General features: G+C 36.4%; 1 protein-coding gene across 2 annotated transcripts; it reads right to left on the minus strand.

The window, feature by feature from the left end:
* Positions 1-43377: 43377 nt before the first annotated feature.
* On the minus strand, positions 43378-98483 carry LOC134843682 (uncharacterized). 2 transcript variants are annotated; one of them, XM_063859896.1, is made up of 14 exons: positions 98289-98306; positions 95696-95768; positions 69672-69688; positions 69262-69318; positions 63278-64703; positions 62899-63092; positions 60476-60773; positions 60076-60157; positions 58185-58326; positions 57782-57894; positions 48337-48635; positions 46124-46310; positions 44713-44868; positions 43378-44325 (listed from the first exon to the last, which is right to left on the minus strand). In XM_063859896.1, the coding sequence occupies exons 3-14, from the start codon at positions 69676-69678 to the stop codon at positions 44005-44007; spliced, it is 3282 nt and encodes a 1093-aa protein (XP_063715966.1). In that variant the 5' UTR covers positions 69679-69688; positions 95696-95768; positions 98289-98306; the 3' UTR covers positions 43378-44004. The 2 variants fall into 2 exon arrangements, with proteins under 2 accessions (XP_063715966.1, XP_063715965.1); XM_063859895.1 differs by lacking the exon at positions 69672-69688 and having other exon boundaries at positions 98289-98483.
* Positions 98484-144179: the final 45696 nt, after the last annotated feature.

The raw sequence follows: 144179 nt of genomic DNA on the forward strand, positions 1-144179 counted from the left end.
TCAACGTAGATTAGGAACTTAGGAAAATTAAAACTGTGAGAATTATTTTGGTTGAAGAAGTTTATTACACCATATTCTACGACCATCTCAACAAGATTAGGAACTTAGGAAAATTAAAAATGTGAGAGTTATTTTGATTGAAGAAGTTTATTACACCATATTCTACGACCATCTCAACGGAGATTAGGAATTTAGGAAAATTAAAACTGTGAGATTTGTTTTGGTTGAAGAAGTTTTTTGCATCATATTCTACGACCATCTCAACGGAGATAAGGAACTTCGGAAAATTAAAAATGTGAGAATTATTTTGGTTGAAGAAGTTTATTACACCATATTTTATGACCATCTCAGCGGAGATTGGGAACTTAGGAAAATTAAAACAGTGAGAAGTATTTTGGTTGAAGAAGTTTATTACACCATATTCTACGACCATCTCAACTGAGATTAGGAACTTCGGAAAATTAAAAATGTGAGAATTATTTTGGTTGAAGAAGTTTATTATACCATATTCTACGACCATCTCAACGGAGATTAGGAATTTAGGAAAAGTAAAACTGTGAGGTTTATTTTGGTTGAAGAAGTTTATTACACCATATTCTACGACCATCTCAACAAGATTAGGAAATTAGGAAAATTAAAAATGTGAGAATTATTTTGGTTGAAGAAGTTTATTACACCATATTCTACGGCCATCTCAACGGAGATTAGGAACTTAGGAAAATTATAACTGTGAGAATTATTTTGGTTGAAGAAATTTATTACACCATATTCTACGATCAACTCAACGGAGATTAGGAATTTAAGGAAAAAAACTGTGGGATTTATTTTGGTTGAAGAAGTTTATTAACCATTTTCTGCGACCATCTCAATGCGATTAGGAACTTAGGAAAATTAAAAATCTGAGAATTATTTTGGTTGAAGAATTTGATTACACCATATTCTACGACCATCTCAACGGAGATTAGGAACTTAGGAAAATTATAACTGTGAGAATTATTTTGGTTGAAGAAGTTTATTACACCATATTGTACGACCATCTCAACGGAGATTAGGAAATTAGGAACTTTAAAAACTGTGAGAATTATTTTGGTTGAAGAAGTTTATTACACCATATTCTATGACCATCTCAACGGAGATTAGGAATTTAGGAAAACTATAACTGTGAGAATTATTTTGGTTGAAGAAGTTTATTACACCATATTCTAAGACCATCTCAACGGAGATTAGGATTTTAGGAAAATTAAAACTGTGAGATTTATTTTGGTTGAAGAAGTTTATTACACCATATTCTACGACCATTTCAACGGAGATTAGGAACTTAGGAAAATTAAAAATGTGGGAATTATTTTGGTTGAAGAAGTTTTTTACACCATATTTTACGACCATCTCAGCGGAGATTTGGAACTTAGGAAAATTAAAACAGTGAGAAGTATTTTGGTTGAAGAAGTTTATTACACCATTTTCTACGACCATCTCAACGGAGATTAGGAACATAGGAAAACTAAAAGTCTGAGAAGTAATTTTTCATGAAGAAGTTTATTACACCATATACTAGGACCATCTCAACGGAGATTAGGAACTTAGAAAAACTATAACTGTGAGAAATATTTTGGTTGAATAAGTTTATTTCACCATATTCTACGACCATCTCAACGGAGATTAGGAATTTAGGAAAGTTAAAACTTTGAGAATTATTTTGGTTGAAGAAGTTTATTACACCATCTTCTATGACTATCTCAACACGATTAGGAACTTAGGAAAATTAAAAATCTGAGAATTATTTTGGTTGAAGAAGTTTATTACACCATATTCTACGACCATCTCGATTGAGATTAGGAACTTATGAAAAAAAATGTGAGATTTATTTTGGTTGAAGAAGTTTATTTCACCATATTCTACGACCATCTCAACGGAGATTAGGAAATTCGGAACATTAAAACTCTGAGAATTATTTTGAGTGAAGAAGTTTATTACACCATATTCTACGACCATCTCAACGGAGATTAGGAACTTAGGAAAATTAAAACTGTGAGATTTATTTTGGTTGAAGAAGTTTATTACACCAATTTCTACGACCATCTCGACACGATTAGGAACTTAGGAACATTGAAACTGTGAGAATTATTTTGGTTGAAGAAGTTTATTACACCATATTCTACGACCATCTCAACGGAGATTAGGAACTTAGGAAAATTATAACTGTAAGAATTATTTTGGTTGAAGAAGTTTATTACACCATATTCTACGACCATCTCAACGGAGATTAGGAATTGAGGAAAATTAAAACTGTGAGATTTATTTTGGTTAAAGAAGTTTAATAAATTATATTCTACGACCATTTCAGCGGAGATTAGGAACTTAGGAAAATTAAAAATGTGAGAATTATTTTGGTTGAAGAAGTTTTTTACACCATATTTTACGACCATCTCAGCGGAGATTTGGAACTTAGGAAAATTAAAACAGTGAGAAGTATTTTGGTTGAAGAAGTTTATTATACCATTTTCTACGACCATCTCAACGGAGATTAGGAACATAGGAAAACTAAAAGTCTGAGAAGTAATTTTTCATGAAGAAGTTTATTACACCATATACTAGGACCATCTCAACGGAGATTAGGAACTTAGAAAAACTATAACTGTGAGAAATATTTTGGTTGAATAAGTTTATTTCACCATATTCTACGACCATCTCAACGGAGATTAGGAATTTAGGAAAATTAAAACTTTGAGATTTATTTTGGTTGAAGAAGTTTATTACACCATCTTCTACGACTATCTCAACACGATTAGGAACTTAGGAAAATTAAAAATCTGAGAATTATTTTGGTTGAAGAAGTTTATTACACAATATTCTACGATAATCTCAACTGAGATTAGGAACTTATGAAAAAAAATGTGAGATTTATTTTGGTTGAAGAAGTTTATTTCACCATATTCTACGACCATCTCAACGGAGATTAGGAAATTTGGAACATTAAAAATCTGAGAATTATTTTGGTTGAAGAAGTTTATTACACCATATTCTACGACCATCTCAACGGAGATTAGGAACTTAGGAAAATTAAAACTGTGAGATTTATTTTGGTTGAAGAAGTTTATTACACCAATTTTTACGACCATCTCGACACGATTAGGAACTTAGGAACATTGAAACTGTAAGAATTATTTTGGTTGAAGAAGTTTATTACACCATATTCTACGACCATCTCAACGGAGATTAGGAACTTAGGAAAATTATAACTGTAAGAATTATTTTGGTTGAAGAAGTTTATTACACCATATTCTACGACCATCTCAACGGAGATTAGGAATTGAGGAAAATTAAAACTGTGAGATTTATTTTGGTTAAAGAAGTTTAATAAATTATATTCTACGACCATTTCAACGGAGATTAGGAACTTAGGAAAATTAAAAATGTGAGAATTATTTTGGTTGAAGAAGTTTTTTACACCATATGTTACGACCATCTCAGCGTAGATTGGGAACTTAGGAAAATTAAAACAGTGAGAAGTATTTTGGTGGAAGAAGTTTATTACACCATTTTCACGACCATCTCAACGGATATTAGGAACTTAGGAAAACTAAAAGTCTGAGAAGTAATTTTGGATGAAGAAGTTTATTACACCATATACTAGGACCATCTCAACGGAGATTAGGAACTTAGGAAAATGATAACTGTGAGAATTATTTTGGGTGAAGAAGTTTATTTAACCATAATCTACGACCATCTCAACGGAGATTAGGAATTTAAAAAAAAATTAAAACTGTGAGATTTATTTCGGTTGAAGAAGTTTATTACACCATGTTCTACGACTATCTCAACACGATTAGGAACTTAGAAAAATAAAAATCTGAGAATTATTTTGGTTGAAGAAGTTTATTACACCATATTCTACGACCATCTCAACTGAGATTAGGAACTTATGAAAAATAAAAATGTGAGAATTAGTTTGGTTGAAGAAGTTTATTACACCATACTCTACGACCATCTCAACGGAGATTAGGAACTTAGGAACATTAAAACTCTGAGAATTATTTTGGTTGAAGAAGTTTATTACACCATATTCTACGACCATCTCAACGCGATTAGGAACTTAGGAACATTGAAACTGTGAGAATTATTTTGGTTGAAGAAGTTTATTACACCATACTCTACGACCATCTCAACGGAGATTAGGAACTTAGGAAAATTATAACTGTAAGAATTATTTTGGTTGAAGAAGTTTATAACACCATAATCTACGACCATCTCAACGGAGATTAGGAATTGAGGAAAATTAAAACTGTGAGATTTAGTTTGGTTAAAGAAGTTTATTACATTATATTCTACGACCATTTCAACGGAGATTAGGAACTTAGGAAAATTAAAAATATGAGAATTATTTTGGTTGAAGAAGGTTTTTACACCATATTTTACGACCATTTCAGCGGAGATTGGGAACTTAGGAAAATTAAAACAGTGAGAAGTATTTCGGTGGAAGAATTTTATTACACCATTTTCTACGACCATCTCAACGGAGATTAGAAACTTAGGAAAACTAAAAGTCTGAGAAGTAATTTTTGATGAAGAAGTTTCTTACACCATATACTAGGACCATCTCAACGGAGATTAGGAACTTATGAAAAATAAAAATGTGAGAATTAGTTTGGTTGAAGAAGTTTATTACACCATACTCTACGACCATCTCAACGGAGATTAGGAACTTAGGAACATTAAAACTCTGAGAATTATTTTGGTTGAAGAAGTTTATTACACCATATTCTACGACCATCTCAACGCGATTAGGAACTTAGGAAAATTGAAACTGTGAGAATTATTTTGGTTGAAGAAGTTTATTACACCATATTCTACGACCATCTCAACGGAGATTAGGAACTTAGGAAAATTATAACTGTAAGAATTATTTTGGTTGAAGAAGTTTATTACACCATATTCTACGACCATCTCAACGGAGATTAGGAATTGAGGAAAATTAAAACTGTGAGATTTAGTTTGGTTAAAGAAGTTTATTACATTATATTCTACGACCATTTCAACGGAGATTAGGAACTTAGGAAAATTAAAAATGTGAGAATTATTTTGGTTGAAGAAGTTTTTTACCCCATATTCTACGACCATCTCAACAGAGATTAGGAACTTAGGAAAATTATAACTGTAAGAATTATTTTGGTTGAAGAAGTTTATTACACCATATTCTACGACCATCTCAACGGAGATTAGGAATTGAGGAAAATTAAAACTGTGAGATTTAGTTTGGTTAAAGAAGTTTATTACATTATATTCTACGTCCATTTCAACGGAGATTAGGAACTTAGGAAAATTAAAAATGTGAGAATTATTTTGGTTGAAGAAGTTTTTTACCCCATATTTAACGACCATCTCAGCGGAGATTGGGAACTTAGGAAAATTAAAACAGTGAGAAGTATTTCGGTGGAAGAATTTTATTACACCATTTTCTACGACCATCTCAACGGAGATTAGAAACTTAGGTAAACTAAAAATCTGAGAAGTAATTTTGGATGAAGAAATTTATTACACCATATACTAGGACCATCTCAACGGAGATTAGGAACTTAGGAAAATTATAACTGTGAGAATTATTTTGGTTGAGAAAGTTTATTACACCATAATCTACGACCATCTCAACGGAGATTAGGAATTTAGGAAAATTAAAACTGTGAGATTTATTTCGGTTGAAGAAGTGTATTACACCATATTCTACGACTATCTCAACACGATTAGGAACTTAGGAAAAATAAAAATCTGAGAATTTTTTTGGTTGTAGAAGTTTATTACACCATATTCTACGACCATCTCAACTGAGATTAGGAACTTATGAAAAATAAAAATGTGAGAATTAGATTGGTTGAAGAAGTTTATTACACCATATTCTACGACCATCTCAACGGAGATTAGGAACTTAGGAACATTAAAACTCTGAGAATTATTTTGGTTGAAGAAGTTTATTACATGAAATTCTACGACCATTTCAATGGAGATTAGGAACTTAGGAAAATTATAACTGTGAGAATTATTTTGGTTGAGGAAGTTTATTACACCATAATCTACGACCATCTCAACGGAGATTAGGAATTTAGGAAAATTAAAACTGTGAGATTTATTTCGGTTGAAGAAGTGTATTACACCATATTCTACGACTATCTCAACACGATTAGGAACTTAGGAAAATTGAAACTGTGAGAATTATTTTGGTTGAAGAAGTTTATTACACCATATTCTACGACCATCTCAACGGAGATTAGGAACTTAGGAAAATTATAACTGTAAGAATTATTTTGGTTGAAGAAGTTTATTACACCATACTCTACGACCATCTCAACGGAGATTAGGAACTTAGGAACATTAAAACTCTGAGAATTATTTTGGTTGAAGAAGTTTATTACACCATATTCTACGACCATCTCAACGCGATTAGGAACTTAGGAAAATTGAAACTGTGAGAATTATTTTGGTTGAAGAAGTTTATTACACCATATTCTACGACCATCTCAACGCGATTAGGAACTTAGGAAAATTGAAACTGTGAGAATTATTTTGGTTGAAGAAGTTTATTACACCATATTCTACGACCATCTCAACGGAGATTAGGAACTTAGGAAAATTATAACTGTAAGAATTATTTTGGTTGAAGAAGTTTATTACACCATATACTAGGACCATCTCAACGGAGATTAGGAACTTATGAAAAATAAAAATGTGAGAATTAGTTTGGTTGAAGAAAATTATTACACCATACTCTACGACCATCTCAACGGAGATTAGGAACTTAGGAACATTAAAACTCTGAGAATTATTTTGGTTGAAGAAGTTTATTACACCATATTCTACGACCATCTCAACGCGATTAGGAACTTAGGAAAATTGAAACTGTGAGAATTATTTTGGTTGAAGAAGTTTATTACACCATATTCTACGACCATCTCAACAGAGATTAGGAACTTAGGAAAATTATAACTGTAAGAATTATTTTGGTTGAAGAAGTTTATTACACCATATTCTACGACCATCTCAACGGAGATTAGGAATTGAGGAAAATTAAAACTGTGAGATTTAGTTTGGTTAAAGAAGTTTATTACATTATATTCTACGACCATTTCAACGGAGATTAGGAACTTAGGAAAATTAAAAATGTGAGAATTATTTTGGTTGAAGAAGTTTTTTACCCCATATTTAACGACCATCTCAGCGGAGATTGGGAACTTAGGAAAATTAAAACAGTGAGAAGTATTTCGGTGGAAGAATTTTATTACACCATTTTCTACGACCATCTCAACGGAGATTAGAAACTTAGGAAAACTAAAAATCTGAGAAGTAATTTTGGATGAAGAAAATTATTACACCATATACTAGGACCATCTCAACGGAGATTAGGAACTTAGGAAAATTATAACTGTGAGAATTATTTTGGTTGAGGAAGTTTATTACACCATAATCTACGACCATCTCAACGGAGATTAGGAATTTAGGAAAATTAAAACTGTGAGATTTATTTCGGTTGAAGAAGTGTATTACACCATATTCTACGACTATCTCAACACGATTAGGAACTTAGGAAAAATAAAAATCTGAGAATTTTTTTGGTTGTAGAAGTTTATTACACCATATTCTACGACCATCTCAACTGAGATTAGGAACTTATGAAAAATAAAAATGTGAGAATTAGATTGGTTGAAGAAGTTTATTACACCATATTCTACGACCATCTCAACGGAGATTAGGAACTTAGGAACATTAAAACTCTGAGAATTATTTTGGTTGAAGAAGTTTATTACATGAAATTCTACGACCATTTCAATGGAGATTAGGAACTTAGGAAAATTATAACTGTGAGAATTATTTTGGTTGAGGAAGTTTATTACACCATAATCTACGACCATCTCAACGGAGATTAGGAATTTAGGAAAATTAAAACTGTGAGATTTATTTCGGTTGAAGAAGTGTATTACACCATATTCTACGACTATCTCAACACGATTAGGAACTTAGGAAAAATAAAAATCTGAGAATTTTTTTGGTTGTAGAAGTTTATTACACCATATTCTACGACCATCTCAACTGAGATTAGGAACTTATGAAAAATAAAAATGTGAGAATTAGTTTGGTTGAAGAAGTTTATTACACCATATTCTACGACCATCTCAACGGAGATTAGGAACTTAGGAACATTAAAACTCTGAGAATTATTTTGGTTGAAGAAGTTTATTACATGAAATTCTACGACCATTTCAATAGAGATTAGGAACTTAAGAAAAGTATAACTGTGAGAATTATTTTGGTTGAAGAAGTGTATTACACCATGTTCTACGACCATCTCAACGGAGATTAGGAATTTAGGAAAATTGAAACTGTGAGAATTATTTTGGTTGAAGAAGTTTATTACACCATGTTCTACGACCATCTCAACGGAGATTAGGAACTTAGGAAAATTATAACTGTAAGAATTATTTTGGTTGAAGAAGTTTATTACACCATATACTAGGACCATCTCAACGGAGATTAGGAACTTATGAAAAATAAAAATGTGAGAATTAGTTTGGTTGAAGAAAATTATTACACCATACTCTACGACCATCTCAACGGAGATTAGGAACTTAGGAACATTAAAACTCTGAGAATTATTTTGGTTGAAGAAGTTTATTACACCATATTCTACGACCATCTCAACGCGATTAGGAACTTAGGAAAATTGAAACTGTGAGAATTATTTTGGTTGAAGAAGTTTATTACACCATATTCTACGACCATCTCAACGGAGATTAGGAACTTAGGAAAATTATAACTGTAAGAATTATTTTGGTTGAAGAAGTTTATTACACCATATTCTACGACCATCTCAACGGAGATTAGGAATTGAGGAAAATTAAAACTGTGAGATTTAGTTTGGTTAAAGAAGTTTATTACATTATATTCTACGACCATTTCAACGGAGATTAGGAACTTAGGAAAATTAAAAATGTGAGAATTATTTTGGTTGAAGAAGTTTTTTACCCCATATTTAACGACCATCTCAGCGGAGATTGGGAACTTAGGAAAATTAAAACAGTGAGAAGTATTTCGGTGGAAGAATTTCATTACACCATTTTCTACGACCATCTCAACGGAGATTAGAAACTTAGGAAAACTAAAAATCTGAGAAGTAATTTTGGATGAAGAAATTTATTACACCATATACTTGGACCATCTCAACGGAGATTAGGAACTTAGGAAAATTATAACTGTGAGAATTATTTTGGTTGAGGAAGTTTATTACACCATAATCTACGACCATCTCAACGGAGATTAGGAATTTAGGAAAATTAAAACTGTGAGATTTATTTCGGTTGAAGAAGTGTATTACACCATATTCTACGACTATCTCAACACGATTAGGAACTTGGGAAAAATAAAAATCTGAGAATTTTTTTGGTTGTAGAAGTGTATTACACCATATTCTACGACCATCTCAACTGAGATTAGGAACTTATGAAAAATAAAAATGTGAGAATTAGTTTGGTTGAAGAAGTTTATTACACCATATTCTACGACCATCTCAACGGAGATTAGGAACTTAGGAACATTAAAACTCTGAGAATTATTTTGGTTGAAGAAGTTTATTACATGAAATTCTACGACCATTTCAATGGAGATTAGGAACTTAGGAAAATTATAACTGTGAGAATTATTTTGGTTGAGGAAGTTTATTACACCATAATCTACGACCATCTCAACGGAGATTAGGAATTTAGGAAAAATAAAACTGTGAGATTTATTTCGGTTGAAGAAGTGTATTACACCATATTCTACGACTATCTCAACACGATTAGGAACTTAGGAAAAATAAAAATCTGAGAATTTTTTTGGTTGTAGAAGTTTATTACACCATATTCTTTGACCATCTCAACTGAGATTAGGAACTTATGAAAAATAAAAATGTGAGAATTAGTTTGGTTGAAGAAGTTTATTACACCATATTCTACGACCATCTCAACGGAGATTAGGAACTTAGGAACATTAAAACTCTGAGAATTATTTTGGTTGAAGAAGTTTATTACATGAAATTCTACGACCATTTCAATGGAGATTAGGAACTTAAGAAAAGTATAACTGTGAGAATTATTTTGGTTGAAGAAGTGTATTACACCATGTTCTACGACCATCTCAACGGAGATTAGGAATTTAGGAAAATTAAAACTGTGAGATTTGTTTTGGTTGAAGAAGTTTATTACACCATATTCTACGACCATCCCAACGGAGATGATGAACTTGGGAAAATTAAAAATGTGAGTATTTTTTTGGTTGAAGAAGTTTTTTACACCATATTCTACGACCATCTCAACGGAGATTAGGATTTTAGGAAAATTAAAACTGTGAGATTGATTTTGGTTGAAGACGTTTATTACACCATATTCTACGACCATCTTAACGGAGATTAGGAATTTAGAAAACTAAAACTGTGAGATTTATTTTGCTTCAAGAAGTTTATTACACCATAATCTACGACCATTTCAACGGAGATTAGGAACTTAGGAAACTTAAAACTGTGAGAATTATTTTGGTTGAAGAAGTTTATTACACCATATTCTACGACCATCTCAACGGATATTAGGATTTTAGGAAAATTAAAACTGTGAGAATGATTTTGGTTGAAGACATTTATTACACCATATTCTACGACCATCTCAACGGAGATTAGGAATTTAGGAAAATTAAATCTGTGAGATTTATTTTGGTTGAAGAAGTTTATTACACCATAATCTACGACCATTTCAACGGAGATTAGGAACTTAGGAAACTTGAAACTGTGAGAATTATTTTGGTTGAAGAAGTTTATTACACCATATTCTACGACCATTTCAACTGAGAATGGAACTTAGGAAAACTAAAAATGTGAGAATTATTTTGGTTGAAGAAGTTTATTACACCATATTCTACGACCATCTCAACGGAGATTAGAAACTTAAGAAAATTAAAACTGTGAGAATTATTTTGGTTGAAGAAGTTTATAACACCATATTCGACGACTTTCTCAACACGATTAGGAACTTAGGAAAAATAAAAATCTGAGAAATTTTTTGGTTGTAGAAGTTTATTACACCATATTCTACGACCATCTCAACTGAGATTAGGAACTTATGAAAAATAAAAATGTGAGTATTTTTTTGGTTGAAGAAGTTTTTTACACCATATTCTACGACCATCTCAACGGAGATTAGGATTTTAGGAAAATTAAAACTGTGAGATTGATTTTGGTTGAAGACGTTTATTACACCATATTCTACGACCATCTTAACGGAGATTAGGAATTTAGAAAACTAAAACTGTGAGATTTATTTTGCTTCAAGAAGTTTATTACACCATAATCTACGACCATTTCAACGGAGATTAGGAACTTAGGAAACTTGAAACTGTGAGAATTATTTTGGTTGAAGAAGTTTATTACACCATATTCTACGACCATTTCAACTGAGAATGGAACTTAGGAAAACTAAAAATGTGAGAATTATTTTGGTTGAAGAAGTTTATTACACCATATTCTACGACCATCTCAACGGAGATTAGAAACTTAAGAAAATTAAAACTGTGAGAATTATTTTGGTTGAAGAAGTTTATAACACCATATTCGACGACTTTCTCAACACGATTAGGAACTTAGGAAAAATAAAAATCTGAGAAATTTTTTGGTTGTAGAAGTTTATTACCCCATATTCTACGACCATCTCAACTGAGATTAGGAACTTATGAAAAATAAAAATGTGAGTATTTTTTTGGTTGAAGAAGTTTTTTACACCATATTCTACGACCATCTCAACGGAGATTAGGATTTTAGGAAAATTAAAACTGTGAGAATGATTTTGGTTGAAGACATTTATTACACCATATTCTACGACCATCTCAACGGAGATTAGGAATTTAGGAAACTAAAACTGTGAGATTTATTTTGCTTCAAGAAGTTTATTACACCATAATCTACGACCATTTCAACGGAGATTAGGAACTTAGGAAACTTAAAACTGTGAGAATTATTTTGGTTGAAGAAGTTTATTACACCATATTCTACGACCATCTCAACGGATATTAGGATTTTAGGAAAATTAAAACTGTGAGAATGATTTTGGTTGAAGACATTTATTACACCATATTCTACGACCATCTCAACGGAGATTAGGAATTTAGGAAAATTAAATCTGTGAGATTTATTTTGGTTGAAGAAGTTTATTACACCATAATCTACGACCATTTCAACGGAGATTAGGAACTTAGGAAACTTGAAACTGTGAGAATTATTTTGGTTGAAGAAGTTTATTACACCATATTCTACGACCATTTCAACTGAGAATGGAACTTAGGAAAACTAAAAATGTGAGAATTATTTTGGTTGAAGAAGTTTATTACACCATATTCTACGACCATTTCAACGGAGATTAGAAACTTAAGAAAATTAAAACTGTGAGAATTATTTTGGTTGAAGAAGTTTATAACACCATATTCGACGACTTTCTCAACACGATTAGGAACTTAGGAAAAATAAAAATCTGAGAAATTTTTTGGTTGTAGAAGTTTATTACACCATATTCTACGACCATCTCAACTGAGATTAGGAACTTATGAAAAATAAAAATGTGAGAATTAGTTTGGTTGAAGAAGTTTATTACACCATATTCTACGACCATCTCAACGGAGATTAGGAACTTAGGAACATTAAAACTCTGAGAATTATTTTGGTTGAAGAAGTTTATTACACCATATTCTACGACCATCCCAACGGAGATGATGAACTTGGGAAAATTAAAAATGTGAGTATTATTTTGGTTGAAGAAGTTTTTTACACCATATTCTACGACCATCTCAACGGAGATTAGGATTTTAGGAAAATTAAAACTGTGAGAATGATTTTGGTTGAAGACGTTTATTACACCATATTCTACGACCATCTTAACGGAGATTAGGAATTTAGAAAACTAAAACTGTGAGATTTATTTTGGTTCAAGAAGTTTATTACACCATAATCTACGACCATTTCAACGGAGATTAGGAACTTAGGAAACTTAAAACTGTGAGAATGATTTTGGTTGAAGAAGTTTATTACATCATATTCTACGACCATCTCAACGGAGATTAGGAATTTAGGAAAACTAAATCTGTGAGATTTATTTTGGTTGAAGAAGTTTATTACACCATAATCTACGACCATTTCAACGGAGATTAGGAACTTAGGAAACTTGAAACTGTGAGAATTATGTTGGTTGAAGAAGTTTATTACACCATATTCTACGAATATTTCAACTGAGAATGGAACTTAGGAAAACTAAATCTGTGAGATTTATTTTGGTTGAAGAAGTTTATTACACCATAATCTACGACCATTTCAACGGAGATTAGGAACTTAGGAAACTTGAAACTGTGAGAATTATTTTGGTTGAAGAAGTTTATTACACCATATTCTACGACCATTTCAACTGAGAATGGAACTTAGGAAAACTAAAAATGTGAGAATTATTTTGGTTGAAGAAGTTTATTACACCATATTCTACGACCATCTCAACGGAGATTAGAAACTTAAGAAAATTAAAACTGTGAGAATTATTTTGGTTGAAGAAGTTTATAACACCATATTCTACGACCATCTCAACGAAGATTAGGAATTTAGGAAAACTATAACTGTGAGAATTATTTTGGTTGAAGAAGTTTTTTACACCATATTCTACGACCATCTCAACGGAGATTAGGAACTTAGGAAAATTCAAACTGTGAGAATTATTTTGGTTGAAGAAGTTTATTACACCATATTCTACGCCCATCTCAATGGAGATTAGGAATTTAGGAAAATTAAAACTGTGAGATTTATTTTGGTTGAAGAAGTTTTTTACACCATATTCTACGACCATCTCAACGGAGATTAGGAACTTAGGAAAATTAAAACTGAGAGAATTATTTTGGTTGAAGAAGTTTATTACACCATATTCTACGACCATCTCAACGGAGATTAGGAACTTAGGAAAATTATAACTGTGAGAATTATTTTGGTTGAAGAAGTTTATTACACCATATTCTACGACCATCTCTACGGAGAATAGAAATTTAGGAAAATTAAAACTGTGAGATTTATTTTGGTTGAAGAAGTTTTTTACACCATATTCTACGACCATTTCAACTGAGATTAGGAACTTAGGAAAATTAAAAATGTGAGAATTATTTTGGTTGAAGAAGTTTATTACACCATATTCTACGACCATCTCAACGGAGAATATGAATTTAGGAAAATTAAAACTGTGAGATTTATTTTGGTTGAAGAAGTTTTTTACACCATATTCTACGACCATTTCAACTGAGATTAGGAACTTAGGAAAATTAAAAATGTGAGAATTTTTTTGGTTGAAGAAGTTTATTACACCATATTCTACGACCATCTCAACGGAGATTAGAAACTTAAGAAAATTAAAACTGTGAGAATTATTTTGGTTGAAGAAGTTTATAACACCATATTCTACGACCATCTCAACGATGATTAGGAACTTAGGAAAATTATAACTGTGAGAATTATTTTGGTTGTAGAAATTTATTACACCATATTCTACGACCATCTCAACGAAGATTAGGAACTTAGGAAAATAATAACTGTGAGATTTATTTTGGTTGAAGAAGTTTTTTACACCATATTCTACGACCATCTCAACGGAGATTAGGAACTTAGGAAAATTCAAACTGTGAGAATTATTTTGGTTGAAGAAGTTTATTACACCATATTCTACGACCATCTCAACGGAGATTAGGAAATTAGGAAAAATAAAACTGTGAGATTTATTTTGGTTGAAGAAGTTTTTTACACCATATTCTACAACCATCTCAACGGAGATTAGGAACTTAGGAAAATTAAAACTGTGAGAATTATTTTGGTTGAAGAAGTTTATTACACCATATTCTACGACCATCTCAACGGAGATTAGGAACTTAGGAAAATTATAACTGTGAGAATTATTTTGGTTGAAGAAGTTTATTACACCATATTCTACGACCATCTAAACGGAGAATAGGAATTTAGGAAAATTAAAACTGTGAGATTTATTTTGGTTGAAGAAGTTTTTTTACACCATATTCTACGACCATCTCAACGGAGATTAGGAACTTAGGAAATTTAAAACTGTGAGAATTAATTTGGTTGAAGAAGTTTATTACACCATATTCTAAGACCATCTCAACGGATATTAGGAACTTAAGAAAATTATAACACCATATTCTACGACTATTTCAACGGAGATTGGGAACTTAGGAAACTTAAAACTGTGAGAATTATTTTGGTTGAAGAAGTTTATTACACCATATTCTACGACCATCTCAACGGAGATTAGAAACTTAGGAAAATTCAAACTGTGAGAATTATTTTGGTTGAAGAAGTTTATTACACCATATTCTACGACCATCTCAACGGAGATTAGAAATTTAGGAAAATTAAAACTGTGAGATTTATTTTGGTTGAAGAAGTTTTTTACACCATATTCTACGACCATCTCAACGGAGATTAGGAACTTAGGAAAATTAAAACTGTGAGAATTCTTTTGGTTGAAGAAGTTTATTACACCATATTCTACGACCATCTCAACGGAGATTAGGAACTTAGGAAAATTATAACTGTGAGAATTATTTTGGTTGAAGAAGTTTATTACACCATATTCTACGACCATCTCAACGGAGAATAGGAACTTAGGAAAATTAAAACTGTGAGATTTATTTTGGTTGAAGAAGTTTTTTACACCATATTCTACGACCATCTCAACGGAGATTAGGAACTTAGGAAATTTAAAACTGTGAGAAATAATTTGGTTGAAGAAGTTTATTACACCATATTCTACGACCATCTCAACGGATATTAGGAACTTAAGAAAATTAAAACTGTGAGAATTATTTTTGTTGAAGAAGTTTATAACACCATATTCTACGACCATCTCAACGGAGATTAGGAACTTAGGAAAATTAAAAATCTGAGAATTATTTTGGTTGAAGAAGTTTATTACACCATATTCTACGACCACCTCAACTGAGATTAGGAATTTCGAAAAATTAAAAATGTGAGAATTATTTTGGTTGAAGCAGTTTATTACACCATATTCTACGACCATCTCAACGGAGATTAGGAATTTAGGAAAATTAAAACTGTGAGATTTATTTTGGTTGAAGAAGTGTATTACACCAAATTCTACGACCATCTCAACAAGATTAGGAATTAGGAAAATTAAAAATGTGAGAATTATTTTGGTTGAAGAAGTTTATTACACCATATTCTACGGCCATCTCAACGGCGATTGGAAACTTAGGAAAACTAAAAGTCTGAGAAGTAAATTTGGGTGAAGAAGTTTATTACACCATATACTAGGACCATCTCAACGGAGATTAGGAACTTAGGAAAATTATAACTGTGAGAATTATTTCGGTTGAAGAAGTTTATTACACCATATTCTACGACCATCTCAACGGAGATTGGGAATTTAGGAAAATTAAAACTGCGAGATTTATTTAGGTTGAAGAAGTTTATTACACCATATTCTACGACTATCTCAACACGATTAGGAACTTAGGAATATTAAAACTGTGAGAATTTTTTTGGTTGAAGAAGTTTATTACACCATATTCTACGACCATCTCAAGTGAGATTAGGAAATTAGGAAAAATAAAAATGTGAGAATTATTTTGGTTGGAGAAGTTTATTACACCATATTCTACGACCATCTCAACGGAGAATAGGAACTTAGGAATAGTAAAACTGTGAGAGTTTTTTTGGTTGAAGGAGTTTATTACACCATATTCACGACCATCTCAACGGAGATTAGGAACTTAGGAAAATTATAACTGTGAGAATTATTTTGGTTGAAGAAGTTTATTATACCATATTCTACGACCATCTCAACGGAGATTAAGAATTTAGGAAAATTAAAACTGTGAGATTTATTTTGGTTGAAGAAGTTTAGTACACCATAATCTACGACCATCTCAACTGAGATTAGGAACTTAGGAAAATTAAAAATGTGAGAAGTATTTTGGTTGAAGAAGTTTTTTACACCATACTTTACGACCATCTCAGCGGAGATTGGGAACTTAGGAAAATTAAAACAGTGAGAACTATTTTGGTTGAAGTAGTTTATTACACCATATTCTACGACCATCTCAACGGAGACTAGGATTTTAGGAAAATTAAAACTGTGAGAATGATTTTGGTTGAAGACGTTTATTACACCATGTTCTGCGACCATCTCAACGGAGATTAGGAACTTAGAATAAGTAAAAATCTGAGAATTATTTTGGATGAAGAAGTTTATTACACCATATTCTACGACCATCTCAACTGAGATTAGGAAATTAGGAAAAATAAAAATGTGAGAATTATTTTGGTTGGAGAAGTTTATTACACCATATTCTACGACAATCTCAACGGAGATTAGGAACTTAGGAATATTAAAACTGTGAGAATTTTTTTGGTTGAAGAAGTTTATTACACCATATTCTAAGACCATCTCAACGGAGATTAGGAACTTAGGAAAATTATAATTGTGAGAATTATTTTGGTTGAAGAAGTTTATTATACCATATTCTACGACCATCTCAACGGAGATTAAGAATTTAGGAAAATTAAAACTGTGAGATTTATTTTGGTTGAAGAAGTTTAGCACACCATAATCTACGACCATCTCAACTGAGATTAGGAACTTGGGAAAATTAAAAATGTGAGAATTATTTTGGTTGAAGAAGTTTTTTACACCATATTTTACGACCATCTCAGCGGAGATTGGGAACCTAGGAAAATTAAAACAGTGAGAAGTATTTTGGTTGAAGAAGTGTATTACACCATATTCTACGACCATCTCAACGGAGACTAGGATTTTAGGAAAATTAAAACTGTGAGAATGATTTTGGTTGAAGACGTTTATTACACCATGTTCTACGACCATCTCAACGGAGATTAGGAATTTAGGAAATTTAAAACTGTGAGATTTATTTTGGTTCAAGAAGTTTATTACACCATATTCTACGACCATTTCAACGGAGATTAGGAACTTAGGAAACTTAAAACTGTGAGAATTATTTTAGTTGAAGAAGTTTATTACACTATATTCTACGACCATTTCAACTGAGATTAGGAACTTAGGAAAATTAAAAATGTGAGAATTATTTTGGTAGAAGAAGTTTATTACACCATATTCTACAAACATCTCAACGGAGATTAGGAACTTAGGAAAATTAAAACTGTGAGAATTATTTTGGTTGAAGAAGTTTAAAACACCATATTCTACGACCATCTCAACGGAGATTAGGAATTTAGGAAAATTAAAACTGTGAGATTTATTTTGGTTGAAGAAGTTTATTACACCATATTCTACGACTATCTCAACACGATTAGGAACTTAGGAAAATTAAAAATCTGAGAATTAATTTGGTTGAAGAAGTTTATTACACCATAATCTACGACCATCTCAACGGAGATTAGGAACTTAGGAAAATTAAAAATGTGAGAATTATTTTGGTTGAAGAAGTTTTTTACACCATATTTTACGACCATCTCAGCGGAGATTGGGAACTTAGGAAAATTAAAACAGTGAGAAGTATTTTGGTTTTACGACCATCTCAACGGAGATTAGGAACTTAGGAAAATTAAAACTGTGAGAATTATTTTGGTTGGTTGAAGAAGTTTAAAGCACCATATTCTACGACCATCTCAACGGAGATTAGGAATTTAGGAAAATTAAAACTGTGAGATTTATTTTGGTTGAAGAAGTTTATTACACCATATTCTACGACTATCTCAACACGATTAGGAACTTAGGAAAACTAAAAATCTGAGAATTATTTTGGTCGAAGAAGTTTATAACACCATAATCTACTACCATCTCAACGGAGATTAGGAACTTAGGAAAATTGAAACAGTGAGAAGTATTTTGGTTGAAGAAGTTTATTACACCATATTCTACGACCATCTCAACGGAGATTAGGATTTTAGGAAAGTTAAAACTGTGAGAATGATTTTGGTTGAAGACGTTTATTACACCATGTTCTACGACCAACTCAACGGAGATTAGGAATTTAGGAAAAATAAAACTGTGAGAATTGTTTTGGTTCAAGAATTTATTACACCATATTCTACGACCATTTCAACGGAGATTAGGAACTTAGGAAACTTAAAACTGTGAGAATTATTTTAGTTGAAGAAGTTTATTACACCATATTCTACGACCATTTCAACTGAGATTAGGAATTTAGGAAAATTAAAACTGTGAGATTTATTTTGGTTGAAGAAGTTTATTACACCATATTCTACGACAATTTCAACTGAGATTAGGAATTTAGGAAAATTAAAAATGTGAGAATTATTTTGGTTGAAGAAGTTTATTACACCATATTCTACGACCATCTCAACAGAGATTAGGAACTTAGGAAAACTAAAACTGTGAGAATTATTTTGGTTGAAGAAGTTTATAACACCATATTCTACGACCATCTCAGCGGAGATTGGGAACTTAGGAAAGTTAAAACAGTGAGAAGTATTTTGGTTGAAGAAGTTTATTACACCATATTCTACGACCATCTCAACGGAGATTAGGATTTTAGGAAAAATAAAAATCTGAGAATTATTTTGGTTGAAGAAGTTTATTACACCATAATCTACGACCATCTCAACGGAGATTAGGAACTTAGGAAAAATAAAAATGTGAGAATTATTTTGGTTGAAGAAGTTTTTTACACCCTATATTACGACCATCTCAGCGGAGATTGGGAACTTAGGAAAAATAAAACAGTGAGAAGTATTTTGGTTGAAGAAGTTTATTACACCATATTCTACGACCATCTCAACGGAGATTAGGATTTTAGGAAAGTTAAAACTGTGAGAATGATTTTGGTTGAAGACGTTTATTACAACATGTTCTACGACCAACTCAACGGAGATTAGGAATTTAGGAAAATTAAAACTGTGAGAATTGTTTTGTTTCAAGAAGTTTATTACACCATATTCTACGACCATTTCAACGGAGATTAGGATCTTAGGAAACTTAAAACTGTGAGAATTATTTTAGTTGAAGAAGTTTATTACACCATATTCTACGACCATTTCAACTGAGATTAGGAATTTAGGAAAATTAAAACTGTGAGATTTATTTTGGTCGAAGAAGTTTATTACACCATATTCTACGACAATTTCAACTGAGATTAGGAATTTAGGAAAATTAAAAATGTGAGAATTATTTTGGTTGAAGAAGTTTATTACACCATATTCTACGACCATCTCAACGGAGATTAGGATTTTAGGAAAGTTAAAACAGTGAGAAGTATTTTGGTTGAAGAAGTTTATTACACCATATTCTACGACCATCTCAACGGAGATTAGGATTTTAGGAAAAATAAAAATCTGAGAATTATTTTGGTTGAAGAAGTTTATTACACCATAATCTACGACCATCTCAACGGAGATTAGGAACTTAGGAAAAATAAAAATGTGAGAATTATTTTGGTTGAAGAAGTTTTTTACACCATATATTACGACCATCTCAGCGGAGATTGGGAACTTAGGAAAATTAAAATAGTGAGAAGTATTTTGGTTGAAGAAGTTTATTACACCATATTCTACGACCATCTCAACGGAGATTAGGATTTTAGGAAAATTAAAACTGTGAGAATGATTTTGGTTGAAGACGTTTATCACACCATGTTCTAAGACCATCTCAACGGAGATTAGGAATATAGGAAAATTAAAACTGTGAGAATTATTTTGGTTCAAGAAGTTTATTACACCATATTCTACGACCATTTCAACGGAGATTAGGAACTTAGGAAACTTAAAACTGTGAGAATTATTTTAGTTGAAGAATTTTGTTACACCATATTCTACGACCATCTCAACGGAGATTAGGAACTTAGGAAAATTATAACTGTGAGAATTATTTTGGTTGAAGAAGTTTACTACACCATATTCTACGACCATCTCAACAGAGATTAGGAATTTAGGAAAATTAAAACTGTGAGATTTATTTTGGTTGAAGAAGTTTTTTACACCATATTCTACGATCATCTCAACGGAGATTAGGAACTTCGGAAAATTAAAACTGTGAGAATTATTTTGGTTGAAGAAGTTTTTTACACCATTTTCTACGACTATCTCAACGGATATTAGGATTTTAGGAAAGTTAAAACTGTGAGAATGATTTTGGTTGAAGACGTTTATTACAACATGTTCTACGACCAACTCAACGGAGATTAGGAATTTAGGAAAATTAAAACTGTGAGAATTGTTTTGTTTCAAGAAGTTTATTACACCATATTCTACGACCATTTCAACGGAGATTAGGATCTTAGGAAACTTAAAACTGTGAGAATTATTTTAGTTGAAGAAGTTTATTACACCATATTCTACGACCATTTCAACTGAGATTAGGATTTTAGGAAAGTTAAAACAGTGAGAAGTATTTTGGTTGAAGAAGTTTATTACACCATATTCTACGACCATCTCAACGGAGATTAGGATTTTAGGAAAAATAAAAATCTGAGAATTATTTTGGTTGAAGAAGTTTATTACACCATAATCTACGACCATCTCAACGGAGATTAGGAACTTAGGAAAAATAAAAATGTGAGAATTATTTTGGTTGAAGAAGTTTTTTACACCATATATTACGACCATCTCAGCGGAGATTGGGAACTTAGGAAAATTAAAACAGTGAGAAGTATTTTGGTTGAAGTAGTTTATTACACCATATTCTACGACCATCTCAACGGAGATTAGGATTTTAGGAAAATTAAAACTGTGAGAATGATTTTGGTTGAAGACGTTTATCACACCATGTTCTAAGACCATCTCAACGGAGATTAGGAATTTAGGAAAATTAAAACTGAGAGAATTATTTTGGTTCAAGAAGTTTATTACACCATATTCTACGACCATTTCAACGGAGATTAGGAACTTAGGAAACTTAAAACTGTGAGAATAATTTTAGTTGAAGAATTTTGTTACACCATATTCTACGACCATCTCAACGGAGATTAGGAACTTAGGAAAATTATAACTGTGAGAATTATTTTGGTTGAAGAAGTTTAATACACCATATTCTACGACCATCTCAACAGAGATTAGGAATTTAGGAAAATTAAAACTGTGAGATTTATTTTGGTTGAAGAAGTTTTTTACACCATATTCTACGATCATCTCCACGGAGATTAGGAACTTCGGAAAATTAAAACTGTGAGAATTATTTTGGTTGAAGAAGTTTTTTACACCATTTTCTACGACTATCTCAACGGAGATTAGGAACTTAAGAAAATTAAAACTGTGAGAAATATTTTGGTTGATGAAGTTTATTACACCATATTCTACGACCCTCTCAACGGAGATTAGGAACTAAGGAAAATTATAACTGTGAGAATTATTTTGGTTGAAGAAGTTTATTACACCATATTCTACGACCATCACAACGGAGATTAGTAACTTAGGAAATTTAAAAATGTGAGAGTTATTTTGGTTGAAGAAGTTTATTACACCATATTCTACGACCATCTCAACGGAGATTAGGAATTTAGGAAACTTAAAACTGTGAGATTTATTTTGGTTGAAGAAGTTTATTACACCATATTCTACGACCATCTCAACGGAGATTAGGAACTTAGGAAAATTATAACTGTGAGAATTATTTTGGTTGAAGAATTTTGTTACACCATATTCTACGACCATCTAAACGGAGATTAGGAACTTAGGAAAATTAAAAATGTGAGAGTTATTTTGGTTGAAGAAGTTTATTACACCATATTCTACGACCATCTCAACGGAGATTAGGAACTTAGGAAAATGATAACTGTGAGAATTTTTTTGGTTGAAGAAGTTTACTACACCATATTCTACGACCATCTCAACAGAGATTAGGAATTTAGGAAAATTAAAACTGTGAGATTTATTTTGGTTGAAGAAGTTTTTTACACCATATTCTACGATCATCTCAACGGAGATTAGGAACTTCGGAAAATTAAAACTGTGAGAATTATTTTGGTTGATGAAGTTTATTACACCATATTCTACGACCCTCTCAACGGAGATTAGGAACTAAGGAAAATTATAACTGTGAGAATTATTTTGGTTGAAGAAGTTTATTACACCATATTCTACGACCATCACAACGGAGATTAGTAACTTAGGAAATTTAAAAATGTGAGAGTTATTTTGGTTGAAGAAGTTTATTACACCATATTCTACGACCATCTCAACGGAGATTAGGAATTTAGGAAACTTAAAACTGTGAGATTTATTTTGGTTGAAGAAGTTTATTACACCATATTCTACGACCATCTCAACGGAGATTAGGAACTTAGGAAAATTATAACTGTGAGAATTATTTTGGTTGAAGAATTTTGTTACACCATATTCTACGACCATCTCAACGGAGATTAGGAACTTAGGAAAATTAAAAATGTGAGAGTTATTTTGGTTGAAGAAGTTTATTACACCATATTCTACGACCATCTCAACGGAGATTAGGAACTTAGGAAAATGATAACTGTGAGAATTATTTTGGTTGAAGAAGTTTACTACACCATATTCTACGACCATCTCAACAGAGATTAGGAATTTAGGAAAATTAAAACTGTGAGATTTATTTTGGTTGAAGAAGTTTTTTACACCATATTCTACGATCATCTCAACGGAGATTAGGAACTTCGGAAAATTAAAACTGTGAGAATTATTTTGGTTGAAGAAGTTTTTTACACCATTTTCTACGACCATCTCAACGGAGATTAGGAACTTAGGAAAATTAAAAATGTGAGAGTTATTTTGGTTGAAGAAGTTTATTACACCATATTCTACGACCATCTCAACGGAGATTAGGAATTTAGGAAAATTAAAACTGTGAGATTTATTTTGGTTGAAGAAAATTATTACACCATATTCTACGACCATCTCAACGGAGATTAGGAACTTAGGAAAATTATAACTGTGAGAATTATTTTGGTTGAAGAATTTTGTTACACCATATTCTACGACCATCTCAGCGGAGATTAGGAACTTAGGAAAATGATAACTGTGAGAATTATTTTGGTTGAAGAAGTTTACTACACCATATTCTACGACCATCTCAACAGAGATTAGGAATTTAGGAAAATTAAAACTGTGAGATTTATTTTGGTTGAAGAAGTTTTTTACACCATATTCTACGATCATCTCAACGGAGATTAGGAACTTCGGAAAATTAAAACTGTGAGAATTATTTTGGTTGAAGAAGTTTTTTACACCATTTTCTACGACTATCTCAACGGAGATTAGGAACTTAAGAAAATTAAAACTGTGAGAAATATTTTGGTTGATGAAGTTTATTACACCATATTCTACGACCCTCTCAACGGAGATTAGGAACTAAGGAAAATTATAACTGTGAGAATTGTTTTGGTTGAAGAAGTTTATTACACCATATTCTACGACCATCACAACGGAGATTAGTAACTTAGGAAAATTAAAAATGTGAGAATTATTTTGGTTGAAGAAGTTTATTACACCATATTCTACGACCATCTCAACGGAGATTAGGAATTTAGGAAAATTAAAACTGTGAGATTTATTTTGGTTGAAGAAGTTTATTACACCATATTCTACGACCATCTCAACGGAGATTAGGAACTTAGGAAAATTATAACTGTGAGAATTATTTTGGTTGAAGAAGTTTATTACACCATACTCTATGACCATCTCAACGGAGATTAGGAACTTAGGAAAATTATAACTGTGAGAATTATTTTGGTTGAAGAAGTTTATTACACCATATTCTACGACCATCTCAACGGAGATTAGGAGTTTAGGAAAATTAAAACTGTGAGATTTATTTTGGTTGAAGAAGTTTCTTACACGATATTCTACGATCATCTCAACGGAGATTAAGAACTTCGGAAAATTAAAACTGTGAGAATTATTTTGGTTGAAGAAGTTTATTACACCATTTTCTACGACCATCTCAACGGACATTAGGAACTTAGGAAAATTAAAACTGTGAGAAATATTTTGGTTGAAGAAGTTTATTACACCATATTCTACGACCATCTCAACGGAGATAAGGAACTTAGGAAAATTATAACTGTGAGAAATATTTTGGTTGAAGATGTTTATTACACCATATTCTACGACCATCTCAACGGAGATTAGGAATTTAGGAAAATTAAAACTGTGAGATTTATTTTGGTTGAAGAAGTTTACTACACCATAATCTACGACCATCTCAACGTAGATTAGGAACTTAGGAAAATTAAAAATGTGAGAATTATTTTGGTTGAAGAAGTTTTTTACACCATATTTTACGACCATCTCAGCGGAGATTGGGAACTTAGGAAAATTAAAACAGTGAGAAGTATTTTGGTTGAAGAAATTTATTACACCATATTCTACGACCATCTCAACGGAGATTAGGATTTTAGGAAAATTAAAACTGTGAGAATGATTTTGGTTGAAGACGTTTATTACACCATGTTCTACGACCATCTCAACGGAGATTAGGAATTTAGGAAAATTAAATATGTGAGAATTTTTTTGGTTCAAGAAGTTTATTACACCATATTCTACGACCATTTCAACGGAGATTAGGAACTTAGGAAACTTGGAACTGTGAGAATTATTTTGGTTGAAGAAGTTTATTACACCATATTCTACAACCATTCAACTGAGATTAGGAACTTAGGAAAACTAAAACTGTGAGAATTATTTTGGTTGAAGAAGTTTATTACACCATAATCTACGACCATCTCAACGGAGATTAGGAACTTAGGAAAATTAAAACAGTGAGAAGTATTTTGGTTGAAGAAGTTTACTCCACCATATTCTACGACCATCTCAACGGAGATTAGGATTTTAGGAAAAAAAAATCTGGGAATTATTTTGGTTGAAGAAGTTTATTACACCATAATCTACGACCATCTCAACGGAGATTAGGAACTTAGGAAAAATAAAAATGTGAGAATTGATTTGCTTGAAGAAGTTTTTTCCACCATATTTTACGACCATCTCAGCGGAGATCGGGAACTTAGGAAAATTAAAACAGTGAGAAGTATTTTGGTTGAAGAAGTTTATTACACCATATTCTACGACCATCTCAACGGAGATTAGGATTTTAGGAAAATTAAAACTGTGAGAATGATTTTGGTTCAAGAAGTTTATTACACCATATTCTACGACCATTTCAACTGAGATTAGGAACTTAGGAAACTTAAAACTGTGAGAATTAATTTAGTTGAAGAAGTTTATTACACCATATTCTACGACCATTTTAACTGAGATTAGGAACTTAGGAAAATTAAAACTGTGAGAATTATTTTGGTTGAAGAAGTTTATAACACCATATTCTACGACCATCTCATTGGAGATTAGGAACTTAGGAAAATTATAACTGTGAGAATTATTTTGGTTGAAGAAGTTTATTACACCATATTCTACGACCATCTCAACGGAGATTAGGAATTTAGGAAAATTAAAACTGTGAGATTTATTTTGGTTGAAGAAGTTTTTTACACCATATTCTACGATCATCTCAACGGAGATTAGGAACTTCGGAAAATTAAAACTGTGAGAATTATTTTGGTTGAAGAAGTTTATTACACCATATTCTACGACCATCTTAACGGAGATTACGAATTTAGGAAAATTAAAACTGTGAGATTTATTTTGGTTGAAGAAGTTTATTACACCATAATCTACGACCATCTCAACGGAGATTAGGAACTTAGGAAAATTAAAAATGGGAGAAATATTTTGGTTGAAGAAGTTTTTTACACCATATTTTACGACCATCTCAGCGGAGATTGGGAACATAGGAAAATTAAAATAGTGAGAACGATTTTGGTTCAAGAAGTTTATTACACCATATTCTACGACCATTTCAACTGAGATTAGGAACTTAGGAAACTTAAAACTGTGAGAATTAATTTAGTTGAAGAAGTTTATTACACCATATTCTACGACCATTTTAACTGAGATTAGGAACTTAGGAAAATTAAAATTGTGAGAATTATTTTGGTTGAAGAAGTTTATAACACCATATTCTACGACCATCTCAACGGAGATTAGGAACTTAGGAAAATTATAACTGTGAGATTTATTTTGGTTGAAGAAGTTTATTACACCATAATCTACGACCATCTCAACGGAGATTAGGAACTTAGGAAAATTAAAAATGGGAGAAATATTTTGGTTGAAGAAGTTTTTTACACCATATTTTACGACCATCTCAGCGGAGATTGGGAACTTAGGAAAATTAAAACTGTGAGAATGATTTTGGTTCAAGAAGTTTATTACACCATATTCTACGACCATTTCAACTGAGATTAGGAACTTAGGAAACTTAAAACTGTGAGAATTAATTTAGTTGAAGAAGTTTATTACACCATATTCTACGACCATTTTAACTGAGATTAGGAACTTAGGAAAATTAAAACTGTGAGAATTATTTTGGTTGAAGAAGTTTATAACACCATGTTCTACGACCATCTCAACGGAGATTAGGAACTTAGGAAAATTATAACTGTGAGAATTATTTTGGTTGAAGAAGTTTATTACACCATATTCTACGACCATCTCAACGGAGATTAGGAGTTTAGGAAAATTAAAACTGTGAGATTTATTTTGGTTGAAGAAGTTTTTTACACGATATTCTACGATCATCTCAACGGAGATTAAGAACTTCGGAAAATTAAAACTGTGAGAATTATTTTGGTTGAAGAAGTTTATTACACCATTTTCTACGACCATCTCAACGGACATTAGGAACTTAGGAAAATTAAAACTGTGAGAAATATTTTGGTTGAAGAAGTTTATTACACCATATTCTACGACCATCTCAACGGAGATAAGGAACTTAGGAAAATTATAACTGTGAGAATTATTTTGGTTGAAGATGTTTATTACACCATATTCTACGACCATCTCAACGGAGATTAGGAATTTAGGAAAATTAAAACTGTGAGATTTATTTTGGTTGAAGAAGTTTACTACACCATAATCTACGACCATCTCAACGTAGATTAGGAACTTAGGAAAATTAAAAATGTGAGAATTATTTTGGTTGAATAAGTTTATTTCACCATAATCTACGACCATCTCAGCGGAGATTGGGAACTTAGGAAAGTTAAAACAGTGAGAAGTATTTTGGTTGAAGAAGTTTACTCCACCATATTCTACGACCATCTCAACGGAGATTAGGATTTTAGGAAAAAAAAATCTGAGAATTATTTTGGTTGAAGAAGTTTATTACACCATAATCTACGACCATCTCAACGGAGATTAGGAACTTAGGAAAAATAAAAATGTGAGAATTGATTTGCTTGAAGAAGTTTTTTCCACCATATTTTACGACCATCTCAGCGGAGATTGGGAACTTAGGAAAATTAAAACAGTGAGAAGTATTTTGGTTGAAGAAGTTTATTACACCATATTCTACGACCATCTCAACGGAGATTAGGATTTTAGGAAAATTAAAACTGTGAGAATGATTTTGGTTCAAGAAGTTTATTACACCATATTCTACGACCATTTCAACTGAGATTAGGAACTTAGGAAACTTAAAACTGTGAGAATTAATTTAGTTGAAGAAGTTTATTACACCATATTCTACGACCATTTTAACTGAGATTAGGAACTTAGGAAAATTAAAACTGTGAGAATTATTTTGGTTGAAGAAGTTTATAACACCATATTCTACGACCATCTCATTGGAGATTAGGAACTTAGGAAAATTATAACTGTGAGAATTATTTTGGTTGAAGAAGTTTATTACACCATATTCTACGACCATCTCAACGGAGATTAGGAATTTAGGAAAATTAAAACTGTGAGATTTATTTTGGTTGAAGAAGTTTTTTACACCATATTCTACGATCATCTCAACGGAGATTAGGAACTTCGGAAAATTAAAACTGTGAGAATTATTTTGGTTGAAGAAGTTTATTACACCATATTCTACGACCATCTTAACGGAGATTACGAATTTAGGAAAATTAAAACTGTGAGATTTATTTTGGTTGAAGAAGTTTATTACACCATAATCTACGACCATCTAAACGGAGATTAGGAACTTAGGAAAATTAAAAATGGGAGAAATATTTTGGTTGAAGAAGTTTTTTACACCATATTTTACGACCATCTCAGCGGAGATTGGGAACTTAGGAAAATTAAAACAGTGAGAAGTATTTTGGTTGAAGAAGTTTATTACACCATATTCTACGACCATCTCAATGGAGATTAGGATTTTAGGAAAATTAAAACTGTGAGAATGATTTTGGTTGAAGAAGTTTATTACACCATATTCTACGATCATCTCAACGGAGATTAGGAACTTAGGAAAATTAAAACTGTGAGAATTATTTTGGTTGAAGAAGTTTATAACACCATATTCTACGACCATCTCATTGGAGATTAGGAACTTAGGAAAATTATAACTGTGAGAATTATTTTGGTTGAAGAAGTTTATTACACCATATTCTACGACCATCTCAACGGAGATTAGGAATTTAGGAAAATTAAAACTGTGAGATTTATTTTGGTTGAAGAAGTTTTTTACACCATATTCTACGATCATCTCAACGGAGATTAGGAACTTCGGAAAATTAAAACTGTGAGAATTATTTTGGTTGAAGAAGTTTATTACACCATATTCTACGACCATCTTAACGGAGATTACGAATTTAGGAAAATTAAAACTGTGAGATTTGTTTTGGTTGAAGAAGTTTATTACACCATAATCTACGACCATCTAAACGGAGATTAGGAACTTAGGAAAATTAAAAATGGGAGAAATATTTTGGTTGAAGAAGTTTTTTACACCATATTTTACGACCATCTCAGCGGAGATTGGGAACTTAGGAAAATTAAAACAGTGAGAAGTATTTTGGTTGAAGAAGTTTATTACACCATATTCTACGACCATCTCAATGGAGATTAGGATTTTAGGAAAATTAAAACTGTGAGAATGATTTTGGTTGAAGAAGTTTATTACACCATATTCTACGATCATCTCAACGGAGATTAGGAACTTCGGAAAACTAAAACTGTGAGAATTATTTTGGTTGAAGAAGTTTATTACACCATATTCTACGACCATCTTAACGGAGATTACGAATTTAGGAAAATTAAAACTGTGAGATTTATTTTGGTTGAAGAAGTTTATTACACCATAATCTACGACCATCTCAACGGAGATTAGGAACTTAGGAAAATTAAAAGAGTGAGAAATATTTTGGTTGAAGAAGTTTTTTACACCATATTTTACGACCATCTCAGCGGAGATTGGGAACTTAGGAAAATTAAAACAGTGAGAAGTATTTTGGTTGAAGACGTTTATTACACAATGTTCTACGACCATCTCAACGGAGATTAGGAATTTAGGAAAATTAAAACTGTGAGAATTATTTTGGTTCAAGAAGTTTATTACACCATATTCTACGACCATTTCAACGGAGATTAGGAACTTAGGAAACTTAAAACTGTGAGAATTATTTTGGTTGAAGAAGTTTATTACACCATATTCTACAACCATTTCAACCGAGATTAGGAACTTAGAAAAATTAAAAATGTGAGAATTGTTTTGGTTGAAGAAGTTTATTACACCATATTCTACGACCATCTTAACGGAGATTAGGAATTTAGGAATATTAAAACTGTGAGAATTATTTTGGTTCAAGAAGTTTATTACACCATATTCTTCGACCATTTCAACGGAGATTAGGAACTTAGGAAACTTAAAACTGTGAGAATTATTTTGGTTGAAGAAGTTTATTACACCATATTCTACAACCATTTCAACGGAGATTAGGAACTTAGGAAACTTAAAACTGTGAGAATTATTTTGGTTGAAGAAGTTTATTACACCATATTCTACAACCATTTCAACTGAGATTAGGAACTTAGAAAAATTAAAAATGTGAGAATTGTTTTGGTTGAAGAAGTTTATTACACCATATTCCACGACCATCTTAACGGAGATTAGGAATTTAGGAATATTAAAACTGTGAGAATTATTTTGGTTCAAGAAGTTTATTACACCATATTCTTCGACCATTTCAACGGAGATTAGGAACTTAGGAAACTTAAAACTGTGAGAATTATTTTGGTTGAAGAAGTTTATTACACCATATTCTACAACCATTTCAACTGAGTTTAGGAACTTAGAAAAATTAAAAATGTGAGAATTGTTTTGGTTGAAGAAGTTTATTACACCATATTCTACGACAATCTCAACGGAGATTAGGAACTTAGGAAAATAAAAAAACTGTGAGAATTATTTTGGTTGAAGAAGTTTATAACACCATATTCTACGACCATCTCTACGGAGATTAGGAATTTAGGAGAATTATAACTGTGAGAATTATTTTGGTTGAAGAAGTTTATTACACCATATTCTACGACCATCTCAACGGAGATTAGGAACTTAGGAAAATTAAAAGAGTGAGAAATATTTTGGTTGAAGAAGTTTTTTACACCATATTTTACGACCATCTCAGCGGAGATTGGGAACTTAGGAAAATTAAAACAGTGAGAAGTATTTTGGTTGAAGACGTTTATTACACAATGTTCTACGACCATCTCAACGGAGATTAGGAATTTAGGAAAATTAAAACTGTGAGAATTATTTTGGTTCAAGAAGTTTATTACACCATATTCTACGACCATTTCAACGGAGATTAGGAACTTAGGAAACTTAAAACTGTGAGAATTATTTTGGTTGAGGAAGTTTATTACACCATATTCTACAACCATTTCAACCGAGATTAGGAACTTAGAAAAATTAAAAATGTGAGAATTGTTTTGGTTGAAGAAGTTTATTACACCATATTCTACGACCATCTTAACGGAGATTAGGAATTTAGGAATATTAAAACTGTGAGAATTATTTTGGTTCAAGAAGTTTATTACACCATATTCTTCGACCATTTCAACGGAGATTAGGAACTTAGGAAACTTAAAACTGTGAGAATTATTTTGGTTGAAGAAGTTTATTACACCATATTCTACAACCATTTCAACGGAGATTAGGAACTTAGGAAATTTAAAACTGTGAGAATTATTTTGGTTGAAGAAGTTTATTACACCATATTCTACAACCATTTCAACTGAGATTAGGAACTTAGAAAAATTAAAAATGTGAGAATTGTTTTGGTTGAAGAAGTTTATTACACCATATTCCACGACCATCTTAACGGAGATTAGGAATTTAGGAATATTAAAACTGTGAGAATTATTTTGGTTCAAGAAGTTTATTACACCATATTCTTCGACCATTTCAACGGAGATTAGGAACTTAGGAAACTTAAAACTGTGAGAATTATTTTGGTTGAAGAAGTTTATTACACCATATTCTACAACCATTTCAACTGAGTTTAGGAACTTAGAAAAATTAAAAATGTGAGAATTGTTTTGGTTGAAGAAGTTTATTACACCATATTCTACGACAATCTCAACGGAGATTAGGAACTTAGGAAAATTAAAACTGTGAGAATTATTTTGGTTGAAGAAGTTTATAACACCATATTCTACGACCATCTCTACGGAGATTAGGAATTTAGGAGAATTATAACTGTGAGAATTATTTTGGTTGAAGAAGTTTATTACACCATATTCTACGACCATCTCAACGGAGATTAGGAATTTAGGAAAATTAAAACTGTGAGATTTATTTTGGTTGAAGAATTTTTTTACACCATATTCTACGACCATCTCAACGGAGATTAGGAACTTAGGAAAATTAAAACTGTGAGAAATATTTTGGTTGAAGAAGTTTATTACACATATACTAGAACTATTTTAATAGAGACTGGGAACTTATGAAAAATAAGAGTCTGAGAAGTTACTTTGGTTGAAGAATTTTGTTACACCATTTACTACGACCATCCTAACAGGAATTTTTCTCTCATAAAAACATCATTTTGCCTAAAAACAATGTTTAAGCCCGCTATTCATCACAAAAATGTTTGAGAAGCAAATTTCTCTCAATCGGAACTTTTCTTCAATTTCACAAAACATAATTCATCTTGCGCAGCAATGCTGAGTTTTCTTGTATAAATAATTAAACTCGAAAGATACACGATGAATTAATTTTCTTCTGAGATTGTTCAAGTGGTATAGATAAAGCTATCAAAGTTAAATTGAATGAATTAGCAAACATCCATCAATTCTGAGATCTATAAATATAAGCAAATAACATGGTTTCACGAAAATAATAAATGAGCAAAGCAAAAACAGAGAGAAAAGTAGACTATGGAACAGCGCGCAACGCAAGCAATATTGACCTTTTCGGATGGAGCAAAAAAATTCTGATTTTCCTCAAGAATCTAAAGGAGCTTTTAGAAAAAAACTATTGATAAAATAAAAGCTAGGAAAATTTTTAACTAAAATAAACAAATAACAGCAGAAATAATTAGTCCCTCAAAGCAAAATTCAGTCACAAAAGAAAAATAGTTTTCAAAACTTTTCACACAGGCTTTTGAGTCCAAAAACAAATCTTCAGGACGGTGCAAAGACATTTGTGTCCCAGACAATTTTGACCTTGACAAAACAGTCGGAAGTCGTAAAATTGTACCAGATATTTATGTCTCAGGCAAACTTGTTCGAAATTGTCTCACCAAAATAATTTTACTGATTTAAACTTGTGATCTCTAATGCTTTGTTCTTTTGAGGTTGTTTGATTGTTCTATAATTAAATCCTATGCGTACTCATTAGACATAAAAATTCCAAAACCAGACAAAACATTCAAAAAAATATTGAAACTTAAATGCGCGTTTGGCCGATCGGTGAAGTTATTAGTTTCAAGTTCAAAAGGTCTGAAGTTCAAATATCGGGTCCAACATTTTTTTTTGTATTTTGATCAAAGTTTGAAAATGAAAAACCCAAAATTGATTAAAGTCGAGTCCGGGATTTTACGTGTTCCGTATGACGCCGAGGTATGAACATTGTAATTGTTCTCAAAATAATTGAGAATTGGGTGCGTTGTCTCAGAACTTGTCTTCTGTAGAGTTTCAAAAGCAGTTAAAACATCGCTTGGTTGCAGGAGAGCGGTACTCAGCAACATTCGGACTAGCTCGCGGATTTCTAGATCTAGTTCATATTTGTTTGTATTCCTGATAGACTTAGTGTAACGGCAGACGCTTTGGCTTAAATGCAAATAGCAGTATTGATTTTGTACATTTTCGGATAGATGAAATAATGCATTTTTGACCGCTATTTCGAAATTATTGATTAATCGTTTGGGGAAATTCTATGTCGAAGCGGCTGAAACAGCGAATATGGGTTTCTTTTTTCTTCACTGGAAGCAGTGCATAGTGAATGGGAATCAGAAGTCTCTCGATTGATGCGTGGATGGTGTATATATAAAAGAGCTCACTAGGAAAATTAAAACTCTGAGAAGTAGTTTTGGTTGAAGAAGTTTATTAAACCATATACTACGACCTTCTTAACGGGGATTGGAAACTTAGGAAAACTAAACGTCTGAGAAGTAATTTTTGATGAAGAAATTTACTACACCATATACTAGGACTATCCTAACGGGAATCGATTTCTCATAGAAACCTCATTTTGCCTAAAACCAATTTTTAAGCGCGCTACTATACCAAAAGTTTTTGAGAAGCAAATTTGCTTCAATCGGAACTTTTTTCAACTTCACAAAGCATAATTCATCTTGCGCGGCAAAGCTGAGCTTTCTTGTACAGCTTAGCGAATGAAACCTAATTCGAGTTTGGTCGAGTTTGGAACACTTGAAATTGAAATTGTTCAAATAATTAGACTCGAAAATTACCAGAGAAAATATTTTTTTCTTGAGATTGTTTAAGTGGTATAGATGAAGCTATCAAAGTGAAATTGAATGAATTAGCAAAAATCCATCAATTCCGAGATTTAGAAATATACGCAAACAAAATGGTTTTACAAAGAGTAAATCAGCAAAGCAAAAAAGAGAAAAAAAATAGATTATGGAACAGCGCGCAACGCAAGCAAAATTGACCCTTTTGGAATGCAGCGAAATTTGATTTTCTTAGAGAATCTACAGAAGCTCTTAGTAAAAAACTATTGATAAAATAAAGGCTAGGAAAATTTTTCGAGAAAACGAAGTTTATTCTAAAAAAAGCAGGTCTCAATTCAATTTGAAACGATTTAGAAGCTCATTTAAATTGCCACTTTTGCTGCGCATCAAATGAAAAGTGGCAAATAGTGCTCATCAGTTATTCTATACCAGCATTTCTCAAAGTCTAGTAACTTTTTGACGATTCCTGCTAAGTTAAATAATTGTTTTTTATTTTGAGCTCAGGAAGTCAGTTTTTTTCCAGTATGGATTGAAAACCCTTCAAAAACTAATATTTGAAGTCCTAAAATGCTTTTAAAAAATAAACAAATAACAGCACGAATATTTAGTCACTCACAGCAAAAATCAGTCTCAAAGGAAAATTAGTTTTCAAAATTTTTCACACAGGCTATTGAGTCCAAAAATAAATCTTCAGGACATTTGTTTGTGTCCCAAACAATTTTATCCTCGACAAAACAGTTCGAAATTGTAAAATTGTACCAAATAATTATGTGCCAGGCAAGTTTGTTCAAAATTGTTTCACATATTTAATTTTACTGATTCGATCTTGTGATCTTTAATGCTTTGTTCTTTTGAGGTTATTCGATTGTTCCTTAATTAGATTTTATGCGTACCCATTAGACATAGAACAGTCAAACCCAGACAAAACATTCAAAAACAATTTGAAACTTAAAGTCGCGTTTGGCCGCTCGGTGAAGTCATAAGTTTCAAGTTTGAAAGGTTTGAAGTTCAAATATCGGGTCCGAATTTTTTTTCGTAATTTGATCAAAAATGGAAACTGAAAAACCCAAAATTGATTAACGTCGAGTCTGCGATTTTGACGTGTTCTGTATGGCGCCGAGATTCGACCATTCTAATTGTACTCAAAGTAATTGAGGATTGGGTGCGTTGTCTCGGAACTTGTCTTCTGAAGAGATTCAAAAGCAGTAAAAACATCGCTTACTTGCAGGAGAGCGGTACTCAGCAACATTCTTACTAGCTCGCAGAATTCTAGATCTAGTTCACAGTTGTTTGTATTTCCGATAGATTCAGTGTGACGCCAGACGCTTTGGCTCAAATGCAAAAAGCAGTATTAATTTTGTACATTTTCGGATAGTGGAAAAAAAGCATTTTTGGCCGCTTTTTCGAAGTCAAGGATTGATCGTTTGGGGAATTTCTGTCGAAGCGGCTGAAACGGCGAATGTGGTTTTCTTCTTTCTTCTCTAGAAGCAATGCATACAGAATGGGAATCAGAATTTTCTCGATTGATGCGTGGATTGTGTATATCTAAAAGGACTTTTTAAGAGCATTAGAAAAGGTGCCATCGCAGAACCAATCATCAGCGCCTCTGAGAAAATTGAGACCTGGAAGAGTAGTGATAACCATTATTCGCTTGGTATCTTTAGTTCCAGAGTCAAAGTGGAGGAAACGATCGCCATTGTGAGTCATTTTCAGCAACTCTGGTAGTTCAAAATCATTTAAGGATTTTGGTTCCGGCATTCTGGGCTGTTTTTTCTGTTTTGCTCTGTTAACCGTCCTCTGGTTGGCCGAATCGCTCGGTATTACTGCTGCAGTCTTTCTATTGATGTCTTTTTGGACGGAAAAAATAGTTTGACGTAGTGGCTCATCTGCAACAACTGCTCTTGTTTTAAGAGCTGTTTCAATATCGCCTGGATTGGGAAAATCATCAATCATGTTCAGTGATGCTCTCTGTGATCATTTATGATGGTGACATTCTCGTGGAAAGTGCGCACACGACATTGCATTTAGATAAAACAAATCGCCACGAAATTGAGGTGCCTGTTAGAAATCGATGTTTGAAATATGCGTATGCATCATGAGCTAGATTTTCGTTGTTTTCATTTGCCATACGAATATCCATATTCAACATGAACTGGAGAGCAAAACAACGACATAATGAGTTCTCGTCTACGTTTGACAAACATTATAAATCAAGCAATAATAGTGTAGGTATGTATAAAGGATTTGAGTCCAGTGTTAGTTTTGTCTCTTAAAAGCTGCTCTAAGTAACTTCTGGTCTAATTGCTCAGTTGCGTGGCCTTATCAATTTAATCCTTTCTTTGAGAGCTCATCAAATAATTGGAATTAACTAGTGTGGTATTAGCCCGGACATTTTTTGGTTAATTTTGTCTGGGAACTAAATGTCTTGGAAATTTTAGCATTTTGGACTGTTTTTACCTGGACATAAATGCTTGGGACACAAATGTCCGGACACGCTTTAACACCTTAACAAGGTCAGTTAATTTGCCACAATTCAACATTCTGTGTCTTTTGAGCTGGTCTGAACTCGTTTCTAATGGTACGCGTTAAGTAAAGCAGTGCGCATTTGGTTTCTCAATTAAGCAGTTTTTCAACTCCCATTATTTTGTGGAAAATGGTATATTCAAGATCTTTTAACATTTTGGAATTCAGGAAGAAGCTACATGCAATTGGTTACAGAAAAAGCTTATTTCATTATCATCACCATCTAATTCATTACTCCAGTTTTATATGTTTTAGACTCTGATGGGTAATTTTATATTGGCTGACAAAGCTTAAAACTCTATGATCCCAAGGAAAACAAAAAAAATTCAGAACTATTTTCACCTTTCAAATTTCAATAAAAGATCCATATGCGCTTTTTGAATTTCGGATTATCTTTTATCTGCAGTAATGTTCGAAAAACTAGCAGCAAGGGAGTAACCGTGTCAATAGGTAATTATTTTAGTTCTTAATCAAAAATCAGTTTCAGAGCTTTGAGTCATTCACGTTTTTCCAAGCTATTTGATTTTTTTAGAGGGCGTAATGTGATTTTTCCGCAAATGGATTTGAAGTGAGCACCAATTCCAATAAAACCAGCTTTGAGCGAGAAAAACGTGCAAACAAAACCAAAAACCATACAACCTAAGAAAGTGATAAATGAAAATGAATCCATGAATTTTTTTTCTGAAAACGAAACAAGAAAAAAATCTTCACGATTTTACGCTAAGTTGATTGATACTTATTGAAACTGCTTTAAGAAAGTGCTTAGTTTTGGCCTTATTTTTGGATACTTAACTTGGAAAACATCCTGATAAAAAACTAGCTTTTGTTGGCAAACAAAACCAATCTGGTTATTTTAAAATGAAGGTTGAAATCAACCTGTCACCCGCAGAAGCAAAACCTAAAAGCTGGAATTTTATAATGTTAACCAATTGCTTATCCTTATGATACGGCATTATTCACGGTCAGCCTAAGATAACGCGACTTAGACTATTTAATCATTAACCTGTCAAATCTCGCGTGCGGTCTTTCATAGATTTATCTACTGTTGAAAAATTACATTTGATTCAATTCGTTTGATTGTCCGTATCCATATGTAACTAAGTGATATAGCATCATGTAACTGAGCATCTTATTAAATTACTTTACATTGTTTAAGCATTTTTAGTTTGAATTTAGCCAGCAGAATTTACGGATATCTCTTGGCGCATCCAGCAGTCCAATATTTAGACGAAGGAGCAAATCTAGTTGGAGTACAATCAATTTGGGCAAAACCACCTTCGTAACCGAATTATCCATGTGATGTCTGGATAGGCCATTTCTTTCTTCGCCATATCTCTACGCGAAAACTGTGACCCAAACGACCAGCTTATACCATCGGGACCGGTCACGATGATCCACCACCGAAGCCAGAAACTTCCTTAACAGGTGAAAACACTGAGGCTGAGGCAAATAGATTAGCGAGAAATAATTTCGCTGCAAGAGGCAAAATACGTGAGGAAAAAAGGCCCGAAGATACACCCGTCAGTGTATTACCATGAGGAGAACTACATTAAGGAAAGAATGTATCTGTATAAGGCAAACCAGGTCGAAAAGGAAGGTTTGGAAGTTTTTTTATCTAAGACTGGCAGGACAGACAGCAAAACGTGGATGGGCAGAAGACGCCGAAACGGACGTGATTAGAAAGATATTCCAAGCCAAAGTGAGATTTGTGGATATTCAACAAGAATTATGCATTAGACCAGGCGCGAATATTGATAGCGTTTTTGCAAGAGAAGGGTTAGTTAATGATCGAAACTCTACAAAAGCAGAATTCATCATCGAGCACTTCTGGAATCCCCTTTAAGATTAAACAAGAGCCCATTTCAATCGCGGAACAATGTTCAAAGTTGGACCAACGGAGCACTACAAGTTAACAGAAATCGAAACCCAAGCTCCAGCTCAGGCAAAAAAAACTTCCAACGCAGTCAGGCCGTGTTGTCTCTGCGGAAATAAATTTACGCCAGAGCATAGTGAAAAAAGCAGCAAAGGGGGCCATTTGTATCAATTGTGGGAAGAAAGGCTCCTTTGCAAAAAGCTGTAAATCCACTAAGTCCAAGATCGGAAATGTAGTATCGGACAAAGCAATGGACTGTAACCTCATAGAATCGGACAGTAAATCTGAATATTCACTTTTGAGAATAGAAGAAAATCGAGAAGTCGAGGCAGTCAAACATCTAGAAGACATAAAGGCAGCCATAGGCCCAACTAAGTGTTTAAGGGTAACTCTCAGAACAACTTGGCTAAAACTCAGTAACACCCTGGATACCGGAATCCCGGCATTATGTTTTAACAAAGTAACAGCAGACTTATCTTGAAAAAAGAAAAAACTCGAAACTATCGAACTCCGTCAGAATTGTAGACAAGGCTCAGGGTGAGAGTAAGATAAGAATATCAAAATATAAAAATCATTTAATTCACCATATCCACTACCTGATTTTACTGCACCAAACAAGGAACTACAAATGGACTTCACCGGCCCATTATCGGACAATAAGGGGAAAAAGTTATTCTAGTGGTGATAGATCATCTAAGTCAATACGTGCGGACCAACATGTCAGATTAAACGGAAAAAGGAATTAAACAGATATTATTTCCTGTCGTTGATTATCGTGGTTGCGGACTAGTTGAAAGATGTATTCAAACATTTAAGAGGTCATTGGGGACAATGCAACTAGATCCTAATTTCAGTAATTTTCAATCCGCAATTAAACTTAATTATTAAAATATTCGGACGGTCGAACACACTTCACCAAAAAAATCACCATTTGGACATCATTTTGGACGGAAGCTAAATACTTTTAAGAGACAAGCTTTTGGGTATCTAAGATCGGGACATTTTGGAAAAAGTCATGCTGACACCTGAACAGATGAAAAAAAAGTTGGATTCCAGACCGAGGCTCAAAGCTGTTCATCGGGTGAAACGAGCAGAAAGGTGTCACTTAAGTTTGAACAACGGTCACCAGAAACTGAAGGTTTGAAGACGCTACAAATTTCAAGGACAAAAATTAACTACTGGCTTCTACGATGCAAAATCGCCAAAATCATGGCACCTTGAGATTTAGAACTAAGGGTGAGAAGCATAGAAGTCGTCATATATCTTCTATTAATCTTGAATACGATGTTACTCTTAATCCAAACAAAGTTATCGTAAATCTGAAGATATTGCGCTGGAAGTCGAGGAAACCATTATTTGAAGTTTTCAAGGATAAAATTGGAAAGGTAACAGAAAACAATACACAATTTTTACCGAGAAGGGTAAGGTTGTCAAAAAAATCATTTTTCAAAAAAAAAAATTATATCTCATAATTAAATGATTTTAGATTCGGCTTCAAAAGCGAAGGTTTGCACTTTCGCATATACGCCAAAAGGACCACAGAATACAATTTTATGGCCGGTGAGAATCTTCCCTCGAACATGGAAACTTTTGGATCCAATTAATCGGATGAACAATTATGTATCCAAGGGCGTCACAAAATAAGAGGCATCCGAAGTTAGCAGCCAGTTGGACCCGAGATAGGTCACCGGGGAGAGACGATCTTGAACCAGCTCTACTGCGATTTCAACGAGAAAAAAAGATCTCAGTATCTTTTCAAAATTCGAGAGCATTGCCAGAATCACCGGCTAAAGATTATCCAATGCCAATAGAGAAGCAAACAGAGGCTAGTCCGGCCAGTCTGAAACAGCCGACTGACACTCAAACGCCTATACATTATCCAGGACTACTACAGATGAAACTGGGGACGAGAGAAAATGAGGCAGTCAAACAGCCAGACATTTCACCGGTCAAGGAGAGTGAGCCCAAATCACAAGAAGTAACAGCAGCACCAAAGAACTTCCAAGAGGCAGAAGAAATCAAGTCGAATGTGTCAATTTCATCGAGAACTTCAGAAAGGATGAAAGGACAGACTAGGTTTCATGGCAGCACACTAGGTCACGCGGTTAATATATTTGAGGAGACAGGCACGAGTGCATCGAGGACGCCAGCGATTCCGCAATCAGAAGAGTTATATACAGCTTTAAGAGTTGCTTTCATCGTCTAATGAAGAGTAATCGGAAGGAAAATTGGCTCTTGAAAACCACGTGAACTCGTACCGAAACCAAAAATGAAGCGAAACCAAAAACAAATGTACTGCAACTGTTGAGTGTTTCAAAGTTTCAATTTTCATTCAAAACTTTTCCTATTGGGGGCAATTTGACACGGCATTACTCAAGTTCAGCCTAAGATACAGCGAATTAAATTATTTAATCAACAACCTGTCAAATCTCTTTGTGATAAAACTGAAGTTACTTGCGTCTCTCATAGCTTCATCTATTGTAGAAAAATCACATTTGATTCAACTCGTTTGATTGTCCGCATCCATATGTAACTAAGTGATATACCATCATGTAACTGAGCATCTTATTAAATTACTTTACATTGTTTAAGCATTTTTAGTTTGAATTTAGCCAGCAGAATTTACGGATATCTCTTGGCGCATCCAGCAGTCCAATATTCGGACGAAGGAGCAAATCTAGTTGGAATACAATCAGTTTGGGCAAAACCACCTTCGTAACCGAATTATCCATGTGATGTCTGGATAGGCCATTTCTTTCTTCGCCATATCTCTACGCGAAAACTGTGACCCAAACGACCAGCTTATACCATCGGGACCGGTCACGATGATCCACCACCGAAGCCAAAAACTTCCTTAACAGGTGAAAACACTGAGGCAAATAGATTAGCGAGAAATAAGTTCGCTGCAAGAGGCAAATTACGTGAGAAGGAAAAAAAGGCCCGAAGATAAACCCGTCAAAGTATTACCGTGAGAAAATTTTAGCAGAATTTACGGATATCCCATCCTTAATGAACGTGTGTTAGCTTCTGGAAAACAAACTCCGTCTTGCTGCTTCATTCACGTTTTTTTTATATAGTTGATGCTATAGTTGCATTTTTAAGAAAAATTGTCACTGATAGATAAAGAAGCGGTATTCAGACTTGCAAAAAGTAATTTCGACGCAAAATCAGTTAATGGCAAAGTAATCAATATAATTTTTTAAGCTTAACAGTCATTCAGTTCTTTGTTTTTTTTGAAGAGAAGATTCCTTTTCGAACTTCGTCGTTCTATATCTCAAACTGACATTCTAAAAAGTGATCATCATTATTGAGTGCATAAAACCGTGCACAATTCAGTCCAGCAAATTACCTAACTTTAAACCTTCTTAACGGAAAATGATCACAGGTTGAATTTCATTTGTTATTTAAGCTCAGAATGGAGATCTTCAAAACGCAACAAGGATAGCCGGTTTAGTACAGAATGTTCCGATGACAGTCTTAAAAAATACAATACTAAAATAAAATACTAAATAAAATACTAAATAAAATACTAAAGTAAGTCAATTGCAAAACAGTTTTTGAAGAAAACGATTAGAAAAATTAAAACTTTTTTTGCATTTTTTTTTTGAATTTTCAAGTTTTTGATTCCCAAAATTGCGCTAAAAACTCCAGAAACTACCTTTCATTTAATAAACCTAAGTTTTCATGGCTGAAATTGAACTTAAATAAGCTTTTTCAAGCATATGCGGTCACCTTATTAGCTCGAAATTAGACCCAAAATCAAAAATTTCAAACCAGTTTTTCTCAACACTGAAAACAATTTCAAAACTTTAAATGTTGTTCGAATCACGACTGAAAGGCTTCACTATGATATATCACTTAACCCAGTCCGATCTTTGTCGTAGCGTGGAAAACAAAAAAAACTAAAACACCCGAATACAAAGTTCCTCCCCATTTTCAATGGTCGGAACAATAAAAAACTCCCCAAAACAATTATTTCAGAGACAAAGGGAGCTACTTTAGGAGAAAAAAGTGGACTGATTGATTGTCTAACAAACCTATGCGCTCTCGCGTAACCAGAAACATCATTTACTTAGTGCTCCTAATTGACGTCTTAACCAACTTGCAGTCTTACGTTTGTTTATTATATAATATGATATCTTACATTTGCTTATATGCTTCTAAATTTCATTGGACATAACAATATCAACTACAAGGTTTTTCCTCTGCTTCAAAAATTGGTTCAGCAAATTTTGATTGTAAAAAAATAGATATTAAGCACAGAGGTATTAAAATCATTTTTCATATGATAACACAGCAATGCCTTCACAACTGATTGTAAATCATGCACGTGGTTTATCTGCCTGAAGTATTTCAAATAAATATTCAACATTTGTAGGGAAATTATGAGCATCTTTTTGACTGCCAAAAAACACAAGTACTCAATTAAGAGTCCTCATCGGTCGAAAAAAAAAATGATCAATTCAATTCAACTCATTCAAGACAATGACACTAACCCATCGAACTACATGTATATAATATTTTAAGAAACGCAGTCAATATGTTCTCTGCAATAATTTTTGCGCTACTTTGTTCGATGCGTTTGACACGATAATTTTGGAGCACAAATCACGAATCAGCAACCAAAGTCAAAACTCAATAAATTTATTTGAAATAAGCAATGTTTCAAGTGACAATATTATAACACAGGAAACTCAACTTTATTATTTATAAGAATTTTTTCTAGATAATCGTTAAAAATTTGAAAAAATAATTACTGAAACGTTTGAAAACATCTAACTTTCTACTGAGCTACGGACTACTTATTAAGTTATTATAAATTCTCATTATAAAACTCCGTAATCTACGGATTTCGAGTTCAAGTTCGGTTTCTTAGATCCCAGAACTCTCCCTTTATTAGGTCCCATGTTAATATTAATCACCTCATTTGGGCTATAAATTCCAGCTGCTTGATTGTTAGCTGATGGATTTTCATCCAATTTCATCTGGTTCAGATTTCTGTTTTGAAGATGGAAGTTTCCCTGGCCGTTACTTTGAGACACTGCCGCTACATTTAGCTGGTTGTTGGTCTGGTTCAAGTAAGCGGAACTTTGCGAGTTGTTGACGCTCTCAATAAGTGCTTCCTGATAAGTTTGATATCTTTGGAGCTGAAAGCAATATTTATCAAGTTTTTTATCATCTTTTTTATCTTCGCTCAGTAATTAGGGGCTGGAGTTGCAGAATTCAGATTTTTCTAAGGCATCAGCATGTACTAAAATTGAACTTCGACCAAACAAATTCCACATTTTATTTGGAAAAAATTTCTTAAAGGTGCTCAAAATAAACATTCATTTCGGGTTATTATGACCGTACTTTACCGAGTTATGACTTGGCTCAACTAAACCGTTTTAAAAAGCGAGTTTTAAAAGAATCGAAGTCGAAGTCAACCCACCAGAATTGAAAAAAGATCGTGAATAGTTTAGTTAAAAAACTTTAGGACCTACGAAAAGAAACTCAATTGGTTTATTAACATTTCAGAGCCAGTAGATACTCACTTCGAACGCGTGGTATTGGACCTCGTGCAGTGCCGCCTGCACTACCTGCTTGCTGGCGTTGTTCGGCGGGAGGGTGTCCGCGTGTCTCTTCATCGCATCCGCGTGGCACATCTCACTCGAGTTGATCCAACTGCCCCACATGGAGATCTGGTCTTGCTACAACACAGCACAGCCGCATTGCAATTATAAATGACGAGCACAATTGACAATTCATAGAAAACAAAGCCAACTGACGCAGCTGGAAAAGAGTAATGAACGCAAGAAACTGAAAAAGAGTTAACTTGTTGTTTCAAAAACCTTCAACTTTTGAATTTCGAAGAAAAAATAGATGGCCTTAAAGCTGTTTGAATTTTTTGTTTGAATTACAATTTATGATGGACACTTTTTTAAAATTAATTAGTTTGAGAAAACTGGATCAACAGGTAAAACTTTTATTTCGCTGGTAATTCTCATAATTAATTTCATTTTCGAAATCAGAAGTCGATCACGTTTTTCGTGACCCCTACACTTTTGCTGTTCGATAGTGGAGTTTGATTTAACTTTAACAAGGAAAATGCACTGAACGGAGCGGTGGTGAAGTGGTTACGTCTTCGCCTCTCAATCGAAAGGTCGGATGTTCGAGGCCCACCATGATCCGTGCTCGTTGCTTGAGGGTGAAGCAATTTTACCCAGCCCAGAAAAATAACCGAAAAAACTGCATGTAGTTAAGACAGGGGTACAACAGCGATTCGCCGTGATGAGCTGTACAGCTCTTGTGTTGGTCCTTCCCCGTGGATAAATGGTCTTAATCTTAAACTTAAAAAGAAAACACAAGCAAAACCGCGAAAAATCAACTACGTTCATTACTCTTAAAAACAGCCGAGGCAGACGCAGATAAAAAATTTTAGAGGTAAAGGATTTGCAAATAATTAAGTGGCACATGAAATACTTACATTTAACTGTTTTTTTTAACACCGGAAAGAATTTCAAACATTTTTCTTGAAACCCGAATCGCAAAAAAATTGCCATCATGATTTCAATTTATCTCATGGAACCTTCTTTGGTGATATAATACAATAGGTGGTAATTTTGAGAGTTATGCATGTAATAAATTTGAGAACTATAATACACAATATAGTAATTTAATTTTCAATCAACTAAACTACTACTACTAAGATAGTTTTAGTAAATACAATGTTCTGCCAGATGAAATGCTAGTATTTACACTTAAGTTTTACACTTTTTTCTTTTGGAAAAAATTTGGCTTTTGAATTAAATATAAATAGTGAGCGAAGTATAACAAAAAGCGATCGAGCTATTCAAATTGAACCTACCACCTATTGTAATATATCACCCCTTCTTTTAGTATCTTGACCGCAGCAGAAAAATGTTTACATGATAGTTGGGAAATGATGATTTTTGTTTAGCTTACCAGACTGAGGTTTGTGAAGGAGGTAGGTTTGAAATGTTTATGGAATGAGAGAGTGGAAGAGGACTGAGAGGCCCCCTTGCTGGAGTTGGAGGCTGCTGAGTTTGAGATGGGGGGCATCAGAGGCGGGGCTGAGAAGGCGGCAATGAGATTAATCGTACACACCCATTCCTCCATCTCCTGCTTGGACCTATGCACGAGGCGCGGCAAAGGATTACAGCACAAAGAGTTACAAAGTGCTTACACATAAGCCAAGATGCACTAAGCAAACTGGAACCTGATCCAATTATATATATTATTATTGGTTATAAATTAGATATTTTATCCCTATAAAATATTAAAGACTAACCAATCACACTCCATCTAACTAACAACCCATTTATTTGTAAGTGCTGAAATTACTTTTAATTTCAGCACCGGAGCATATTGAATTTAACTTACAACTTAGTTGCCTTTTCCAAGAGACCGACTCGTAACAAAACCAGTATACTCTAGATCTATTGAGACTAAGAGATATAAGAGTAAGATTAAGATCGGTATTAGACTAAAAAGTTGCACGAATCTATCCGGCCGAAAATAAGATAGCGTGACGGGCAGACGGTGTACCCTATCTGAAATTACTGTATGAGTTAGACCTCAGACCCAACTCAAAACACGAGCAAAAAAAGCAAAAGGAAGCTTTGAAAGGTATTTTTTGTTATACATGCCCGACATTAAACGACGAAAAGTAACAATAGAAACTTTTGCTAAAAAGTTGAATGGCTATAACTCGCAAATGCACAGCTGATAAGCTAACACGAAGCAGTTCCCCCTAATTTTTCACTTTTTGCCGCTCTATTTTTTGCACATTTATTTCACAATAATGAGACCAAATCCGTTTTTCTTTTAAACTATCGTTTAATTCTCAGTTTTATATTTTTTCAAGTTGATGCAACCCTCTAGATATCAATCCTGCATTTTTCTGTAAATTGATCCAATCTTTTTATAAAATTGTCATTTTCACGTGATTCCTACTGTCCAATTTGGTAAACCAACACTAAAACCCGACCGACCCTTTGGCGCAAATATGCAATAAACTTGACCAGATCGTTCTTCGAAGAGCTCAATAATCAATTTGGTCGACCTACAAAAGCCGTAATTTTTCAAAATCTGTTCTTCGAGCAAAGCCTGGATCCACCCCTGATCTAAATCACTAGTTCTTTACTTAGAAAACTGAAAAAAAAACAATGAAGATTAAAAGCATGATATTTGTCTAATTTAAAGGTGATGTAAATAAAAACTGGCGCTAAAACACGTTTGAGGAGGGATAGTGTCTTGTAAGAGCGAGGCATTCTCCAGTCCTTACGAACTTCGAGGCAATGAAATCTTGCCAAGTTTTCCGACCTCTTAACTATTTTTGTTCCCACTTTCGATACGAAAGTAACGGAATATTTGTGCTCGGTTGGGTTTTTTTTTCTTCAGACAAATTTCGACTTTTTAACTAGCCATTTTTGACAGATTTTTTTACATCAATCAAAAGGTCCTGAGCTCAAATTTGAAAAAAAAAATTTACCTGTGATCAATTTTCGTAAAGTTATGGGGGTTTAAAGATTGACATTTTGGCCAATTTGGGACAATTAACGCGCGATATATTTAATCCGTCTTAGAAATCGTTCCAAATTGGTTGATAGAAGCTTCTTTACCATAATTGATTTGTTACAACGAGCGAAATCTATAATTTTGTACTTTACATGGCGTGTGGGGGGATGATTTTCATAAAAAATTTCAAATTTTAGAAGAAAAAAAACTTTTAGTACAATTAACTTTTTAATGTTATTACTGCTACATAAACCTTAAAAGGCAGCCGGAACATTCAGGGCTTCGCCCTGATACGAGCAGTCTTGTTATTAACTTTAGTATCAACAAATAGCCATAAAATATCTGATCAACGCTAGAAATACAAACAGCACCAAATTCATTCAAATTAATATAGACGGTGTTGAATCTGACTGTTTTGTATGAGCACCATTAGATTAAAATTAGAGCGTACGGCAAAAGAGCGTATGATCGTTAGATCCCTGTTAGTGGGGCCCCAAAGAAATTTCCTCACACCTCGAAATCTCGGAAACAGGGTTTGCATTTGTTTGTTTGTCCTTTTGTGGGAGCCATCTCTCATACTTGCTTTTTGGAGAGACGAACAATCACACTTGTACTGAGTGTACCTTCATTTCAGTTACCTGCACCGGTATTGATATTCTGCCCAGTCCGCCAAGCGCACAGTGAAGTCCCAGCTGCCCACTCTCTCCTTCTCTTTCTTCGAAGACGCCCTCAGAACCCCTGCTGCTCCATAGAGACTCCTGCTGTTCACACTCTCTGAGAAGGAAGATGTGTCTTCACCACCCAGCACCGACCCTGCTTCGTCGACATTCTCCGAAGAACTAGTCATACTTGTCACCGAAGGGGGATCTATATGTGAAGTACTGCTGAGCGGATGCACAGGCGAAGCAAAAGCGTGGTGTAAAGACAGAACCAGTGCCTGGAAACAAAACTTAACAAGCTAAAAAAAATTGACCCTTTTCCAATTCTCCGGCAAATTTAAGAATTCTTCCTGAAAAAAAACATCACCAGGACCTATACAAGATTATTCACTACGTTCACATGACTTAAAAACATGAAATAAACATGTTTTCTCAAAGAATGGTTTGTTCGTTCGCCATATTGAATTTCATCAGACATTTACCAAGTGGAGTGGTTGATTAGGATGCGGGAAGCCTCCCAAACCATAAAGATGCCATCAAGATTGAAGGAGATCCAAAAATAGACCGTCATTAAGTGACAAAAATTAATCTCTCGGAACGAATCTACGGGCGATGAACTCGATTACAATAAAGCTGCAACATTAAGCACTAAGTGAAAATGTCACTTTACAAAAAGGAAATGTAAAACAACGGTTACAATTGAATGCGAGTGCGGACAGTTTTTTGAGACCTGTGGAAACACTGGAATGAACTTTTCTTGCAATGCTCTGCACAGGGGTGGATTTAGAGGACTCGACTACCTCGCCACCCAAATTGTACCCTTTTACAACACCTCTAGTACCCCCTTGCTACTATTTTACAACACCCATTTTTAGGCGGCGAACTTTTAATGTCGTCTTTGACGCCAATATATAGTAATTTTTTGGAGGCAGGCGCACTAAAAACGTTATTTTTTCTCGGTCAAAACAATCCAAAATGTGCCCCTATTTGGTCCGTTTTTATTCAAAATTGCCTACCGCGCAGAAAAACTTGACAAAATTGGGTTATTGTAAAATTCTGGGAGAGCTCAAAAAATTAAAAATGTCGACCTAAGAAAATCCGTCCTCTCGAAAAATTCCTAGATCCACCCCTGATCTGAAAAAATCCACCCATTCTAGAAAATCCTAGATCCCCACGCATCTGAGTTTTCTAAGAAAGAAAGAATAAATATCTCCGGTCATTCATTACATAAATTTGGCAAATCATCGATATAAGTAATTATTAAAATGAGACTCGGAGAGGATAGACAACGGGGCCATAAGGCCCACAAACGCCTACCCTAGCTATGCATGCTTCTTTCACTATCAGGAAAAGATTTTTTTAAATGTTTTTTTTTTGAATTTGTTGAAAATTTGTAATTTCATCCATATCTCCTAAGCTACGAGCATTTGGACGATCAAGTATTGTCATTTTAATCCGAAGCCTATATTATACGTTCGTTATGAGGCATACGGATTTTTTTTTTGAATTTTTTTTAAATAGTAAATCGTCCATATCTCCTAAGCTAGGAGTTTCTGTAAGGTCAACTTTTAGCGTTAGAACCTCAACCATAAGATACACAACATAAGATACACAACATTACCATGCAACCACGGGTTCAATAAATTTTTTCTTTTTATAATTTGAATATGTAATCATTAACTCTTCATTTTGCAATCAAAACACAGTTTTAAATGTATGATAAAATGTTACTAATTCTGTTTTCGAATATCTTTCAATATCCTCGGGGATTAACTTTTGCGCTGAGAGAAGGTTGAAAAGCTTGGTAGCACGATATCGAACGGAAAACCGATCGATTTTTTTCTTACATATGGGTTCAGCTAATAGTTTTGTTTTCGACAGTCTCGTGGCCCTTGTTTTCTTTTCAAAGGAGAACAGATTGTTTAAAAAACTTTGAGAGAGAGACTTTGTGACAGCACGAAGCACGAACTTGAGTAGTTCGTAAACATGACTTTCAAACACCGATAAGAATTTATTCTCTAGAAAAATATCACGAGAATATCGCTACGCTTTCGAAAATAGATGAATTTAAGAATTTTCTTTTGCAGTAGAAAAAAACATTCAAGCGAACTGTAGCTACAACAACCGTATATCAGAATTCTGTATTGAATGATAGGAACCACATTACTTCTATAGTATTCAAGCAATTGGTTTCGTGGCGCATGATGTCTTAGTTTCGATAAAATCCCGCATTGTTTTCCGAGTCTCATTTTCACCGAATCGATATGACTTCGAAATGATAGTTTATAGTCAATATATAAACCTAGATATTTACAAACAGGTTTATTAATCACCTCTGAGCAATTAAGTGTGAATTTTGAATTGGAAGCACTTTTTATGTTCATTTGTATTGTCTTATCATTATTTATAATTAGCTTATTTCCATGTAACCAATGGTCAAGATAACGAAGATCATCTTTAATATCTATAATCTGGCAGCCTATAGCAGTTATGTTGGTGTCATCTGCCAATAAGATTACTTCTGCTGTTTTACATGTCACGGGCAAATCATTAATGTATATAAGGAAAAGCAACGATCCTAAAATCGATCCTTGTGGGACGCCGCATTTTATTTTTTTTCCAATCTGAAGAAACACCATTTACTTCAACTCGTTGTTGACGATCGTTGAGGTAGGACCTAAACCATCTTAAGCAAATGCCTCTAATGCCATATGCATCAAGTTTCGTCAGAAGTATTTCATGATCAAGAGTTTTTCTTTTCTTAAATCAAGGAAAAAACTATAAGCCTCCTTAAACGAGTTTTTAAGTCTTATTTTTTCAGTTAGCTCAACAACTGCTTCTATTGTACTATGTTTTGATCTGAACCCAAATTGCTTGCATTACAACAAAGCGAATATTCCATGTATGCGTAGATTCGATTATACATTGTTCTTTCGTATACTAAACTCCTTACAATAAGAAAAGAGATTGGCCGGTAATTATTTTCATCTAATCGGGAACTGTCTTTATGAACAGGAATTATTTTTGCTTTAAGCAAAGCAGAAGAAAATATGCCTTTTTCAAAAGAAAGGTTGACTAGAAACGATAGAAAAGGGGAAGTAACGTTTTTTGCTAACGGGGAAATGTGGAAGTAACGTCTTTCACTATTTGATTGCTAATATAGTCATCCCCGGATGTTGATTTTTTGTCTAATTGACAAATAATATCGTTGATTTCTGATGGCGTTGTTCTGTATAGACCCATTGACCAATTTAATTTAGGTACTGGTGGTGGAGATTCATTTGGGATATCTGTTTTCAAGTTTTCACCAATGTTGATGAAAAAATCATTGAATCTATTTGCTACATCTTTTTCAGTTGGATTATCATTTAGTTTTTGGCATGATTCAAGAATGGGCACTGTAAAACGAGATATAGATTTTCCATTTAGCTCATTAAGTAATTTATATGTTTGTCTTGAGTCACCAATACAATTCTTCAATTTATTCCAATAAAATTTTCGTTTATTCATTTTGACCGCTTGTTCGAATTTTTTTCTTAGATTAGTAAAAGTATTCAATAAAATACTATTTTCAGTGTTTTTTTCCAGTTTCTGTGGGCTTTGTTCCTCTTTGATCTAAGATTTTTTAACTCGTTGTTGAACCATGGTGGATGTGGTTTCTTGCTAGGGTTAATTTTCGTGATTCGCGCATATCGGTTTAACACTTTTTCAAAGATAGATTGAAAGCTGTCAAAGGCTTGCTCGGGATCTTCCATTAGTAGAATCCCAGTTTCATTCGCTTGGAATGATAGTTTCAAATCTTTGAGAAAAAACTCAGCTTTGATTTGTATTTTAGAAAATTGGTATCTCTAAAAGTGTATATAGAATCTGAAGAAATTTGTTTTACTGGCCAGATGATTAGGATCGGATAATGATCAGCAATCTCTTCATACTGCATGACTCTCGTTCTAGCATCCGATAAATTTTTATTGATAAAGTGGTCGATACATGTAGATGATGTTGCTGATACGCGAGTCGGTTCTATACCAAAAATTTCAAACCCATTAGAAATGATGCTATTTATGTAGTTAGTTGAAAGCTGATTGTCCAGTAGCGTATTGATGTTAAAATCTCCACATATGAGGACCTTTTCCGATGTTGAATTATTCATTTCCAAGAAATCTTCAAGCTGATTAACCAACTGCAATTTGTTTGTTCTAGGTGGGTTGTAAACAACACCTATTTTCAACCGAAAAAAGTTTTTGATTTTGTGCCTGGCATTGTGCCTGGTGTTGGCAAAACATTGTAACTAAGGGCTGGGGTAGTTGGCTTTAAAGCTGCAAGGATTTGAGGAACAATTGCATTTACAATTTCACTTGCAATCGATTGAGTTCCTTCCTTCTCCTCAAGGGGAGAAAGATTTATCTTTCGCTTTTTTACGGATCGTCGCATAAGATTGTTCGCTTTTCCTTCGTCATTGGAGGTTGACAGTTTTGGCGTTTCTATAACATCATCAGCCCAATTTAATTGATTGGACTCTTTCGGCTTTCTGGTTTCAGTTAATGTTCCAGTTACTGCATGTAATTATGCTTTGGTTTTCACTTTTACGGGGTTAGGATGTGGATTGTTAGGGTTATTGGCATACACATCTTTTTTATGAGTATAATATGGGATAGGATTGGCTATCGCTTCTGATCGAATTGCTCTTCCGCGAGGGGATAAGCATTCTTCGATAAACACTGGTTGTCCTTTATTGTTCGGGAAACTTTTCAACCATGATCTGCGCCTCCAAACAACGATCCGCATGATATATGAATTTCACAATTAGAGGCGCATTTGTTCCAGGTTTCAAAGGATGACAGGCGGCAATATTATGTCTGGGAATATTAATCGACATGATGTTACTCATAATTTGCAGGATATCGCCCATTGTGTCTGCTGTGGTATCAATGTTGGAGAAAGTCAGGCATAACTTACGAGAGTACTTCTCAAGATCTACTACTCTTTCGGATACATCGTAAATTTCGTTCTGATTTTGTATGATCCTTTTCTCAAATTCCGATTGATCCGCCTTCAAGTTTTTGATCTCTTTGCTTTGCTTGACTACTATATTGACTAACTGTGTAATTACTTCAAGCAATTTTGGATCTCCCGATAGTCCTTGTATTTTCCCCAATAATTCATATGTTTCGTCTCGTTCGCAAAGGTCAACTTGGTCAAAAATAAGATCATCATCGCAGATAGATCGATTATCATTCATTATCTATTTAATAAGTTTATCACATCAATTAGGCTAATAGATGGTGATGCTCAAAATAAAGCAGTCTACGCGACCTAGAGAATGAAAAAAGAGTGGCGCAGGTGGTTTACAAAAAATTTTCTTTTTATCTCACTCAAGGTCACCACTTCACCCAGTGAAACAATCAGACCTGCCTAACTATAGAATACGACTTTTCTGATCAAAAATGGACTACATTTAAAAAACTGTACAAATAATTATCTGGATTACTAGCGTGTAACGCACCTCTGGTTCTTCGAATTTTTGAGAACTCATAAAAAAACCGCATATATTGAAAAACATACCTGCAACCTTTGAGTGTACTCTGACAGCACCCAATAACAGGGTTCGTATTTTCCAACTTTGCAATTTCTTTGAATTTTTTTAATTCAAGTTTTGGGAAAAAAAACGTTCAATTTTGTGAAGTTTTTTAAATCTCTGAAAAATTCTTTGAAAAATTTTAAAATGACATTGAAAACGTCACATCTCGGAAACTAAAAACATCTGAACAGTCGCATTTGGGCGCAATATTTGCAACTCATGAGAAAACTCTTACGGTACCCCACTACAGGTGTCATCCGGCACGGATTGACACGCGTTAATTATTTATATAAACTCACTACCTGGAGTAACCTTTCTGTTGGTCAGTTGACCTTGTAAGATCTAAAGAGATTGGAGAGGCCGAGCTAAATCTCATACGTCAATAAATGGTTCCATGAATTAGTTGTTTTATTTCGCTCGCTTATGAAGTATCGTTTATCAATCCGTTCGGATTCGGTATCAGCAACTATCATACATAAAGGTGTGACATGGCGCAGCCATCAGGCTATTTGAAAAATCCTTCGAGTATCAATCAAGTCTGGGAGAAAGCGTCAGCCGAACCACAATTAGAGTGGTCTAAATGGGCAGCGATACACGAGACGGCGGTCTTTGCAAAAGATGGAATAGAGGTCCGAAACCTAAGAGCTAGACCTGCATTAGTGGAACCCACAGAACCCTTATACGAACTCGAAACAGAAACACAGAAGAAAAACCGAGATGTAAGAAATCAAGAAAAACGAGTTGGTTGAAAAAACAGTCCAGAAGGCAAGACAAAAAGCCGTATCATCTCTTTCCCGGAGCTACTTAAGTCTATGTATCGGCAAGGAAGGCCAACGACAAGTACAACAAAAAAACGCCAACCCTCAACCTACACACTACAACAACAATAGAACTTATGGCAAAACTGGAGGACATTTTTGTGACAAGAATTATATAATTTGAAAAATACGACTTTATTTGTCGAAAATAGAAGAAAAACGAAACCTTCGAACAATTCCACGCGGACCTCGTAGAATTAGCGTAGCGAGCTGATTGCGGACATGGATTGCGAGTGGGTTCGGGACATGTTCACTGCCCACATCAATCATGATAAAACAGCCGAAGAGCTACTGGCAGAAACACGAAGTCCACAAGATGCATATAAATATGCAATTCGTCGAGAAAAAAGAATCGAACACAGTCGAACCATGAAAACGATCCCATTCGGAGGAACAACAACAATGAAAACTACAAAGATTTGAGCAGACATGTGGAGGCGAGACTCGCAACTCCCTCGAGTACTCTGACAGCCCTCAATTAAAAAATTGCAAAAAATGTCATATCTCGAAAAATACAATGAATTGAGAAGTCATATTTGAATGCAAAGATTTTAACAGTCATAAGTGAAAGGGAGATTCGCAACTTCCGATAGTATTCTGAAAGCACCTAAATTTGAAAAAAACCTAAATTTGAGTTTATTGAAAAATCACAGAAAACGTCATATCTCAAAAACTAAGAGCATTTAAGCAGCCGCGTTTGACCGCAAGGTTTGAATCATAAAACTCCTGAGAGCACCCCCACAGTATCCAACAACAAAATTAAGATCTTCAAAACTTTCGAATTTTTTAAATTCTACGTTTTCCAATTTAAAAGAAATCCTTTAACACGTAACTGGGAAACTACATGGATTTGAGCAGCCATAAATAAAGGCAAGGTTCGCAATCCTTGAGACTACTCTGACAGCACCCAAATTTAGGGTTGGCAATTTCATGTTGTGTAAATTGAGTTTTCCAAAAAATTGAAAAAAAAAATCTTCGTACACTTAAAGGATTTGGACATTCAAAATTGGAGACCAAATTTCAACCACTGGATTAACTCTGAAATCAACCCACTGTTATGTTGCTAAATTTTAACTTGGCGGAGCAAACACTAAATTAAAACTGGAAAATCGAAAAAAAATTTGCAAAAAACGATCTAGCTTAACCACGCATATATACGTTATGCGATTACCTGTTGCAAAAAAAAAAACGCTTAAACATGGCAAAATAGTGCCACGGGCTTTTAACACAGAAGCGAAGCTGTGCTTCGCAAACACAAGCAAGGAAAATGCAAAAAAGATCTCTGAACAGGCAAAACAAAGTGAAATAAGGAAAAGGTTTAAAAGACACCTTGAGAAACTTTTTTGCAAGGCTTGGGAGCAACACTTTCTCACATCTGCTTCATGAAGGCTTGTATTTTTACTAACACTAGCCACCAATAACGCAGCTGTAGCTTCTATCAAATTGCCAATGCGATGCAACTACCTATTTCAATGTTCCAGATTTGGATCTCCTATCGATTGATTATGATTTCCACTTCCTCGCAATCGTGCCACGGACACTTGGAAGAAAAACTATTTGCCCAGCTTATGCTAGATTCACATATTTCAATATTTTCATCATATTTTGTACCGATACCGAAATGCGTAAAATTGAAAACTTCAAAAATGGACTTAACGCAAAACCCTAGTGATTTTTCTGCTTAAGTAGTGGATTAGCTGCATATTTAAAGAAAAAAAAACTACTAATTGATCTTTCAACTGAACTCATTCTCAAATTTGGCTGGGTAGTTTTCAAAAAAAAATGAAAAAGATTCCAAAAACGATCAAAAAATGAAAAAGTTGGCTTTTCCTAAATTCGCAAAGTTTTCTCTACTAAGACATGGTTTTAGCCTCGTTATGAAGGGAAGATTTCCACAACCTGATTCTAAGATCGAATCCTTAATATCGGCTGTAAAGAGTAGCTTTCGAGAACATTGATGAAATTTATTAAAGATAAACGATAAAAACTTAAAAACTGGATTTTTCTGATTTCCATATCGGATTTTCTGCAAAACAAATAAGGCGAAACAGATTACACAGGAAACATCTAAGCACGATTATAGTTTGAACGAATTATCAACCTCAGAATCAGCAGGTTAGTTTTTGAAGAAAAAAGAAGTTACCAAAAAGCGGGCAAAGTTTTAAAATTTGTACATTTTCTAAGGCCAAAAAATTTTCAAAACGTAGAGCATAGCCGCTTGCGCAGGGAAGATTTGCACACTATGTTTTTTCTTCCGGTTGAACTTTTTTCTCCAATTTGACAAGGTATTTTTTGAAAAGTCAAAAAAAATTAGAAATTAACCAAAATGTCAAAAAATAGGCTTGTTTGAGGCCAAAGTTTTGGTCTTTCGAATTTGGGGAATAGCCGCTTCAGATGGAGAGATCCCAACAATTAGTTCTTTAGTTTAAACGTTCATCTCAGATTTATGCATTTATTATTTGAGAAAATGAACAAATTCAAAATCAAATAAGTCACAAATCCCCTACTGAAACTTTCGAAAGCCGTAGAACGTGGAGTAAACTGAAAAGTGACTAGCTAAATATGCAGGCACATAGAATAGCAGCCAGTTTTTCAAATGACAATGTTTTGAAAATTGGCTCAGTAGTTTTTGAGAAAAAAATGACATTTTTGCAAAAATTTTCCAAAAAAATAACAAATCCCATACATTTTCATAACACCTGTTGTTTTCAAACAGGACCTAACACTAGAAAAAAAATCAGCACTATATGCTCTTAAAATATCTACGCGTAAATACGCTTAAATATGATGAAATTGAAATATACCAAAAGTTTCACTAATGAGCATTTTTATTTGCTGTTGGAAAGAAAAAAAAGTTAGTAATAATACAATTCGCTTGGCTTGTGTAAATATTGTATAGATGGATTATGTATTGGCGCTGGATGCGCCTTTTGAAAAATTTTACGGTTGGTGCGTGCTAAACATTGCAAATCCATGCTCTGAAACTAAAAGTTCAAAAAGTCTGACCAAGAGGCCACTCTAAACTCACCTTTTGTTCTATCCCCGATTTGTTCACAGCATCGTCACGTGACTTGTGATGCATGAGGTCAAACCCGTGCAGGCTGACGTACCAGTGCTTCCAACTGCGCTTCATTCTACTCGCTAAACACACCAATGAGCTTCAGTTCCACACGTGCCAAATGTAGCCTCAAACAACCAACCCAAGTACGTAAATCCTCTCATTTTTACGTTTTAAGGTGGCTAGACAGCAAAATGGCTGACCAGCATAATTCCGAAGTATTTTCTTTTAAGATAACCCAAAATTTAACAGATTTTTTTCCGCATTTCTGGAATTCAAATTGGCCGACTTGAAGACTAATTATGTGAATTTAATTCTGCCTTATCTAATTCTTTGCCTTTTCAAATGATTCTAATCAGCCGACTCGACTTACTCTTCTTTAGCTCGGGTTCGAACAGCCACTTGCGACTGAGATAGCCAGAGAATGAGATTGGTGCCAGGATACCAGCCACCCCTATGGCGCCTCCTGCCGTGGGGTTGAAGATTGCACTTGGATAGGACAACGAGTTCACATTCTGAAAAGACGTTATTAATCATAAACACCACATGTCATCCAGTCTACTTAATCGCTAGCAAGAGAACAACCACACTTCATATCCAAATCAGACACATGGCTAACAGTCATTCGGAAAAACTTTCAATTGAAACACACACGCGACGGGGATCTCGCACAACTAGCGATACAGCGCAAGTGCAGTATTGCAAGCTAGCGATTACATATTGAGACGGACATACTAGAGTTGAATTTTTGGAAAAATAATTATAGCCAACAGACAGTTGGAAAAGAGTCATGAAAGCAAGGAAATTGCAAAAAAATACTGACTTTTTGGAAAAGATTCAAACTTTAAATTTCAAAGAAAAAAAATACATGACCTTTTACTCTTTGAATTTCAAGAAGAACTTATGATCGACATTTTTTTGGAAAACTAACCCAAGTTGAAAAAACTGGATCAATAGATAAAATTTTTATTCCGCCGGGAAATCTGTACATGAAATTCTACTTTCGAAACGAGAAGTCAATGGCGTTTTTCGTGACCACTACGCTTTTTCTGTAAGAGGATGAGTTAAATGCGTAAGGTTAACTGTGCACATAACTTGGAGGTCTCTGAGTGAATTTTGCAATCAATTTTGCAAAGGATATTTTCTTTTTTTTTAAACCGTTGTTAAAGGAAATGATCTACAAATAAACTGTTCGGCTCGATGTGCACAATCCTAATGATCCTGATTACAAGCAGACGTAACTGATATACGAGCTCACTTTTGCACAATGCTAATGATCCGGATCTACTTAACAATCTCCACCCTTTCAAGAGAGGGGGGATTGTTAAGTAGATCAAAATGGTCGATTTTTTGACCAATCAGAATGCAGCAAAATTAGAATTCTCAATAGAAAGCTCAGTGCTAAGTTACTGTATGTTTTTATTTATAGAGGGGGGGGGGGGGGGGGGGAGAGATTGTTCAGTAGATCCAATGATCCGTTGATGACGCAATCGAACGTTTGAGTTATAACACGAGCTCCTTTTTTTCTAGCCAACAGATACGTTATTTATGTGCTTTTCTTATTTCCTACACAAACCTTATTATAAACCAGTGAGCTTCTCCAGAAATTGTCAATACTATGTTAACTTTCTCAAAATAGAGGGAAATTTTACATGGTGAACAAATCAACCATTCAGAACAAGTTTGTTCTTCACACCTTACAACAAAAAATACGTATTTAACCATAATAGCATGACTGGTGTGCGCAGAGATTTTTTTGGGGGTGGAGTGGAGGGCGGTTTTTAAAAATTTCTGATGATGAAAATTTTCCCGATCTTTTTTTAGGCCGAATAATTTCATTTTCCTGAGCTCTCCGAAAATATTATACGGATCCCATTTTGTCAAAATGATCTGGGCCGCAGGTAAATTTTTCAAACAACAGGTCAAAAAATGCATTTTTAGGCACTTTTTGGAAAATTTTAACACAAAAATCGCGGTTTTTTTTCGGCGCGCGCTCCCCCCTCAAAATTATTCATATTGGCACCCAAGGCGCCTTTCGAAAATTTTTGAGGTTACTTTGCAAAAAACGGATGTAAAATTATACTAAAGGTGGAACCTAATTTTGGCAACCAGAATTGAGGGGGGGATGGCGGCAGTCCCCCCCCCCCCCTCAGCACGCTTGTAGCATGATAAAATTGTATGAAAATGGAGATTTCTCTGTGTGGTGAAAGTGGAAAAGAGCACACCTATTAAGAGTTATATAATGCGTTCGTCATTTAACTCACGTTTTCAGGTGCTTCCACAGTCATGTAGTTTCCCTTTTGCTGTGAATGGCCGTCTACTCCGTCTGTGTAATACTCCGGCATCCTTCAACGAGATGATGTTACTTATCACAAGGGAATCGGAATAAATTCTCAGGCGTCGCATAGTTAAACAACTCGGACAGCTTTGCCTCCAAAAATAATATTCTACCGGCCGTTTTAGTCTAAAAACTAGAAACGCCTGTTGAAAACTGTCGTTGCTAGAAAAACAAAATGAAATGCCAAAAACGCCAAATACTTATGGTAAAATGGCGAGTTCATAGCGGAGATTGCGACCAACATTGAAAAGAGTAATTTGATGGATTTTGAAGGAATTGGCTTTTTTCTTAATACAAATGACATAAGTGCGGAGGCTGTGGCTTACTGGTAGTAGTCTATGGTCATGCCTCCCATTGGATCCATGCCGGGCATAGAGGGGAACCCGGCACACATCAGGGGTTCGTCTCGGATCGAGTCGTACAACTCAGTCAGCAACTGCCGACTGTACTCTGTGTACTCCTCTGCAGGCTGGCCTTCCATGTGTTGGGGTTTCGTAATGACGTTAGTGACGAACTGGGAGGCTGTCATTGGCTTCACTCCCAAAGTGTTGTGGGAACCTGCCCGCAGTGCGTTCAGGTCTTGGTTGAGCAGAATCAATGCTGTTACCAGGTAGTCAACACATTCTATAAACACATCCCATTGTAGATACATGTGCAAAATAGAGTAGTAAATAAAAATACCAAACCACAATACCAAATGTTTTGAGCCCAAAGTAATTCTTCATAGATAAAAAAAAACTTGTGAACGGCAACTGAGACAAAACTTGTGCTAATTCCAGTAAGTTTTTGTCATAAAAACATTGAACTATAAAGCATTAAGACTCTCGGTAATTCTAAGACTATCAGCAAAGGAGCATAAAAACTGTTTCACTTGAAACGACCCAATATTAGGTCACTAACTATGGTCGAATAAAATTTTTAAACGAGAAAAAAAAATAAAAAAAGAAATACGAAGTCGAGGGTAGTAAAATTACGAATTGCAGGAGTAAGTACAACACTAAAAGCAACTACAATGAAAATTGCGTGCAGAAAAAATGATTCCAAGACCAGGCAATTAATACGACCAAACATAGGAAGACAAATAATAGTTCGAAAACTTTATCTGAACACAGAAGCGAGGTTGCACTTCGCACACACAAGCAAAAATATGACCGATAACGCTACTGGGAAAAACTGAATGAGTTCAATTTTGAGTCTACAAAACTTCTTAAGTGATGCGAGCCAATTATGGCGCATTAGCAGTACCATTCAATTTGAAAAAAAAAGAAATTTACCTTCTAACATCCTTCAATTTATAGAGCGGACGCATTTTACCTAGTGTACGAAAAAGATCATTTAAAACATCCGACCTTGCACAGGTTTGAACCTTCTTATTTTATTGCGGGTCTGCTTCCCTGCCCCTACGCTAAGATCCATGATACCTTGAAACTTAAGTGCTATGTGTAATACAAAAAAATGTGTTAATATCCTTGGCTTTGGCTGTACTTAATAGCTGGTTATTGATCAAAATGAACACTTTCAAAATGCACACAATTTGTCACAACAAAATTTGCGACTCAGGTTGGAAAAAAAAAGAGTTCATACTATAACAAGCTTTGCTTGTGCAAACAGAATAATTCTAATTGAAAAAAAAAACTGGTACCACCAGAAGATGAGTCCTGTTAACAAAGTTTGCAATACCCTTGCTAATTGCCAGGGTAATCACTTTGAAGATCTTTCAGTTTCAAAAACCTTTGTTAATTGAAACCTTTTTTATTTAACATTCAAGAAAACTGGATCAATAGTTATATTTTTATTAACTGGGAAATCTTAAAATTACAGCTCAATCAGTCCAACGAAGTTTAAGAACAAATTTCTGAATGTCTGGGTACATATGTCTGGAAACTTGCGGCAGCCAAAAGGATTTAGCGGATATTCAGACCATAACATAGTCAACAGACAATTGGAAAAAAGTCAATGAACAGGTTTGAATTTCCAATAAAAAAATAGATGGCCATAAAGCTCTAAGAATTCTTGGACAAACCTAAAACTAACAATTTTTTTATACAATTAACCCAATTTCAAAAAATGGATCATTAGGTTAAGCTTTTATTTCGCTAGAAAATCTGAATTAAAGTGCATGTTCGAAATTTACAGTTGAACACGTTTCCGTGCCCTTTTCTTTTTGGCTCTTTGATCGCGAAGTTTGCCTTCCTGCTAACAAAGACAATGAACTGAGCTTGCAAAGAAATCAAAAATCCAACCGCGATTTTGGGCCTGAATAAATTTTACGATTCAATTTAGGGTTTAATTTTAGGTCAGAACTTGGCAAAACCAGTAGCACTTTATCAGGTCTGGTGAAATTTTAGGCAGTTTTGAGTTTGTCACCTTTTGTTGGGTTCAGATTTTATTTTAAAATTTCCGATTTTATTCCTTTTGTTTGGATAATTTAAACAATTGCGAGAACACGACAAAAAGCAGCTTCATAAAGTGCAATAAATAGTAGAAATAAGCCCCTAATTAGCAAAAATGCGGCTACGTCTGAGATTCAAACTTGTGCCATTGATATTAAGAGGCACACACACACACACCAACCACTCAGCAGCAAATAAAGCAGAGAACAGATGCTATTCAATTTCCAATGAAACAGTGAAACTTCTACATAAGTGAACAATTTTATTTGCGAGTTAGTTTAGAAAAAAGAAGGTTCGAAATAATACACTAAGCTGAGGCTAGTGTAATCAACACTGTTAATACATGTGTCTCTCACCGAATGATGGGAAGAGGTCTGGGTTGCAGTCTGCGTATCGTCTCGAAAAGTGGGACAGAATCCTCTCTCGCTCTTGAGTGTCGCCGTACAATCCCAGATTGGAGAAGAACTTGCGCAGAGAGACGTCTATGCGCTCCTGGTGGAAGTCGAAGAATTTGAAGTATTCCGTGGCCACCACTTGCGAAAACTCTTGTCTAGAAAAGTCGCAAATTCAAAATCACAAATAAACGATGACCACAAAATTATACTTACACAAAACTTTTTCCTTCCAGGGTCACAACTTTTTTTTGATTTAAAAAGCTGAGTTGACAAATTTGCACCGTAAAACTATTAATTAAAATAATTCGTCGAAAAAAAATCTTTTGAAAATTCTCCTCACTTTTTTCCCAAATGCTTTGGCACGTCTGACTTTCCGAACCCATTCAAGTAGTAGAGCCTCGAGGCCAGTCGTTTTGCTGCTGCCAGGTCAACTTCTGGAGTCGGTTTGGGCGGCGGAGGAGCTGCAATTTCCAAACTCTCTAAAATGTAACATTTTTCCTCTGGGTCTTCATCGTCATCTTCTAAATCGAGGTTCTTCTTCTCGAACGAGTCTCTTCGATTCGAACTTCCCTTCGCCGAACGAACTCCAATAACCTCGTAATTCTCATGATTGACACTGCCGGAGATCCCGTTTATTGGAGTTACATTCGTCAAACGTCCTGAAAGTAAGTTGCCACCGGAAACTGCAGTTGCGGCTGAATTTGAGCTGGGTTCCGAGCTGAAGAAAAGATTTCTCGGAGTCTGGCCTAACACCGGCGAATTGAAATGTTGCGTTTGCTGGGCTGGAGAATTTTCGTCGTCAGTAAACGATTCGTTTAGGTTCTTATGCATCGGAGACGTCGAGGGACCCGTTTCATTCAGGGATTCCGGAGAAGTAGTTACATAACTATAATTCGCGTCCGATGATACATTCAACAAAACATGTGAATCACTCGATTCATCATTCGCTTTTTTCGGCGATGAAACTTGAAATTCTGTTATCAGTGGAGGTTCAGTTTCCGACTGCTCTTCAGTTTCTGGTTTTTGAGTAGCGAAGCTGGAATTGAGCGACAAGTTTTCTGGAAAGTAGTCTGCCCAACAACTGCTGGGATCTGCTGTCGCGATTGCTTCCTTGATTTCCGGAGACAACGAACGTGACTCTTTATCGGGAGAGTTTGAAGTTTCCGAAAATTCTTTTTGGTCAGTTGTTTCAATTGCCGAGTTCCGATTTGAAGACGTTGCCGACGCGCGACTTCTCGGTCGGTTCCTGGAAGACTCCTGCACTAAGATGTCCTTATCATAATGAAAACGTGGTTTTTTATCCTGTTTTTTAACTGCTGAATGCGTTTGCTCGTTATCAAGTGAATTTTCACTTTTTGCCCCTATTAAATGCACGTCGGTCGGCATACTTTTCGTACTGCCTGAAGACGAAATTTTCGATAAATTATCGTTGGATTTTTTGGCCGACGTGTTTCCCAGCCGACGAATAGTGGCATACCCGGCGAAACAGTTATCAGTGGTGTAATCTAGACAACTCGCTTCTAGAACCGCGGACCCGTAAGGAATACTGTGCTGGGATCCATTCAAATTGTCTCCTCTAGAACTGGTCAAAGTACTTCTGCTTCCCGAATATTCTGACAAGGGGTTATTGACTTTGTGTGTATGACCAGACTGAACAGTTAGAGATTTCAAGGCGTGCAGATTGTCTGGTGAAACGGCTGCCGCGATTCGGTCGAAGTCGCGAGGGTCGTTAAGAATCTCCCGCGCTTTCCGTCGCACGATTGGATCTAGGGGTATAGAATGGTTACATTATTTCACATAAGGTAGGAAAAATTGATAGAAGAATTATTTTCACATTTGATGCTCCCAGTAGTTAAAAAGCTACTAGAAATGATGACCTCAACTGGGAAATGGTAGTGATAGGCTGGCTACTGCTATTTTAAGCTTGACTACTTCATACTCCGTTAAGCGTTACCATAGCTCTTATATTGAAGTAACTTAGATCTGATAAAAATAAACAGAATTAAACCCACTTAAATTATGAATGAGCCCAAATTTACTTCATACGTCGCCCCGGGGAAGGATTTCCTGGTTTTCTTTTCAATTCCTAATTGAATTGCATTACGCAATGTGTTAAAGCATGCCTAGCAACCATTTACCTTTTTTCACCAGGGTAGCAGACAAATAATGATGCCTTTTTTCAGTTGGTAAGAATTTATGGTCAAAATGGCCGATATAATTAAATGTAAATCGCAAATAGTATTCAATATCCAACAGAAGGTACAGTGAAAGTGTAATTCTTACCACCAACAATAACCTCAATCGAAACTTCTTTTGGGTTAAAATTCTGAGCTATTCTGTTGAAATTCTCGGCGTAAAATGAACTGCAACAAAGGGTACAAATTCACATGTCGACGACATTTCCACAAAAACATAATTTCTTTGTAAATACCTCAACAAGGCAAGTGCCATAAGGACATTGATTTGATTTAAGTCAAAACAATTCAGCCTGCTTCGAAGAAAATTTCACTTGGTTCTTTACCTTCAAAAGAAGTTGGCTTTACAAAATCAAGAAATCACAACACGGTTAAAAGGGACCTTTTAGCTTTGATTGATTTTTGTCGATACCGATCACAGCTTTGAAAAGGAGGCAATTACCAACTTGCTTTTTATCTCAACCCTTTAGCTCACTTTCCTATTTGAGAAGATAAATCAAAGATTTGAACAGACAACCAATTGAGCCCCAAAAGCGACAATGCCAGTTTCATTACGAAAGATAGATTCGCATTCTCAACCAAACAAAGCGCAGAAAAGGTGCGTGGTTAGGAGTTGCCCATTAAGCATATGTAATGCAAAGTCAATTGACAGACCATTAGAACACCCCGAAAAGTGCTCACTTCCCTTATTGAGGCGGCCAAGTTTGAACTTTCTTCCCAATTTCGGTTAATCCCAAACAGCAAGTCATAATAACTAGTTCTCACAGTTTCAAACAACTTTGGTTTCACTTGAAAGAAGTTAACACTTTCGTTGGTAGCGATAATCTACACTTGCACGATTGCTATTAGGATAGCAATAATAGAATTAGAATAGAGTCGCACCAAGTGATAAAGCTCTTTTCTATAACAACATAGGATGAAGATCTTTTTGTTCGTTATGAGTATTGTTCAGGCAGCCACAATCATGCAAATTGGCGTTGACTTAGCGCATGAACCTTGGTTCAATTTTGGGGTGGATATCGTTCACTTGGTTAGCTTAATTTTGCGGCCCGGTAACTTGATCCTAGCTGGCTTATGGGGCAGCGCAATCATTATCACAGAGCCGAATTCTGCAAACAAAAGCAAAAAAAACGCAAAAAAAAGCTCAAACGACAAACTTAGCCAATCGAAGATTGGAAAAGAGTAATGACTACAAGCAAAACTTTGAAAAAACACTGATGGCTCTTTGAGTTTCTAGAACAACTTATGATTGGCGTTTTTTTGATAACATTAACCCAATTTCAGAAAACTGGATCAACTTGTAGAGTTTCTATTCCGCTGGAAATCTAACTAAATAAACTCCATTTTCGAAACTAGAAATAGTTCACGTTCGTATTTGGAGAGTGCTATTTACGTCACTTTCAGCAGATGAATTTCAGTTTAACTCAAAAAGTGCATCGATACCTAAGTTCATCAATATTTTAAGACCTTTTCCTGAAAAAAAAACAAAAAAAATCAGCAAAACCTATATAAGAGTACACGTTCATTACTCTTAAAAAAACTGTAATTAACGTATGCTTAGCAAAAAACTTTGCTCTAAAATTTGCGATTTATGTTAGTAATGAAAGAGGACTGCCCGTTTAAAACTCCACTCACAAGTTCAAAAAAGCAGTCTGCCGAATCAGAGTATAAAAAAGGCTGAAAAAAGATAAGTAGTCAAAGACAGAGTGCATAAAAACAATAACCACATGCATCAAAAAATTTAAGAGTTAAAAACCTCCGGGACACAAACATGCACAAAAGACAGTTGGAAAACAGTCAATGAAGGCAAGCAAACAGAAAAAAAAACACTTTTTTTCTTGACTTTTGTTATTGAAAAAATCTCTACTTTCGAAGAAAAAATAGGTGACCTTAATATTCTTAAATTTCTATAGAGATTTTTGATTAACACTTTTTTGATAAAACTAACCCAATTTGAGAAAACTGGATCAATCGCTAAATTTTCCATTCCGATGAGAAATCTGAAAATTAAATTAAATTTTTGAAACTAGAACTGGTTTCGAAACTGGTTCCTGAAAATTAAGAAATATTGGATGAAATCGATCAAGCTTCTCCGAAGCAATCAGCAGCTAAACGTCGAATATAGCCAATTAAAAGTGTCGAATCTATTCCTAAACGAGATTTCTATAACATCTTCAAAACGCTAGTACCGATATTTACAGATACGTAAATTTTATCAAGAACGTTCGATGGCCATCAATCCAGATAAGCCAAGATGATGCATTTCTTTTTGCAGGCTTTCGATGTTACAAAAAAGAGTTTCAAAAAATGCATTATTACACAGAGGCAAACACTAGCAGGAAAACGAGAAAAGCAGCTCTATTAAGTGAAATGATAAAATAAATTAAAATAAGACTAGAAATATAAAAACTTTTGCTGTGGCAGATTCGACAACTTTGCATAGAATAAATTGGAAAGCATAAAACCAATATATGCAAAAATGATGGATTTTGAAAAAGTTGCGAGACATTGAGTTGGAAAATTTCTGAAATCGAGTTTTTAATATTGTCCTCTTCTTTGAAACAAGTAGCTTTTTTCGGTTCATTTGATGAATTATATATGTATCAACTGTGTTAAATTATAACTAATTGAATGTCAAAGCACATGCTATCAAAAAAGCCACAAATGTGCCTAAGAAGTGGCACCAATATTTGCGACATGGGTTGGAAAAAAAGATTAGTCGTTCTAATGCACTACGCTTGCTAAAACTGGCGAGTTTAATGATTGCGTGATTAATTGACAAATCATAAAACTTAGCCAACACACAGTTGGGAAAAAAGACATGAAACGCAAAAACAAAAAACAATACTGATTGTTTTTTAAAAAAAACGTCAACTCTCGAACTACAAAGAAAATGATATATGGCACTACAGCTCTTTGAACTTCAAAAACATTTTATGACTGACACTTTTTTGACAGAGTTATCCCAATTTTAGAAAACTGAATCAGATAAGTGAAGTTTGCCTTCCTTTTAACAAAAAAAATGAATTAAAAGTCAAACCGCGGAAGAAAATTTGAGCCTGAGCCAACTTTAGGATTTTTCTTGAAAAAAAAAAATCTTCACGACATATATAAGAGTCTGAACTATGTTCATCGATTGTTATAAACCCTGTTATACATATTTTTTCAAATAAAGGGTTTCATGAAAAATACTTTTGAAATTCAAGAATCTTTTTAGCACGTTTTTTTATCATCAGAACAAAACAGCTAGCCGACAGATTACATAAAAGCAATAAATCAAAAAAACTTAGATAGATCTACCAACAATTTCGAATGTTTGTCTCAAATATCGGATGAAAATTATTTGGAGGGAAACGTGAGATAAACAATTGTCAGCATTGATTTATCAATGAAACAAAATTTACGAAGCTTTAACTGAGCTGACAAAACTTGAGTAGCAGCCCGACCGATAGAAAAATGTTCATAAAACATTAGCCCTAAAAACTGTCCCCGTTCAAGGCACAAAATCTTTTTTCGGCCTTCAAACGACGCATTGTTAGTCAGAAGATCCTAAATCTTTTCAGCCGAATAAACCTTTTGAGTTCTTTTATTGATGATACTTTTCGCGGTAGTCTTTTACTGTGCTAACGGGTAAGAAGCATTTTTAAAATTGTTTGTTTAGACGTGCTGAGCTTGGTGAGAAACAAATATTTTAGAGTTGATTAGAGACTCATGCCCGCCTGTATTTTGTTGACTCACGATCGTGATTTAACAGGAAGCTAGTAGCAATTTAACAGGAAATACTTTTTCCAGTGCGATCCCACAAACACCATGTTTCATTGCGGATTTTGTCCCTATATGTCATTTATACTCAAGAAATGACAGTTCATATGCGATCGCTTTGGGTAAGATTGTGTTTATTCCAACTAGTAGCGATCAGACCTTGAGACAAGGTTTAAAAAATGAGACTTAAAGACTAATTCATTTCCAAATTGGCGGCATTAAAAATTCACGACTAAGCATGCTTTCCCGCAATTTAGGCAATTGTTGTAAATACCATTGAACTTAGAGAACATAAAATGATGTTTAGCCTTGTAACGCCGTTTATTGAGTAAATTTAAAGACCAGATAGTGACAAAATTATATTTACCTTTGCGTATTTTGAGCTCAAGCGTTAAGTTCGGCTGTGCTTGGAGATAGCGGGAAACTGAAACAACAAACCATTATTAAAACCAATCAGTCAAACAAAATCTCATTCTTGAAACGGTTAGATGGGCGACTACTTGTCGGTTAATAAAGCTCATTCACTAGCGAAGCGCACTAGGTCATTACCCATAACATCCAAAAACCGACTCTTAGTTCAACAATAACCCTTCTGGGAAAACATTAATGCATACTTCAAACTCGCTTTGATTAGAAACATTAGGCAAATAAAGTATTTTAGCAAATGGAAACTTTCAAAGTTATGCCAAATTGTAAATCGTTGATATGAGTCTATTTAATCTTAAAACATCGGATTTATTCTGTGATGCGAGAAGCTAAATTAATAAAAATACCTACCTGGCATAAGGTAAAGGCTAAAAATCACGAAGCTTTCATTCTAATGATTTGATTTATTTACGACCAAAGGCCGGCATACAATAAAACTAATCAATTATTCAGCTCGATAGAGCAATAGCTTTTTCAAACTTTAAGTGAAAAAAGCAATCAGGAGGCGAATATTTAGGTAGAAAAGTTTCAACAAACTGAAACTCTGACTTCTAGTTTCTAAAAAAGATGAATTATTGGATTGAAGCTTCAGAAGCAATCAGCAGTATGAAGTCGAATATAGCCAATATGTATGTAGTGCGGGGACGATATTCTAACTGTAACAGCTGTCAATTAGTGTCGAATCCAATCTAAGATATAATTTTTACAGGGAGGCGAAGCTGCGCTTCGCAAACACTAGCAATAACACGACAAACATCAGCTCTATAAAGTGCAAGAAAAAAAGGTTGAAATAAGTTTCGAATTAGTAAAAAAAAAATCTACTACGACTCGGGATCGAACATACTAACCATTCAGCCAGGACGCTTAATACACGACAAGCACTAGAGACATATGAAGCAGAGAACAGATGCTATGCAATTTCCAATGCAACAGTGAAAATTCCATATAAGTGAATACTTTTAATGAACACTTGTATTTGCCAGTTAGGCTAGAAAAAAAAGAAGGTTCGTACTAATACACTAACGCTCGCAAGTGTGATTACATTATGACCGTTTTTAGGACCATTATTTGAAGAAAGTATTTTGTAACTAGAACGTTCGATGGTCACCAATCCCGATAATCCAAGATGCCTTTTTTAGTGCAGGCTTTTCATCTTACAAAAAAAATTATAAAAAAGAATTATTATGGTTGCGACCCGATTGACTGACAAATCATAAACATAGCCAACACGCGGCTGGTAAACAGTCAAGGAACTCACGGAAACAGAAAAAATACTGAATTGTTTTTTTTCTGAAAAAAAAACATCAACCTTTGAATTTCAAAGAAAAAGATATATCGCCTTAAAGCTCTTTGCATTTCAAAAACAATTATTTTTTTTTGACATTTTTAGATAAAATCAACTCAATTCGGGAAAACTGGATCGATATGCTAAATTTTTATTCCACTGGAAAAACTGATAGTTAAAATCTAATTTAGAAACAAAAAATCGATTACGTTTTTCATGACCTTTGCATTTTTGCTGTTCGAAAGCCGAGTTGCCTTCCTTTTAACAAAAGAAAATAACTGAACTTTAAAGGGTATTCAAAATCCAAACCGCAAAAAAATCAAACTGGAATGTGCACGAATTTTGAAATTTTTTTCCTGAAAAAAAAAATTATCATGACCTTTGTAAAATTATTCACTGCGTTCAAGACTATAAAATCAAAAAAACTTTCTCAAAAAAATTCTGGAGAAATATTGGAATCCAATTACCTGAACCATTGAGAATTTCACAAATGTCTTTGCAATGTTTGAAAGAAGCTTAATATCAAAATCCAAAAAGGAAACTAAGCTGCCAAAATGAGCGAGCAGGCGTTAGTCTGAAAAAGACAAAAACTTACAGTTTGCATAAAAGACCGCGGCAGGTCTCGGGTTACGCAATTTTGCCGTCTCAAGCATGGGTTTACGTCCTTATAAAAAAAAGCAAACTGAAGCAGGAGTAAAATTTCCAAGCGCGGATTCTGAACAAACTAAGTCTGTCCGTAAGAAAAGCCTAGCGCCCGGTTGCAATACCACCACTTACCGCAACGTAATCTTCATTTTCATGTGAAAACCAAGCTGACTGAATCGACAACTGAAAATAATCACAAGAAGTCAAAAGGAACAATGACACTTTTCTCAAAAAAATCAATAACTTAACTAGTGTCGCCAGCTCAACTACCAACGCAAACAAGCAACAAAAGCTACAAAAAGAGCCCTAAAACAATCAACAAAATAAGAAAAAAAAACTAAAAATATATGCCTTCAAAACCCAGAAATACAAATGCTAAGCCTTGAACAAACGGACCTCTGGATTGTAACCAAAATCAACTTACTATGTGCCACATACATATTGAAACCATTCAGCCACAAAAATCCTAATTAAACCTAGAAAAAAAGAAATCGTGATTTCCTTTAAGCGGATACAGCACAAGTTATTTAAAATAACCATTTTGAATCAAAAACAGCGTGCAAAACTGATCGTCTAAACAAAATATTCTGAAACTTCGAGTGTTTGAATTTCAAAAATAATTTTAGATTGACACTCTGTTGATAAGTGAGCAAAAAGAATTAACCTATAGTTAATTTTTGGGCGTCCCACTCTTTAACCCCACGATATTTAACCACCTATGTTTACAACCCTACTTTATAACCCCGTAACAAGATAACCCCACAACAATTTAACCCCCTTTTAATGACGAAAATTTGTTTCAAATTAACTCCTTTTATTAAGTCCTTTTACACTCATGGTAGTATTCCAATTAGGTGTACTAATTGAGGCCAGAGAAGCCATTTTTAATTCACTTCATGCATTTGTCGCTCAAAAATAATTGCATCTCATTTAGCTTAAAAAATAATCCTTCATTCACGCGTTTAAAACGAAGATAGCCTACATCGTGCTAATTGAAGGCAACAAAACACGTTTGTGAGTTTTATAAAAAGTCATATTGCCTATTTTTTAACCATTGTTATACGACTTTTTTAACCTTTGTTATATACCTCTATCAGATAGTGTTTGAAGCGTCTTTCCAATTTACTTTACCTTCGAAAGACAAACAATTACTAGTGGTATCAGGCCACGAGTATTACCTTAAACGTAAAAACAAGACAACTACAAATTGAAACTGCTCGAAATACCAAACTCATAAATGCCGCGCAACAGCAATTACGGAAGAAGAAAATTGTATTGAAACGAGGTGTGAACATAATCACGATATTTCTACGGCAAACATGATGCTCGACTACTTTTGAAAAACATCAAGGATCTGAGCGATAGTAATACCCTAACCGTCGCAGTCGCAACCGCAATTCAGCCCATAACAGACGACATTGCCACTCAACTAGCCTTACCAACCAAAAAACAATTAGTTCGCACCGCACAACGTGCGCGCAAACAACGAGAAGAAGTCTTACCAGTCTCCCCAGCAACCAGATGTTTCAAAACACTCGAACTTTTCAAAAAAAATTTTAAGATTTGACAGTTGGCAAAACGATCACGAGAGGATTATTTTATTCGGCGACCATAAAAAGATATGTGTGCTTGAAAAACTCAACTTTTGGTTGGATGACGGAACTTTCAAAGTCACCCCAAAAATGTTTTATCAACTTTACTCTATAGACATTAGTCTTTCAGGAATAGCCCTGCTTGCATATATGCGTTCCTGCCGAATAAAACAAAAAACTACAACCGTTTCTTAGAAGCCCTAAAAATACTAGCCCTTGATTAGTAGACCTGAAAAAATTTTGCTAGATTTTGAGCCGGCAGCTATTCAAGCGTTTCAGAAAAGTTTTCCAGAGTCCAAGCTGTCGGGATGTTTCTTTCATTTTTCACAAAGTTATGAGAAAAATTTTGCAGCTCGGATTGAAAAAGGATTCCAAAACAAACCACGAGTTCGGTTTAGCAGTTAAAATAATACCCTCACTGGCTTTTGAAGAAGAAGAAATTCGAAATTCATACGATAAAATAATGGAGGAAACTCAAATAGTATGTGATCTCACCAGAGTAGGAAAAAATAGCAAAAATTGATGAGCTTTGTCTTTACTTTGGATCCAACAACAAAAAGTCTCATCCCGAATCGAAAAGTCCTATTTCCCCCTTCATTGTGGAATCAAATGGATGAGGCATCATCGGGTTTGGCCAGAACAACAAATGCTGTAGAGGGCTGGTTTTATGGCATACAGTCATATTTCAGTGGATTGCATCCCAGTAAATGGAAAGTGATTGCAAATTTGCAAAAAGACGCTTCCAATAAAAAACTTTTCTATATCGCCTCGAGTAAACTTTTCTATTTAGTTTACAAAAAAAATAAAAAGTACCGGGTGCTCAACGAAAAAGTGCAAAATATTATGCATGTTTACGAAAAAAAACGAATTTGCATTTCTTCCGCGCTATGGCGAACTTGAGTTTAAGATTTGTTCTTCAAATATATTTACAACTTAAAACTTTGTTCGGCAACTTTTTCGAGAAAAGACGTTTCCTTCCAGCCTCCGGGAGACGTAAAAAAACGCATTGACTTGACTCGCATTTGAAAAAAGCTGTATCTAGCAATTTAATACCGGAACAATCGCTCCTTTGGATGAGACGCTATGTTGGAACTAGGGGCTGGCAAACCCTTTAGACATTGCGTTGTATTCCGACAATTCAGAAAAAAGTTAACAAACATTAGATGGTTCGAAAAAATAGATAAGTTTTACTTAAAATAATCGGGTATTTCAACTTGAAATGGTCCGCTCAGATCAAATTTTTGGTCACAACCAGTTCTCAATCCATACTTCATTTAAATTCAGTCAATTAATCTTTTACTGGCAGGAATTGTTTCAAGATCAAGCTCAGTTTTGGGAAAACCTAATCACTTTTGGTAACTAAATTGAATCATGTCGGTCGGATTCGTTTTCAAGTTCATATCCAAGTCTAGAATATCCCAAAATATTTTACGGTCCACTCAAATTGAATTTAAAAGGAAATAGCTGGATCCTGAGAATAATTCACTTTTTATTCCAATTTTTTTCGTCCAAAGACCTGAAAATACTTAAAGGTCAACTCAAAATGAACATAAAAGGAAAGTGCTGGATCTAGTGAATATTTCACTTTTTATTGCTACTTTTTTGTCCTTAGACCCCAAAATATGTTAACGTCCACTTAAACTGAATATAAACGGAAATGTCTGGATCCTGGAAATATTTCCTTCTATTGCTAATTTGTTCGTCCTTCGACCCCAAAATATTTTACGGTCCACTCAAATTGAATATAAAAGGAAATAGCTGGATCCTGTGAACAATTCACTTTCTATTGCAACTTTTTTCGTTCTTGAGCCCCGAAACATTTTTCAGGTTCAGTCAAACTGAATATAAAGAGAATGGCTAGATCATACGAATAATTCACTTTTTATTGCTATTTTTTTCGTCCATAGACCTGAAAATACTTCAAGGTCAACTCAAATTGAACATAAAAGGGAAATGGCTGGATCCAGTGAATATTTCACTTTTGATTGCTACTTTTTTGTCCTTAGACCCCAAAACATTTTTCAGGTTCAGTCAAACTGATTATAAAAAAGGAATGGCTAGATCCTACGAATAATTCACTTTTTATTGCTATTTTTTTCGTCCATAGACCTGAAAATACTTTAAGGTCAACACAAACTGAACATAGAAAGAAATGGCTGGACTCAGTGAATATTTCACTTTTTATAGCTACTTTTTTGTCCGTAGACACCAGAATATTTTAACGTCCACTCAAACTGAATATAATAGGAAATGTCTGGATCCTGAGAATATTTTTTTAATTGCTACTTTGTTCGTCCTTCGACCCCAAAATATTTTACGGTCCACTTCATATGAGTAAAAAGAAATAGCTGGATCCTGTGAATAATTCATTTTTTATTGCAATTTTTTCCGTCCATAGACCTGAAAATACTTTAAGGTCAACTCAAATTGAACATAAAAGGGAAATGGCTGGATCCAGTGAATATTTCACTTTTGATTGCTACTTTTTTGTCCTTAGACCACAAAACATTTTTCAGGTTCAGTCAAACTGAATATAAAAGAGAATGGCTAGATCCTACGAATAATTCACTTTTTATTGCTATTTTTTTCGTCTATAGACCTGAAAATACTTTAAGGTCAACACAAATTGAACAGAGAAAGATATGGCTGGATTCAGTGAATGTTTCACTTTTTATAGCTACTTTTTTGTCCGTAGACACCAGAATATTTTAACGTCCACTCAAACTGAATATAATAGGAAATGTCTGGATCCTGAGAATATTTTTTTAATTGCTACTTTGTTCGTCCTTCGACCCCAAAAAATTTTACGGTCCACGTCATATGAATAAAAAGGAAATAGCTGGATCCTGTGAATAATTCATTTTTTATTGCAATTTTTTTCGTCCATAGACCTGAAAAAACTTTGAGGTCAACTCAAATTGAATATAAAAGGAAATAGCTGGATCCTGTGAACAATTCACTTTCTATTGCAACTTTTTTCGTCCTTGAGCCCCAAAATATTTTCCAGGTTCAGTCAAACTGAATATAGAGAGAATGGCTAGATCATACGAATAATTCACTTTTTATTGCTATTTTTTTTCGTCCATAGACCTGAAAATACTTCAAGGTCAACTCAAATTGAACATAAAAGGGAAATGGCTGGATCCAGTTAATATTTCACTTTTGATTGCTACTTTTTAGTCCTTAGACCACAAAACATTTTTCAGGTTCAGTCATACTGAATATAAAAGAGAATTGCTACTATCTTCGTCCTTCGACCCCAAAATATTTTACGGTCCACTTCATGAATAAAAAGGAAATAGCTGGATCCTGTGAATATTTCATTTTTTATTGCAATTTTTTTCGTCCATAGACCTGAAAAAACTTTGAGGTCAACTCAAATTGAATATAAAAGGAAATAGCTGGATCCTGTGAACAATTCACTTTCTATTGCAACTTTTTTCGTCCTTGAGCCCCAAAATATTTTCCAGGTTCAGTCAAACTGAATATAGAGAGAATGGCTAGATCATACGAATAATTCACTTTTTATTGCTATTTTTTTTCGTCCATAGACCTGAAAATACTTCAAGGTCAACTCAAATTGAACATAAAAGGGAAATGGCTGGATCCAGTTAATATTTCACTTTTGATTGCTACTTTTTAGTCCTTAGACCACAAAACATTTTTCAGGTTCAGTCATACTGAATATAAAAGAGAATTGCTACTATCTTCGTCCTTCGACCCCAAAATATTTTACGGTCCACTTCATCTGAATAAAAAGGAAATAGCTGGATCCTGTGAATATTTCATTTTTTATTGCATTTTTTTTCGTCCAAAGACCTGAAAATACTTTAAGGTCAACTCAAATTGAATATAAAATGAAATAGCTGGATCCTGTGAACAATTCACTTTCTATTGCAACTTTTTTCGTCCTTGAGCCCCAAAACATTTTTCAGGTTCAGTCAAACTGAATATAGAGAGAATGGCTAGATCCTACGAATAATTCACTTTTTATTGCTATTTTTTTCGTCCATAGACCTGAAAATACTTTAAGGTCAACACAAATTGAACATAAAAAGAAATGGCTGGATTTAGTGAATATTTCACTTTTTATAGCTATTTTTTTTGTCCGTAGACACCAGAATATTTTAACGTCCACTCAAACTGAATATAATAGGAAATGTCTGGATCCTGAGAATATTTTTTTAATTGCTACTTTGTTCGTCCTTCGACCCCAAAATATTTTACGGTCCACTTCATATGAATAAAAAGGAAATAGCTGGATCCTGTGAATAATTCATTTTTATTGCAATTTTTTTCGTCCATAGACCTGAAAACACTTTAAGGTCAACTCAAATTGAACAGAAAAGGAAATGGCTGGATCCAGTGAATATTTCACTTTTTATTGCTACTTTTTTGTCCTTAGACCCCAAAACATTTTTCAGGTTCAGTCAAACTGATTATAAAAAAGGAATGGCTAGATCCTACGAATAATTCACTTTTTATTGCTATTTTTTTCGTCCATAGACCTGAAAATACTTTAAGGTCAACACAAACTGAACATAGAAAGAAATGGCTGGACTCAGTGAATATTTCACTTTTTATAGCTACTTTTTTGTCCGTAGACACCAGAATATTTTAACGTCCACTCAAACTGAATATAATAGGAAATGTCTGGATCCTGAGAATATTTTTTTAATTGCTACTTTGTTCGTCCTTCGACCCCAAAAAATTTTACGGTCCACTTCATATGAATAAAAAGGAAATAGCTGGATCCTGTGAATAATTCATTTTTTATTGCAATTTTTTTCGTCCATAGACCTGAAAAAACTTTGAGGTCAACTCAAATTGAATATAAAAGGAAATAGCTGGATCCTGTGAACAATTCACTTTCTATTGCAACTTTTTTCGTCCTTGAGCCCCAAAATATTTTCCAGGTTCAGTCAAACTGAATATAGAGAGAATGGCTAGATCATACGAATAATTCACTTTTTATTGCTATTTTTTTTCGTCCATAGACCTGAAAATACTTCAAGGTCAACTCAAATTGAACATAAAAGGGAAATGGCTGGATCCAGTTAATATTTCACTTTTGATTGCTACTTTTTAGTCCTTAGACCCCAAAACATTTTTCAGGTTCAGTCAAACTGAATATAAAAGAGAATTGCTACTATCTTCGTCCTTCGACCCCAAAATATTTTACGGTCCACTTCATATGAATAAAAAGGAAATAGCTGGATCCTGTGAATATTTCATTTTTATTGCATTTTTTTTCGTCCAAAGACCTGAAAATACTTTAAGGTCAACTCAAATTGAATATAAAAGGAAATAGCTGGATCCTGTGAACAATTCACTTTCTATTGCAACTTTTTTCGTCCTTGAGCCCCAAAACATTTTTCAGGTTCAGTCAAACTGAATATAGAGAGAATGGCTAGATCCTACGAATAATTCACTTTTTATTGCTATTTTTTTCGTCCATAGACCTGAAAATACTTTAAGGTCAACACAAATTGAACATAAAAAGAAATGGCTGGATTTAGTGAATATTTCACTTTTTATAGCTATTTTTTTTGTCCGTAGACACCAGAATATTTTAACGTCCACTCAAACTGAATATAATAGGAAATGTCTGGATCCTGAGAATATTTTTTTAATTGCTACTTTAATCGTCCTTCGACCCCAAAATATTTTACGGTCCACTTCATATGAATAAAAAGGAAATAGCTGGATCCTGTGAATAATTCATTTTTATTGCAATTTTTTTCGTCCATAGACCTGAAAACACTTTAAGGTCAACTCAAATTGAACAGAAAAGGAAATGGCTGGATCCAGTGAATACTTCACTTTTTATTGCTACTTTTTTGTCCTTAGACCCCAAAATATGTTAACTTCCACTTAAACTGAATATAAACGGAAATGTCTGGATCCTGAAAATATTTCTTTCTATTGTTACTTTGTTCGTCCTTCGACCCCAAAAAATTTTACGGTCCACTCAAATTGAATATAAAAGGAAATAGCTGGATCCTGTGAACAATTCACTTTCTATTGCAATTTTTTTCGTCCTTACGCCCCAAAACATTTTTCAGGTTCAGTCAAACTGAATATAAAAGAGAATGGCTAGATCATACGAATAATTCACTTTTTATTGCTATTTTTTTTCGTCCATAGACCTGAAAATACTTCAAGGTCAACTCAAATTGAACATAAAAGGGAAATGGCTGGATCCAGTTAATATTTCACTTTTGATTGCTACTTTTTAGTCCTTAGACCCCAAAACATTTTTCAGGTTCAGTCAAACTGAATATAAAAGAGAATTGCTACTATCTTCGTCCTTCGACCCCAAAATATTTTACGGTCCACTTCATATGAATAAAAAGGAAATAGCTGGATCCTGTGAATATTTCATTTTTTATTGCATTTTTTTCGTCCAAAGACCTGAAAATACTTTAAGGTCAACTCAAATTGAATATAAAAGGAAATAGCTGGATCCTGTGAACAATTCACTTTCTATTGCAACTTTTTTCGTCCTTGAGCCCCAAAACATTTTTCAGGTTCAGTCAAACTGAATATAGAGAGAATGGCTAGATCCTACGAATAATTCACTTTTTATTGCTATTTTTTTCGTCCATAGACCTGAAAATACTTTAAGGTCAACACAAATTGAACATAAAAAGAAATGGCTGGATTCAGTGAATATTTCACTTTTTATAGCTATTTTTTTTGTCCGTAGACACCAGAATATTTTAACGTCCACTCAAACTGAATATAATAGGAAATGTCTGGATCCTGAGAATATTTTTTTAATTGCTACTTTGTTCGTCCTTCGACCCCAAAATATTTTACGGTCCACTTCATATGAATAAAAAGGAAATAGCTGGATCCTGTGAATAATTCATTTTTATTGCAATTTTTTTCGTCCATAGACCTGAAAACACTTTAAGGTCAACTCAAATTGAACAGAAAAGGAAATGGCTGGATCCAGTGAATATTTCACTTTTTATTGCTACTTTTTTGTCCTTAGACCCCAAAACATTTTTCAGGTTCAGTCAAACTGATTATAAAAAAGGAATGGCTAGATCCTACGAATAATTCACTTTTTATTGCTATTTTTTTCGTCCATAGACCTGAAAATACTTTAAGGTCAACACAAACTGAACATAGAAAGAAATGGCTGGACTCAGTGAATATTTCACTTTTTATAGCTACTTTTTTGTCCGTAGACACCAGAATATTTTAACGTCCACTCAAACTGAATATAATAGGAAATGTCTGGATCCTGAGAATATTTTTTTAATTGCTACTTTGTTCGTCCTTCGACCCCAAAAAATTTTACGGTCCACTTCATATGAATAAAAAGGAAATAGCTGGATCCTGTGAATAATTCATTTTTTATTGCAATTTTTTTCGTCCATAGACCTGAAAAAACTTTGAGGTCAACTCAAATTGAATATAAAAGGAAATAGCTGGATCCTGTGAACAATTCACTTTCTATTGCAACTTTTTTCGTCCTTGAGCCCCAAAATATTTTCCAGGTTCAGTCAAACTGAATATAGAGAGAATGGCTAGATCATACGAATAATTCACTTTTTATTGCTATTTTTTTCGTCCATAGACCTGAAAATACTTCAAGGTCAACTTAAATTGAACATAAAAGGGAAATGGCTGGATCCAGTTAATATTTCACTTTTGATTGCTACTTTTTAGTCCTTAGACCCCAAAACATTTTTCAGGTTCAGTCAAACTGAATATAAAAGAGAATTGCTACTATCTTCGTCCTTCGACCCCAAAATATTTTACGGTCCACTTCATATGAATAAAAAGGAAATAGCTGGATCCTGTGAATATTTCATTTTTTATTGCATTTTTTTTAGTCCAAAGACCTGAAAATACTTTAAGGTCAACTCAAATTGAATATAAAAGGAAATAGCTGGATCCTGTGAACAATTCACTTTCTATTGCAACTTTTTTCGTCCTTGAGCCCCAAAACATTTTTCAGGTTCAGTCAAACTGAATATAGAGAGAATGGCTAGATCCTACGAATAATTCACTTTTCATTGCTATTTTTTTCGTCCATAGACCTGAAAATACTTTAAGGTCAACACAAATTGAACATAAAAAGAAATGGCTGGATTTAGTGAATATTTCACTTTTTATAGCTATTTTTTTTGTCCGTAGACACCAGAATATTTTAACGTCCACTCAAACTGAATATAATAGGAAATGTCTGGATCCTGAGAATATTTTTTTAATTGCTACTTTGTTCGTCCTTCGACCCCAAAATATTTTACGGTCCACTTCATATGAATAAAAAGGAAATAGCTGGATCCTGTGAATAATTCATTTTTATTGCAATTTTTTTCGTCCATAGACCTGAAAACACTTTAAGGTCAACTCAAATTGAACAGAAAAGGAAATGGCTGGATCCAGTGAATATTTCACTTTTTATTGCTACTTTTTTGTCCTTAGACCCCAAAATATGTTAACTTCCACTTAAACTGAATATAAACGGAAATGTCTGGATCCTGAAAATATTTCTTTCTATTGTTACTTTGTTCGTCCTTCGACCCCAAAAAATTTTACGGTCCACTCAAATTGAATATAAAAGGAAATAGCTGGATCCTGTGAACAATTCACTTTCTATTGCAACTTTTTTCGTCCTTACGCCCCAAAACATTTTTCAGGTTCAGTCAAACTGAATATAAAAGAGAATGGCTAGATCCTACGAATAATTCACTTTTTATTGCTATTTTTTTCGTCCATAGACCTGAAAATACTTCAAGGTCAACTCAAATTGAACATAAAAGGGAAATGGCTGGAGCCAGTGAATATTTCACTTTTGATTGCTACTTTTTTTGTCCTTAGACCGCAAAACATTTTTCAGGTTCAGTCAAACTGAATATAAAAGAGAATGGCTAGAACCTACGAAAAAATCACTTTTTATTGCTATTTTTTTCGTCTATAGACCTGAAAATACTTTAAGGTCAACACAAATTGAACATAGAAAGAAATGGCTGGATTCAGTGAATATTTCACTTTTTATAGCTACTTTTTTGTCCGTAGACACCAGAATATTTTAACGTCCACTCAAACTGAATATAATAGGGAATGTCTGGATCCTGAGAATATTTTTTTAATTGCAACTTTGTTTGTCCTTCGACCCCAAAATATTTTACGGTCCACTTCATATGAATAAAAAGGAAATAGCTGGATCCTGTGAATAATTCATTTTTTATTGCAATTTTTTTCGTCCATAGACCTGAAAATACTTTAAGGTCAACTCAAATTGAACAGAAAAGGAACTGGCTGGATCCAGTGAATATTTCACTTTTTATTGCTACTTTTTTGTCCGTAGACACCAGAATATTTTAACATCCACTCAAACTGAATATAATAGGAAATGTCTGGATCCTGAGAATATTTTTTTAAATGCAACTTTGTTTGTCCTTCGACCCCAAAATATTTTACGGTCCACTTCATATGAATAAAAAGGAAATAGCTGGATCCTGTGAATAATTCATTTTTTTTGCAATTTTTTTGTCCATAGACCTGAAAATACTTTAAGGTCAACACAAATTGAACATAGAAAGAAATGGCTGGATTCAGTGAATATTTCACTTTTTATAGCTACTTTTTTGTCCGTAGACACCAGAATATTTTAACGTCCACTCAAACTGAATATAATAGGAAATGTCTGGATCCTGAGAATATTTTTTTAATTGCAACTTTGTTTGTCCTTCGACCCCAAAATATTTTACGGTCCACTTCATATGAATAAAAAGGAAATAGCTGGATCCTGTGAGAAATTCATTTTTTATTGCAATTTTTTTCGTCCATAGACCTGAAAATACTTTAAGGTCAACTCAAATTGAACAGAAAAGGAAATGGCTGGATCCAGTGAATATTTCACTTTTTATTGCTTCTTTTTTGTCCTTAGACCCCAAATTATGTTAACTTCCACTTGAACTGAATATAAACGGAAATGTCTGGATCCTGAAAATATTTCTTTCTATTGCTACTTTGTTCGTCCTTCGACCCCAAAAAATTTTACGGTCCACTCAAATTGAATATAAAGGAAATAGCTGGATCCTGTGAACAATTCACTTTTTATTGCAACTTTTTTCGTCCTTAAGCCCCAAAACATTTTTCAGGTTCAGTTACACTGAATATAAAAGAGAATGGCTAGATCCTACGAATAATTCACTTTTTATTGCTATTTTTTTCGTCCATAGACCTGAAAATACTTCAAGGTCAACTCAAATTGAACATAAAAGGGAAATGGCTGGAGCCAGTGAAGATTTCACTTTTGATTGCTGTTGCAGCGCAAATGTAAATGTGCGAGAGTATAAATGCATAAAACTGAACCAAAATATAAATGCATATAGGGACAGTAGCCGAGCTTATACATGGTGCGTCCCGGCGGTTTCGGCGCCGGTTCGAATCCCGCCTAGGTCATTTCCTTTCTAGAACTCGAATGTGCACCGAACTTGATGGGATGCTCCGTAACCAGGTTCGGTCCCCCCAAAACCCATTTTAACCGTCTTTTCGCTCTAATTTGGTTCAGCCTTGGTTAAGGCTGACCTTTAAAAAGAGCAATTTGTCTCAAGGACAAATACTGGCCATTTTTGCAGCTTGCTTTGAGTTATGCAGTTTATTGTGGCCGATGTTACCGATAACAATAAAAAAGTTTGTTATGAAATCTCATTGTTACCGAGTTATTTTGCCGATAAAATGCTCGAATTAAATTGTTTGAAATTCGATATTTTTACAATCCGTGGAGATTGAGCGCACATTTTGGCGCCCCACAAGGGACTCGACGAAGTCCGAAGTTATTCACGAAACCTACACACGACGAAGCCAAGCACAGAGCAGGACCGTGATTCCTGTGTTTAAAGATAGCTCAGTTGGGAGAGCAATCGGGCTCTCAGAAATCTAGTTATACCGCCGCTCCGTCGAAAACACTTTCTGAGAAAAAGCGCGATTTAATGATTTTAAAGAAACAACAAGAGGAACTTGAGAGGCAGGCAAAGGTATCATTAAGACTGAAAGAACAACAAAGCCGTTTAGAGTTGGAAGAATTGGCTGAAGAACACAGGAAAAAACTGGCAGAAATTGAATTGAAAGGGCTTGAGTTAGAAGATGAGTTGTCGGAAATCAGTGAGAATGCTGAGGAAAGTGGTTTAACTCGAATCTCTCCACAACTATCAATAGACGAAAAGGATCGTACGCGTCACTGGGTCGAATCTGTCGACCACAATCAGCCTGATGCTGTTGTAGTTCCCAATCAAGAGCAGCACGTTCGTTCAACAGCTCCTGAGGCAACTTATCCTGCATCAACAAATTACTTGGTCTCATCAAGTTTTACAGGCGTGAATAACGGCCACGCAGCTTCTAGTGATCCGGGATTGTATTACAGTAACCACATTCACGGACAACATCATAATTTGTCGAATTTGGTCCGATCGCAGGTTTCCGTTAACAATCCAGTAAGGTTACAACAGGTCATTCAACCTGTTTCTAATAATTTGCCTCAGCAAACTTTTTTGTCCACTCATCCGGTGCTAGGCAATCCAAACACAGGTTCAGTAGTCCCGGTAACTTCTGAAAACTATTTTGCTCCGCCATCATCTGCAGAAGTTCCTTCTGGTGTAACACCGTTTGTTCCTGCATCAACAGCAGTTAATCATGTTTCTTTAAGTCATCACACTGCAGGATCAGTAGTAGCTGGCTACCAAGCACCTGTAGCCCCATCACAACAACATATGGGTGTTCCCGTTAGTAGTTATAACTTTTCAAGTGACCACTACAATCCTTATAGTAATTTGTGGAGACCAGCTGTTGCTACCCCTTTAATGTCAACTCAACAGCACTACGTTCCTTCGACAACTGTTTTTTCCGCAGTAACTCCGATTGTTCCTACGAATAATTTTGTTCCTTATACAAGTGGAGGGACTGTGTTCTTTGCGCAGCCTGAAAACTTTTCACATGCTAATCAACCGTTCGTTCCTGATTGTCACGGTAACTCTTCGAATTACACAGAGCCAACTCCCGGTAATTCACCTGGTGCAGACGTCGAGCGTCCACTTTCGACACGAGAGTTGGTTAATATACTCATGCACAGCCGAAAAGATCATCTCCCTGAGTGGAAGCTGACCCAGTTCGATGGCAACCCACTTAATTGGCATGAGTGGTTTGGGCAATTCACATCGACGGTCGATTCAGCCATACTCAGTGACGATGAAAAGCTTACCTATCTGAAAACGCTCGTAGTGGGTAAAGCAAAATCCGCAATCGCTGAGTATAGCTATAGCGGAGTACTATATAAAGACGCATTAGCAACTCTTCAAAGAAAATTCGGGCAGCCGCATGCTGTAGTAGGGGCTCACCTAGATAAATTGAGTAATTTTCCGCCGCTGAAAATGCATAACTCGGAAAATGTAATTGGATTTTCCTCTGCAATTTCTGGACTGGTTGCCGTATTCAAGTCTCTGTCTTTTAACGACGACCTGAAAAGTGTTAACTTACTGAATCAGGCTGTGAGTAAGCTTCCCCCGAACCTTAAGGAGGCATGGTCGATGCAAACCGTAAGACGCCAATGGCATAGACCAACTCTGCTAGATTTCAATGAATGGCTCAAAGAAAAAGCGGAGGCTCATGAGAGGCTGAAAACGATCAATTCTAAGGGTAAGTCTGAAGAACCAGTTAAACAAAAAGTAGTTACAAAAGTGCTTGCAGGTAACACTAAGGTAAGTTCTAAGGATGAGAAAAGTAGAGAAAAGACAAGGTTTCCTCCATGCTCGCTATGCAAAGGGCAGCATGCACTCTGGAACTGTTCCGTGTTCAAAGAGAAAAACGCAACACAAAGGGCTAAATATGTAGCAGAACAAAAGCTCTGTTTTTCTTGTTTACAAGGCAACCATACCTTCCGAAAGTGCCAAAAGGCAAGAAAATGCCCAAAACAGGACTGTGAGAGCACTCACAATGTGCTTCTTCATGGAGCCGAGAAAGTTTTCCCGCCCAAAGAGGCCGACCGATCACCATCGACTCAAACTAATACAAACACTACTTCTGCAAATAACGCAGCTTGTGTTAAACCTTGTGAGGGAACTGCAAAAGGTATTCTTCCCGTTGCGTTGGTAGATGTGTCCTCTGGTTCGGAAAATTCGAATGCACTAGCACTTTGTGACACCGGTTCCACTCATTCTTGGGTTTCCGCGGCACTCGTTGAACGTCTGAAATTAGTTGGCACGCCCGTAAATGTTACGACCGATGGTTTTAACCCAGCCAAGGTATCTAAAACTCAACGAGTTCACTTGAAAGTTTCCGCAAAGCCCAATGAAAGTGAATTTTCGTTTTCGTTTGTCGCTTTCGTTAAGCACAACATGTATATAGGACCCGATGTTATAAACGTTTCCGAATTGCAGGTCAAATACCCGCAACTAGCCCCGTTAAAGACGACTGCGTATAATTACAAAGAGATTGAGATAGTTATAGGACAGGACTTCTATCATGCGATAAGACCCCTCGAACATGTCTTCGGAGATGAACTTGACTCACCGTGCGCCGTCCGACTTCCGATAGGTTGGGTCATTAGTGGTCCGTCTCCTGATCGTTCGTCCTTAAATTCTTCTTCCTTTAACTGCGTTACGGACGATACTTCTCTGACCGACCAAATCAAAACTTGGTATGAGTTAGAGTCGTATGGTGCGTTCAAGCAAGTAGATGCCCGTTCCGCCGCAGACAAGCGTGCTTTGTCGATCCTAAAAACTGAAACCGTTCACGATGGTGAGCGTTACACTGTACCGATGCTGTGGAGTGATAATGATGTTAGCTTGCCTAACAATTATTATTCTTCATTAGCCCAATTAAAGTCGTTAGAGAAAAGATTAGATAAAGATCCGTTACTTCGCGAGAAGTATACCGAAACAATCAGAGAAGATATAAGTAAAGGATATGTCATAACCGTCAACCCGCACGATCCCAGCTCACGAGCCGAACGTGAGTGGTATCTTCCACACCATCCGGTTTTGAACCCGAACAAACCCGGCAAGGTGCGCCGTGTGCTCAATGGAGCATCCAAATTTCATGGCACTTCCTTAAATAGATCTCTCTTGGTTGGCCCGGATCTCCTTCAAAATCTTATTTTTGTACTGTTGAGAATCCGTCAACACAAGTACGCCGTCTCAGCGGACATAGAAGGTATGTTCTTACAAGTTGGAGTACTTGTGCGAGATCAACCGTCTCTCCGGTTTTTGTGGCGGGAGGACCCCACTTCAAGTGTGGTGGTTCACCAATACACCCGTCATATTTTTGGCGCTCGTGATTCGCCAACTTGTGTGAATTTCGCGCTACAAAAAACTGCTTCTGATAATCAAGCTGAATAACCCGAAGCCGCTTCAGCCGTTGTCCAGAAGTTTTACATGGACGACTATCTTGACTCGTTCGAAAATACCGCTGACGCTCTTAGCCTAAGTAAAGACTTAGTCGCAATGCTCAAATTAGGTGGGTTTAACCTGACAAAGTTTGTTAGCAATGTACCCGAAGTTACAACCGCTCTTAATCCGGACAACCGTGAGTCCAACCCGTCAGTTAAGGATATTTGTAAGAGTCCAGACCAATCGTCGCATGTTCTTGGTCTCAGGTGGGATCATGTAAAAGATACCCTAGTAGTAAGTAGAGGTGTTGATCGACCACTAGATAAAGCAATTACTCAACGCACCGTGTTGAGTTTTGTTTCCTCAGTTTTTGATCCAATAGGACTGGTAGCTCCATATACTGTGAAAGCGCGCCTTTTACTAAAAGACATATGGAGAATCAGTGGTCAAAAGTGGGATGATGATCTCCCAGAGGAAATTAAACAACAATTTCTAGATTGGCACTCAGGACTTCCACTATTAGGTACTCTGACGATACCTCGTAGCTACTTTACCGAACCGTTCGACCGCTGTGAACTTCACACGCTCGGTGATAGTTCGCAGGACGTTTTTTGCGCCGTATCGTTTCTCCGAGCCCGACTTGCTAAATCGCAAAAGACCGAGTTAGCTTTTGTATTTGGGAAAGCCCGTGTAGCGCCTATGAAGATGCTCTCCATTCCCAAGTTAGAGCTTCAGGCTGCTCTGCTTGCGACTCGACTCAAAGAAGAGATTTTGAAAGCGCTTACTTTCAAAGTAACCAATGTATTCATGTGGACTGATTCTACCACCGTTCTCCAGTGGCTTAACTCGTGCAACAAACTTCCTGTGTTTGTTGGAAACCGCACTGGTGAAATCTTGGAGTCCACCACCATTGATCAATGGAATCATGTACTCAGTGGTGATAACCCAGCTGATACCGGCACACGAGGGATTTCTTCGGAAGCCCTCAAGGATAGCAGCTGGGTTAGAGGCCCTAGTATATTGAGGACATGTGATTGGCCATTCAAGCCGAACACTGATGTCATCAAAAAGATCCAATTAAAAGGCCCACTCTGTGACATTGATACATGCCTTGAGACTGCATCTACGTTTGTTGTTGATGCTTCATCTGAGAAAGCGCCGTCGATCCGTCTGTTTAAAAATTGGGATAAATTCAGCTCAATTGTAAAGTACAAACGTGTTTTAGCGTTTATGCTTCGTGTGGTACCATCGCATAAACACTTCCGTACAAAAACGCTTGAAATAACCGACCCGTCCGAGTTAGATATTGCCGAGCAGAAGCTCATTTATCTCGCTCAGTCCGAATCATTTCCTGCCGAAGTGAAAATACTTCAGTCCGATAAACTGATAACAAAGAAAAGTCGGATTGCTAAATATTCTCCGTTCATCGGCCCAGCTGGCATCCTGCGTTCAACTGGACGTATCAGCCGTCTTGTTGATACCGACTTTGATAGCAAACATCCAATAATACTGGATGGTCGACACCGAGTTGCTCATATGTTGATTAGGCATATGCACTTTCAACATGCACATCAGGGGTTGGATTTCATGCGTGCTGTAGTTCAGTTGAAATACATTGTTCTGAAGTTGCGCTGGTTACTTGGGAACATCGAAAATACTTGCATAACATGCCGTAAGCGCAAAGCAAAAACAGTTGTGCCCATTATGTCTGACCTACCGATTGAAAGACTGGGTTACAAGCAGCCTCCCTTCTCCAACACATGTGTTGATTACTTTGGCCCGTTTCAAGTGCCAATACGCCGAAGTACCGAAAAGAGATGGGGTTTCCTATTTACCTGCCTCACGACTCGAGCAGTTCACATCGAGTTGGTTCCATCTCTCGATACTAGTTCCTGCGTCATGGGCGTAGAGCGATTTATTGCAAGGCGAGGTACCCCCAAAACCATTCTTTCTGACAATGGCACGAATTTTGTTGGTGCTCAAAAGGAGCTCCTATCCTGTGTCCAAAATTGGAATAAAGTCGCCCCGGCCGTTTTCGTCCACAAAGGCATTAAGTGGAAGTTTAACCCGCCCAGTGCCCCTCATCACGGTGGCGCCTGGGAGCGGCTAGTGAGAAGTGTTAAGCGAGTGTTGTACGACATATTAGGCAACAGGAGATTAACTGAGGAAGTTCTAGGAACAACGCTTTGCCTAGTAGAACAATTACTTAACGCAAGACCGATCACTCCGGTCAGTTCCGATCCGCACGACCTAGAGGCACTCACCCCGAATCACTTCATTCTCGGTCACAGCGCAGCTAGCTTCCCGTCGTTAAGTTTCGAAGATAACTTTGATTATAAAAAGCGTTACGCCAGAGCACAATCGTACGCTAACGCAGTTTGGTCACGCTGGCTGCGTGAATATGTACCATCTCTCAACAAGAGAGCAAAGTGGCATAATGATTCGGATGTCACACTGAAAACCGGCGACTTGGTTCGGGTAGTCGAACCCGACAGCCCACGTGGGCATTACCCACTCGCCCGTATTGCTAAACTACACTACGGCAAAGACGGATGCGCCCGATCCGCCGATATCAAAACTGTTACGAGCGAGCTGATACGACCGACCGTAAAACTCGCACCTGTTCTTCCGTCTTTAGGGGCGGAGGATGTTGCAGCGCAAATGTAAATGTGCGAGAGTATAAATGCATAAAACTGAACCAAAATATAAATGCATATAGGGACAGTAGCCGAGCGTATACATGGTGCGTCCCGGCGGTTTCGGCGCCGGTTCGAATCCCGCCTAGGTCATTTCCTTTCTAGAACTCGAATGTGCACCGAACTTGATGGGATGCTCCGTAACCAGGTTCGGTCCCCCCAAAACCCATTTTAACCGTCTTTTCGCTGTAATTTGGTTCAGCCTTGGTTAAGGCTGACCTTTAAAAAGAGCAATTTGTCTCAAGGACAAATACTGGCCATTTTTGCAGCTTGCTTTGAGTTATGCAGTTTATTGTGGCCGATGTTACCGATAACAATAAAAAAGTTTGTTATGAAATCTCATTGTTACCGAGTTATTTTGCCGATAAAATGCTCGAATTAAATTGTTTGAAATTCGATATTTTTACAATCCGTGGAGATTGAGCGCACAATTGCTACTTTTTTTGTCCTTAGACCCCAAAACATTTTTCAGGTTCAGTCAAACTGAATATAAAAGAGAATGGCAAGATCCTACGAATAATTCACTTTTTATTGCTATTTTTTTTCGTCCATAGACCTGAAAATACTTAAAGGTCAACACAAATTGAACATAAAAAGAAATGGCTGGATTCAGTGAATATTTCACTTTTTATAGCTACTTTTTTGTCCTTAGACACCAGAAAATTTTAACGTGCACTCAAACTGAATATAATAGGAAATGTCTGGATCCTGAGAATATTTTTTTAATTGCAACTTTGTTTGTCCTTCGACCCCAAAATATTTTACGGTCCACTTCATATGAATAAAAAGGAAATAGCTGGATCCTGTGAATAATTCATTTTTTTTGCAAATTTTTTTTGTCCATAGACCTGAAAATACTTTAAGGTCAACACAAATTGAACATAGAAAGAAATGGCTGGATTCAGTGAATATTTCACTTTTTATAGCTACTTTTTTGTCCGTAGACACCAGAATATTTTAACGTCCACTCAAACTGAATATAATAGGAAATGTCTGGATCCTGAGAGTATTTTTTTAATTGCAACTTTGTTTGTCCTTCGACCCCAAAATATTTTACGGTCCACTTCATATGAATAAAAAGGAAATAGCTGGATCCTGTGAATAATTCATTTTTTATTGCAATTTTTTTCGTCCATAGACCTGAAAATACTTTAAGGTCAACTCAAATTGAACAGAAAAGGAAATGGCTGGATCCAGTGAATATTTCACTTTTTATTGCTTCTTTTTTGTCCTTAGACCCCAAATTATGTTAACTTCCACTTGAACTGAATATAAACGGAAATGTCTGGATCCTGAAAATATTTCTTTCTTTTGCTACTTTGTTCGTCCTTCGACCCCAAAAAATTTAAAGGTCCACTCAAATTGAATATAAAGGAAATAGCTGGATCCTGTGAACAATTCACTTTCTATTGCAACTTTTTTCGTCCTTAAGCCCCAAAACATTTTTCAGGTTCAGTCACAATGAATATAAAAGAGAATGGCTAGATCCTACGAATAATTCACTTTTTATTGCTATTTTTTTCGTCCATAGACCTGAAAATACTTCAAGGTCAACTCAAATTGAACATAAGAGGGAAATGGCTGGAGCCAGTGAATATTTCACTTTTGATTGCTACTTTTTTTGTCCTTAGACCCCAAAACATTTTTCAGGTTCAGTCAAACTGAATATAAAAGAGAATGGCAAGATCCTACGAATAATTCACTTTTTATTGCTATTTTTTTTCGTCCATAGACCTGAAAATACTTAAAGGTCAACACAAATTGAACATAAAAAGAAATGGCTGGATTCAGTGAATATTTCACTTTTTATAGCTACTTTTTGTCCTTAGACACCAGAAAATTTTAACGTGCACTCAAACTGAATATAATAGGAAATGTCTGGATCCTGAGAATATTTTCTTTGTTGCTACTTTGTTCGTCCTTCGACCCCAAAAAATTTTACGGTCCACTCAAATTGAATATAAAGGAAATAGCTGGATCCTCTGAACAATTCACTTTCTATTGCAACTTTTTTCGTCCTTAAGCCCCAAAACATTTTTCAGGTTCAGTCAAACTGAATATAAAAGAGAATGGCAAGATCCTACGAATAATTCACTTTTTATTGCTATTTTTTTTTCGTCCATAGACCTGAAAATACTTAAAGGTCAACACAAATTGAACATAAAAAGAAATGGCTGGATTCAGTGAATATTTCACTTTTTATTGCTATTTTTTTCGTCCATAGACCTGAAAATACTTCAAGGTCAACTCAAATTGAACATAAGAGGGAAATGGCTGGAGCCAGTGAATATTTCACTTTTGATTGCTACTTTTTTTGTCCTTAGACCCCAAAACATTTTTCAGGTTCAGTCAAACTGAATATAAAAGAGAATGGCAAGATCCTACGAATAATTCACTTTTTATTGCTATTTTTTTTCGTCCATAGACCTGAAAATACTTTAAGGTCAACTCAAACTGAACATAAAAAGAAATGGCTGGATTCAGTGAATATTTCACTTTTTATAGCTACTTTTTGTCCTTAGACACCAGAAAATTTTAACGTGCACTCAAACTGAATATAATAGGAAATGTCTGGATCCTGAGAATATTTTCTTTGTTGCTACTTTGTTCGTCCTTCGACCCCAAAAAATTTTACGGTCCACTCAAATTGAATATAAAGGAAATAGCTGGATCCTCTGAACAATTCACTTTCTATTGCAACTTTTTTCGTCCTTAAGCCCCAAAACATTTTTCAGGTTCAGTCAAACTGAATATAAAAGAGAATGGCAAGATCCTACGAATAATTCATTTTTTATTGCAATTTTTTTCGTCCATAGACCTGAAAATACTTTAAGGTCAACTCAAATTGAACATAAAAAGAAATGGCTGGATTCAGTGAATATTTCACTTTTTATAGCTACTTTTTGTCCTTAGACACCAGAAAATTTTAACGTGCACTCAAACTGAATATAATAGGAAATGTCTGGATCCTGAGAATAATTTCTTTGTTGCTACTTTGTTCGTCCTTCGACCCCAAAAAATTTTACGGTCCACTCAAATTGAATATAAAGGAAATAGCTGGATCCTCTGAACAATTCACTTTCTATTGCAACTTTTTTCGTCCTTAAGCCCCAAAACATTTTTCAGGTTCAGTCAAACTGAATATAAAAGAGAATGGCAAGATCCTACGAATAATTCACTTTTTATTGCTATTTTTTTTTCGTCCATAGACCTGAAAATACTTAAAGGTCAACACAAATTGAACATAAAAAGAAATGGCTGGATTCAGTGAATATTTCACTTTTTATTGCTATTTTTTTCGTCCATAGACCTAAAAATACTTCAAGGTCAACTCAAATTGAACATAAGAGGGAAATGGCTGGAGCCAGTGAATATTTCACTTTTGATTGCTACTTTTTTTGTCCTTAGACCCCAAAACATTTTTCAGGTTCAGTCAAACTGAATATAAAAGAGAATGGCAAGATCCTACGAATAATTCACTTTTTATTGCTATTTTTTTTCGTCCATAGACCTGAAAATACTTAAAGGTCAACACAAATTGAACATAAAAAGAAATGGCTGGATTCAGTGAATATTTCACTTTTTATAGCTACTTTTTTGTCCTTAGACACCAGAAAATTTTAACGTGCACTCAAACTGAATATAATAGGAAATGTCTGGATCCTGAGAATATTTTCTTTGTTGCTACTTTGTTCGTCCTTCGACCCCAAAAAATTTTACGGTCCACTCAAATTGAATATAAAGGAAATAGCTGGATCCTCTGAACAATTCACTTTCTATTGCAACTTTTTTCGTCCTTAAGCCCCAAAACATTTTTCAGGTTCAGTCAAACTGAATATAAAAGAGAATGGCAAGATCCTACGAATAATTCACTTTTTATTGCTATTTTTTTTTCGTCCATAGACCTGAAAATACTTAAAGGTCAACACAAATTGAACATAAAAAGAAATGGCTGGATTCAGTGAATATTTCACTTTTAATAGCTACTTTTTTGTCCTTAGACACCAGAAAATTTTAACGTGCACTAAAACTGAATATAATAGGAAATGTCTGGATCCTGAGAATATTTTTTTTGTTGCTACTTTGATCGTCCTTCGACCCCAAAATATTTTACGGTCCACTTAATATGAATAAAAAGGAAATAGCTGGATCCTGTGAATAATTCACTTTTTATTACAATTTTTTTCGTCCATAGACCTGAAAAAACTTTGAGGTCAACTCAAATTGAATATGAAAGGAAATAGCTGGATCCTGTGAACAATTCACTTTCTATTGCAACTTTTTTCGTCCTTGAGCCCCAAAATATTTTCCAGGTTCAGTCAAACTGATTATAAAAGAGAATGGCAAGATCCTACGAATAATTCACTTTTTATTGCTATTTTTTTTCGTCCATAGACCTGAAAATACTTAAAGGTCAACACAAATTGAACATAAAAATAAATGGCTGGATTCAGTGAATATTTCACTTTTTATAGCTACTTTTTTGTCCTTAGACACCAGAAAATTTTAACGTGCACTAAAACTGAATATAATAGGAAATGTCTGGATCCTGAGAAAATTTTTTTTGTTGCTACTTTGATCGTCCTTCGACCCGAAAATATTTTACGGTCCACTTAATATGAATAAAAAGGAAATAGCTGGATCCTGTGAATAATTCATTTTTTATTGCAATTTTTTTCGTCCATAGACCTGAAAATACTTTAAGGTCAACTCAAATTGAACAGAAAAGGAAATGGCTGGATCCAGTGAATAATTCACTTTTTATTGCTACTTTTTTTGTCTTTAGACCCCAAAATAATTTTTAGGGCCACTCAAATTGAATAAAAGAAAATGGCTAGATCCTGTGAATAATTCACTTTTTATTGCTAATTTTTTCGTCCATAGACCCCAAATTATTTTAAGGTCAACTCAAATTGAATATAAAAGGAAAAAGCTGGATCCTGTGAATAATCCTTTTTTATTGCTACTTTTTTCGTCCACTGAAACTGAAAATAAAAGGAAATGGCTGGATCCTGAGAATATTTTACTTCTTATCGCTTTTTTTTCGTCCATAGACCCCAAAAACTCTTGGGCCAACTACTGGATATCCTACCATAGGAGCAGAAAATATATTTCAAAATTTGCTACTGATTTTCTGCATACAACGCTAAGCGGAGCTTCGCGCCCCGTGAGACACATGAAAATCTTAGCAGGTCAAGTTAGCCGGCAAAAATTTGACGACAGTCACGAAGTTGAAAAGAAGCCGAAAACCAAATCTATCAAAAATTTCACATCACGATTTCTGACGATTTAAATTATTAATTGGAAGAAAAAATGACAAGGCAACTGCGAGCTTTAATTTAGATTTCAAACAAAATTCAATGAGCAGTGATAAAGCCGACAAGGTTAGTGAAGACGCTCTTGAGACGATAAACGCTACTGTATAAACTGGGCGAAAAAACCTGGGCATTTTTTAAATTTCAATTTTTCACGTGACCATTAGCCATGAAAAAATAATAATTTGTTTCCTCAAGCAACATAATAGGAAGCCAATATGTCAATATATTATATGCCCTTATCTTTTAGACCAAATAAATTTTTCAAGAGACTGCAAAGTACGCAAAAAACTAAGCAATCTTGCAGGTGGTAAAAGAATAAAACGAGTATTTAACATAAAACAATACGCTAAAAATTTGTCTGTTGGCGTAGAAAGGTCTATTACTAGTCCACCTTTTATAGCAGCTGAGTCTTGTTCATAAAGTTATCAACGGGAGAGTGTCTAGTACCCGTTTGCAATACCCTGCTAGTCGCAAGGACAGAAACGTACCTTCTAAAGTTGACATATCATTTTCCGCGAAGTTCAATCCATTGGCTTCTGTTAGCACATCGCCCACCTCCAGCTAAAAAGATTTTTTTTACACATTCGAGCAAAACAGTTTCTGAGAAAAAAAGAACTACGTGCATCCTTATGAGCATTTCAATTTTTTCATTTGATAATTATCCAGAGTCGACTAAATTTCGGACAACTTGGATTTGAAATTAGTATGAACTATACACAAACAGCATCGGCGGAGAAAAAAAACAATCCAAACGTCACTCCAAGTTAACTGAAATCTTAAACTACTTGATTTTTCATAAACACCAAGACAAAACAGCCGTCTGACATTTAAAAAACACGGCCAACAGACAGTTGAAAAAGAGTAAATGAACACAAGCAAGCAGAAAAAAACCCGACTTTACGAAAAAAAAACTTCAAATTTCGAAAATCAAAGTAAAAATATATGGCCTTGAAGCTCTTTGAATTTCAAGAACAATTTATGATTCAAACTTTTTTGATGAAATTAGCTCAACTCGATAAAACTGGGTCAATCGGTTAAGTTTTTATTCCGCTGGAAAAATTGAAAATTAAAATCCAAGTTAGCAATCAGAAGTCGATAACGTTTTCGTGAACTTTACACTTTTGCTGTTCGATACTGGAGCTTGCCTTCCTTTTAACACTGTAAATGCACTGAACTTAAAAAGAAATCACAAGTAAAACCGCAAAAAATCAAATGGAGCGTGAACAAATTTTTTTCCTGAAAAAAAAACAATCAGCAAGACCTATTACTTTTAACATCGCGAAAAATCAGATTTGAGCGTCAACACGCTCGAAGAGTTTTTGATGTATTAAAACAACGAAAAAATCATCACAACTTATATAAGAGTCTTAACTACGTTCATCGACTCATTTTCAGCGAATGAAACCAAGCAAATAATTCTATTATCTCGGCAACTTTCAAGTTTCGTAGAACAAATTACAACGCCTTGAATCTCTTTCGATTTCAAGACCTTGACGACTCACATTTTGTAATGGTCAAACCCAATTAAAAAAAACTGATCAACATTTTCAAAAAAGCTGAGAGATTTTAGTTAAGTCCACTACTAAAATTGATAGAGGACATTTTTTCCAATATTTGCATATTCGTAATTTGAGAGCCTTTCATAATTGAAACAAACGAAAACGAAAAAGATACACAGAGGCAAAGCTGAGCTTAATTTCAAGGACCATTTAGACTATTCCGCTTAAAACTTTTAAAAAATGCTTATATCGACTGCGGGAAATGATCTCAGCTATCCTCTATGAAAATATAATTTCTTGGTTTCTAGCGCTCTCTCCAGTTTATTCGGGGTCTCAGAAGGCGTTTTCACCGTTTGCGGTAGATTTTGCAACAGTGCGTAAGTGTAAGAGACAGTCGACGAGTTTAAGTTATTCCACATCGTAGTCCTATCCACTATGTCTCTTATTCTTACAAAAGAGGTTGTTGCAACATTTTTTCACAAAAGAACCTCCTGGATCAACTATTTTTACGACTGTTGCAATGGTTAACTATTTATTTTTGCAAAAAAAACTATTGCAATACCCTTTTTTTGAACAGGCAGTATTGCAATACCCAAATGCAAGCTAAAAATATATTGTATCTATTTGGACCCAGCCCTGGTGAAAACTGACCTTTTATCATCCGGAAAAAAACTGGTAAGTACTTGAAACCAAGCAATCATACTTTCATGGAGGGTAATTGAGATCATTTCCTCACGGTGGACACAAGAATTTTCTTGAAAATTGAAGCAAAGGTAAGCCAAAATTGTCCTTGAATTAAGGCATTTTTGTGACAAAAATCTAAATTTTAACTTAATTTTGACCATAAGATTAATTTTTGCCCCTCTAATACTCTGACTGCGAAGCTTTGGAATATCGGGCCCACTTTTAAAAGTATGTGCCAACAAACTGGTCTTTGAAAAAATTGTTTTTGAAAGTAACTACCTGAAATTTATTTCAATTTTGTTCATCACAACTGTTCTTCCATTAAAGCATTTTTGCTAGTAAAAAATCTGATTTTTAATTTGATTTTGTCCATTTGCTCGATTTTTTTATAGGTCGACCAGAATGATTTTCCGAGCTCTCCCATAGCACTAAAAAGACCCTGTTTTGGCCAAACTTTCTGCAGCGCAGGAAAATTTTTTGAAGAAACAGCCCTCAAGAGGCGTTTTTAGGCACTTTTTGGACAACTTTGACCAAAAAATTGCGTTTTTTCGGCGCGCACGCTCTCAAAATAAGTATATGTTGGCGCCAAAGGTGTCTTAGGAAAAATTTAAGGGTCCGTCGCCAACAATGGATAGTTTAATATAGTACAAAGGGGGGACGGATCTTCAATAACAGGGGGTACAGGCTCCAAAAAGTCAGCCTGAGATTCCAATGCTTCGCAATCAGAGGATTGGATGAACAAAGTTTATATGATGGACAATGTCCATCATATTAACTTTTGTCTATCCAATCCTCTGACTGCAAAGCTTTGGAATCTACGGCTGACTTTTAGCAGCCTGTACCCCTGATATTGAGGATCCGTTATAAACCTTTTTACGGAACCTCATAATTGACTTACCTGACCACATCTATAAGCGATTGAGCCTCTTTTAATCTCTGAAATTACGACAGGAAGAGCCGAATTGAAACCACCGAAAACAGAAAAACCGAAAGGCTCCCTCTTCTGAGACTTGCAGAGAACAATTCTGAATTCGTCATTTCTTTCAGACGAGAAAACTGAAATCATGATCACAGCAACGCCCAGTCATTGGCCATAACTGAAAGCGCGTAATTATTTTTAAAAATTGAAGTTACTTGATTTAATTCTTAACACAGATCGAAAGACGCAAAATCTAAACGGCGTAAAAAATGGAGTATCGTGCAGATAAATGTGCAAAGCCTTGACTGATTCGACCGCCTTCAAACTAACTTAGAAGAATTTTTAGTTAATGATTTTTTGACAGACTGAAAACGGAATTGGAGGCCCGGTGCCCAGGGACTGTTGTATACTGTGACAGACTATTAAACGCATAATTTTAGCTGCTGTCATGCCCTGAACAAATTAATTTACTCCGATTTTGTTTAGTTGTAACATTCGCCCGGAAGTACATATCGACGGAAAATAAAGCTAGGTCCTGAGACGACTGGCCAACGTCTAAACAGAGCTTTACATGCTTTTAACAGTCTCTACCAAAGCCAGTTCTTTTGGTGGTCTTTCCAACATCGGGTCGACAAAAACGTTACTGTTCTCCGGCTTCGACCAGAACGCTCAAATTAACTTAATTACATGCAAAATAGTGAGCTCATGGCTAGGTCTCAGTATCCCCAGGTCACTCCTAAAATCAGGGCTACTACTACTTATTATATTACTATTGTTTTTGTTCAGTAGATAAAAATCATCATCTCCATCGAAGATGGATCAACCCTTTCCCCCAACTCCTAGCTTCTCATCCTTGCAAAATGAATTCAGATGTTCATTAAATTCAATTCAGGACATAACAGGGAAGCTAAAATTTTAAATAAAAAGATATGAGTTCCAGTCCCGAGACCCCTCCGGATTCTTGAATCCGGGGAAATAAGACTCTTATTCTCCTTCCGGAAGGCTGGTTTTCCACCCTTCACCGTTGTTCGCAACGGCCTTGCAACTATTGTAGCGGCACAATAGTTGCAACTCGGAGCGGTCACTGCTCTTTCTGCTTTTTTTCTGATTCCGATTCTCAATTTCTCCGTTGTTGTCGTCGTCGCAACTTTCGTTGTTGTTTTTTTCTTTTGGTTTTTTTCTAAAATGGCCGTTTTTGACGTTTCTCGGAATTATTACATCATCATTTCGAATTTTTAAATTTTAGGAATTTCCGAATCCTTCAGCCTTCATGATTTGTCCAATCGTCTGAATAACGCTCTTATTCCTTCAAAATCGCCAATTCGGAAGGTTCGCTGCTAAAAACTCGAAACAGCTGAATCTGCATTTTTGTCCATTCTGGTCGAATGTCACATACTCCCCGGACAGCCCGGTCAATGTCCCCATCGAATCTCGCAATAATCGTAAATATGGTGCAGTGTCATTGAACAGAATTTACAAAATGCAAGAAATTACTTTTACCCGCGTCATATCGACTCACTGCAGAAAATAAATGGCATCATACTACATTGCTATAGCCTTCTAAATTTATTCACTAATCTGCATTCTGAGGATATTACTTAAGATAAAACATTTTTTCTGACTTCCAACGTCATTGCCTTGATTTAAAATTTTTTCTCCTAGGTTTTAAAAGGTGTTAGTTTGCAGGACAGTCCTGCGAACCAACAAGCCAAAATTATCCTACTATGCTTTGTGACATTCGACCAGAATGTGCCAAAATGCAATCTCTGCAGAATTTGAAATTTTAGCAGCGAGCCTTCCGAATTAGTGATTATTGAGAATTAAGAACGTTATTTGAACGATGGGACAAAACGTGAAGGTTAAAGGATTCGGGAATTGTTAATTTTTAAATTTTCGAAGTGGTTACGTAACATTTCTGAGAAACGTCAGAAACGGCCATTTTGGCAAAAAGGTCGAAGAAAAACAGAACAACATTAGTGGCGCGGACAATAAGTACAAAAACTGTGAGAAAAAACAATAGCAGATTGCAGGAATAGCAGTGAACACTCCGAGTTGCATTTATTGTGTCGCTTCAATAGTTGCAAGGCTGTTGCAGACAACGGTGAAGGGTGGAGGACAGCCTTCCGGATTAAGAAGAAGTCAAGATTAGCGAGCTTGATTCAGTGGATTCAAGAATCCGGAAGGGTTTCGGAACTGAGACTTTTATTCTTTTATATAGACTTTTAGCTTCTTGTCATGTCCTGATCTGAATTTAATTAACAACTGGATTCATTTTGATAAGGATGAGAAGCTAGGAGTTGGGGGAAAAGGGTTGATCCATCTTCGATGGAGATGATGATTTTTATCTACTGAACAAAAACAATAGTAATATAATAAGTAGTAGCCCCGTTTTTAGGAGTGACCTCGTGGTCTGGGGATACTGAGACCCAGCCATGAGCTCACTATTCCTGCATGTAATTAAGTTAATTTGAGTGTTTTGACCGAAGCCGAAAGCAGTAACGTTTTGTCGACCCGATGTTAGAAAAGACCACCGAAAAGTACTGGCTTGGTAGAGACGGTGAAAAGCATGCAAAGCTCTGTTTAGACGTTAGCCAGTCGTCTTAAGACTTAGTTTTGTTTTCCGTCGATATGTATCTTCCGGGCGAATGTTACATACATGTTTTTATGGCGCTCCTGGGTGTTATTCTTTTTAACATCATGACCGGCAGAACCGTTAACGAGCACTCCGGGCCGTGCGGATGCTCACATTAACGCCCTTATTAGGCCTAAACCGCCGGGGCGGAGGGGTGGTTCGGAGCGCGGAAGCCCTCCGGATTACCGTGAATAGCTTTTTAGCTTAGTTAAGACCGAAAATTCACGAACCAGGAAGGGTGGGGGGGGGATCGGCCATTCCCTCGTTCCCTGAGAGGTTTGTGACCAAAAACACTTAACGATATATATAAAACCAAATAAAAAGTAGTATAGTACCCAAGAAAAACAAAAAACACAAAAAATAACCAAAAAAAAAACCAAAAACAGTAAAAAAAGTTTTAAAAAAATCAGTAGAAATCATCCCCCCAGACAAGATGTGATCCGACCCCCCCGTTGTTGTTGATAGATATATTGTTGTTACAGGCATTTATATCAGTCAGGATCGTTACGATCATTTTTGTAGCCTGTTTGTGAGGCTTGTACTGTAGGGTTATTTGAGCATTTAAGCACGTTAATGATAAATTGCGCTCAATCCGGAAGGGTCAGCTGATTTGCGCTCAGTTCGGAAGGGTCTTGGGAGAAAACTGATCCGGCAAGCAGTACAAGGAGCAACAAGAAGAGGCTCAACGACAACAACAATCGACTGTTGGGTATCGTTACCAAGTTTTGTATCCCTTTTGGTACAAAAATTAAAATTTTAAGCTGTGGGGTGCTCGACAGTGCTGCACTGTAGTGACCCTTCACCGAACTGCGAATATCCGAGTTAAGCACCATAATTCGGATATTAAACAAACCCGGAGGGGTATAGTATTACTAATATTATTACTTATATAGCCTATATTAATAGTCTTATATCGTTTTTCAGTGAAAAACACAGAAAGTAGACCGGTTTTTAGGGTCAAAATAGCGATATTTTGATCCCCCCACAAGTCGCGATTTTTGAGATATCGATATTTTTTGAAACGGAAAAAAGCGCTAAATTAGTGTTTTACATTGCAACTGCACTACTACAATAGATAGAACCGGTTAAGTTTAGTTCGGAAGTGGTTGGAACTATTTGGGAACCAAAAACCGAATTTTCGTGATTTTTGAGAAACCGAAACACTAAAAATTCAGAAAATTTTTTGAAATTTTTGAGTTACAACAGTAAAAATAGTTGTTCGGACAACTTCCACTAGTGAATCTACAAGTTTTAAAACCCGCTACCCGAAAGCCTTCCCGGTTGCAGGGAAATCGAACTTAACGTGTTTGATTTGGTGGATTCATCAATCCGGAGGGGTACAGGTAGCATAGTTTTTTTGCAAATTTTTTCAACTAAAGCGTTTTAGATCGGGTCTTTTGCATTGAACTAGAAGAGTATAGGCCTTCCGAGCTCGGATCAATAATTTTTAGGTCGAAAGGACCAGATTTGCGGAAAAAGTTAGGCGGAACCTATAAGACAGAAAATTTTTGAGTTTAGAAAAAAGACGTTTTGGTTAATAACTTTGGAATTACTACGCATATCGAGTTGATCCTGGTACCAATAGATCAGAAATTAGCTGAGCTTACTGATAGGGACAAAAGTTTTTCGGAAAAGTAGGCGTGAAAATTTTTGAGATTGTTTTTAGCAAGTTCCTCAATTTGGAAGGGTACACCCTTCACGTTTTATAAATTTTTTTTAGAAAAGCCCTTATACCCCTACCAAAAGGTATTAGCGATTGAATAAAGTAACTTTAGGCTGTTCCAGACAAAAAGGGAAGGCTAGGGGTACAGCAAAACCTTGATCGAGCCGAAATTAGGCGAGTGATAGGACCCTTCACCGTTAGTGTGAATTGTCAAATAAGAGGCTTAACTTCAATCCGGAAGGGTCTAGGAAAGTAGAACATACCCTTCCTAGTTAATTGAAAAAGCAAAATTGCATCGGAGAACGTATCCGGAGGGGTATAGGTTGAAAGAAGGAAATCTCCGAAAAGCTACTTTTACAAAACCGGAGGGCTCCCAATCCGGAGGGGTCAAAATTTTTTCAAGTTAGGAGGGGTCCGAATCCGGAGGGGTCTTATAGTTGCTAATTCGGAAGGGTCCAAATCCGGAGGGGTCTTCTATTAACTAACTCAGAGGGGTCGCAATCCGGAGGGGTCTAGATTTTGTTAGTCCGGAAGGGTCCTATTTGTGCCAATCCGGAGGGGTTTTATTTTATTAAAGGACTTAGGTAGGCGAAAGAAAGACTAAAGTGAGAGGTATTAGGTTATTAGCACACAGGCTAGGTATCAGTGACTGCACTGGTAACTTGCCTTTCAATAAGAACCAGACCAAAACAAAACAGGTCCGAACTCGGATATTCGCGACACTAAGTCTATATTAAAAAGAGCGTGATTCATTGGTGTGGATTGTAACATAATACGTTTTGTGAAAAGTGACTGCCCTGAGGATTTTAGTAGGTCTAGCTCGGGCAGTCCGAAGGCAGATAGGTAACACAGTACTCGGTGGGTGCAATAGACGCCCACTTGAGAAAATTACTGCCTTCAAAGTTTTGTCTGTTTGGTGCAGCACCGAGCAGGGAAAGCTTTTTCTTTAAAAGACAAGTTCGACTATTGTACTGCGACCGACTAAAAGTACATTACACATACGTTTTTTCATAGAGATATTCATATTCTGTCATTATATAACTTTTTTTGTTTTTGATTTTAAATCAACATAAACTGTGCTTGATTGGGTAGTGAGTACACTATCTTTTAAATTGACTGATAACATCATATTGTGCTAGTTTTCAAATCTTACGACCGATAATCGGTTAGTGTGAATAAATTTTATACAAACTGTACTCTGATAACATACAGGGATTCGTGGTCACTATTTAATAGAATCTTGTGAAACTTATTGTGTTGTGTCATTTTTATTATTAATAAAACTATAAGGTCACTAGCAATCGAGTTAAGTGTATAGGCATCAAGAAGTGACAAATAGAGAATGAGTCTAGACAAGTCAAGGATACCATAAATAGGTAATAGCTCTAGGAAATTCATACCTGAGGAGCAAAGAAAAAAAATGACCGATCCTTTTGTGGATTGGATCAAACAGGCCCGGACCGACAAAGGGGAGACGGTTTCAGGCAGAATGGTTGAAACGAGAAGTCAGAAGACCTCAGAAGAGCAAAAAGAACTGTTAGAAGTGGAGGTCAAAACGGACCATGCCATGAACGACGACCAGGAAGTACAGGGACTGGAAGGGAGAGGCAGAAGGCTGGCGAGTGAGTCTACTCCGGTAGAACAAGGCCATGATTTTGCCACTTCCACCGGGACGTTGGATCGAGAGGAGATGTCGGAACTGTCCGACATCTCAACTGAAATAGCGGCAACGAGAAGATCTCCGACAGACAACACTATGATGGCAGGCGGAACTGGGAAACAAACAACGTCGTCATCGTTCTCAGAAAGAATGAAGAACACCTTCGGAAACATCTTTCCATTCACCATGGGAGGAGGCGCAGGAAACGAACGTGAATCCCAGGGGGAAGAGGATGAAGAGGAGCAAGATGACACTGCTGAAAAAATCTTCGAAATCTGGTTAAACCGTTTCGGATCAGGGGTGCAAGGGCACCAGGCGATGATGCGCTTCGAGAAACGGAAGCAACGAGAAGATGAAACGATAGACAAATTTCTCGATGATTTGGAAATGCTGAGAAGACGCAGCCAACCGGATGAGTCAAACCGAAGGATGAACCTGGCCGTAGCCTCAAAATTCATCGATGGTGTGAAGAATGATGAACTTGGCACGATGCTAGCAACGCATTACACACCACTATCAATCAATGCGCCAACACCGGAGGAGTTGAGGCTCAAGTCAAAAGAGTATCTTTTGTTGAAACCTCCTTCGAGATCTGGATACTACAAGAACAATTATGGCAATTTTAACAACGGACCAGCAAAACCAAGGGAACAATTGGTACAAACCGCGGGATGATATGGACAAGAGACGCTCTTGTGCCAATTGCAGTTCAACGGACCATCATGTGTCAGCATGCCCAGCTTACAAACAAGGCATGAAAGCTATAGGCTTTAGCCTCGAGGACGAAGATGCGTCAGAAGTGGACCATGAGGATTTCATGAGAGGAGTAATTGCGAAATTCGGCCCGAGGTGTTTCTTTTGCAACTTGGAAGGTCATTTTAAATCAGATTGTCCGCAATTCTGGGATGCAGTGGCAGACATCAAGCATCCAAGACATGAAGAAGCTTTGTCAGGAGTGAAAGCCAGCAAGGCTAGACTTTTGAGTGAAGCGGAGGCAGGCAGAAAGGATAAACCTCAAGAGCTGGCGGCAAAGAAAATGCAAGCGGTAACAGAGGAGACACGTGAGCCGGAACCAGCAACTGCGGCTGATGACTTCAAGATCGATTATAGGGCAGCCGCGAGGGATGCTCTGAATAGAGTACAGCAGGAATTGGTGACGAAAGAGATCGAACAAAAAGTGAAACTTGAACTGGAAAATGAGAAACTTCAGGAGCAACTGAATACCTTCGAAGCAACGGAGTTCGAAGAAACGAAAGCACCAAGCAGTTTGAACATGAAACTTAATGTGATCTCCGGTCAGAGTTTCGGCATGGTGCCGCAAGGAAGCAAGATCCAGTCGATAATCTCAGTGGCTGGACATTAGGTGATCAGAAATCTGAGTGAACCATCAGAGTTCACTTTGATGCATTTGGACACATATGCAGATTATCTGCGGCAGGTGGAGCCACGCACCGAGTCGAGAGCTGTGCGAGCACTACTAACGACGGGTGGCCCTCGCATGAAGAAACTTCATGGACGCTACCTAGAGGTCTATGGGCCGTATCAAGTAATGCTGAATGTGGATGGAATCAGCATCTACACCAGGACTTATGTAACAACAGATGATGACCAAATGGGGCAGATCTATTTGGGAGAAGAGGAACTCAAGGTCCGCAGGATAGGCCATGACGCCATGATGGAACAAGACGCAGTACACATTGGGTATGAAGCAGATGTGACCGCACATCTGCTCGACACCAACGGAACAAAACTCGGAGTGGTAGTGAGTGTGATGCCGTTAAAAACTTGGGAAAGAATGGGCTTCACGCGGGAAGATCTAATTCCAACGAATCTCCGACTGGCCGCCGCCAATCGAGGAGCTATCTACGTGGCCGGAAGAACACCAATAACGGTTCTCCACATGGGAGGACGGGATCTTTGGATGAGCTTCCTGGTGGTAGAGAATCTGGACGACGCCGACCAATTCATCTTGGGCAGAGATTTTGTCAGGAATTTTGACGTGATGATTGACTTGAACAACGGTCTGATACGGATTAGAAACCCGAACCGAAAGTATGTTAAGAGACCAATTAATAGGATAATAACAGACGAAAACAAGGTACCAATTTTTTTGGATAGAAAAGTAAAATTACAACCAGGACAAGCTGTGGTAGCAATTTTTAGAATGAGAAATTTGAATTCGTTAATTGATAGTAAACAGGTTTGCTTAGTACCGAATCCAAATAGTCAGAGTTCGGTGATTTTAGGCCGGAGCTTCTCGGTAACGCGAAACGGACTGTGTGTCAGTGTGTTGTTGAACACACTGGACACCACGGTTTCAATCCAGCGTGGAAAGAAGCTTGGCTACGCTTTGCCGATGAGGACCGACTATGAGGAGACACAAAACTTGAAGAAATATAGCGTGAAAGACTGTCCCTATCATGCAAATAAAGATAAAATTTTAAAGAGGATTAATGAATTAAAATCTATTCATAAATTGTTTTCAATGATATCCGAAACGGACGACGGCTTCTCACGCTGCTCGAATTTTCCGGAACGCCCCTCGTCATATGAACTAGAATCTGACAAACCGGTTTTGCCAGAGATAGAACATTTAAAAGGGAAAATAGGTGAGGGAGATTTCGAAAAATTGCGGGACCTCCTAAATCGGAACGCAGATGTATTTTCAAAAAATAAGGCGGATATCGGTTGCTGTAATTTCGTCGAACACGAAATCCAACTAGAAGAGGGCGCCGTTCCCCATAGGGAAGGCGCAAGGCGAATGACGCCACACAAATCGGAAGCGTGCCGAGCGGAAATAGAAATCTTGCTTGAATACGACATGATAGAACCCTCGAAATCGCCATGGGCTTGCGGGGTAGTAATGGCGAAAAAGAAAGGGGAGCAGCTTAGATTTTGTTGCGACTTTCGTTACTTGAACGCGGTAACGATAAAAGATGTGTACCCGATACCGCGAATAGACGAGAGCCTATCTAAGCTTGGTGATGCCAAGTTCTTCACCACATTGGACTTAGGTTCTGCCTTCTGGCAGGTCCCTCTGCAGAAGAAGGACAGAGAAAAAACCAGATTCGCGTGCGAATTGCGATTGTACCAGTGGAAGAGGATGCCCTTCGGCTTGTGCAATGCAACGGCCACTTTTCAAAGAGTGATGGCTCAAGCTTTGACGAGAGTGACCAAGAAGTACGGGAATCTCGTGATGTGTTACGTGGATGACGTAGTCATAGCGACACCGACCCTGGAAGACCACATTGATAGGCTCGATGAGGTCTTTGAATGCATGAAAAGAGCTGGATTGAAGTGCAAACCATCGAAATGTGAAATCCTTAGGGATTCGATTAAGTACCTAGGAAGAATGGTGGATAGGCATGGTGTGAGGCCGGACCCGGAAGCAGTGGAAGCAGTGTTGACATGGAAGGCCCCCAGAACGGACACACAGCTCCTGAGCTTCCTAGGGTTTGCCAATTACTACCGTGAATTCATAAAAGGATATGCGGACAAGGTGTATCCGATGCAGAAGCTGATGCGCAACAAGGGGAAAAAGTTCGAATGGAACGATGAGGCACAGGTTGCTTTCGAGAACATAAAGCGGGAACTGTGCGAAGCGCCAGTGCTGGGCATGCCTACAGAAGAGGGCATGTATGTCCTCGATACAGACGCATCGGTGATAGCCATCTCAGGAATCTTGCATCAAGAGCAAGAATGGAACGGAAGAACAGTTCTCCGTCCCATTGCATACGGCAGCAAGGTCTTGAGTGACACAGAGATGAAATATGGCGCACCAAAAGCAGAAATGTTTGCAGTAGTCACCTTCGTGGAAAAGTACCGTGCATACTTGGGGAGCGCTCCCTTCAAGTTACGCGTGGACAACAGAGCGTTATCCTGGTTGAAAACCTACTCGATGGATCAGAGTTATATTGGTAGATGGATAGTCAGATTGGATGGCTACCATATGATAATCGAACATAGGATGCGTGATAAACACCAGAATGCTGACAGCCTCAGCAAGAAAACTGAGTTTTATGAAAGATTGGAACAGAAGCAGGCCAATCAGGCGGAAATAAAGGAGGGATTCTCGTTTCTGGACAAAGAAACTTATGAAGCGCTTCCCTTAACGAGATGGTTGGACAAGTCTGGACATCCAATTCTAGGGCACCCTGAGTCACCTGTAGAGAAAGCAGCCGAGATAAAGATCCTATCCAAGGAGGACCCAGTCCCCTTGGATCTGTTGCTGCGCTCGAACCTGGTCCAGCAAGAACTCTCTCGCATGAACATATACAGCCTCTCATTATTGGATAAAACGGTGCAAGTCACACCGCAAGTGATGCGGATGCTGGGTGGATTATTAGAAAGAGAAGTGACCAGAGATGACCCCGAGTGGACAGCAGCAGTGGCATCGTTAACAGTTAGTGAGAAGGTGAAGATCATGCCGTCCAGACGACAGCACGAAGAGAACGAGAGGGATTGTAGGACGATAGTTCAGCAACTAGTATCCTCAATACCCCAAGAGATTTTAACCAGTACTTCTTACGGACAGAAAGAACAGGGGAGCAGCAAGCGAAAGAAAACCGTCACCTTCGTGGACCAGGATGAGGAAGGTAAAAAGGTAGAACAAAATATGCTGCAAGACTATTTGTCAGGGGAGACGAATGATGAAAAGAACCAGCGATCACCAGATCAACACCTGGGACAAGAAAATTTGTCCGGGGAGTCTGAGATAGACGAGAAAATTCCTGATGAGAAACAGGACCTAGAGAACAAGGTTTTGTCCGGGGAGTTCAGATGGATGCGAAGAAGGCACAGACATGATCTGGAGGAACGTGCAGTATCCAGCACAACCTCTTCGACGGATGATGATTCGCGAAACTCAGGAATGGACACCTATTCAGACAGGAACTCGAGTTCAGGATCAGAACTGTCAGAACTAGCGATACACACGCTACTAGTGGAAATTCGGGCAAGGGACCTGAACAGAGAGGTGTACCAGGATCCTGACAGCGATCGCTACCTAATACCAAGCGAAAGAGTCTTTGACAACGCAGCGGATGACTTGGAGACGATAGCGGTATCGAAACGTTCGATAAGCCGGTTGCCGCAGAAAGAGGTAGTCAGGACTGATCTTCAGCCGTTTAAACAAGAAACACAGCCGTTGGCGAAAATTTGGTGCGTTAAGATGGAAGAAGACACACACCAGCCCAACGAGCTGAATAGTCAGATGAGGGTCATGAAGACGTACTTAAAGGCGAGATACCGAGAAATGGTGGATCGAGAATGGTTCGCCGGATAAAGGGGACCTCGAGGAAGATAGTTATCGCATCCTGAGACAATACTTCATGCAGAAGGAAGGGAGGTTATATTTGAACAAAGACGGGATTGTGGCTTGTAAGAGAAGAGAAGAAGACAGAGTCCTATACAAGTATAACGCGATAGTGTTACCGCAACTCTATCAGACAGAACTATTTTTCAGGTCACATGATCAGATGGGCCATCAGGGGAACGACAAAGTATATCAGAGGATCCTGAAGCGCTTTGAGTGGCCTGGGATGAAAAAGGCATTCGAGAAATGGGTAACAGCATGTCTGTCATGCCAGCAGGTCAAGGATCCAAGGAAGTTGCGATTTCCTTTACAATCGATTGAGTCGTCTGAATTTAACGAGGTGGTGCAAATAGACGACCAAAAGATATGCATGACAGACAATGGTTATAATCAGGTGCTGGTCATGATAGATCATTTTACGAAGTATGCAGAGGCCGTGCCCATAACTGTCTCGGCGGAAGAGACATGCGACCACCTGATCAACACGTGGATAGCGAGACATGGTTGTCCGATGACGTTTCAATCGGATAATGGAACAGCTTTCGTAGGAGAGCTTACGAAAGAGCTTATGAGGCGCTCACAGGTCGCTCAGGCTCACTCCACGACATACCACCCTCAGACGAATGGCTTAGTGGAAAGACAGAATAGGACGTTAGTATCGATGCTGAGAGTATATTGTTCCAGGTACATGACCGATTGGGACAGATACCTTCCACAGGTGATGGGAGCATATAACAGCACGCAACACTCCACCACCGGAGTCAGTCCACACATGATGCTAACTGGGCACGAAAAGTCTTTACCATTAACCTTCTTCTACCCAGAGTATGAGGGAAAGAGAACGTCCCCACAGGTCTACGTGAGGGATGTGATCAGACGCCAACAGGAGTTGAACGATTTGTGTAGACGAAACACTCAGCAGGCACAGGCAAGGCAGAGGAAAAGATTCGACAAGAAAGCAGCTGGTGCAAAGGCTTACTCGGTGGGAGACTACGTATGGGTATTTCAGAACGTTATACCACCGAAAGAGACGAAAAAGCTCCTAAAAAAGTGGAGGGGACCCTTCATGATTACAGAGGTGCACCAGGAGGGACGCTTTTATAGACTGAGTACTGGCCGAGCCGCCCACTACGAGAACATCAAGCCACACAATCCATCGACAGAAGACTGGTGTATACCTGCAGACATGGAAGAAGGGGATTATCTAATGATGGATCCTGCTTGTGAGGTCAATGAAAAGGGCACCAGGGAGAAGAACGATGGAAACGAAGTCGTAGAGGAAGGTACGGATACACCGCTGGACCTGGATCCAAACGAGCAGATCGAAGCGGACGATGAAACATTACCCTACGCAGAGGAAGATTGGCAGGATCCCGAACAGATAGAGGTTCCCAAGAACTTGAAACCGGATCTTCCGCTCACGATACAGACTCGTCAGAAGGACGGGATGAGACCAAGAAAGAAATACAATCCTTACGGTGACGACTTTGTAGTAGATAGGAAAGATCTGAAGAAGATAGTGGAGGAAGTAGTGGGTCTGGAGGAAATAACTGTGTCACAAGACATTGACATAATCGATGATCACGACGATGAGTGGGTTGACGACTAGTCAAAACCCGAGGTAGAATTCGACGACGAGCAACAGCAATCATACGAACAAGACTTGACGAACCTGCGTGTCTTAGAGTGGCTGAATGAAACGACCTCGGATCCAGAGGAGACCAGCGTCACGATTCAAGACGTGGATCGTGGAAGCATGAGATACATCAAGACCGAACGAGATGATCCTTCCTGGGCTGCCCAGGAAGGACGACTACTCATTCCAGCTTCTAACTTCGACTTGATACCCGGGATGCGATCGACGGGGACGTCGATGGATATTTTTGTCCGGGGAGTGGGGGTAGGACTTACCCACACTGAAAACTTGATAATAAAAAATTTAAGAATAGCAAGAGAAACAGGAGACTTAGAAGCAGAGACAGGCGAAGAACCTAAGAAACCTGACATAGGCAGGGTAGTTGAGTCATATTTTAACTTACCAAATGAATATTCAAGTAACATAATACTAACAGACAGTGATTTCATACTCACAAACAGAACATGTGCGATAGAAATCACAGCAGACATGAGTTTTAGGACAGCGTTAGCGGCAGATTTTAAGAGAGAATACAAAAACGTGGAATTCCTTTGGAAGCAAAGACCAGGGATAGGGGGCGTAGCAGCCTTACCTCCGGCGGCGTCGCAGATACCGGGAAAATACTTATGCATCTTGGTGACGAGGGCGACGGAGAAGCAGCACGTGGACCCAGAGAACCTAGTCTTGTCCTTGACGAGGCTGAGGGACTTCCTTGTGGAAATGGACGTGAAGGAGCTCTCGCTTCCAGTGTACGATCCAAACAGAGGAAGACTGCATCCTCGGGAATTGTACGCGCTTGTACACGTGATATTCTCTGATACAAACATACAAGTATATCTACATAAGAAATATTACTTAAGTATAGGCTGAGTGATGTGCGAGAGAGCGTTAGGCCAAAGACTAAGTTGTATGAAAGATGTGTTATGTTATGTTATGTTATGTTATGTTGTGTTAGGTTATTATGTGTTAGGTTATTAAGATCATGGATAAGTAGGGGTTAGTGACCATGAACAACTGAATGACGATCTTAGGAATAGATCCAAAGTTTGGACTGTCCAATCTTAGGTCGATTTCCAAAATATTAGAGAGCAATTGATTTTAATAAATTTTAGGATAAATATCTTTTTATCTGAACTGTTTTTAAGCAAATTTTAATGATATATGTTAAGGTGAAACTGACGAGTGTGATATTTGTGACTTCTTTTCTAGATCCTGATTGATCATTTAATTACTCACTTGAGTCAAAATCTTGGAATCAAAACCGAATCAAACTTGAAAGAATAGAATGGATAACTTCAACTTGGATGAATTGATGGACCTGGCAGAGGCATATGTAGGACCGATGATAGATGCGATCTATCGTCGGCTGATCGATCGAGACTTCGCTCTGGAGGACCCAGAGGTAGTCATGTTGCTAACCGCCCTGATCAACATCTTGGGGCACGACAACCGTGGGGACCGCCCCACGGAAGTCCTGTTGATGGCAGCATATGGAGAAAGGGGAGTACTAGACCGCCCGAACATGAGTGTGATGAGGTGGAGAAACGGGAGTCTCAGGGAGTGACTTGGCGAATGAGCCTGGATTGGGAAGTTCTAGGACCTACCAACCTGGTGAGATGCCTATGCCCTCCAAACCCAAACCTGGGTTGACGAGGATGCATCGGGAGATGAACAGCGAGGCGACCTCGTCTGGTTCACCACTGAGAGCAGCTGTGCCACCAAAAAGGGCGAAAGTAGCACAGAAAGTTCAGACGAACCAAACCATGCAAGATCTGGATGAGATGAACGATGAACTGAAAAGTACGAAGAAGCAGCTGGACGAGATGACCAAAAGTATGCTCCAGATGGAGGAAGATCGGGACATGTGGAGAAAGTTGTTTGAAGATTGCAACAAAAAGCAAGGTCAAGAGATTGAGCGCTTGAGGCAGGACTACAAAGAGCAATCGGAGCAGATGGCGTTGACAACGGCCGTGGAGAAAGTGATACCTGCAAGGGATATTCCTCGTGGGCAGTCCCCGATGGAGCTCTTGACGCCTCGAGAAATGAGTCAAACAACGGAGACACGACTCCCAGTAGAGACAAATCGAGTAACGATCCCGGATCCTAGTGACACCTTGGGTGACCCCGTCGTGGAACAGACAGTGAGGCAGCTGATAGAGATAGCTGGACGACTGGTCGCTAACAAGAATGCGCCAGGTTCCGGGTTGACTGCACCCTATGGAACGATTGACGACACGGGCAGAGTGCGACTCTCCCAGACCGTGATCAGACAGGGGATAAGTGGCGTGAAACCACTCATGGGGAGCTCGAGAATCCCAGAGAGGAAAGTACGGAAGATGCCAGCGAAGAAAGTGTCTCGCATAATAGACGTGCAAAAGAATAATCAATTGAAATATAATTTCACGGGAGTTCCGGAGACAGATCCGAGGGCCTGCTTCAACCGAGCTACTTGGAGCCCGGCTGTAAACCTGCAGCAACCACCACTCGGGACATCTCATCTGATACTAGGAGACAGCTTGGTCAGAGTGCTGTCTAATTTGAGGACCTCGTGGGTCACCACGGTGATGGCCTTTGGAGGCGCGACGATAGCCCAATTATATCGGATGGTGGAACTGATGAATCCAGGGAGGATTCCCAATGTGATGATCTTAGTTGGGACGAATGACATCTCCAGACGTTCAGATGAGCAGGAAGCACTATGGGAGTCAATGATGGTGTGTTTGCTTAAGACCGTCTGGCAGAAATTCAATTGCGCGGTACTGACCGTTTGCACTGTGCCAATGAATACGAGAAGCCTGAAAGCATCAGGAAGAAGGCACAACGAGGGAGTCGTCAGGTGGAATAACATCCTGAGGAACCTCGCAAGTCGAAACGCCGGAAGAATGATCCTCATGGACATCAAACATGAGTTGAGAGCTATGGATCAGGCCAGACTGACCACGGACGGCATCCACTTCGACAGTATCGAAGGACAAGCTTGGTTGAATCGAGTGTTCCAAGAGCGGTTGGACGAGCTGGAGGCAGAACTCTTTGACACAGGAGTGCTGAAGGAGGAAGGAACAATGAGTGACGCGGTGATTACCACCTTTGTGCCTCCTAGCCTGGAAACACGCTTGGGTACGGTCCCGGCCGTCACGAACTACAGGCAACAAAGCTCCAGCGAACCAGGTCAACGGACCGACGTACAGGATCGATTGGGAGAGGCACCGATGAGGAGAACCATCCATCCTAGGAGAAGAATAGGACCTGTCAACCCAATCGAAGAGACAGCCGGCACGTCTAGATCAGACACTAGATCGGAGACGACAAGTAACAGTCGAGAGGAGAGACGTCCGAGCAGAGGCTCGTTGATGTGGTCAAGACCCATACCGTCTCCCTGGCATATATACAAAGACGAGCTAATGAAGCTGGATCTCCAGAGAGTAAGCTTCATCGAAGATGCGAGGAGGATGCTGAATGGAGCGACGCTATCCGTCAGCAGATTGTACTCGATAACCGGCGTAGACTGGTTGATAGCCGCTAGCATAAATTTCAGCTCCACGACGGCCTTGAGATTTGCTGACTTGGAGGGACTGCCCTCTAACAACATGATGGGACCAGTGAATGCGAGACCATTGCAAGATGTGAGGTTGAATCATGATGAGGGGAATCGTGAAGAGAGACCAGGAAGATTCCCGACGACGAGAGCGCCGATTGGACAACACGTGAAGATATTCAGGCAGCTGACGACACCCCCTGGTCATGTGAAGGAAAGAGTATACCCAAAACTAGTGAACCAAGATGGCGATGCCCAAAGATATGGCGGATTGACAGCGATAAAGAAAGATGAGACCATCTTCGCCGCCTACGACAAGGCAGAAATGAGGAAGGCCAAGATTATGGTAGTAGCGAATTCAGAGTTCATGTACAACTCCAAGTCTTTGTTTTGGCCGGACGTCATAATGTTGGCAGAGGTCGACTTAGACTTACTGCAATCGATATCTTTGGCTATAGGTGTGCAAAAGCAGACGGACATGAACCCAATTACGATTGTGTTTGCTGGCATCAATGACCATCTACACAGTAGAGGTTTTCTGAGCAGACTCAGATATCCTACAACAGCAGAAAACGCTGTATGGCCAGCGATAAAAGATATCCTTGAGTCGATGGGTGAAGTGGTGGACGCGACGAAGGAGGGGTCATTCAATAAAGTGACACTGAGAGTAGTATTCGCGTTGTCTCCGGGATATGCACATCTCCCGGATGGACTGAAATTTGTGTATGCGATTGTGGCCTTACTTTCGGAAGGAAAATATGATGTGATCATATCAGCCCCGAATCGCATGATAGAGATGGAGAACCTGAGGCCACTAAAGGCTGAACTGCCTGCAGTGTGGTCAGATATCTCAAACGCGATGAGAGGATTCAAGGACCATGCGCTACACATGTTAGTGTTGGACGAGGTGCTGGGGTTGGAACTGTCCAATTTCAGTCGACAACTCAAACTGAAACCGGGAATAGACGACGACCATCGAGTGATCGCGGCAATGTCCAACGACTTATAGGGTTAGGGTTAGGGTTAGGGTTAGGGTTAGGGTTAGGGTTAGGGTTAGGGTTAGGGTTAGGGTTAGGGTTAGGGTTAGGGTTAGGGTTAGGGTTAGGGTTAGGGTTAGGGTTAGGGTTAGGGTTAGGGTTAGGGTTAGGGTTAGGGTTAGGGTTAGGGTTAGGGTTAGGGTTAGGGTTAGGGTTAGGGTTAGGGTTAGGGTTAGGGTTAGGGTTAGGGTTAGGGTTAGGGTTAGGGTTAGGGTTAGGGTTAGGGTTAGGGTTAGGGTTAGGGTTAGGGTTAGGGTTAGGGTTAGGGTTAGGGTTAGGGTTAGGGTTAGGGTTAGGGTTAGGGTTAGGGTTAGGGTTAGGGTTAGGGTTAGGGTTAGGGTTAGGGTTAGGGTTAGGGTTAGGGTTAGGGTTAGGGTTAGGGTTAGGGTTAGGGTTAGGGTTAGGGTTAGGGTTAGGGTTAGGGTTAGGGTTAGGGTTAGGGTTAGGGTTAGGGTTAGGGTTAGGGTTAGGGTTAGGGTTAGGGTTAGGGTTAGGGTTAGGGTTAGGGTTAGGGTTAGGGTTAGGGTTAGGGTTAGGGTTAGGGTTAGGGTTAGGGTTAGGGTTAGGGTTAGGGTTAGGGTTAGGGTTAGGGTTAGGGTTAGGGTTAGGGTTAGGGTTAGGGTTAGGGTTAGGGTTAGGGTTAGGGTTAGGGTTAGGGTTAGGGTTAGGGTTAGGGTTAGGGTTAGGGTTAGGGTTAGGGTTAGGGTTAGGGTTAGGGTTAGGGTTAGGGTTAGGGTTAGGGTTAGGGTTAGGGTTAGGGTTAGGGTTAGGGTTAGGGTTAGGGTTAGGGTTAGGGTTAGGGTTAGGGTTAGGGTTAGGGTTAGGGTTAGGGTTAGGGTTAGGGTTAGGGTTAGGGTTAGGGTTAGGGTTAGGGTTAGGGTCCTACCCAAGTCGTTTTCTGAGTAGGGCCGTTTTCAAAAAACGACTTTGTGCGGGATTTTATATACTCAGAAAACGATCGCAGAAAACGACTCGGTCTGACTGTTCTCAGAAAACGACTTCAAAAAACGACTTAGGGTCAGACCCTAGTGTTAGGGTCAGAAAATGGCAGAGTTTTTTCAAAAAACGACTTGGGGTCAAAAAAACCAAAAAACAGCTAAATTGGTCAGAATATCATAGGAAAACCGGTAGAAGTTATGAAAATTGGTCTGAAACCCCAAAAAACGTCAAAAAACCCAGAGAAACGATCAAAAACACCAAAACCACCAAAAATACGAATAAAAACGTAAAACACGTAAATTGGTCAAAAATTAAGAGGAAAACTGCCAAAAGTATGAAAATTGGTCTGAAACACCAAATTGTACCAAAATACTCAGGGGAACCACCAAAACATCAAAAATACCAAAAATAGCGAAAACAAGTAAGGTCGTTATGAAAAATTAGGGAAATAACCAAAAATGGTCTCTAAATACAAAAAAAGCCCAAAAAACCAGAAAACTCAAAAAAACCGCTTATATCATTGAAAAAAAAGCTGAAAGCAATAAAAATTGGTCTGAAACCCCAGAAAACGTCAAAACCCTCAGAGAAACAGTCTAAAACACCAAAATCACCAAAAATACGAAAAAAAACGTGAAACCCGTAAATTGGTCAAAAATCATGAGAAAAACTGCTAAAAGTATGAAAATTGGTCTGAAACCCCAAAATGTAAGAAATTACTCAATGGAACCATCAAAAAATTTAAGAAACCGAGAATAACGAAAACAAATAAAGTCGTTATCAAAAAATATGGAAAAAACCAAAAACGGTCTCTAACACCAAAAAAAGCTGTCTCCAACACCAAAAAAAATCAAAAAACACAAAAAACCGCTTAAATCATGAAAAAAAACTGGAAGTTATGAACATTGTTTTTGTTTGCGCTTGAATATAGAACCATATATGTGTTTATCAGACAAGTCAGGGCCGGGAAGAGTCATTGAGCGTTTATTCAGACAATAACAACGTCGTTTCAAGAGGAAAGTTTTTTTGAAATGGCTCAAAAATCACCAAATTACCCGATTTCTTCCTGAAAACCCGTTTTTTGATCATTTTTTTCCCTCTGGGTCTCTACATAGGTCCTTTTTTGAGTTTATTGGTAATCTGAGACAAAGAGAGCCTCAGTGAGCTTCGTTGCAAACAAAAATATCAAAGTTATATAGGGAAAATTGTTTGTCTAAATCGAAGTTAGTATTCACTTTATAAAATAATAAAAAAACACAAGTGTAATGAACTTCGGTTAAAAATTTACTTTCTCCCATAAAACTTAAATTTTACTAACTGATACTAAGCAGAGTAATTTTGTGCCGACAGGGAATACTTTAAATACGAAATTATATGATGATTAAATTGCTCAGAACTTGGTAACTGGCTTTCTCCTTAAGCAACCTATTTTTGTGAACATTCTTTTTTCTTGAGCTTCAATATAGAAATATATATATCTATTTACCAGAGCTGCCAGGGCTGGAAAGTGTCGATGAGCGTATATTTGGACAATAAAAACGTCATTTCAAGAGGAAAGTTTTTTTGAAATGGCTCAAAAACCACCAAATTACTCGATTTCTTCCTAAAAAACCGTTTCTTGATCAATTTTTTTATCTCTGGGTCTCTATATAGGTTCTTTTTTGAGTTTATTGGTAATCTGAGACCAAAGTAGCCTCAATGAGCTTCGTTGCAGACAAAAATATCAAAGTTATATAGGGAAAATTGTTTTTCTAAATTGAAGTTGGTATTCACTTTATAAAATAATAAAAAAACACAAGTGTAATGAGCTTCGGTTAAATTTTTTTTTCTCCCATAAAACTTAATTTTTTTTGTCTGATACTAAGCATAGTAGTTTTGTGCCGACAGGGAATACTTTAAATACGAAATTATACGATGATTTAATTGCTCAGAACTTGGTAACTGGCTTTCTCCTTAAGCAATCTAATTTTGTGAACATTGTTTTTTCTTGAGCTTCAATATAGAACCATATATGTGTTTATCAGAGCTGTCAGGGCCGGAAAAAGTCCATGGGCGTACATTCGGACAATAAAAACGTCCTTTCAAGAGGAAAGTTTTTTTGAAATGGCTCAAAAACCACCAAATTACTCGTTTTCTTCCTGAAAACCCGTTTTCTGATCATTTTTTCCCATCTTTATCTCTATATAGGTCCTTTTTTGAGTTTATTGGTAATCTGAGACCATGATAGCGTCAATGCGCTTTGTTGCAGACAAAAATATCAAAGTTAAATAAGGAAAATTGTTTGTCTAAATCGAAGTTAGTATTCACTTCATAAAATATTAAAAAAGCTTAAGTGTAATGAACTTCGGTTAAAAAATTTTTTTCTCCAATAAAACTTAAATTTTACTGTCTGATACTAAGCATAGTATTTTTGTGCTGACAGGGAATACTTTAAATACGAAATTATACGATGATTTAATTGCTCAGAACTTGGTAACTGGCTTTCTCCTTAAGCAATCTAATTTTGTGAACATTGTTTTTTCTTGAGCTTCAATATAGAACCACATATGTGTTTATCAGAGCTGTCAGGGCCGGAAAAAGTCAATGGGCGTACATTCGGACAATAAAAACGTCATTTCAAGAGGAAAGTTTTTTTGAAATGGCTCTAAAACCACCAAACTACTCGATTTCTTCCTGAAAACCCGTTTTCTGATCATTTTTTCCCATCTGTATCTCTATATAGGTCCTTTTTTGAGTTTATTGGTAATCTGAGACCATGATAGCGTCAATGAGCTTTGTTGCAGACAAAAATATCAAAGTTAAATGAGGAAAATTGTTTGTCTAAATATAAGTTAGTATTCACTTTATAAAATATTAAAAAAAAAACAAGTGTAATGAACTTCGGTTAAAAAGTTTTTTTTCTCCAATAAAACTTAAATTTTACTGTCTGATACTAAGCATAGTATATTTGTGCCGACAGGGAATACTTTAAATACGAAATTATACGATGATTTAATTGCTCAGAACTTGGTAACTGGCTTTCTCCTTAAGCAATCTAATTTTGTGAACATTGTTTTTTCTTGAGCTTCAATATAGAACTATATATGTGTTTATCAGAGCTGTCAGGGCCGGAAAAAGTCAATGGGCGTACATTCGGACAATAAAACCGTCATTTCAAGAGGATAGTTTTTTGAAATGGCTCAAAAACCACCAAATTACTCGATTTCTTCCTGAAAACCCGTTTTCTGATCATTGTTTCCCATCTGTATCTCTATATAGGTCCTTTTTTGAGTTTATTGTTAATCTGAGACCATGATTGAGCTTTGTTGCAGACAAAAATATCAAAGTTATATAAGGAAAATTGTTTGACTAAATCGAAGTTAGTATTCACTTTAGAAAATAACAAAAAAACACAAGTGATATGAACTTCAGTTAAAAAATTTTTTTCTCCCATAAAACTTAAATTTTACTGTCTCATACTAAGCATAGTAATTTTGTGCCGACAGGGAATACTTTAAATACGAAATTATACGATAATTTAATTGCTCAGAACTTAGTAACTGGCTTTCTCCTTAAGCAACCTAATTTTGTGAACATTGTTTTTTCTTGAGCTTCAATATAGAACCACATATGTGTTTATCAGAGCTGTCAGGGCCGGAAAGAGTCAATGAACGTACATTCGGACAATGAAAACGTCATTTCAAGAGAAAAGTTTTTTTGAAATGGCTCAAAAACCACCAAATTACTTGATTTCTTCCTAAAAACCCGTTTTCTGATCAATTTTTTTCCTCTGGGTCTACATATAGGTCCTTTTTTGAGTTTAATGGTAATCTGAGACCAAAATAGCGTCACTGAACTTCGTTGCAGACAGAAATATCAAAGTTATATAGGGAAAATTGTTTGTCTAAATCGAAGTTAGTATTCACTTTATAAAATATTAAAAAACCACAAGTGTAGTGAACTTCGGTTAAAAAAATTTTTTCTCCCATAAAACTCAAATTTTACTGGCTGATACTAAGCATAGTATTTTTTTTTCCGACAGGGAGTACTTTAAATACGATTTTATACGATGATTTAATTGCTCAGAACTTGCTATATGGCTTTCTCCTTAAGAAACCTAATTTTAAGAACAATGTTTTTTTTGAGCTTCAATGTAGAACCATATATGTGATTATCAGATTTGCCAGGGCTAGAAAGAGCAGTTGAGCGTATATTGGGACAATAACCACGTCAATTCAGGAGGAAAATTGTTTTGAAATGGCTCAAAAATCATCAAATTACCCGATTTCTTCTTAAAAACCCATTTTCTGATCAGCTTTTTTTCCTCTGGATCTCTGTTTATTCCCTTTTTTGAATTTATCGGTAATCTGAGACCAAAACAGCGTCAAAAAGTTTGTGTGTGCTGAACAGGGAACATTTTAAATACAAAATTTTACGATGGTAGTGTTTTGGAAAAATGAAATATTCAAAAACATCACATAAACCGTAAAAATCGCATTTGACCCAAGTTCAAATTTGAGCTGTTTAGCAGAATTGAAAATTATTATCATTAGCATTCCTGAAGAGCTCTAACAAAGTATGAGGCAGATATAGACTGACTTTTTCTGGTTCAAAACGCTAACTATCTAACCCTAGGGAAAAACCTAACCCTAATTTCAATTTTACTCTTAAAAAATGTAATTCGAGATTAAGATCAGACTTTCCTTCAGCTTTAAGTTTTGGTCACAATTTTTGTATATTCTACTACTTAATAAGTAACATTCGACCTCAATTGTGCCAAGTTGGCCGTTATACTCGAAAAAAAAGGTGTTTCCAATGATTTTAAAAGTTTTGAAAGCGTTTTTCCTAAAAATCAGTTTTCGTGAAATATAGGCATTTTTACCCAATTTTTCGGAAGACTGTCATCATGAGCGCTACTAGGGCTGAATACCCAACTTGTGTAGAGCTCTCATGCTCAATTTTGTGCATGTGATCCAATTGGGTGCAAAGAAATCATCAATTGGGCCAAATATCGAGTTAGCCCTAACATTTGCGTTTGGCCCAAGTGAAAATTTGAGCTGCTTAGCAGAATTGAAAAATAACATATTTAGCATTCCCGGATAGCTCTGAGAAAGTCGGATGCAGATATAGACTTAGTTTTTCTGGTTCAAAACGCTAAATATCTAACCCTAGGGTAAAACCTAACCCTAATTTCGAGTTTTATACTCAAAAAACGACTTTTTCAGGGATTTTTTTTTTCAAAAATTCAATGAGCGTTTTTTTCATCCAAAAACTGTTCTGATGCAAAAAACAACATGCGCATCGTGTTCTACGTTCAAAATTGGGTATAGGGAGGTATTTTAACAAATATGTTTATTGTGAACTTTTCTGATGTGTTATTGACTAGTTCCGAGTCGGGTTGTCAGAGTTACTACACTTCACTGGAGATTTTTTGGTTAGGGTTAGAAAAGTTTTCGGAAAATTTTTTAAAGCATTCTATCGGTAAGTTCAGCCCAAATAATGACCAGCACCATCGAGTTTTTGAAAATCGGAGTGTTTTTCGTTGAGAAATGATTTTTTCAAAAATTGGACCCTAACCCTAAAATTTCTGCTAGCCCTAAGTTTGGTTTTTCTCTCATAACTTTTTAAATACTTTTTCAAATCTTAAAAGCGACATATGGCTGGAAAGAACGTGGTCAGGAGATGTCAAATAAGCCCACAAACATGTCTTTGCAACAATTTGGTGAAAATTACGGCTAACCCCAAAATCGTCAAAAAACGACTTTTTCTAGCCCTAAATTTTGTAAAATGTGTTTTTTTGCAATTTTTTGGTGGGCCTGAGGTCCCAATGACCAATAAAGCTTATAAACCAAGTTTCAGTCTTTTCTGACCATGGGAACACAGTTTTTTAGGCTAGCCCCAAAAAAGTTTGGGACAGCTTGGGCCACTGTCATAAAACGACTTGGGTAGGGTTAGGGTTAGGGTTAGGGTTAGGGTTAGGGTTAGGGTTAGGGTTAGGGTTAGGGTTAGGGTTAGGGTTAGGGTTAGGGTTAGGGTTAGGGTTAGGGTTAGGGTTAGGGTTAGGGTTAGGGTTAGGGTTAGGGTTAGGGTTAGGGTTAGGGTTAGGGTTAGGGTTAGGGTTAGGGTTAGGGTTAGGGTTAGGGTTAGGGTTAGGGTTAGGGTTAGGGTTAGGGTTAGGGTTAGGGTTAGGGTTAGGGTTAGGGTTAGGGTTAGGGTTAGGGTTAGGGTTAGGGTTAGGGTTAGGGTTAGGGTTAGGGTTAGGGTTAGGGTTAGGGTTAGGGTTAGGGTTAGGGTTAGGGTTAGGGTTAGGGTTAGGGTTAGGGTTAGGGTTAGGGTTAGGGTTAGGGTTAGGGTTAGGGTTAGGGTTAGGGTTAGGGTTAGGGTTAGGGTTAGGGTTAGGGTTAGGGTTAGGGTTAGGGTTAGGGTTAGGGTTAGGGTTAGGGTTAGGGTTAGGGTTAGGGTTAGGGTTAGGGTTAGGGTTAGGGTTAGGGTTAGGGTTAGGGTTAGGGTTAGGGTTAGGGTTAGGGTTAGGGTTAGGGTTAGGGTTAGGGTTAGGGTTAGGGTTAGGGTTAGGGTTAGGGTTAGGGTTAGGGTTAGGGTTAGGGTTAGGGTTAGGGTTAGGGTTAGGGTTAGGGTTAGGGTTAGGGTTAGGGTTAGGGTTAGGGTTAGGGTTAGGGTTAGGGTTAGGGTTAGGGCCTTAGCCATGTCACATTTGGACCAGGGGGAATTTCCAAATGTGACATGAGCCGGGCCAGTTTCCTGGTCCAAATGTGACATGTCTAAATGTGACATGGATTTTCCTGGTCTAAATGTGACCCCAAATGTGACATGGGTTTAAGAGTTCGGATGGGGGGTAAGAATTTGTCCAAATGTGACATGGACCAAAAAAACCTCCAAATTGGGCAGAAATCGGCCCAATCTAGCCCTAAAACCTTGAAACTAACATAAAAGGCTGAAAATATACCAAACCAGTTTTGACCGACCACTTTGATGTTTTTTCGGCTAAAATATGGGCCAAAATGACTAAAGACTGACAAAATTGACTCTAGCCCTAAAAATCTCAAAAACTGACTTCTAAACCCAAAAATCCCCAAAAGTGACCGAAATATACAAAAAACAATGAGATTGACCCTAAAACGCAGAATATACACAGAAAACCCAGAAAACACTTGAAAATGACCTAGAATTCTCCAAAAGTGACTAAAAACTGACAAAATTGGCTCTAGCCCTAAAAATCTCAAAAATAGACTTCTAACCCCAAAAATCCCCAAATTGGGCTAAATTAGCCGTGAAACACTATGATTTGCCCGGAAACATCTCAAATCACCGGAAAACCTAGAAAACGCAAGATTTTGGCTCAAAGTCATGTAAAAAACACTTAAAAATGCCAAGTTTGTTTCTAGCCCTAAAAACCTCAAAAAATGACTTCTAAACCCAAAAATCCCCAAAAAGTGACCAAAATATACGGAAAACAATGAGATTAACCCTAAAACGCAGACTATATCCAGAAAAAACAGAAAACACTTGAAAATGACCTAGAACCCTCCAAAAGTGACTAAAAACTGAAAAAATAGGCTCTAGCCCTAAAAATCTCAAAAAATGACTTCTAACCCCAAAAAACTCCAAATTGGGCTAAATTAGCCGCGAAACACTATGATTTGCCCCAAAACATCCCAAATCACCGGAAAACCTAGAAAACGCAAGAATTTGGCCCAAAATCAAGTAAAAAACACTTAAACTTGCCAAGTTTGCTTCTAGCCCTAAAAACCTCAAAAAATGACTTCTAAACCCAAAAATCCCCAAAAAGTGACCAAAATATACGGAAAACAATGAGATTAACCCTAAAACGCAGAATATACCCAGAAAACCCAGAAAACACTTGAAAATGACCTAGAATCCTCCAAAAGTGACTAAAAACTGACAAAATTGGCTTAAGCCCTAAAAATCTCAAAAATAGACTTCTAAACCCAAAAATCTCCAAATTGGGCTAAATTAGCCTTGAAACACTATGATTTGCCCCAATGCATCCCAAGTTAGAGACCACAGAGAACATCTGAGACCACAATAGCGTCAATGAGCTTCGTTGCAGATGAAAATATCAAAGTTACGTAGGAAAACTTGTTTATCTAAATCGAAATTAGTATTCACTTTATAAATTAAAAAAAAACAAGTTCAATGAACTTCGGTTAAACATTTTTTTCTCCCATAAAACTTTCATGTTACTGTCTGATAGTAAGAAAAATACTTTTTTGCCGACAGGGAACACTTTAAATATCAAATTACACAACGATTTGATTGCTCAGAACTTGGTAAATGGCTTTCTCCTTAAGAAACCTAAATTTATGAAAATTGTTTTTGTTTGAGCTTCAATATGTGCTTATCAGACTTGTCAGGGCCGGGAAGAGTCATTGAGCGTACATTCAGACTATAACAACGTCGTTTTAAGAGGAAAGGTTTTTTCGAATGGCTCAAAAGTCACAAAATTACTCGATTTCTTCTTGAAAACCCATTTTTTGATCAGTTTTCTTCCTCTGGATCTCTATATAGGTCTTTTTTTGAGTTTATTGGCAATCTGAGACCACAATAGGGTCAGTGAGCTTTGTTGCAGACAAAAATATCAAAGTTATATAGGGAAAATTGTTTATCTAAATCGAAGTTAGTATTCACTTTATAAATTATAAAAAAAACAAGTGTAATGAACTTTAGTTAAACTTTTTTTTCTCACATAAAACTTTCATTTTATTTTCTGATACTAAGGAGAGTACTTTTGTGCCGACAGGGAACACTTTAAAAACGAAATTACACAATGATTTGATTGCTCAGAACTTGGTAAAAGGCTTTCTCCTTAAGAAACCTAAATTTATGAAAAGTGTTTTTGTTTGAGCTTCAATATAGAACCATATATGTGCTTATCAGACTTGCCACGGTCGGGAAAAGTCATTGAGCGTACATTCAGACAATAACAACGTCGTTTTAAGAAGAAAGTTTTTTTGAAATGGCTCAAAAATGACAAAATTACTCGATTACTTCTTAAAAACCCATTTTTTGATCAGTTTTCTTCCTCTGGATCTCTATATAGGTCTTTTTTTGAGTTTATTGGCAATCTGAGACCACAATAGGGTCAGTGAGCTTTGTTGCAGACAAAAATATCAAAGTTATATAGGGAAAATTGTTTATCTAAATCGAAGTTAGTATTCACTTTATAAATTATAAAAAAAACAAGTGTAATGAACTTTAGTTAAACTTTTTTTTTCTCACATAAAACTTTCATTTTATTGTCTGATACTAAGCATAGTGTTTTTGTGCCGACAGGGAACACTTTAAATACGAAATTAAACAATGATTTATTTGCTCAGAACTTGGTAAATGGCTTTCTCCTTAAGAAACCTAAATTTATGAAAAGTGTTTTTGTTTGAGCTTCAATATAGAACCATATATGTGCTTATCCGACTTGCCAGGGTCGGAAAAAGTCATTGAGCGTACATTCAGACAATAAAAACGTCGTTTTAAGAAGAAAGTTTTTTTGAAATGGCTCAAAAATGACAAAATTACTCGATTACTTCTTAAAAACCCATTTTTTGATCAGTTTTCTTCCTCTGGATCTCTATATAGGTCTTTTTTTGAGTTTATTGGCAATCTGAGACCACAATAGGGTCAGTGAGCTTTGTTGCAGACAAAAATATCAAAGTTATATAGGGAAAATTGTTTATCTAAATCGAAGTTAGTATTCACTTTATAAATTATAAAAAAAACAAGTGTAATGAACTTTAGTTAAACTTTTTTTTTCTCACATAAAACTTTCATTTTATTGTCTGATACTAAGCATAGTGTTTTTGTGCCGACAGGGAACACTTTAAATACGAAATTAAACAATGATTTATTTGCTCAGAACTTGGTAAATGGCTTTCTCCTTAAGAAACCTAAATTTATGAAAAGTGTTTTTGTTTGAGCTTCATTATAGAACCATATATGTGTTTATCAGACTTGCCAGGGTCGGGAAAAGTTATTGAGCGTACATTCCGACAATAACAACGTCGTTTTAAGAGAAAAATTTTTTTGGAATGGCTCAAAAATCACAAAATTACTCGATTCCTTCTTAAAAACCCAATTTTTGATCAGTTTTCTTCCTCTGGATCTGTATATAGGTCTTTTTTTTAGTTACTTGGTAATCTGAGACCACAATAGCGTCAATGAGCTTCGTTGCAGACAAAAATATCAAAGTTATGTAGGGAAAATTGTTTATCTAAATTGAAGTTAGTACTCACTTTTTAAATTGAAAAAAATCAAGTGTAATGATAACTTTGGTTAAACATTTTTTTTTCTCTCATAAAACTTTCATTTTACTGTCTGATACTATTAGGATAATTTTTTTGTCGACAGGGATTACTTTAAACACGAAATTAAACGATGATTTATTTGCTCAGAACTTGGTAAATGGCTTTCTCCTTAAGAAATTTTAATTTATGAAAATTGTTATTGTTTGAGCTTCAATACAGAACCATATATGTTCCTACCAGACTTGTCAGGGCCGGGAAGAGTCATTGAGCGTACATTCAGACAATAACAACGTCGTTTTAAGAGGAAAGTTTTTTTGGAATGGCTCAAAAATCACTTAGGTGACCAAAAGTGTCGAAAGAAAAGAAAAAAAAAATTCTTAAAAGCTTCTTTTTTTTATGTATGTCCGCTTTACAAAATTTTTTTTTCCCATAGAAGTTTGATTTAATTGTCTGAACAAGTAGCACACTTTACTATAAGGTCCATAGGAAGCCAAAAAGATTTGAAGAAAAACAAATTGAAGATGGTAAGTGCAAACTCAAACTCAATAAAGGAAGCTTTTCAAACCAAATTTTTTATTATCTCATTTCCTGATTTCTCAACTTCATCTCATCACAAAGTAACGAATGATGAATCTTTGGAAACTTCCAAAACAAGGGTTTATGCCAGAAGCATTCAATTAGCCTTTTTGAGAAAGCTTGTTAGCAGCCCTAGCCTTTAAGATTACCAGGAAAAATTCCAAAAAAAAAAAAAAAAAAAATTTTTTTTTGCCAGTTTTTGCAATTTTTTTATTGAAAAAACTTGCTAAAAAGATACTTGGGGGCTCTTGCATACTTGTGGCTATATCGTTAGGCAAGTCAAGCTTGCTTAAAAGTCAGTTGGATATCATGCATTGAGATTCATTGACAAAAAGAACCAAACCAATTTTTTTCAAAAACTAACAGAATTAAAAGCCCGTAAAATGACTTAAAATTTTTTTTAAACTAAAAACTGATAGCTTGGACATCAAAACAATCCATTAGGGAGCTCGCATGCAAATTTTCAATGAAAAAAGACCGATTAAAAAAAATTTATCAAAAAATGAGCCTAGGAAGCTCTTAACCCCAAAAACTTGCTCTGACTCAATTCCTGATTTATCAATATGAACTGATCAAAAATTAATGAATGATATATCACTGGAAAGGTATTCCTTGAGGCTTTCCAGGGGTCTCTTTGAATTGCCAGTTAAAAAGTCGCTTATATCTAACCCTAAGCAAAAACCTAACCCTAATTTTGAGAATTCTGGTCCAAATGTGACATTTCTAGGGCATTTTTTTTAAAACGTCCAATTGACCCTAAAAACATCATCAAATCACAAAATTAACGTCACGAGCGTGTTCCTTGAGCCAAAATAGGTCTAGGGAGCCTTTTTATCTCAAAGATTGAAATCTGCTTAATCTCAACCTAAATCACTTCTACCAATGTCGGGTTGTCACTGTTACTACACCTGAGTGCAGATATTTTGGATAGGTTTGGAAAGTTAACCCTAAAATTTTTTATTGCACATGGCTTGATTTGTTGGCCCGAGAAACCACCAGAAATACCTTTTTTTTCAATTTCTGACCATTTTTCATTAAAATACAGCTTTTTTACCAAATCGGATCCGACCAAAAAAACGAAAGTTAGGGTTAAGCTCATAACTCAACCAAAACTTAATTTTATGAAAGTATTTTGAGTTCGTTAGACAGATCGTGGGCAGAGGTTTCCAGAACACTAAAAAAAGTCCAAAAAATCGGATTTTAAAGCTATTTTTGAGCAACGCAAAAATTGATCTAAATGTGACATTTGCTTAACCCCAACTTTTTAAAATGCATTTTTTTGATTTTTTTTTCAAGTCCCGGGTCCCTTCTCACCTCCTAACCCCAAATATCGAAGTTTGGAAGCTCTACGGGAATGGGAAGGCCTTTGAGCCGAGGGTTTTACAAATTGATGAGCCGCCAAACAGGCCTGGTCCAAATGTGACATTTTTGGTAACTGGCTTTCTCCTTAAGAAACCTATTTTTATGAACATTGTTTTTGTTTGCGCTTGAATATAGAACCATATATGTGTTTATCAGACTTGTCAGGGCCGGGAAGAGTCATTGAGCGTACATTCAGACAATAACAACGTCGTTTTAACAGGAAAGTTTTATTGGAATGGCTCAAAAATCACAAAATTACTCGATTTCTTCTTGAAAACCCATTTTTTGATCAGTTTTCTTCCTCTGGATCTCTATATAGGTCTTTTTTTGAGTTTATTGGCAATATGAGACCACAATAGTGTCAGTGAGTTTCGTTGCAGACAAAATTATCAAAGTTATATAGGGGAAAATTGTTCCTAACCCTTAAGAAACCTAAATTTATGAAAAGTGTTTTTGTTTGAGCTTCAATATGGAACCATATATGTGCTTATCAGACTTGCCAGGGTCGGGAAAAGTCATTGAGCGTACATTCAGACAATAACAACGTCGTTTTAAGAGGAAAGTTTTTTTGGAATGGCTCAAAAATCACAAAATTACTCGATTTCTTCTTATAAACCGATTTTTTGATCAGTTTTCTTCCTCTGGATCTCTATATAGGTCTTTTTTTTTTAGTTTATTGGTATTTTGAGACCACAATAGCGTCAATGAGCTTCGTTGCAGAAAAAAATATCAAAGTTAAATAACAAAAAATGTTTATCTAAATCGAAGTTAGTATTCACTTTATAAATTTAAAAAAAACAAGTGTAATGAACTTTGGTTAAACATTTTTTTTTCTCTCATAAGACTTTCATTTTACTGTCTCATACTAAGCATAGTGTTTTTGTGCCGACAGGGAACACTTTATATACGAAATTAAACGATGATTTATTTGCTCAGAACTTGGTAAATGGCTTTCTCCTTAAGAAACCTAAATTTATGAAAATTGTTTTTGTTTGAGCTTCAATATAGAACCATATATGTGCTTATCAGACTTGCCAGGGTCAGGAAAAGTCATTGAGCGTACATTCAGACAATAACAACGTCGTTTTAAGAGGAAAATTTTTTTGGAATGGCTCAAAAATCACAAAATTACTCGATTCCTTCTTAAAAACCCAATTTTTAATCAGTTTTCTTCCTCTGGATCTGTATATAGGTCTTTTTTTGAGTTTATTGGTAATCTGAGACCACAATAGCGTCAATGAGCTTCGTTGCAGACAAAAATATCAAAGTTATGTAAGGAAAATTGTTTATCTAAATTGAAGTTAGTATTCATTTTTTAAATTAAAAAAAATCGAGTGTAATGAACTTTGGTTAAACATTTTTTTTCTCTCATAAAACTTTCATTTTACTGTCTGATACTATTGAGATAACTTTTTTGTCGACAGGGATTACTTTAAACACGAAATTAAACGATGATTTATTTGCTCAGAACTTGGTAAATGGCTTTCTCCTTAAGAAACCTAAATTTATGAAAATTGTTTTTGTTTGAGCTTCAATATAGAACCATATATGTCCTTATGAGACTGGTCAGGGCCAAGAACAGTCATTGAGCGTACATTCAGACAATAACAACGTCGTTTTAACAGGAAAGTTTTATTCGAATGGCTCAAAAATCACAAAATTACTCGATTTCTTCTTAAAAACCGATTTTTTTATCAGTTTTCTTCCTCTGGATCTCAATATAAGTCTTTTTTTGAGTTTATTGGTAATCTGAGACCACAATAGCGTCAATGAGCTTCGTTGCAGACAAAAATATCAAAGTTATATAGGGTAAATTGTTTATCTAAATCGAAGTTAGTATTCACTCTATAAATTAAAAAAAATCAAGTGTAATGAACTTTGGTGAAACATTTTTTTTCTCTCATAAAACTTTCATTTTACTGTCTGATACTATTAGGATAACTTTTTTGTCGACAGGGATGACTTTAAACACGAAATTAAACGATGATTTATTTGCTCAGAACTTGGTAAATGGCTTTCTCCTTAAGAAACCTAAATTTATGAAAAGTGTTTTTGTTTGAGCTTCATTATAGAACCATATATGTGCTTATCAGACTTGCCAGGGTCGGGAAAAGTTATTGAGCGTACATTTCGACAATAACAACGTCGTTTTAAGAGAAAAATTTTTTTGGAATGGCTCAAAAATCACAAAATTACTCGATTCCTTCTTAAAAACCCAATTTTTGATCAGTTTTCTTCCTCTGGATCTGTATATAGGTCTTTTTTTTTAGTTACTTGGTAATCTGAGACCACAATAGCGTCAATGAGCTTCGTTGCAGACAAAAATATCAAAGTTATGTAGGGAAAATTGTTTATCTAAATTGAAGTTAGTACTCACTTTTTAAATTGAAAAAAATCAAGTGTAATGATAACTTTGGTTAAACATTTTTTTTTCTCTCATAAAACTTTCATTTTACTGTCTGATACTATTAGGATAATTTTTTTGTCGACAGGGATTACTTTAAACACGAAATTAAACGATGATTTATTTGCTCAGAACTTGGTAAATGGCTTTCTCCTTAAGAAATTTTAATTTATGAAAATTGTTATTGTTTGAGCTTCAATACAGAACCATATATGTTCCTACCAGACTTGTCAGGGCCGGGAAGAGTCATTGAGCGTACATTCAGACAATAACAACGTCGTTTTAAGAGGAAAGTTTTTTTGGAATGGCTCAAAAATCACTTAGGTGACCAAAAGTGTCGAAAGAAAAGAAAAAAAAAATTCTTAAAAGCTTCTTTTTTTTATGTATGTCCGCTTTACAAAATTTTTTTTCCCATAGAAGTTTGATTTAATTGTCTGAACAAGTAGCACACTTTACTATAAGGTCCATAGGAAGCCAAAAAGATTTGAAGAAAAACAAATTGAAGATGATAAGTGCAAACTCAAACTCAATAAAGGAAGCTTTTCAAACCAAATTTTTTATTATCTCATTTCCTGATTTCTCAACTTCATCTCATCACAAAGTAACGAATGATGAATCTTTGGAAACTTCCAAAACAAGGGTTTATGCCAGAAGCATTCAATTAGCCTTTTTGAGAAAGCTTGTTAGCAGCCCTAGCCTTTAAGATTACCAGGAAAAATTCCAAAAAAAAAAAAAAAAAAAATTTTTTTTTGCCAGTTTTTGCAATTTTTTTATTGAAAAAACTTGCTAAAAAGATACTTGGGGGCTCTTGCATACTTGTGGCTATATCGTTAGGCAAGTCAAGCTTGCTTAAAAGTCAGTTGGATATCATGCATTGAGATTCATTGACAAAAAGAACCAAACCAATTTTTTTCAAAAACTAACAGAATTAAAAGCCCGTAAAATGACCAAAAATTTTTTTTAAACTAAAAACTGATAGCTTGGACATCAAAACAATCCATTAGGGAGCTCGCATGCAAATTTTCAATGAAAAAAGACCGATTAAAAAAAGTTTATCAAAAAATGAGCCTAGGAAGCTCTTAACCCCAAAAACTTGCTCTGACTCAATTCCTGATTTATCAATATGAACTGATCAAAAATTAATGAATGATATATCACTGGAAAGGTATTCCTTGAGGCTTTCCAGGGGTCTCTTTGAATTGCCAGTTAAAAAGTCGCTTATATCTAACCCTAAGCAAAAACCTAACCCTAATTTTGAGAATTCTGGTCCAAATGTGACATTTCTAGGGCATTTTTTTTAAAACGTCCAATTGACCCTAAAAACATCATCAAATCACAAAATTAACGTCACGAGCGTGTTCCTTGAGCCAAAATAGGTCTAGGGAGCCTTTTTATCTCAAAGATTGAAATCTGCTTAATCTCAACCTAAATCACTTCTACCAATGTCGGGTTGTCACTGTTACTACACCTGAGTGCAGATATTTTGGATAGGTTTGGAAAGTTAACCCTAAAATTTTTTATTGCACATGGCTTGATTTGTTGGCCCGAGAAACCACCAGAAATACCTTTTTTTTCAATTTCTGACCATTTTTCATTAAAATACAGCTTTTTTACCAAATCGGATCCGACCAAAAAAACGAAAGTTAGGGTTAAGCTCATAACTCAACCAAAACTTAATTTTATGAAAATATTTTGAGTTCGTTAGACAGATCGTGGGCAGAGGTTTCCAGAACACTAAAAAAAGTCCAAAAAATCGGATTTTAAAGCTATTTTTGAGCAACGCAAAAATTGATCTAAATGTGACATTTGCTTAACCCCAACTTTTTAAAATGCATTTTTTTGATTTTTTTTTCAAGTCCCGGGTCCCTTCTCACCTCCTAACCCCAAATATCGAAGTTTGGAAGCTCTACGGGAATGGGAAGGCCTTTGAGCCGAGGGTTTTACAAATTGCTGAGCCGCCAAACAGGCCTTGTCCAAATGTGACATGAGCGAGGTTAGGGTTAGGGTTAGGGTTAGGGTTAGGGTTAGGGTTAGGGTTAGGGTTAGGGTTAGGGTTAGGGTTAGGGTTAGGGTTAGGGTTAGGGTTAGGGTTAGGGTTAGGGTTAGGGTTAGGGTTAGGGTTAGGGTTAGGGTTAGGGTTAGGGTTAGGGTTAGGGTTAGGGTTAGGGTTAGGGTTAGGGTTAGGGTTAGGGTTAGGGTTAGGGTTAGGGTTAGGGTTAGGGTTAGGGTTAGGGTTAGGGTTAGGGTTAGGGTTAGGGTTAGGGTTAGGGTTAGGGTTAGGGTTAGGGTTAGGGTTAGGGTTAGGGTTAGGGTTAGGGTTAGGGTTAGGGTTAGGGTTAGGGTTAGGGTTAGGGTTAGGGTTAGGGTTAGGGTTAGGGTTAGGGTTAGGGTTAGGGTTAGGGTTAGGGTTAGGGTTAGGGTTAGGGTTAGGGTTAGGGTTAGGGTTAGGGTTAGGGTTAGGGTTAGGGTTAGGGTTAGGGTTAGGGTTAGGGTTAGGGTTAGGGTTAGGGTTAGGGTTAGGGTTAGGGTTAGGGTTAGGGTTAGGGTTAGGGTTAGGGTTAGGGTTAGGGTTAGGGTTAGGGTTAGGGTTAGGGTTAGGGTTAGGGTTAGGGTTAGGGTTAGGGTTAGGGTTAGGGTTAGGGTTAGGGTTAGGGTTAGGGTTAGGGTTAGGGTTAGGGTTAGGGTTAGGGTTAGGGTTAGGGTTAGGGTTAGGGTTAGGGTTAGGGTTAGGGTTAGGGTTAGGGTTAGGGTTAGGGTTAGGGTTAGGGTTAGGGTTAGGGTTAGGGTTAGGGTTAGGGTTAGGGTTAGGGTTAGGGTTAGGGTTAGGGTTAGGGTTAGGGTTAGGGTTAGGGTTAGGGTTAGGGTTAGGGTTAGGGTTAGGGTTAGGGTTAGGGTTAGGGTTAGGGTTAGGGTTAGGGTTAGGGTTAGGGTTAGGGTTAGGGTTAGGGTTAGGGTTAGGGTTAGGGTTAGGGTTAGGGTTAGGGTTAGGGTTAGGGTTAGGGTTAGGGTTAGGGTTAGGGTTAGGGTTAGGGTTAGGGTTAGGGTTAGGGTTAGGGTTAGGGTTAGGGTTAGGGTTAGGGTTAGGGTTAGGGTTAGGGTTAGGGTTAGGGTTAGGGTTAGGGTTAGGGTTAGGGTTAGGGTTAGGGTTAGGGTTAGGGTTAGGGTTAGGGTTAGGGTTAGGGTTAGGGTTAGGGTTAGGGTTAGGGTTAGGGTTAGGGTTAGGGTTAGGGTTAGGGTTAGGGTTAGGGTTAGGGTTAGGGTTAGGGTTAGGGTTAGGGTTAGGGTTAGGGTTAGGGTTAGGGTTAGGGTTAGGGTTAGGGTTAGGGTTAGGGTTAGGGTTAGGGTTAGGGTTAGGGTTAGGGTTAGGGTTAGGGTTAGGGTTAGGGTTAGGGTTAGGGTTAGGGTTAGGGTTAGGGTTAGGGTTAGGGTTAGGGTTAGGGTTAGGGTTAGGGTTAGGGTTAGGGTTAGGGTTAGGGTTAGGGTTAGGGTTAGGGTTAGGGTTAGGGTTAGGGTTAGGGTTAGGGTTAGGGTTAGGGTTAGGGTTAGGGTTAGGGTTAGGGTTAGGGTTAGGGTTAGGGTTAGGGTTAGGGTTAGGGTTAGGGTTAGGGTTAGGGTTAGGGTTAGGGTTAGGGTTAGGGTTAGGGTTAGGGTTAGGGTTAGGGTTAGGGTTAGGGTTAGGGTTAGGGTTAGGGTTAGGGTTAGGGTTAGGGTTAGGGTTAGGGTTAGGGTTAGGGTTAGGGTTAGGGTTAGGGTTAGGGTTAGGGTTAGGGTTAGGGTTAGGGTTAGGGTTAGGGTTAGGGTTAGGGTTAGGGTTAGGGTTAGGGTTAGGGTTAGGGTTAGGGTTAGGGTTAGGGTTAGGGTTAGGGTTAGGGTTAGGGTTAGGGTTAGGGTTAGGGTTAGGGTTAGGGTTAGGGTTAGGGTTAGGGTTAGGGTTAGGGTTAGGGTTAGGGTTAGGGTTAGGGTTAGGGTTAGGGTTAGGGTTAGGGTTAGGGTTAGGGTTAGGGTTAGGGTTAGGGTTAGGGTTAGGGTTAGGGTTAGGGTTAGGGTTAGGGTTAGGGTTAGGGTTAGGGTTAGGGTTAGGGTTAGGGTTAGGGTTAGGGTTAGGGTTAGGGTTAGGGTTAGGGTTAGGGTTAGGGTTAGGGTTAGGGTTAGGGTTAGGGTTAGGGTTAGGGTTAGGGTTAGGGTTAGGGTTAGGGTTAGGGTTAGGGTTAGGGTTAGGGTTAGGGTTAGGGTTAGGGTTAGGGTTAGGGTTAGGGTTAGGGTTAGGGTTAGGGTTAGGGTTAGGGTTAGGGTTAGGGTTAGGGTTAGGGTTAGGGTTAGGGTTAGGGTTAGGGTTAGGGTTAGGGTTAGGGTTAGGGTTAGGGTTAGGGTTAGGGTTAGGGTTAGGGTTAGGGTTAGGGTTAGGGTTAGGGTTAGGGTTAGGGTTAGGGTTAGGGTTAGGGTTAGGGTTAGGGTTAGGGTTAGGGTTAGGGTTAGGGTTAGGGTTAGGGTTAGGGTTAGGGTTAGGGTTAGGGTTAGGGTTAGGGTTAGGGTTAGGGTTAGGGTTAGGGTTAGGGTTAGGGTTAGGGTTAGGGTTAGGGTTAGGGTTAGGGTTAGGGTTAGGGTTAGGGTTAGGGTTAGGGTTAGGGTTAGGGTTAGGGTTAGGGTTAGGGTTAGGGTTAGGGTTAGGGTTAGGGTTAGGGTTAGGGTTAGGGTTAGGGTTAGGGTTAGGGTTAGGGTTAGGGTTAGGGTTAGGGTTAGGGTTAGGGTTAGGGTTAGGGTTAGGGTTAGGGTTAGGGTTAGGGTTAGGGTTAGGGTTAGGGTTAGGGTTAGGGTTAGGGTTAGGGTTAGGGTTAGGGTTAGGGTTAGGGTTAGGGTTAGGGTTAGGGTTAGGGTTAGGGTTAGGGTTAGGGTTAGGGTTAGGGTTAGGGTTAGGGTTAGGGTTAGGGTTAGGGTTAGGGTTAGGGTTAGGGTTAGGGTTAGGGTTAGGGTTAGGGTTAGGGTTAGGGTTAGGGTTAGGGTTAGGGTTAGGGTTAGGGTTAGGGTTAGGGTTAGGGTTAGGGTTAGGGTTAGGGTTAGGGTTAGGGTTAGGGTTAGGGTTAGGGTTAGGGTTAGGGTTAGGGTTAGGGTTAGGGTTAGGGTTAGGGTTAGGGTTAGGGTTAGGGTTAGGGTTAGGGTTAGGGTTAGGGTTAGGGTTAGGGTTAGGGTTAGGGTTAGGGTTAGGGTTAGGGTTAGGGTTAGGGTTAGGGTTAGGGTTAGGGTTAGGGTTAGGGTTAGGGTTAGGGTTAGGGTTAGGGTTAGGGTTAGGGTTAGGGTTAGGGTTAGGGTTAGGGTTAGGGTTAGGGTTAGGGTTAGGGTTAGGGTTAGGGTTAGGGTTAGGGTTAGGGTTAGGGTTAGGGTTAGGGTTAGGGTTAGGGTTAGGGTTAGGGTTAGGGTTAGGGTTAGGGTTAGGGTTAGGGTTAGGGTTAGGGTTAGGGTTAGGGTTAGGGTTAGGGTTAGGGTTAGGGTTAGGGTTAGGGTTAGGGTTAGGGTTAGGGTTAGGGTTAGGGTTAGGGTTAGGGTTAGGGTTAGGGTTAGGGTTAGGGTTAGGGTTAGGGTTAGGGTTAGGGTTAGGGTTAGGGTTAGGGTTAGGGTTAGGGTTAGGGTTAGGGTTAGGGTTAGGGTTAGGGTTAGGGTTAGGGTTAGGGTTAGGGTTAGGGTTAGGGTTAGGGTTAGGGTTAGGGTTAGGGTTAGGGTTAGGGTTAGGGTTAGGGTTAGGGTTAGGGTTAGGGTTAGGGTTAGGGTTAGGGTTAGGGTTAGGGTTAGGGTTAGGGTTAGGGTTAGGGTTAGGGTTAGGGTTAGGGTTAGGGTTAGGGTTAGGGTTAGGGTTAGGGTTAGGGTTAGGGTTAGGGTTAGGGTTAGGGTTAGGGTTAGGGTTAGGGTTAGGGTTAGGGTTAGGGTTAGGGTTAGGGTTAGGGTTAGGGTTAGGGTTAGGGTTAGGGTTAGGGTTAGGGTTAGGGTTAGGGTTAGGGTTAGGGTTAGGGTTAGGGTTAGGGTTAGGGTTAGGGTTAGGGTTAGGGTTAGGGTTAGGGTTAGGGTTAGGGTTAGGGTTAGGGTTAGGGTTAGGGTTAGGGTTAGGGTTAGGGTTAGGGTTAGGGTTAGGGTTAGGGTTAGGGTTAGGGTTAGGGTTAGGGTTAGGGTTTTTAGGGTTAGGGTTAGGGTTAGGGTTAGGGTTAGGGTTAGGGTTAGGGTTAGGGTTAGGGTTAGGGTTAGGGTTAGGGTTAGGGTTAGGGTTAGGGTTAGGGTTAGGGTTAGGGTTAGGGTTAGGGTTAGGGTTAGGGTTAGGGTTAGGGTTAGGGTTAGGGTTAGGGTTAGGGTTAGGGTTAGGGTTAGGGTTAGGGTTAGGGTTAGGGTTAGGGTTAGGGTTAGGGTTAGGGTTAGGGTTAGGGTTAGGGTTAGGGTTAGGGTTAGGGTTAGGGTTAGGGTTAGGGTTAGGGTTAGGGTTAGGGTTAGGGTTAGGGTTAGGGTTAGGGTTAGGGTTAGGGTTAGGGTTAGGGTTAGGGTTAGGGTTAGGGTTAGGGTTAGGGTTAGGGTTAGGGTTAGGGTTAGGGTTAGGGTTAGGGTTAGGGTTAGGGTTAGGGTTAGGGTTAGGGTTAGGGTTAGGGTTAGGGTTAGGGTTAGGGTTAGGGTTAGGGTTAGGGTTAGGGTTAGGGTTAGGGTTAGGGTTAGGGTTAGGGTTAGGGTTAGGGTTAGGGTTAGGGTTAGGGTTAGGGTTAGGGTTAGGGCCCTAGTACCGGTGCGTTTTTGTAATTGATTTTCCAAAAACGCACCGGTCCATTTTTCTTGACAATTACAAAAACGCACCTCCAAAAACGCACACCCCCCTGTCAATTACAAAAACGCACCTTAGTTTCCAAAAACGCACCTTGACCTCGAAATCGACGAAAAAACGATAGAAAAGCCTAAAAAAGTGTCTGGGACTGTAAAAAGGCAAGTTACACCCAAAAAACTAATTTGGGTCTAGAAAATCGAAATTGAACCAATTTTTCGGCAAAAAAGTGCTCCCAATTACGAAAACGCACCTAGACCCAATTTTGTATAAAAAAGCGGAAACCTATCCCAGAACATCGAGAAAAGGTCTAATAGCATCGGAAAAGCAAGAGTTTGCCAAAACAACAAAATTCAGCTCATTTTAAGGCCAAAAACCCGGAATTTGGCTTAAACCCAATTTTTTTCCAAAAATGCACCTAGACCCAATTTAGTATAAAACAGCGGAAATCTATCCGAGAACATCGAGAAAAGGTCTAATAGCATCGGAAAAGCAAGAGTTTGCCAAAACAACAAAATTAAGCTCGTTTTAAGGCCAAAAACCTGGAATTTGGCTTAACCCCAATTTTTTCCGAAAACGCACTTAGACCTAATTTAGTATAAAACAGCGGAAATCTATGCCAGAACATCGAAAAAAGTTCTGGTAGCATCAGAAAAGCAAGAGCTTGCTAAAACAACAAAATTATGCTCATTTTAAGGTCAAAAACCTGGAATTTGGCTTAAACCCAACTTTTTTCCAAAAATGCTCTTAGACCCAATTTTGTATAAAACAGCGGAAATCTATCCCAAAACATCGAAAAAAGGTCTAATAGCATCAGAAAAGCAAGAGTTTGCCAAAACAACAAAATTATGCTCATTTTAAGGCCAAAAACATGGAATTTGGCTTAACCCCTATTTTTTTCCGAAAACGCACTTAGACCCAATTTAGTATAAAACAGCGGAAATCTATTCCAGAACATCAAAAAAAGGTCTAATAGCATCAGAAAAGCAAAAGTTTGCCAAAACAACAAATTTTTGCTCATTTTAAGGCCAAAAACCTGGAATTTGGCCTAAACCTAATTTTTTTTTCAAAAACACACCCATACCCAAAATAAAATAAAATACTTCAAATGATGCTCACAGTTCTCAAAGTATGTCCGATAGCATCCGAAAAGTCATAGTTTGTCATAAAAAAGTATTTTACTTTTATTTTTTGGCCAAAAATATGGAATTGGGCTTAAACCCAATATTTTTTCAAAAACGCACCTATTTCCAAAGTAGTATGATCAATTGTAGAGAACCAAGCACCTCCTAGCACAACTAAGGCTTTTGGAGGCAAGAATTTAAAGGATCAAAATCAATACAAGGCAACAACAACAATCAACTGCAAAGGAATTTTGATTGGAGTGCAAGTAATGATTGGAGGACAACGGGGAGGCGGGCAACATCGGTCCCAAAAACTTTTTTGGCTTTTTTTTTTGAGAAAGCTTTCTCTTTTTTGGAACTTGTAGTTCTCTTTTTTTTTTCGAAGCCAAGGCTTTCTCTTTTTTAGACATTTGAATGTTAAACAATCAACTGCAAAGGATGAATTGTAGTCAACTAAGCCCCTCCTAGCACAACTAAGGCTTATGGAGTGTCACAAAGTCAAAAACAAGCTTTGTCTAATTTCGATTTAGACAAACAATTTTCCCCATATAACTTTATTATTTTTGTCTGCAACGAAGTTCAAGGATGCTATTTTGGTCTCAGATTACCAATAAACTCAAAAAAGGACCTATATATAGACACAGAGGAAAAAAATTGATCAGAAAACGGGTTTTTAGGAAGAAATCGAGTAATTTGGTGGTTTTTGAGCCATTTCAAAAAAACTTTCCTCTTCAAATGACGTTTTTATTGTCCGAATGTACGCTCATTGACTCTTTCCGGCCCTGACAGCTGTGATAAACACATATATGGTTCTATATTGAAGCTCAAGAAAAAACAATGTTCACAAAATTAGGTTGCTTAAGGAGAAAGCCAGTTACCAAATTCTGAGCAATTAAATTATCGTAAAATTTCGTATTTAAAGTATTCCCTGTCGGCACAAAATTACTATGCTTAGTATGAGACAGTAAAATTCAAGTTTTATGGGAGAAAAAAAGTTTTTAACCGAAGTTCATTACACTTGTGTTTTTTTATTATTTTATAAAGTGAATACTAACTTCGATTTAGACAAACAATTTTCCTTATATAACTTTGATATTTTAGTCTGCAACGAAGCTCATTGGCGCTATCATGGTCTCAGATTACCAATAAACTCAAAAAAGGACCTATATAGAGATACAGATGGGAAAAAATGATCAGAAAACGGGTTTTCAGGAGGAAATCGAGTAATTTGGTGGTTTTTGAGCCATTTCAAAACAAATTTCCTCTTGAAATGACGTTTTTATTGTCCGAATGTACGCCCATTGACTCTTTCCGGCCCTGACAGCTCTGATAAACACATATATGGTTCTATATTGAAGCTCAAGAAAAAACAATGTTCACAAAATTAGATTGCTTAAGGAGAAAGCCAGTTATCAAGTTCTGAGCAATTAAATCATCATATAATTTCGTATTTAAAGTATTCCCTGTCGGCACAAATATACTATGCTTATTATCAGACAGTAAAATTTAAGTTTTATGGAAGAAAAAAAATTTTTAACCGAAGTTCATTACACTTGTGTTTTTTTAAATTTTATAAAGTGAATACTAACTTCGATTTAGACAAACAATTTTCCTTATATAAGTTTGATATTATTGTCTGCAACGAAGCTCATCGACGCTATCATGGTCTCAGATTACCAATAAACTCAAAAAAGGACCTATATAGAGATACAGATGGGAAAAAATGATCAGAAAACGGGTTTTCAGGAAGAAATCGAGTAATTTGGTGGTTTTTGAGCCATTTCAAAAAAACTTTCCTCTTGAAATGACGTTTTTATTGTACTAATGTACGCCCATTGACTCTTTCCGGCCCTGACAGCTCTGATAAACACATATATGGTTCTATATTGAAGCTCAAGAAAAAACAATGTTCACAAAATTAGATTGCTTAAGGAGAAAGCCAGTTATCAAGTTCTGAGCAATTAAATCATCATATAATTTCGTATTTAAAGTATTCCCTGTCGGCACAAATATACTATGCTTATTATCAGACAGTAAAATTTAAGTTTTATGGGAGAAAAAAAAATTTTAACCGAAGTTCATTACACTTGTGTTTTTTTTAAATTTTATAAAGTGAATACTAACTTCGATTTAGACAAACAATTTTCCTTATATAAGTTTGATATTTTTGTCTGCAACGAAGCTCATTAACGCTATATTGGTATCAGATTACCAATAAACTCAAAAAAGGACCTATATGGAGACCCAGAGGGAAAAAAAATTGATCAGAAAACGGGTTTTTAGAAGAAATCGAGTAATTTGATGGTTTTTGAGCCATTTCAAAAAAACTTTCCTCTTGAAATGACGTTTTTATTGTCCGAATGTACGCTCATTGACTCTTTCCGGCCCTGACAGCACTGATAAACACATATATAGTTCTATACTGAAGCTCAAGAAAAAACAATTTTAACAAAATTAGGTTGCTTAAGGAGAAAGCCAGTTACCAAGTTCTGAGCAATTAAATCATCGTATAATTTCGTATTTAAAGTATTCCCTGTCGGCACAAATTTACTATGCTTATTATCAGACAGTAAAATTTAAGTTTTATGGGAGAAAAAAAATTTTTAACCGAAGTTCATTATACTTGTGTTTTTTTAAATTTTATAAAGTGAATACTAACTTCGATTTAGACAAACAATTTTCCTGATATAAGTTTGATATTATTGTCTGCAACGAAGCTCATTGACGCTATCATTGTCTCAGATTACCAATAAACTCAAAAAAAGACCTATATAGAGATACAGATGGGAAAAAATGATCAGAAAACGGGTTTTCAGGAAGAAATCGAGTAATTTGGTGGTTTTTGAGCCATTTCAAAAAAACTTTCCTCTTGAAATTACGTTTTTATTGTCCAAATGTACGCTCATTGACTTTTTCTGGCCCTGACAGCTGTGATAAACACATATATGGTTCTATATTGAAGCTCAAGAAAAAACAATGTTCACAAAATTAGCTCGATTTCAACTGGAAATTTTTGGTTTTAGATTGGTTTGGATGAGGTTGCCTTAAATTTTTTTGTTTTCAACAAAGAGAGGGTCGGAGCAGCGATTAATTAGTCTTTAGTTTCAAAAAATGTTGGTTGGGGCTAATTTGTATCTTTTGAGGGCAAAAAAACCTATTCAAAAATAGGTGCGTTTTTGGTCATTTTTGGGGTTAAGCCCAATTTTTCAAAACAGTGTGTCAAAGTCAATCAATTGCTTTGAGTATGTTCTATACATGATTTTCGAGTGTGGCTTGGGTCAGTAGGTTGTGATAAACTGTTTTTTTTTGGTTTTAAAACAAAAAAAAATGTTAAAAAATGCATTTTTTTGGTTTTTTTTAACCGAAAAAGTTCCAAAAATTCCCGACTTTTCTTTTGTAAAAAAAAAATATAAAATTTTTTTTAACCAACTTAAAAGCAATTTAATCGTGTTTCTCTTGAAAAACCCTACATTTTAGTGTATTTATTTTCTCTCTAAAGTCAATTGAATGAGATTTTAGGACAAGTGCGATTTTGGCAAAAAGTTGGGGCTAAGTCCTTTTTTGGTGTTTTAGCCATAGAAAAAAAAAACAAAAAAGAAAAAATCAAACAACTAGCATTTCTGGACTCCCATCGGTCACTAAAATCCATAAAAATAGTATTAAGTATATTAAAATAATAGGAACATTCATATATGCGCCATAATAAAAAAAAAACCTTAACCCCAACTTTTTTTTTTAGTAAGTTTTAGTTTTTTAGCCACTACGAAACAAAAAACAATCTGAAAATGTTAAATAGTACATCTGGGGACAGCTATTGAACAGATAATGCTAGTTGCATAGTAGTTTCGAAAATATAACGCTTTTAAAAATCTTTTTTGTGAGCTCAAATTTCGATTTGCCAAAAACGCACCTCTCTAGGGCGGACTTTTTCACTTTTTTTGCCCAAAACTCAGAAAATAAAAATTTTTTGTTTGAAACGACTTCAGATTCAGATTTTTCAAGGCAAACTGAGCCTACATGCTGATTTTTATCTTTCTAGTACTATACGATCTTAATTGGGAATTAATCTTGAATAAGACCAGGAAATCTGAGTTGAAAGTATAACTACATATTCCTGGGAGTTCAGGGTTTCTGATTCTTAACCCCAATTTCTTAACCCCACTTTTTCTCTGGGTTCCTTGGCTCAAGACAAGTCCAACCATGTATCATTTATTGATTTTGGACGGTTGGTTAAATTTTTAGGGTAAAAAAACCAAAATAGGTCTTAACCCCAACTTTTTCCAAAAACGCACTTGTCCTAAAATCTCATTCAATTGACTTTAGAGAGAAAAAAAATACACTAAAATCTAGGGTTTTTCAAGAGGAACACGAATATATAGCTTTTGAGTTGGTTAAAAAACTTTTTTAGTTTTTTTTTTTACAAAAGAAAAGTCGGGAATTTTTGGAATTTTTCGGTTAAAAAAAAACCAAAAAATTGCATTTTTTAACACTTTTTTTTGTTTTAAACCCAAAAAAACAGTTTAGCACAACCTACTGACCCAAACTACACTCGAAAATCATGTATAGAACATACTCAAATCAATTGATTGACTTTGACACAATGTTATGAAAAATTGGGCTTAACCCCAAAAATGACCAAAAACGCACCATTTTCGAACAAGTTTTTTTTTGCCTTAAATTGATAAAAGTTAGCCCTAATTGACATTTTTGGAAACTAGAGACCATATACTAGCTGTCCCAATCTCCTAATTGAAGAAAAAAACAATTTTTCTATGTGACTTTCCCAAACCTAACTTTCATTTTTCTTAACCCTAAAAAAAAATGACCCCAATATTTTTTTTATCAAAAGCCGCAAAAGGATAAAAAATTATAGGGATTGGTTTAAATGAACTCGAGAGTCCATATATGACCTCTATTTATCCTAATTCGCAATAGTTTTCGATTTTCC

This window comes from Symsagittifera roscoffensis, chromosome 4 (genome assembly GCF_963678635.1).
Source record: "Symsagittifera roscoffensis chromosome 4, txSymRosc1.1, whole genome shotgun sequence".
Lineage (NCBI taxonomy): Eukaryota > Metazoa > Xenacoelomorpha > Acoela > Convolutidae > Symsagittifera > Symsagittifera roscoffensis.

Bases quoted from the DNA above. Each gene is read 5' to 3' on its own strand.
- LOC134843682 (XM_063859895.1), bottom strand. From the start codon at position 98,456: ATGATTTCAGTTTTCTCGTCTGAAAGAAATGACGAATTCAGAATTGTT. The intron at 58,327-60,075 runs GTGAGTTAAATG...ACGTCTTTTCAG, and splicing joins CTGTGGAAGCACCTGAAAAC to AATGTGAACTCGTTGTCCTA. The intron at 44,869-46,123 runs GTAAGCTAAACA...GCTGTGTTGTAG, and splicing joins CCTTCACAAACCTCAGTCTG to CAAGACCAGATCTCCATGTG.